This window comes from Lynx canadensis, chromosome C1, assembly GCF_007474595.2.
Source record: "Lynx canadensis isolate LIC74 chromosome C1, mLynCan4.pri.v2, whole genome shotgun sequence".
In the NCBI taxonomy this organism is placed as follows: Eukaryota; Metazoa; Chordata; class Mammalia; order Carnivora; family Felidae; genus Lynx; species Lynx canadensis.
Genome location: NC_044310.1, coordinates 150,272,601 through 150,416,779, shown reverse-complemented (window position 1 = coordinate 150,416,779; position 144,179 = coordinate 150,272,601). Strand labels below are relative to the sequence as shown.

The following is a 144,179-nucleotide window of genomic DNA, read 5'->3' as shown; positions in this document are numbered from 1 at the left end:
CACTCGGATTTAATTTAATTCATTTCCCAATCCAATTCGAATTTTGAAAAGTACTAAACCTCCTCTTAAATGTATATTTGTACTTTCAGAGACAGTAAAATTATCTTTTCTAATAGTATCCCCCCCCAAAAAGAAAAAAAAAGTGATATAATGATTTTAAAGTAATTAACATTTTCATCCTAGATACATTTTTTAAAATACCTCACTGAGCAAATATTTATTTAATCTCTTATATGCCAAGGTCTATAATAGACTCAATACAAAGACAAATACAGTCCTAGTCTGACACATGATACAGAAAAAGTAAGTACAAAGTCCTTTGGGAGCACACTACACCATTTGTAACTGTTAATTTGTTAATAATATTAGCAATGTGTATTTATCTAATTCACAATTTTAACACATTTTTTTTAAGTAGGCTCCATGCCCAGCATGGAGCTCAATGCGGGCTTGAACTCATGACCCTGAGATCAAGACCTGAGCTGAGATCAAGAGTTGGACATTCAACTGACGAGCCACTGAGGCGCCCCCATAACACATTTTATTAAAAGATGTCAACAAAGCTTTACTGAAGGCTCAACAGTATTTTAATTTATTTATAGCAAAATCTTCCAGCTCCAAATCCCTCTGAAGCATAACAAGGCAATCATTATTATATCCAAATTGCTGGTGGATAAATAGTGGCTCAACAAAATTAAGTGACTGACAGAACTCAGAAGTCATTCCCAATGATAAACCCTACTTTCCCCAATATAAAATCCATTTCTCTACAAAAATCTTACCCCAAATATAGACTTTAAAGACTTCTCAAATGAGCTGATTCCTCAAGAATCAGTATGAACAAGTTCCATCAAATAGTCTGAACAATCTTAGTTCAACCAAACAGCAAAACAATTTCCAAAACCATCGGTAGATGCTGGATACTGCTTTCATTTGAGTTAATTAAAAGTATTTGATCCACTATGGTGCATCTCCATGTAAGATCTTTAAAAGAAAAGAATCAATTAATCTATACAAGTTTCAGATAACACCCAATCTAAATGCCAGAGCTTGTGACCAGATTTAATCAAGCTCTGGACATTATTTATTGACTTATCCAAAAACAGTTACGGGTTGTTTTTTTTCTTATATGAATGTACTTGAATAACAGATAAGCTATCAAAACCACCATCAATTCCCATTATATTCTGTATTGAAATTCTTGTGAATACTAGGTAGGAATAGATTAAGTCAGGATAATGTTATTCAAAATGCCAAACATTAAGAGAATTAGCAATGCAGGTTCTTGGGGAAGGGGATGGATAAATTTTACCTCTTATTTTCTTAATGTCAGCTACTTGGAAATAATAAACACTGATAAAGCAAACTCTACAGGCTTTTAATACATACGCTTTTCTACTCAGGCTCTCCTTCCTGGGTTGCCAGCAATATCCTGGTTAGTCTTATAAAAAAACTAAGGAGGCATTACCTATGTCATGTGAGCTTAAAGATACCAGAAATCCTCCAGGCCCAAACTATTTTCTTCTCACCCTATCTGCTGATTCCTGAAGCAAGCATTTCATTATTTATCTTAATGGTTCACAGCCCTGGCTAATCATTAGAATTATCTGGAGCACTTCTTTAAAACATTGATGCCCTAGATTCAGTCCAGAGATTCTTACTTTCACCTGGCTATCTGTTTCCTTCCTTCCTTCCTTCCTTCCTCCCTCCCTCCCTCACCTGGCTATCTGTTTCCTTCCTTCCTTCCTTCCTTCCTTCTTTCCTTCCTTCCTTCCTTCCTTCCTTCCTTCCTTCCTTCCTTCCTTCCTCCCTCCCTCCCTCCCTTCCTTCCTTCATTTCAAATGACAGGTGATTCTAATGGGTAGCCATGATTCCAAGTCACTGGTAGGATATGCGAGCAAATCTGAACAGATATAGGAGAAAGCAAAAGGATGTGAGGTAACTGAGATAAGAGAGAAGCAGTATAAAGCAGAGACACAGTATGGAGAGACTAATGCAGTCAAAAACAAGGGTTACAGTTTTGCCCTTGGTCAACCATGTAAATCTAGGACAGAGGGACACTGTTGGAACTGGAGGAGCAGGAGTAATTCTGCTGGGGAAAAAATGCATGAAGATCTGGCTTCAGATCATGGATATAGAAATGAATTCAGCTTAGTTTAGACCACAAACTAAAAGGCCATTCATAAAAGTACACAAATAAACATTTTTAAAGTACAGGAAAAAGAACATTTCTCAACTTGCACATAGAAATATTTAACTGAAACTCAAAATAAGCCATATAGGTAAAAAAGAAATACTATCATTATTATTTTTTTCTTTTTTACATGTCTTGTTTCCTTTTTTGATAGAAATTGCTCCACTTTAAGAAAAAGACAAGTAGATTTACATTTTGAAATCAACAATAATACAAAGCATTTAAAATAGGGGATTTCTGTAATACTGGGTGGCTCAGTCAGTTGAGAGTCTGACTCTTGATTTCAGCTCAGATCATGATCCCAGGATCGTGGGATTGAGTCCCACATCGGGCTTTATGCTGACAGCACAGAGCCTGCTTGAGATTCTCTCTCTCCCTCTCTCTCTCTCTCTACCACTCCTCAAAAATAAATAAATAAACAATGAAAAAATAATATGCCGAATAGCCAAAGTAATGTTGAGAGAGAAAACCAAAGCTGGAGCCATCACAATTCTGGACTTCAAGCTGTATTACAAAGCTATAATCATCAAAACAGGATGGTACAGGCACAAAAACAGACACATAGATCAATGGAATAGAATAGAGAATCCAGAAATGGACTCACAAATGTATGGCCAACTAATCTTTGACAAAGCAGAAAAGAATATCCAATGGAAAAAAGACAGTCTCTTCACCAAATGGTGTTGGGAAAACTGGACAGTGACATGCAGAAGAATGAACCTGGACCACTTTCCTACACCATACACAAAAATAAACTCAAAATGGATAAAAGAACTAAATTTAAGAAAGGAAACCATCAAAATCCTAGAAGAGAAAACAGGCAACAACCTCTTTGATCTCAGCCACAGCCACTTCTAACTAGACATGTCTTCAGAGGCAGGGAAATAAAAGCAAAATGAACTACTGGGACCTCATCAGGGTAAAAAACTTCTGCACAGCGAAGGAAACATCAACAAAACTAAAAGGCAACCAACAGAATGGGAGAAGATATTTGCAAATGACATATCAGATAAAGGGTTAGTATCCAAAATCTATAAAGAACTTATCAAACTCAACACCCAAAAAAACAAATAATCCAGTGAAGAAATGGGCAGAAGACATGAACAGATACTTTTCCAAAGAAGACATCCACATGGCTAACAGACACATGAAAAGATGCTCAATATCACTCATCATCAGGGAAATACAAATCAAAACCACAATGAGATACCACCTCACACCTGTCAGAGTGGCTAAAATGAACAATTCAGGCAACAATAGATGTTGGTGAGGATGCAGAGAAAGGGGAACACCTTTGCACTATTGGTGGGAATGCAAACTGGTGCAGCCACTCTGGAAAACAGTATGGAGGTACCTCAAAAAATTAAAAGTAGAACCTCCCTACAACCCAGAAATTGCACTACTAAATATTTATCCAAAGGATACAAAAATGCTGATTTGAAGGGGCACATGCACCCCAATGTTTATGGCAGTGGTATCAACAATAGCCAAATTAGGGAAAGAGCCCAAATGCCCATTGACCAACGAATGGATGAAGAGGAAGTGATACATTTGTGTGTGTGTGTGTGTGTGTGTGTGTGTGTGTGTGTGTGTATCACAATGGAATATTACTCAGTGATTAAAAAAAGAATGAAATCTTTCCATTTGCAACAATGTGGACAAAACTAGAATGTGTTATGCCAAGCAAAAGTAGTCAGTCAGAGAAAAACAAGTATCATATGCTTTCATTCATGTGGAATTTAAGAAACAAAACAGATGAACATAGGGGAAGGGAAGAAAAATAAGATAAAAACTGAGAGGGAGGCAAACCATAAGAGATCCTTAAATACAGAGAAAAAACTGAGGGTTGCTGGAGGGGTGTTTGGTGGGGGGTTGGGCTAAATGGGAGATGGGCATTAAGGAGGGCACTTGTTGGGATGGGCACTGGGTGTTATATGTAAGTGATAAATCACTAAATTCTCCTCCTGAAATCATTATTACACTATATGTTAACTAACTTGGATTTAATTAAAATTTAAAAATCTAAAATAATAATAATACTAAAAAATAAAATAGAGGATTTCCAACTTTAGAACAAAAACTGTTACCAAAAAAAAAATCTTACTCTCTAAGTTTAAATACCCCAATGATTAGGCCTACTATGTGTTCTGTACAAGTATTTTAGTAGATCTTGTATTTCAGTAAAACATCAAAGTAGTATTGAAACTTTTCATTTAGTAATCTCATGCAAAATTCTGGCCTTTACTATTGGCCAAATGAGGGACTAGATGATTCTGCATGAATTTAACAAGCTTCTAATAAATTCTACAAATATTGTCTTGTCTTTAAAAATGTGCAATTTTATTGGTGAAAATGCTTCTTTCTAATTCAAAATAATAACTTTATTTTACCACATATAGTTTTATTCAGTAGTACAAAGGAAGTTATATAACAAAAACACCACTGATGAATGAAAGTGGAAGCTCTTTCAGTTAGTAATTTATAAAATAAGGTCACATAGCTTAAACTGTTTTTAATTCTACTTATTAGAAATTATTAAGAACCACTAAAGAACAATAAAGGGGAAATATTTGGCAGACTCACAAGCAACATACTCTCCTATTATTCCATTCGGAAAAAATAATGATTATTGTATACCTGAAATAAAGTCCTAATTCTTTTTTAAAAAATGCAAATTGTCCATTTATTTTGTTCATATTTCCATCCTTAAGTAAACTAAAGTTCTAAAAGATCCACTGCAGATTTAGTTTCTTTCTTGACTTGGTAACTCCTACTTCATTCAATGTTTTTCTTCACACTGCTGTCTGTAGTACCAGTCTTGACAGAAATCAGTTAACATCTCATTTATCTTAATACTATTGTTAATAATAGTCATTTCTCTGAAACCAGATTGCCTGAGTTCAAATGCTGATTCAATTACTATTTTGTGTTCCTAGACAAGGTACTTAACGTCTCAATCCTTCATCTGGAAAATGGGAATAATAGTCTCTATCTCATAAGATTGTTATGAGAATTAAATTAGTTAATATACATTTAACAACATCTTAGGAAAATGTCATAAAGCATTCAATAAATATTTATCATTATTATCAATTTAACACTTGTGGCATTTCCAAAAAAAAAAAAAAATCAGCTTTCTTCCAGAGTTGCCATGGTGTCTGAGATACTATTTTTGCTTTTTTTTTTTTAAATCTGAATATTAGTTGATTCTTGAATACTTCATTTGAATTTCTAATCCATTTTATAACAAAGTCCAAGTACATTAGTTTGAGGTAAGAGTTGGAGGCATATATAATAATTTCAACAGAAACAGATTTTAGACCTATAAAATCAAAGTGCTGGCTGGATTCTGCAAGGTCATCTCCATTTCTTTCCTCTCTTCCCAATCTCCACACCTACCATCTCACACCTGTATCAAGAATTTTCATCCTTCCAATGACACTATGGTGGACTTTCAAATACTTCAATAAAAGTGGGTTCTGTGTCCTCCTAATTAAAAGCTTAAGACAATAATGTGTTAAAGAGAGCATGGGTCTCCGGCAAGGCAAATCTGAGGTTAAATTCTTACTCTAACATTTACTAGTTGTATACCCATTGGAAAGATAACTTAAACTTTTTGTGCAATTTCTTTATCTGGAAGCCAGTGCCCATCTGGCAGGATTGTTATAAAGAGTAGGTTATAAGCCTTATAAAGCATCAGGAACAATGTAGTTTAACATCACAGCTGTAAATAAAGACAGGCACAGACAATATTTCTCAGAATTATGTTATATAATCATAACAGTGAGATACACATTCTGTTGGGAAACAAATGATAAGGACAACTGACTTAAGTTTAAAATGTAATTTAGAATAAACTAAAAAGTTGGGGCACTTGGGTTGCCCAGTCCATTAAGCCTCCGACTCTTGATTTTGGCTCAGGTCATGATCTCAAGGTTCGTGAGACTGAGCCCACATCGGGCTCTGTGCTGACAGCGCAGATCCTGCTTGGGTTCTCTCTCTCTCCCTCTCTCTTTCTGCCCCTGCCTCGCTCACGAGCTCTCTCTCTCTCTCACAATAAATAAATAAGTAAATTTTTTAAAAAAGTAACCGGTGATTTGATACATTTACAGAAACATTTTTAAGATACACCTGTACTTTAATTTCTAAATCCAGTAGAAAAAAAATATGGAGCACCTGAGTGGCTCAGTCGGTTAAGCATTCGACTTCGGCTCAGGTCATGATCTCACGGTTTGTGGGTTCGAGCCCCGCGTCCGGCTCTGGGCTTGACCGCTCAGAGCCTGAAGCCCACTTCGGATTCTGTGTCTCGTTCTGTCTGCCCCTCCGCTGCCTACACTCTGTCTCTCACATTGTCTCAAAAATAAATAAACATTAAAAAAAAAACTTTTTAAGAAAAAAATATATGGCTTTGAGGTTGATCCTGACTTCAAATCAAAGATTTTGTGATGAGGAATATATTTGTTAAAGTCAATATTTGCAATTTGCTTACCAAACCTCTTCATTATAGATACGCAAATGGCAATTAATATGCAGAGGTAGTCCATGAAATTTTACAAAGATTCCTAGATTATTACCAGCTAAGAAAGAGTGCATTAAAACAAAACTAAATAGGAAATTATCTATTTGCTTGTTTTGTGTGAAGTCCCTGAGATTTATTCCAGTGAGAACAATAAGCAGAGAGAATGAAATAAAAAAGGCAGAAGGCCAAAGTGTCATAAATGCTGTTAAAGTATTCGATAAAAGCTATCCACTTGAGGTTCATTGCAACACACTGGAAAAAAAAATAATCTTCCCATATTTAGACACATGCGAGAGCAAGCCAAACACTCTGAGAAGATGTGATGCTGTTACACAACACACAGAACCATATTTATTTTATTACTGCTACCTATGTGGCCCATAGTGTTCGTAGGAAACCTGATTTGATGTACATGATATAATGTTTGGAAGCTGCTCTGATTATTCTACCCTAATTAGCAGGATGTCTGGTAAAAGTCAGCAAACAACGCAATGCCTGGGTTTGGTACTAAAAACTAACTCTTAAATCTCCATAATATTTTTAAAACAAACAAACTAGGACATGAATGGTGTTTTTTTTTCCTGGATTCATCTTTTTAAAAATTTTCCAAGATCCTTCCCAGTCGATACATAAGATAGGGCACATATTGTCAAGGATAAGTTGTTAAAGTGAATATGAAATGTGCTTCTCAAAATATCGTTTACACATTTACCAGATGGTAAAATAAACATGTAAATTGTTATCAAGTATACACTAAGTTTGTATTAAAATTTTACTCACTGTGGAAAGAGTGCAAAAAATTATCACATATTGTATTACTTGTTCACTTAATAGTATATTAGCATTCTATAAATATTCCCTTTAAGAAAAATGACAGTTAAATGGTCAGAAGACTCAGTGATGCTGACTGGAACTAAAAAAGCTACGAACATCACCAGAAGAGGCAGAATAACCAATTTTCTCTTAGCCATTCATTAGTCACAGGTGAAAAGAATGTTTTCCTAAAACTCCAATTAAATCCAGAAGTTAATAGAGTTAATGTAATACCTTTGCAAAATATGACATTAAGTAAGAGAACTGATTTCATGGACATGTCCACTTTTATACTGAGGATTATCCAGAACATTCCCAGAACATACACAGTCCTCTGCTCATCACTGTTAACTACTACGATGATTTTTTTAAGTTCATTTATTTATTTTGAGAGAGAGAGAGGAGAGAGAGAGAGAGCATGTCTGAGGGATGGAGGGGCAGAGAGAGAGGGAGAGAGAATCCCAAACAAGATCTGCACTGTCAGCCGTGCGTGGGGCTCCATGTCATGAAACCTGAGCTTGCGACCTGAGCAGAAACAAAGAGCTGGACGCTTAACCAGCTGAGCCACCCAGGAGCCCCAACTACTACAATATTTTAAAGTATTTATTTAAACATGTTGAGCAAAAAATTAAAAGAAAAGTAAATCTCTGTAAAGTTACCATCTTTTCAATTCAATCTAGGTTCATACTTCATGAAGAAAGTTTTTGAATGTCAATAGGAGCATTTTATGGCATCTCCAATCTCCTTTTGGATTTAGTCACAAGTTTTAATGCACAGCACTGGCATTAGTGACTTCAGTCATCTGCCACATGTCATCGCTCTCCTGCTACGTGGCCAGATTTATATGCAGCATGTTGATAAAAATGTGGTATTATTATAACGCAATATTTAAGGCAGAATTTCTAGAGTAAATCTACAGGAATGAATCAATGAGCCAATCATCAAAGCTTATTTAACATACCTCAGAAATACATGATTATTATAAAAGAGAATGTTATCATAAAATTTAATGAGTTATCTTTTAACTTTTCCACCAGAATAACTATCTTGGTTTAGGAGATCCTAGAGGTCAGGAGCAGATGCCAAGACATCTAGCCCTAAACTTTGCCTCAAGACTCATGTTTTAGAAGACATCCATAAAGAAAGGATCAATGAATCACAACAGAGAAGTTTTTTTGAGGTCACAGAGGTAGCTTAATGTATTATTATGCTCTCCAGCTCATAGAAATCAATAAACAATATGAAAAACTGAAGTTCAAATACCTGCCTGCTTCAGCCAAGACACCTGAAACCTAAAACTTCGGGCCTTAAGAATTTAATATATCAAATTCAGGATGTCATGTCTTCCAAGAATAAAGTAGAAGAGTATGGAGTAACTTATCGTGCAATCTGGGAGTTTTCACCTGGTGTTTCCTAAAAATCAGGGACACCAAAATCTCCTAGAAGACTATTGTTCCTAAACTGTGTTCCCCACAACCTAGATATTGTTGGAGGCACCTTAGGAGTCACTGGGAGAACTAAGGGAGAGAGGCCTGGTGACCAGAAGTCCACAGGTCCACCCTGCTTCAACAGAGCCCTCCCACAATTACATGTTTCATATTCTGCATATCAGTGCATTTTGAAAAAGCAATTCTGTTACTAAATATTTTTAAAATATGAAGACCACATAGTCCTTCTAGGGAAACAGACAGACTGAAAAGTAATAAATTTTTTATTAGTGCTTCTTTCCATTGGATGTGTTATCTTAAATATGAATTAGCCTCTGTTCCCTTCAGTTCATCTACTCAAGAAAGTAGTGCAGATTATGTGAACTATAAAAAATATAAAACAAAAAAAAAACAAAAAACCGATGTCTGCCAGTTTAAAAAAGTGGCTTTTTTAAATGTTTATTTATTTTTGAGAGAGACGGGGAGAGTGTGATCGGTGGAGGGGCAGAGAAAGAGGGAGACATGATCTGAAGCGGGCTCTGCACTGACTGCAGAGAGCCCTATGTGGGACTCGAACTCACGAACCATGAGATCATGACCTGAGCTGAGGTCGGTCACTTAACCAACTGAGACGCCCAGGTGCTTCCAAAAGAGTGACCTTTGTATTAAAAGCAAAATGTATAAGAAATAAGTTAAAGTTGTTTAAGGCAATAACTTGCTCACAGCCTGAACAGAAAAAAGAAAGAGAAATAGGTATTAACTAAATTCTACTTTACAATGCTTTTTGATTTGTGTATGTGACAATTCTATCAGAACATTTTAATAAATATTTAAGGAATAGTTTGACATTCCTTTTTTCTTATATATTGATGGTTTTGTTGAACAATGGAGAAAGATTTTATGTCTTGTAATAGGTTGTTGGCTAACACAGTAATAAAATTTGTATAGCACTTCCCAATAATGCAAAGTGCTATCACAAACAATATTTAATAATGAAACAGAAAAAATGTTTGTTTTATTAATAAAAATCATATGAATTCTACATTCTATCTTCACATTTTTCAGCTAGTTTTAAAACGAAAATAACATGTATTCCTCCCAAATCTTTAAAACTTAACAATATAGAAAGGCATGTAACGTTATTCCTATAAGTTTTCTTATACTGTCACACCATCCCATACCACAGGATATGTTTTCTAGCTAGTGGATACCTTCCTATTTTAGATGCCAATTTCTAATTTCATCAATACAATCAAACTTTTAATTATGTCAAGACTGACACAGTTGGAACCGGTAAGAGGGTGAGGAAACAAATTCTCATATACTTATAGAGTAACTGTAAATTGATACAGCCTTTAGCCCAGAAATTCCACTTTTAGGAACTTATCCAATAGACATCTAACACAAGTATACAGAGAGAAATGTACAATGTAGCATTTTTTTACAATAGCAAAAACCTATAAACAACTATATGTACATTTGTAGGACTAGTTAAATTAGCTGTAGTTTATCCATACAACGTTAACAGTAAAGATGTTAAAAACAATAAGATAAATATGTTCTGAGTTAGAAATATAGCCTAAGTATAATGTTAAATAAAAAATATAAGTTGCACAACAGTACATATGGTTTCTTCTAATGGAATTCATAGTAAAAGTCAGTTATATTTAATCAGATTGAGTTATTTCCATTTAATCAGAGGCCCAGTCTGTCTAAACCTACCACTCAAAGTGTCCCATTACTTGGCACCCAGCCTTTCTGTACTTACCTTCCCGTTGCCTCCTCTACACGCTCCATTTCCCAAGCATAAAACTTTGCCAGCAGACCTCTGCTTCTCTACCTCCCAGACTTTGCTTATGCTTTTTTTTTTTTTTTAATCCCGTTCAAACGCCTCTGCAAGTCCAGGCTCAACAAGTATCACATTCATAAAGCCTTCCATGATTCCCTCAGCTAGGTGTAATCACACCGCCCCTATGGTCCCAAAGGATTTTACCCATGCTTCCCTTCTAGAATTCATCCTCACTACTTTTTACCTTGTAATACAGTCTTTTCATAAATCACCAAGAATCCATACCGAATTCATCCTACAGTCTCCATGGTGCCTTCTATAAACCTTAATTATAGGCAGCAATCTCAACAAAGCCTTGGTAAATTAAAATAATCAGATCAATAGAGAAAGTTCTTGTTACATCAGTTTATCTAGATAAAGAATCCCCAGGGGCACCTGGGTGGCTCAGTCGGTTAAGCGTCTGACTTTGGCTCAGGTCATGATCTCACCACTCAGTTCCTGAGTTTGAGCCCCATGTAGGGCTCTGTGCTGACAGCTCAGAGCCTGGAGCCTGCTTTAGATTCTATGTCTCCTTTTCTCTCTGCCCCTCCCCTGCTCTCTTTCTCTCTCTCCCATAATAAACTTAAAAAGTTAAAAAAAAAAAAAAGAATCCCCAATCTTTCTGCAAAGAGGAGTGTCTTTTCATTCCTCAAAGCTGTGAATGCAACAGAGGAGTAGGAGAGAAAAGAAATTCATCTAAACTACAATAATCCTACACAGGGACATGAAATGGGGGGATACCACTGCCCATCACTACTCTTCTCTCAACCTTCAATCCGCAGGAAGAAAGAGAAGTGATCAAACAATCACTTTTGAGATCTATCTGGGAGGCTTTCAGAACAATGGCAGGGAAATCCTAAGGTTTGGGTCAGGAATTCCTATCTTTGTTCACCTTGCTAAGTCCATAGTCACTAAGATCTATATGAAATGAATAACTATAATGCTGTTTTCAGTTTGCAATGGAAATAAACTAAAACCTTTCATTTAATTGTACTTTAAGACTGCAAAAAGAGCAAGGATAAATTAAATCCATTAGTCTAAAGATTTCATTTTAGAAATATTTGTATCCTCCTTCCTGCCAAATTGCATTCACTGATAAACAGATTTCATTTTTACCATAAACTTCCCTTTTTTGTTATCCAGTAAAAATAAGGAGTAAAAGTAATCAAAAGATTGGCAGATGGAAGCAAGTGAGAAGCAATTCACACAGATAATTCGGAAATAGGAAACGTCTGATTTTGTTAAAAATTGACTACCATCTAGAAAGTATGCTAATTGGACAAACAAAAGAGGTATAACTTACACAAATAAAACTTAGAGATCTCAGAGAATTCTAACGCAATCTTACTTCACTCTCTTAAAAGGCTTAATACAGCACGATTAGGAAGGATCACGAAATCTAGTTTCAAAAAATATGTAAAATTTAAAACAAGGAGTAAACTAAAAACTGTGCATTTGTTCTCCATTCCCTTTACCATTTTTCAATCTGGGAACACTTCTAAATTTAGGAGTGAGCTATAATAAGCCATGGTCAGATGACTGCCTAGTTTCTTGAACATTAATAAATACTTAATTCCAGCACAGATGAAATATTGCATTTGGAGAGGTGGGTAGTAAGCAGTGTAAAAATAAGTAGAATCAATAACTTTAACTTTTCTTCTTGTTGTTTCTCCTTTATTTTTAAATCCCAGAACTTGGAAATTTCTGAAGACTGGACAAGCTGAATTGTTTCTATGCGACAAATACTCCATCAATTTTAAGCTCAGCAAATCCTCAAATACATTTATCCAAGGTTTTTCCTTTTAACCTTTCAAGCTTTAACCATTTTGATTCCTAGAGCTGGTGAATTTTTGCATTCTAAGTGATGTTTCTCAGAAATAAACAGATCTCACTTCATCCTATCCTCTAGTTATGGTAAAATGTTTCTATATGTAAATATTATGTAAAACACAAGCGCAGATCAATTTATGCTAACTGATTGTTCTTAGGGATAATAATAGCAAATAATAACTCTCCACACTTTAGTGGATTCCGAATTTAAATGAAACAAAATGCAAAGTTTCTATGATATTTCTATTGCAATATGCTTAATACAACAAACTCTCAAATACACAAATTAATTGTGACTCAGTTTTGATGGGTGATGTTCATATCATGACTCAAATGGATGTAACCACTTAAAAATGAATGACTTGGGAGGTTGCCATGGACTATCTGAGTAAGTAAGCTGCTTATATCTGGCCTATATTAAGGGGAAGAAATCTTTCCATCTGATACATTTTGGAGGTAATCCCTCCATATCTGAATTGAAATATGATATATGGCTGGCATTGCTAAACTGAATTCCCACCTTATAATTCTGTATTTATTCCGTGGAATTAGGACTATTCTGAATACTCTGGCATTTATTGTTTTGAGAATGATATCAGATGTCAAATATGCAATGCTTCCGGACAACCTTCCAATTTCAGTCTCTCTAGATAAAGGCTACCTTATGGATGACTATGGAGTTTCCAGAGACAGTACTAATCACCATGTTTTAATCATAATTAAGCTGGAGGAGGAATACAAATGCTCGTTCTATACAGAAAGTAAGAAGACAGTGTTCTTCAGGTCGCTTTTCTCTTATAGTCAAGGGCATAAACTGCTTGTTCTAAAACATGACCATACCGTCACAATGTTTTTTAAAAATGGAAAGTTATTTGAAAATAGTTATTTTCAAATCCATGTACTTATTTTTAAGAAAGTTGCCATTACCAGAGTTCCTAGGCACAAAATTATAATGAATAGATAGTTTGCCACCATGGTTAATAGCCAGGAAACTGAAAAACAAACAAACCCTCTGCCTTTTTTTTTTTCTCATTACAAAAACAACAACAACAAAAGTCAAACAAACAAAAAACCTAGGGGAGTGGTTCCCAGATTTTTTTTACTTTTTTTAATGTTTATTTTTTTATTTATTTTTGAGAGTGAGAGCACCAGCAGGGGAGGAGCAGACAGAGAAGGAGACACAGAATCCAAAGCAGGCTCTAAGCTATCGGTGCAGAGTCCCATTCAGGGCTCAAACCCACGAACCCGTGAGATCATGACCTGAGCTGAAGTCAGATGCTTAACGGACTGCGCCACCCAGACACCCCTATCCCAGATTTTGCTGCATGTTGTAATCACACAGCAATCTTTAAAAAGTACTGATGCCTGGCTCTCAGTACCAAATACATTCTTACTTATTTGGGATGGAGTGTGAATCTGAGCATTAAAAACTTTTAATTTTTAAAAGCTCCCTTGGTGATTCTAATGTGAAGCCACTGACCTAAAGGCTATAAGAGCTGTTGCTATACTCTTTTGCCCCTTTCCAGCTGTGCCTTAGTGTCAAGAAAGGGAAAGAAGCAATTCATGCAAGGAACCACAACAGCAAGTACGCACCTGCTTATCTCCAAGACTAGAAGTGACCCTAATTCCAATAAATCAGTACACTTGAAGCATGAGTGTATGCATGAAAGAAAAAAAGAATGAGGGGTGCCTGGCTGGCCTAGTGGGTAGACCAAGCAACTTTTGATCTCAGGATTGTAAGTTTGAGCCCTACATTGGGTATAGAGATTACTTAAAAATAAAATCTTTTTTAATGTTTATTTATTTATTTTGAGAGAGAGAGCACTCCTGCACACTCTAGTGAGGGAAGGGGGGGGCAGGGAATCACAAGCAGGCTCCATGCTGTCAGCACATAGCCTGATGGAGGCTCAACCCCAGGAACCATGAGATCATGACCTGAGCTAAAATCAAGAGTCAGACACTTAACCAACTGAGCTACCCAGGCACCCCTACAAATAAAATCTTTTTTAAATTTTTTTTAAAAGAAAGAGAAAAGAATATGAAATGCCCAAAAAATATAAATTAGGTTAAGTCTTAAAATTAGCAATCTCAAAGAGACAGAATTTAAAGATTTTTTTTAAATGTGCAGATCATAATGGAAAGAACATTGTAAGGGACAGTCTCTCAATCTTATATTTTCATGCCATACCTTCAAGTAGGTTATAAAATAAAAAGTGACACACACTAGTTTGCTAAGATGTATAGTCTGCCATTTCAGAAAATAAATATTAAAACACAGAGATACAACAGTAAACTGATGACATTCTATGCTAGTCTAGTTAACATCACCACTGTGACAATGTTTCTCACTTTGAGGCACTGCCCATCAGAGAACCCTGAAATAAATTTACTAGGTCATAACCAGAATGAAATTAAACAAAAGAAAAAAACCACCAGAGTGCATCAAATGTGGTAAAGGTAAATATTTTGTGAAACCTGTGTGTGTGTGTGTGTGTGTGTGTGTTTATTTATCACTGTGCGTTTCAGTTAAAAACTTTGAAAGCCTACCCTAACTCAAAACATTTGAATTCAAACTGCAGAGAAACTCAGAGGTCCACAAAGTTCTTTAAAGCTGAAAGATACATGAAAGATTTGGTTTATAATTTCATTTTACAAGGGATTATATTGAAGATCATAGAAATAAAGTGTCTTATTTGTCTCCAGTGTTTTCTGCTAAAACTTGGGAGTCAGGTTCCTTTGAGACTTAGATTTTCAAAATAAATTTAATGCAGGTATGTTACATACTAAATTGCCATGGCACCAACCCGGAGTTTTCGGTCATATTACATGAACATTTCTTTGACGTGGTGGCATTTTCACCAATTTCTTACTCAAGTGGAAATTATACTGTGTGCAAATTAAGTGATAAATGTAAAAGCTCTTGATTCTAGTGCTTAGAAGTAGAGAATTATTTTCATAGATAAGAGATTGTTAAAAGGGTATTTTTTCAGGTTCCAACGGGAGGTCCTCACAAAGCACACAATCATGACGGTACCTAGGGCAGCACTGTGTGTGCAAGGAATGTCCAAAATTCTCCACTTGCTTTTCTTGAGTTTATATTCTTATTCTCCCAACGCATCATGGTGTTGTATACACACGCACACGCACGCACACGCACGCACACGCACACACTCACACTCACATGCACACACATACACACACACACACATTTGCTGTAGAGCAGAAAGAATTGAAAATGAAATTTAAAATCTGTGTAATTTTAAACTCAGAAACAAAGAGTTTCCTAAAGAAGTAGTGATGCAAGTAGAACTGTTTCTCAGGATCTGATATCTGCTAGGTTTGGAATCTCCTAGGTTTGGAACTTTATTTTTTGAAGCTATGTAGGGAAACGGCTAATAATGATGTCATTATTAAGGTATAGTACACACGATTGCATAGCCATTAAAAAAAAATTCCTTCCTAATGGTGTGGGCATATATACTTCATATTGCAATCTCCTTAAGGGGTTAAGCTAACATTAACTAAGAAAAGTTAACTTTTAAAAAATTCATTTTAATCTTCATCATGCTAAACTTAAGAGCAAGGAGAACATGTGTCAGTATCAGAAGGTTCAAGGAAGGATAATAGAAAAATTCAGAATGTCAAGTAAAATGTATCGGGCTACAAAAAAATAAGAAACCATTCAATAGGTAAAGCTATTAGGCAGTGGGTGGAAGATACATATTAAGAAAACTGGTACCAGATCTTTCTCCCACCCCGTTCTTCCCTAGCACATGTATACCAAGTTTTCTTAGAAGAATATGAGGACACACCCTGGGCAAACAATCCTATAGAAACCTATAAATGCATAGATAAATAAGCAGAGAGACCCATGAAAAAGCTGGAAGAAGGGGGGGAAAGTGAAGGACTTGCAGAATCAGTGGTTCTGAATCACCCGAAGGGCTAATTATGACTTTAAACAGCTAAAAGAATGAAGATTAGTCTGTAATAAGGCCATTACATTCAGTCAAGAGCACACTGACAAATGTAATAAGAAAGATTTTAATGTCTGTGCAAATGAGGAAGCTGAACTGAAAAGGATCAAAGAAAGCATTGAAAGATGGGTCCCAAGTACAAAAGAGAGCGGGGGTAAATGGAGTGCCTCACAGAGCTAAAAATGTTAGGGGTAAAGAAGAACACAGAAATACCAATAAGAGACAAAAATATTAAGTTGGCCCTTCACAAACACACACAAAAAAAGATAATAAAGTGAATGTCGAGAGATGAAGGGATTACAGAAGTATACAGGGGAAAAAAACACAAAATCTTAAAAAACAATGTGGGAGAGGTTAAATAGAAAGACATATCGTATCTGATGTTTGCCCTGAAAATTATACAATTGCTTTTGGGGAAAGCATAAAAATTCTGACCTGAAATAAACAAACTGATGAATCAGGCATAGATTTTATAAAGATTCAGGTTCAGTGTGGTAGCGTGAGAAAAAAAAAAGAGGAGGTTAAAAAAAAGTTGTTGGCAAGAGAGTCAACAAGGGCAAAATGAGTGTCAGAAAGACAGCAGAGTTGGAGGAGGAAAGAACAAATTTGTTGAGGAGGAAGTCAGTATGTTTCTTTGACTTTCTCCACAGGAACAAAGCAGAATGTGAGCATAAATTAAGAGAGTGAATCCCAAAGGTGAGTGAGCTCTAAGGATTATTTAGAACACAGTCAATTTTTTAAAAAATATATAGCAAATTAAGACAGAGGTAGAAAAAAAAGATTTTATTGGAACAAAATATATAGCATTCAGTGGTAAGTAAACTGTGAAAGGAATAAGTCCTCATTATAGCTTCTCAAAAGAAGGTACTGAATAGTAAACATTGCTATTATTTGGTAAAATTATATCCAAAATCATAAACTTTAAATTAAAAAACATAGCAATTTATAAAAGTACTAACCACCTTTGAAACATTTTTAATTGGAAATAATGGTTTGGTCTTTAGTAAATTTCCACTTGAGCAAAAGCTATTCAAAATAGAAACCACTATGATAACTGAAAAGTTCTCATAAAATATCATTGTTGATTGCAGATGGCCTACACTGAATCTACATAACATGTATGCATATTTTATTAACTGAAGTTCAAGGATGTTAAAGTTTAAAAACATAAATGTGGTAGCTCAATATTGTAAACACAAAGATGAAACTATTAAGAAAGTTATAATTCCACACAGTAGTCTATAATTCAACTGTATTACAAAACGGGAGAGATGATTTTGCTAATTCATGTTTTAGATACAATCAAAGAAACTCTTCCAATGCAGAGGAAGGCAAACACCCCCCAGACTAAAGAGAATAACCTTTTGTTGATAGAAGAGAGCAAATGTTTGAATGTTCATGGGTGTGCATATCACTATTCTATTCAAAGACGAGGTTTCAAACACACACACAATTTAAGCACATGTGTCTGTAATGGTCGTGACTTCTATCGACTTTCAAAGGCAGACTTACTTGTGCCCACAAATGGCAGCCCAGCAGGCAGTGACATCAGACCTAGAAATGATGTGGCCTGTAGAGTATGCAGTGAAGTGCAGTGCTCCACTTGTTTGCAATGGTTTTATTTTTCGACTAGTTTTTATCACACTTGGCATGAACAAGGGAACATGTGCTTTGCTAAATTTGAACTTTTAAGATGAAACTGAATTAACTGAGAACCAAAAAATTGCTTCTGAATTATCCTAAGATTGAAAAATGCCTTCCCTTTCATACTAGGAATGACAAAATAAAAGACAAATACATCTTGAAAGTTGAAATGTGAGCTAGGAAGATACTGTGGTTTGAGAACAACACTGTTGACTTTCTCTTTTTTTAGGAACCTGAAATAAGATTGTAATGAAAAGGCTTTTTCCCATCCAGTACACTTTTGCTACCGTGAAGATAGGAACTAAATTGAAACCTAAATAAATCTAATATAAGCACTAACCCTAATATAAGCAAGATTTGTTTTATTTTTCAACCAGAAAGTTTAATTCATGTGCCATTTCTTAAAACTTAGTATTATCACATACATATGATAAAACATATATATAACCAATATATAAGAAACCAGTATAACCCTTGCCCTAAAACTTAATCTTATATTCTTTTTTTTTTTTTCCTGCTAGTATTAGAACAAAGTAACTGTATTGTCTAAAATGACCAGAGACATAACCGTGGAGATGCTCACCCCTCCTAAATTCCCTCTTCCTCCTCATAAAAGATATGCCAAGACACCCAAGTATAAACGCTTTGTATATAAAATGAGTGCCATCATGCAGATATTTTTAAAGAGTTGAAATCCAAAATAATGTTAATATAAAATTCAAGTTATAAATCACAAGATATGTTTTAAGGAATCTAGTGATAAGTAATAGGTCAAACAACCTGAAAGAATCAGCTTGTGGTACAAGCTTCATTGCATTAATAATGTCACAGTTAGTATGTTTATTAAATTAAATATTACCAGCAAGGGTCTTCTAAATGCCATGTGCCTAACACTAGATTACATATTTATTTCAGAGTTAGCATAGTAAGAGGGGGAGCTATCACTAGAAGGTCTATTAAGCCATGGGTTTTTTTTCATTGCTTTAATGGAACTATTCAAATCAAATTTTTCACGCCATGCCTTGAACACTGCTGCAAACCATACTGTGGGTGTAAAATACATGCAAGGCGGATATAATCAGCTCAGATGCGACCAGTGACTTGTACACCATCAAGTTTACTTTATTGTGAAAGCAGTGGGGTTTTCTTTCAAGTGAATATATTTTTAAATATGTTGCAACCTGACTTAACAACCTGAAGACGGGAACCAGAAAGGCCCACAAATCTCAAGGCAACTGAATTAAACCAAGTACAATGCAATGCCTGAAATCTTGTCTAATTTGTCTCGGTCTTCCCTGTGAGACTCTTATCTTGTTCTGGCAAAAGAAAATCTGATTGTCCAAACGTAAAATCTTGCACTCATATTGTAACTTAAATAAATCATGTAGACTCATCTTGCTTAAAAAGCCTCAGGTGACCTTTTAAAAGCCTGATTTTAGTGATTTACACTAAAATTTTATTCTTTCAAATATTAAAATTAGCCAAGTAATTGCCCACATAGCAGAGCAAAGTAAATATTTTTTTAAATTGAATTCTTATCACTGGTCGTTAAAGATGCTGACTTTTGTGGCACCTGGCTGACTCAGTCCATGGAGCATTAGACTCTTGATCTCAGGGTTGTGAGTTTGAGCCCCAGGTTGGGTGTAGAGATTCCTTGAAAATAAAATCTTAAAAAAAAAAAAAAAAAAAAAAAAAGACGCTGACTTCCTCATAAGTAACTTTGTCTAAAAATAAGAATAGTTGCTTTTCCTTTGGAGGACCTATTTTGGTTTGTTTTCACACAGGTTCTACTTTTTTCCTATCCCCATGGCTAAAATGCCTACATGATAAAGTAACTAATATACACACACAAAAAAAGTGCTGCACCCGAGCACAGGCCGAACGTTTTATAAAATCAGTTACGAACACAAACACGCTGCCCAAATATTGCTATAGAGCGTTTTAAGTTCTCCAGGAATATAAATGGCCTCTATGCAACAAGGCTTTTGTTCCTAGCCTGCACCCACAACAGAAGGTAGAACATCCTTGAACGCCTCAGTGCTAAAAAGATAAATACTTCGCCAAAACGGTGGGTCAGAGAGTTTTAGCAGTAGGATTTGTAAGAAAATGTAACTGCAGGAGGTAAGAGGGTTCAGAAAGTTCTCTATAGCCCCTAAATTACTACATTTTAAGAGCTCGGGTGACGTCAGTCCTAAAGACACAGAAACAACCTGGCTTTGGAAACAAACTGATCAGTAAGCTTCTGCTAGGCCTAAAAAGGCTGTCCGCCCTAAATCCCAGTCGTTCGCCTGGCCGTGGCCGTCGAGGAGCTACAAGCTGGAAAGGGCGCCCTCCGACACAGCCAAGGTTTCGGCCTGGCTCGAACGGACTCCCGAGAGCACAGAGCGAGCCTCCTGGGCTCCGGGCCTGCAGCTGGGCCCGGGTTGCCAGCCTGGACCTCCGCCCCGAATCCCTGTCCGGCCTGGGACAGGACAGCCAGGGTGCAGCCTCCGGCCCGCAGACGAAGCAGGGAAGCCTCGGCCCAGGCTCAGCGTCGGGGAGCAGGCCTCCCGCACGGCCTCACTCGGCCGAGCTCCTGCAGACGCCCGCCCGTCCGCACCGGCCTGGGCTCGAGGGTGCCCGCCCAGACGGCGCTAGGCCCGGGCCAAGCGCAGCCTCGCCCGCCGAAGCAGCACGCACCGGCCGGCCGCGGCCGCAGCGCGTTCTGGCCACGCCTCTCGTCTACTCTGACCCGCGGCGTCCGCCACGAGAGGTACCAACCGAGGGCACAGCTCCCCTGGCTAGAGCGGCGCCCGCAGGCGACCGCACTCGGCCCCGAGCGGGTGGTTGCAAGTGAGTTAAGATGGCGCGGAATGTGAGTGGCGGGAAGGCGTGAGCCAGAATGCAGTGCTCGCCGCACGCTCGCCTTTTTTCTTCCTGCCTCTTTTAGAAAATACACCGTTGAAAACACACTTTTAAAAACTGAGGATATCTGCAGGTTGCGGGGAGGATTCCGTCCTCGCCTGACCCTTACCCTCACGGAGAAAAGGCAACTCGAAATCTAACCCGGGACGCGAACTTTGGTTGCTACAGGCCCTCCCAAATCCAAACTCTGATTTCCTTGGAACAGCAGCAGCTTCTCAGACACAGCGACGGTGTCCCTTCACTAGACACCCAAGACACTGAAAGCCAGTAAAACTGATCATGCTTGAAAGGGACCCGAAAGCACACTGCCTCCGAGAGGAGCGCGGAGCTGCAAATTTACCTCACGCTGACTCAGTCCACACAGCAGATGGTGGAGATGGTGGCAGAGCTGCAAGGGAAACGACCTCCCCAATTTTTTGAAGTACTTCCTAATAGCAGCTAAAGTGCGTCTTTCGGTACAAGGCACTACGTTCCTGTGAAATCTATCCTCGGCTGCTGAGAGCTTCGTTTCCACACATGACAGCAGCTCCTTTGCTCGCCGTGACTGTGGCCCGAGGGCGGCGGGGCCGAGCGCGGCCCCCGCACCCCGCGCCCTCGGGACCTTGACCGCTTGTGCGCCTCCTCCCCGGCGGCATCGGGCAGCCGGGTCACAGGAGCGCAGACCCAGTGGGGTGTTACAAGAGTACACTGCTCAACTTCTCTGGCTACACAGGCACCGTGTTTTGTACTTTTGGTCCTCTCGTTCAGGTCTTAGGTGTGGGAAGGGTGAAAGAAACACAAAGGAAAATCAGCCATCTCCTCTCGGTGTGGCAGACAAAACTCCGCGGAACGCCGTCTAGTGGCGAAATTGCCCAGGGACAACAAATCGGGTTTGCTCCCCCCTCTCAATTTTCATTTTAATTGGAACTTTGAAGCCCCTTTGCATCTCTCAAATTGCAAAGGGGTTACGGGACAATCTCTAGGTGGTGGTACGTTTAGTCCCATAACCTGAGACTGACCCAGACTAAGCAAGAATGTTGAACCATTTTCAACCTCTTTCCTGGATCTCCTTTCTCTGGAGACAAAAGTACAAAAAATCGCTCCTGCACGAAATAAAGTCAGCGCTCTGCGGACTCCTTGACTAAGACGCAGCGGACCTCCCTCCCCTCCCCGCCCCACCCCCCACCCCCCCACACGCTGGGGTATCCACATTTCTGCATTCGTTCTCAAGGGATAGGGATCTGGCTTGGGTAGGGCTGGCCCAGGAATTCCACTGTAGAAGAGATGGAGTGGTAACCGTCCAGATACCTCCCAAAGCAAGTTTTAAACTCAGTGCCTGAATACCGACCGTTCCGAGTTTGTTCAATGAGTCCTTACCCCGCTCCAGCCCCGCCCAATCCCCCCGAAACAATCCACTCAAGAAATGTAGGCCATTCTGTGTTTGCATTTACAGATTCGCCACCCATCTCCAAGGCCTCGTATTTAAAGATCGGGATTTTCGACATCTGCCTAAAGCTGTGGTCAACAGCCTATTTTGACATGCATTTCAATCACACCCTACTCTTGCCCAAAGCCTCCCGCCTGTGAAATTGAAAGAAATTGTCTTAACTCCTTATTTAAGACCCTCCTTTTCCTGCTCGCATTATTTCCTACTTCAGAGAAAATCAGATAGCTATGATGAGGAACTGCCTACGTTTTCCTGGGGAAAAAAAAAAAGTGCAACAAAGTGAAACTTGACTCATAGGGAACTAAGTACTTTGTAAGTAAGAAGGAAAAAGTAATTACTGGTACTGCTATAAAACAAATTTAAGTGGGAAATGGGAGGTGATTCCCATTAAACAGACTGCCCCATCCTGGAGTGGGAACAGGCTATTCTTCCTTAACCCTTAAAAGTAATCACCTATAATAAATTATTTTCAAACTGTAAACTGCTTTCAAACACCATAGCGTTTTACCAGATTTATTTACTTGTTATACACAGACGATACAAACGAGCAAAAAACAAAACGTTTCTCAATGGAGTGTGTACTTGTATAAATTATTCAGTTCACAGACAAAACGAAACAAATATAAAAATCACAACATTAGATTTACAGAAGAGCCAAAATATACACACGTTTAGACCCTGAATTCCTATTAGGAAAAATCCCCCCATGGACTGGAATCTAGATTGAATATTGTGTATGATGCATATTTCACATTAATTTTAAAATACAAAAAAAAAGTATAGGTTTGCTACACAACATTAGAAATCCTACTAATCTATTTCCAGGGGGATTAATGCTCCTTATCAAATATAACAAGACTTAAGAGGGGAAAAAACCAGTCTTACTTGCATTAATGCTAGTGTTTTCCCAAGGAAGTCAAATTTCAGCTGTTTCTAGGTGGCAGGGAAATCATTTTCAAAACTAAAATGCAGTAAAATATACAACTCACACAATTTATCTTCACTAGACTACACTATAGTTACCAACAATTCAGTCATCTATATCATTAGTAGATATTCATTACAAAGATTTACAGCATATAAAGGTGGAGGGGGGGACTGAAAAGATATTCAGAAACAGTTTGTCAGCATATTTGGCACCTGCACAGACCAGTAATGGATTTGGCACTTTGGGGAAAAACAAATAAGGCAAAATAATATTGCTGATGTCGAGCTATTCTATTTAGAAGGGGGGGGGGGTGGGGAGTGGGGAGGGACATACAACTCCAGTTAACTTTGCTTTGCAGGCATCATGCCACTTAATCGACTTGCCTATGAACAAGACACCTATCCTTTACAGGTGTTTGGTCGGATTCTCCTTAGCTATGTGTGTGCATTAGAGCACAGAGCAATTATTTCATGCAACGGATTGAGGGAACGTGAGAAGCCCATCATTATCTATCAAGTATTTCACGTTTCCAGAGCCTCTTAGAATATTGTTAATTATCTCACAAGAAAAAATTTTAAAGTGGAGGGGGGTGGAGAAAATGGCAAAGAAAGGAAAAGAAACGAATGAAAAGGTTAAGCGTGAACTGGTTTTGTGCCTTGACGATGAAAATAAAAACTAGCCATTCGTTACAGTAAATTAACACTATATACAGTCATTTTCACAGGCTTTGTTCCACTAAAATTATTAACATCCCTACCATCCATCCATCCATCCACTCGGGGATAAGAAAGGACGCGCTGGGTGGGTCCGGGTTCTAGAGTCAACATCCTACGGTTAATGGGGAGGCCGAGACTTGGAGGGTCGGAATCGCTGCTGCCTGACAGGACTGCCCAGGTCTCCTAAAGGTGAAGAGTTTCATTACAAGAAAGAGAAGGAGAGGGTGAGAAAAAGACGAGAGGGAGGAGGCTTGTTAGGAGTGTAACTTCACAGAAGAAGAGTTAGGAGGAAAACCAAAAGGTTTACAGCAAAGTTGAAGGTCGGTGTGCTAACTGCAGAAACTGCTGTGCAAAAAAAGGTTAAAATCGCACTCGGAGACCTGTACTTATTCGTCGCAGACGGTATTCGAGGGCCAAGTGAAATGAGGGGGTGCGCGAGGTGGGGCGTGGGGAGGAGGAGCTGGGGAGAGCTGCGAGGGGCTGGCTGGGGGTGGGAGGCGGGAGGGGGCCGGGCCGCGGCGGGGCGCGGGGCCGGGCGGGCAGGGCCGGCCTAGCTGTGCGAGTAGAAGCCGTAGTAGCCGCCTATGTCCTTGGCGCAGTTCTTCTCGCAGTCCCGCTGGGCCAGCACCTCGCTCTTGAGCGGCGACGAGCTCTCGGACACCGGCGTGTCGGCGGGTGAGATCCGCCTCCGCTTGGCCTGCTCGTAAATCCCCGAGTCGCTCGAGTCGATGGACTTGATGGAGGAGGGCGTCTCGATCCAGCTGGAGTCGGACAGGTCCTTGGGCTTGGCGTCCTCGGCGGCGCCGGGCGGCAGCGGCGAGCGCTCGGCGGCCAGGCCCTCGGCCTCCTCGCCCAAATAGGGGTTGGCGCCCGCCATGCGGGCGGCGGCCGCGGCGCTGTTGGGCCAGCAGGGCAGCACCGAGCCCGACTTGGCGCCGCAGTACTGCGGGGGGCTGCGCGCGCCCCAGCCGGACGGGTCGGCGTAGTAGCCGAGCGGACGGCCGGTGCAGCCCGCCGCCTGCAGCGGCAGCGCTTTCACGCCCGCGGCCGCGTACGAGAGCAGCGTGGCCGCGTTGCCCGCGAAGTCCGTGGCTGTGTCGTAGGCCGAAGCGGCGAAGTCCAGCCGGTTGTTGGCCGGTGTCACAAACCAGCGCTGCGGCGACGGCGCGCCCGGGTCCTCGGCCTGCTGCGGCGACAGCAGCCCGTTGGTGTGCGGCACACTGCGGTCCGTGCCCGGCCCGGGGCCCGCGCCCGCACCGGGGTGGAAGCGGGCCTTGGCGTAGTTGCTCACGAACTGGTCCTGCAGGAAAGAACCGGCCATAGCGTAGCGGGCCCCGGGCACAATCTGCGAGCGCGGGGAGTCGTTGGGCGAGGGGGTCAGGCGGTCCATGTCGCAGCCAGTGTAGATCCTGCGAGGGAAGGAGAGAGAGAGAGAACCGAGGGGTGGCCGAGAGGTCCCCTCGGGAGGCAGAAGGGAAGGTCACCTCCACTTGTGGCCCACCCCCACACTGTCCATCTGTAACTTGCCGTCCAGGATGGAGAGAGACGAAAGGTCACAGACCTGCGTCCTCCCCAAAACAAAATAAATCGTGAAATTGTAGAGGGATCAATGTACTTATACAGGAACCTAAGCAAAATGCAGACCAAGAGGAAGTCTTCCCTCTCCCTCGCTCTCTCTCACCGACTGCACGGGGGATCAGAGAGCAAAGCACAGCAGGGGATACTCATCCCACTTCTCCAATGTATTTATAAACATGAGGGCAGATTCGCCCAGGGACTACGGTGTTACTTGCCCTGTGGGCCTTTCCTGTGTAGTGAGAGTTTCTGCGCAAAATTTCTAAACAAGATATCCATTTCTTCACTCTTTTAAGAACACTTTCTTCCATTTGACACACACTCGGGCTGTCCAGGTAGTAATCATGGAAGCCTGGCCTTCACCAGTCTTCTGAGACTTGAAGACTTGCTGCTGGAAGCCTCTACTGTACTTGCTGTCCATTGTTTCCCCCAGGTGATCCTTTACCCCCCACCTCTACCAATACTAACAAGAATTACTACTTAGAGACAAAGTCATCAATCAATACAATTCTTTTACAGAGAAAAGGTGCACTTTTTTTTTTTTTAAGTAAGCTCTACACCCAAGGTAGGTCTTGAACTCAGGACCCTGAGATCAAGAGTCGCATGCTCTACTACTGACTGAGCCAGCCAGGAGCTCCAAGAAAACGTGTTTTTTACTCTGATCTCTCCCTAGCTTTTGACCTTTATTGGTAAAAAACAAACAAACAAACAAACAAACAACAAAAAAAAAAAAACCCACAACAACAAAAAACACCAAAAAACACCTAAGGGGCAAACTCTTAACAGTGGTTACCGACCTCCTCTAAGCAATCTCCCACTAATAATAGCTAACCATTACACAACTTGACTATGTGCCAGGCACCATTATCTAGGACTGTACAGATAGTAATTTAGTTGACCATCAAAACAATCCTCCCAGTTAGGTAGCATTATTATCCCACTTTACAGATGAGAAAACTGAGGCAAAGGGAAGTTAAATAATTGCCCACAGACAGAAATTGTGTTCCTGGGAATCACCTTAGGTAAAATAATGAAAGATTCACTGTAGGCCCTGGGCCTAGAAAATCCCATTAGAATTGAGGGAGAACCAGAGATTGGATCAAGATTGGTAGAAGTGTTTTCTCCTACACATAGACACATGTCTCCCTTTCTATTTAGCTCACACATAAACGTTTTAATCTTTGATCAACACGCTGTTTTGAGAGAGAGCCTCAGTTTTGTCAGACCTTAATCCCTTGGGGAGGAGATTCCCTGGTGAGTGGCCAAGCAATCCTCTAGTCCCCCCTGAACCCTCATTGCTCTCCCTGTTTCTCCAAAAGTGAGCCATGCCCAAAAATTCAACATAAAAGGGGAAAGGGTGGGTGTCATAAGCCATTCTGCTCTCCCCTACCCCCTAAAAACCTGTCCGTTTGTATAGATGAAGACGTTTTTATGAAAAATACACAGTTTAAGAATCAAAAGGAAGTGACTTTTCCAACAGAAGTCAGCCAGAGGAGGGCAGATGAGGGTAATGTTGCTGCTGCTCAAGTCCATTCTGCTCACTCTACAAAATTTCCCTCCTGAAATTTAATCCCAGGTTCAAATAAGAGAAGCAGAGGGAGGCAGGAAGGGAACGTAACCAGCAAGGTGCAAATATCTTCTGTTTACCACCACAATATTTTAAGAAGAAAAAAGCAGCCTGCAAAAGATACAGTTTAGATGCCCATCCAGGTCCCAACCCACATGGGATTACCGAACTGATTTGTGCAAAATAAAATGCTTTGGAACAGATGTTCACAACAGAATTAAAAGCTCAAAATCCACAAGACCCCCCAGTACAGAGACCAATATCTCTGGTCTCCTGGGCCACACACTTTCCACAGTGCCGGGTCCACATTTTTAGGTTGTGAGGACTAGAGTAGCTGAGTTTTTATTCTAGGGAATCATCTTGACAAGGCTTGCTTCCTCAGAACTACTTTTGGGGGAGGCACATGACAGATATAGACAGAAATATCAATGACTCTCCTTTCAATTTGTTATAAAAATACCAGGAGGGAAGTTTGCAATCTACCTGGAGATGGAATAGAAGCAGCCACTTGTCTAATTCTCCACAAATTTCATCTATTGCTGGTCAAAGAGAACTTCAAGTTTGTAGCTCTATCCCAGGCACTTAATGCAAGCCATGAAATTCACAATTTATGTACCCCTCTCTTTTGTGGCCAGAAAAAAGTGGGGGATTCCTATAATCCAGATTTAGATTTTGATTATATATATATATATATATTTTTTTTTTTTCTATATAACAGTATTTGAACTCTTGGGCACTGTATCTGAACTCTGAGCAAGAATGCAAGAACAAACCCAGAAAGCACTAAGTTTACATCTACCGTTGCCCCCAGAGAACAGCATTTTGATAGAAAAGAAATGGAGATAGGTAAGGGAAGCCTGGAGAAAAGGGTACCAACACATTTAATTAAAACACGCCTAGATGCAAAGGATAAAAGGAAATATTTTTCTTTTGAAGCTTATAAATAATACACAGCAACAGCACCTGGGTCCTTCCCAAAGCCTTAAATAACTGCAACAGTGGCTCTGCTCATGACCTTGCCTATGGTGGGTGCACATTTTTATTCAGTCCATAGTAAACTTGCACAGGAAAAGCTATTACACAAAACTTGAAAACGGGTAAATAAAAGCCACATATGCCAAGGAGACTGTAACAACTGCCAGAGCCACATGCACTTTCCGGCAGGATCGGGCGGTTTCAGACACAGACAATCTGAGCTGAGCACCTGCAGCGCCACATACAGCTCGTGCACCCGGGAACCAGGGCAGCTCCCCCAGCCAGCCAGCCCCAGAGGCCCGCCACCAACTTTGTAACCCATAAGAAAGACAGAAATAAGTGGAGGAAATCTTTGACCAAAACTACAGAAGTACCAAGCCAGAAGGTCAGCAGAGAGAAGGGGAGCCCATGAAAAGGAAAGGGAAAACCTTAAAGACACCTTGTCTTCACACACGCCAGCTTCCAAAAGCCTTGTACACGACCATCCACCTTTGACCTAAAGCCCAATTCCACAACTACTTGAGAAGGAAGGTGCAAGATTACTTACGTGTCATAATTATCCCGAAATCCTTTTGCAAAGGGGTTGTGATCTATTTTCAATTGTGTAATCTGGATAAGACAAAAAAGAAAAAAGAAAAGATGAATAAGATCTCACCTTCTGTACAGGTGGATTAGGTGTTGCAAATAAATCACCACTTTTTTTTACAAGGGCTTAAGGCCTGCAATTTCATTAAGTAGCCAGGTTTCCCTACCCAAAGATTTTGAGGGAATGAATGGAAAGGAGAAAAGAGAGAGCATCATGAAAGTTATGAGGAACATGTTTAAGTTAATGATGCCTAACACTAAAGCTTTGCTTTCAACTAGCTCTCCTATGTGTTCTAAGTCACTTCAAATGCACATTTTAAAAATGCTCGTTATAAAAAGACAAAAATCTTTGAGGGGCACTTGAATTCATCACCAAACGTTGCCTATTTTAAACATTTCACCACATTTTTAAAAGTTGGTCATTTCTAATTCATAACCCCAAGAACTCCTAGCTGCATCTTAAAAAACCAGCTTTAAATTAAAATAAATGCATATTTTCATTTCTGATACTTTCATTTAAGTTAAAAAAAAAAACCCACCATCACTCCTAGCAGTGAAATCAACAGAAGTAAAATAAGTTTTCGTGAACTTACAAATTCTGAAGTTCAAGTGCTAAAAAAAAACTCATTCCAAGGTTTCCGGGAATTTGATTTATTGTACTTTCCAGATATATGAATGTGTCTGTTCTTTTGCTCCCCCCAAAAGTGATGTTTTTATTTCGGATACTTTAATTTTTTGTTTAAGATAATGCCAAAGCTTGCCAAGAATAAAATGCAGGGGAAAGTCTGTTTGTTTCCTACAGGCAAGAAGGATTCGAAAGGAAAAGCAGGAAGGGGAGGAAGGAAGGAAGGAAGGAAGGAAGGAAGGAAGGAAGGGAGGAGATTTAAACCTGTTCTAGTTTGAGAACTGACTTAAAATTCCCAAGAGAAGAGGCCCTCGAAATCCTGGGCCCCTCAAAGGTGGCCCGTGTGACCCGCGATGGAGACGAACAAGAAGCGTTTTCCCACCGGCAAGGGATTCAGGGAAGGCGCCCGGCAGGCCCCTCGCCCTCCGCCCGAAAGACGCCGCGGAGCCAGCTGTTGCTGCTGTTAGTGCGAGCGGGGCACCGCCGGGGACGCGGGCCGCTGCCGGGGGAAGCGGGAGCCGCCCGCCGCGCGCCCAGCCCCCAGGCCTGCTTACATCGGTGTTCTGGTAGGCGGTGACGGCGATGAACTGAGTCTCGGGGAAAGTGAACGTCTGCACGCGGCCGGGCTGGCTGGTGTCCTCCGTGCCGTCCTCGTTCACTTCCACCACATGCAGGCGGGGCTGGTACTTATGCAAGGACTGTAAAACCACCATCTGTCCGGCGGAGAGAAAAGGGAGCGCGGGGCGGCGCGTTAGCGCGGTCAACGTGCGCGGGGCTGGGGCTGCGGGCCGCGCGGGGTCTGGCTGGAGCCCGCCGCCCCGGCTACCTGACCGCGGGACTCCCCTGGCTGGTGACTGGCTGGCTGGGGCAAGACCAGCCCTCGTTCCTCCCGGAGCCTAGAGCACCGGAGCACGGGAGGAAAACCGAACCCGACTGCCTGATCCTCGGGTCCTCCCGATCCGCCTAGCCCTCCTTATTTAGGAGGAACAAAGATTTTTACAACAAGCAGGTCCTGTGGGGGTTCCTTCTCAAAATCAATGAAGTATTTGGACAGTACTAGGGAAGGCCGGGAACTCGGGAATTGGGCAGAGGGCAAGAGCAACTTTATAGGAGGATAGAAATAGAATTTTTAAAAAGTCTTTTTAATGAAGCAAAGAAACATATGCCCAGTTTCTCATGCTGATGTAAACTAATGGACTGAACGTTAGTGAGGGACATGTGTGGGAGAGAAGGAAAGAGAGAGAGAGAGAGAGAGAGGAGCGCTTGAGCCACTGACCTGCCCATTGTTGTTTGAAGCTCCTTTGTTGTTTGTAAGTTTTAATTTTCCAAAAGAGATTTCTTGGCGCATCCAATGAGCCCCCGTGTTGGGGGAATCCGGATGCATATAGACCCGATTTCCTAGAGAAAGAAATACGTTGTTTACATATGCCCGGGGCACTGCCCAGTCCCAACTCCTCACCACGTAGGACGTGCACACACACACACACACACACACACACACACACACACCTTATACCACAGTGAGGCCCATTAGCTGGGTTTTTTTTAGGCCTCGCTTTCTCCTTATTAACTGGAGATGATTAAAATAGCTTTTGCATAATCCTCCCCCTTCTCGCTGCTCAGTCTGTCCCCCTATCCCCCTCGTTTCCTTTTAGAAGTCATTGGCCGATCGTTTTAAAAGTCTCTCGAGCCAGTCCACAAAGGCTTTAATTAATCATTCTCACCTAAATAAGTGTCAGGAAAATGTGTTAATTGGAAGGACTTGCCTTGCACATTGGTGTCCGCTTTGCCGCAAGGAACCCATTTGCCTCCTTGAAACCTCCAGTGATTGGGATCCGCCAAAATCACATCCACAAAAATATTGTAATGAGCCGTGGGATCGAGACCAGAAATGTTAAAACTTAAAAAAGGAAACATGCGCCTATTTAAATTAAGGGGGGGGGGGGAGAAAACAAGAGAAAAAAAAAACATAAATGTTAAAGATTAAATGCAAGAAGCGCGGCGCCAGATAGCAAAGCAAAACTTGTTCTCCCAGCGTCGATGAGCGAATGTTTGCTGGGTTAGAGAAGGGGCGGTGGGGGAGGAAAAGAAGTGGGGCTGAAGTCGGGGAGACCGGCGGGCGAGCTGGCGTGGGGAGTCGGCAGGTGTCACTGCCCAGGTGGAGAGTGAGGTTGGCGACCCGCAACTCTCTACCTGTCCTCGGTTCCGGCCGTTATTGCGTCCCTCCGATTTCCCAGCCGCAGGCCGGGACTCTCCCTCTCTTTCTCCTTTCTCCCGCCCCTGACTGGCTCTCAGACCACCTCTCTAGCGCGGGAATCCCCTTACCAACCTCACCGCGGCGGTTATACCTTCCACCTTCCCTTTTTCCAAAACCAGCCAACTCCAGGGCGCACCAGAGCGCCTTCCACTCCGCTCCCGACCCCAAATCATCGCTACCGGCGCGGTCACAACCCGGCGCACTTGCCCCCGGGCCGTGCCCGGAACAGCGACTGCCAAGAATGTAGCATTACCTTCCTTGTTTGGTGATGATCATCTCCGTTTGGTGGCGGTGAAATTTCAGCCAGAGGGGCCTGTTGCACAGGTACACCTGAGCTTTGCCGGGTACCAGTCCGGGCTGTGTGGAAGAGAACTGGTAGAAAGGGGCTCCTTGGTAGGAGTGGCTGTACTGCTGTGGGTAGGGGTAGCCGGCCGCGGGGTAGCCCTGCGGTGAGGAGTTGGACAGGAGGCTGTTGTAGGCTCCGTTGGTGATGACCGGGTGGTGGGCCATGTAGCGGCTGGGGCTGCCGATGGAGAAGGCGGGGTGCGCCGGTCCGTGCTGGCCGGGGTACGGGAACATGGCACTGGGAGCAGTGGCCGCAGACTGTGGCTGGCTGGACTGAGAGAGGAGGTAGCGATCTGCAGCAGAGCCATCGAAACTGTGACGAAGCTCAGAGACCCCGTCCAAGACAGGAGAGAGTTTACTTCTCTGGACGTCCCCTGGTGAGTCCTTGGAGTCAGGAAAATTGTCTGTATCTGACTGATTCGTCATCCCCCTGGTAATTTTTTTCAAAGGTGAACTTCTCTCCAGGTTGTCAGTGGTCGAGATAATGGGATGATCGTGCAAGACAAGCTCAGATCCGCCTGAATGTGGGTAGCTGCTGCTCACATTGAGAAATTTCTTGGAGAGCATGATAGAAGGAGAAAGGCAGTGCTCCAGCTGCATAGCTCTAGAACCTGAACACTCGCCCTCCTGTCCCTGGTTTTTAAAGTCCTATTTATCATAAACTAGAAATCCACAGACCCCCTCACTAGACAGAAAGCACTTCAACCAGCAAATGCTTCTCAAAGGTTTGATTTACTTTTTTTTTTCCCTGGGAGAAGAGATTGGCCAATTGACACTATGCAGCAATCAGAAAAGGCTCACTTTTGATCTTGCTGCTTGTGCAGCCGATGAAACGGCTCCTGCCATTGGTTAACTGCTGACAGTAATTTAATTAGATAGACATTAATTAGGATAATCACCTGGCTCCTGGTCGCGACGATCATGGCAAATTGAAGGGGATGATTTTATTGTTGGCTTGGGGGGTGGGGAATGTGTGTTGGCTTTACGTGAGCACTGTTGTGTCACCTTTAAGCTTTGTGACCACTGCTTTAGGAAGATTCAAAGATGTGCAATTTACTAAACATTTTCCTACCTTCCCCCCCCCACCTCCCTCCTTTCAGCTGAGGGGCGGAGGAGGGAATTCGATGATGCTAGGAGACTTTTCGGATCTGAATGAGCCAAATATTCAGTTGAATGTAACGATTTCAAGTGCAAAGTATACAAAGCTCGAGCCGGTGGCCTCTTCTCGCCCTGTAAAAGTTCCAGAGTCTGTCTTTTCCAGTTAATACAGAAGCACATAACACCTGAGCCAGTCCTTTGTGAGAAGGTCCTGCGTGTCCTCGACGAACCGCCCCCCCCTCCCGCACACCTTTTTAACTACATACATAAATAAATAAATCACTGCCGCTGAGAGCCACAGCGATGAAAGTGAGGGGGAGGGGGAGAAGTGGGGGCGAAAAGCAGCCACTCACCCACCCATCCACCCACCTCGGGAAGGTTCGGTTTCTTGCTCGAGCACAGAAACAGTGACAATCTATGATCACCTTTTTAAGTTTTGAAATAATCATAAGCTGTCGGGCTGAAGTGCCTTAATGTATTTGCAGTGATGTTTACGAGGTCTTTACTAAATATTTTATCAGCGAGCTTGGTTGCAGATTATCTGAAGAGCATCTAACTGGGGGCAGGCGCCATGCACGCGCGTCCCACTGCACTTCCTTCTCTCTGAGGTACTGGCTTGGCGACAAGGTTCAAAAGCCTCGCCAGGAACAGAGAGGGCCGAGTCCTCGCGCAAATGGGTTCGCTGGAAGCGCTGATCTGGGGAGACAGAGAGGAAGTGGTGTCAACGCAGTGATCGATGCTGAAAACTGGTTGTGTGTGTGTGTGTGTGTGTGTGTGTGTGTGTGTGTGTGTGTGCAATGTTTATATAATCTGAAGGGGAGAGGGAAAAAAGAAACATGCCAGTAAGTTTAAAATGAGGAAGAACTTACGGAGGAATAGAGAAAATAACCAATTTAAAAGGATGTTGGCACGAATGAATAGCACGAGGCCCAAAGCGACCCTGGGATGTCGGAAGAAATCTCCCAGCACTGGCTCTCCAGAGGAACCCAGCCCTGCGCCCGGACCAGAGGGCCAAGAGCAGCAGCGGCTTTACCCGGCCCAAGTTGCTTCCCGTGGCCCGGCACCCGCCAGCCTGCCCTCCTGAGGCTTTCCACGGGGCGCGGAGCCGCACGGGAAGAAGGAGGAGGCGCGCGGCGGGAGCTGAGCTCGGCCCCGCGGGCTGGCGGACGGGCGGGCGGGCCCCGCGCCGAGCACCGCTAGGGCTGGCAGCCTGAGCGGCCATCCCCGAGCCCGGCGGCCCACCCGGCTCTGGTGCATTGTCTAACGTCCCCGAGCGGCCTGAGCGTAGGCTGCCCAGCTCCCCGGCGGCCCCGAGGGGGAGCCGCCGCCCGGGAGACGCAGGGGAGCGTGGGGAGAGCCGCGCGTGGCGCGGACGCCGGGGGCGCACACTCTTCCAGTGCCGGAGGCACGGCCCCGGCACCTCCGACCCGTGCAGTCGAAGTCTTCGAGAAGCGCGTCAGCCCTCCTCGGGCCTCGGCACTTCCCTGAAGGAGAGCGGCGCTGAGGACACTGGGTGGGTCCCGGGCTTGGGCAGAGAGGGGTTAACCAGACCCGACTTCCGCCTAGGCGGGCGCGATTTTAGAGCGCTGCCTCGGTGGGCCGAGCGGTCAGCGCGGAGCCCAGCCCGAGCCCCCGAGGCGGCTGGGCACCTTGGCTGCAGAGGGCACCAGCTGTGGCCTCCAGCAGGGCGCCGCGAGCAAGGCCCAGGGCGGACGGCCCTGGGCTGGACAAGTTGATGACCAGATGTCCCAGACTCAAGCCGAGACAGCTTTCTGATAGAAAAATACAGCCAGACCCATTTTTTTTTTTTTTTTTCCATTTCGGAAGCAAATCTCAGCTCCTGGCCATGAAGCTTCATAAACAAGCAGGGCCTTGGTGTTGAGGCATCGGGTTGCGGGGGAGGAGACAGTGGCTATGACACTTTTTGACACTTGGTTTTTCTGCCCTTCCCTTTACCTTCCACCACCATTTCTCCCCGAGGTTTTGGCCCAATTTTGGTTACTCTGGTTTTTCTCATTTCTTCGATCATTAACTTCTTTGTCCCTGAGCGCCTCTCTGTCCACTGCTTCCAAGATTACCCCCCTCCTTTTTCAGTGGGGTATAAAGCCTTAAGTATGTAGCAAAAAGGCGAGACTGCACCTGGGCTCCTTTCGAGGCTCATTCCTTTTGGGATCATTCCCGGCACCCTGACTTGGCTTTTTCTTTTTTAAAGAATGGAGAATGATGAAATGTTAAAGTATAGAAGAGGGATAGAAAAGGGATAAATTCCTCAGTTTTTTTAAGGAACTGGAATAGGAGATTAATGTGCATTCTGACTTTATCAGTACTAAATTCAGTGATTCCTCACTACAGGCTATGCCTTGAACTTACATATGTTCAAAAAGGAAAACTCTAGACTTTCTTCAAAATCAGCACACCTGCTCTTGAGCCATACTTGTGTGCAGCAAGTATGTGCAGACTTGAAAGTGCATACGAACCATGCCAGGATTCTTGATTCAGGTCTGTATATATAATGTATATTCTGTATATATAATGAGCTCCCAGAAGACCCAGGGGCTCCTGGTCCAGGAAGATCACTGAATTGTTGAGGCTGGAGCTTCCAATGTCCCCATGTCAGTCTGAGAGGAAAACAGGGACAGCTCAATGCTAGAGGCAAGCAGTTTGGGTTCTTGTGCTGCTTTAACACTGCATAATAGATGGGTAAAGATGCTCACATAAGCGCGCGCGCACACACACACACACACACACACACACACACACACACACACCTTATTGAGCCTGTGATTAAATAAGTCGTTTCAATGCCTAACTGGACCTGAGCCACCAGGCTGCTGCTGAAATAGCTGCACATTCCAGGACAAAAGTGTTCATTGAGACTCAGGGCATCCTCATTTCGATCCATTCCAAATCTCCAAAGAAAATGCAGGGTTTTGCTAGGAGGGATCTGATAAGGTTTTGAAATTGGGAATGTCTCTAACATGAACCAAGTAGGAGAAAGTGGTACTGGCCGTGGGAAGTCCAAGGTGAGGTGATCAAATGAGAGCAAAAGGCAGGCACTGTGTAAACCTTCTCAGGAGACATTTTCAGGAGAGTAAAATGAAAAACAAAAAACTATTTTCAAATGGAATGTTGAGAATAGCCCTTGAATTATTGAGGCCTTCTTCTAGGGGCATACATACTGTATGAAAAAAAAAATCCTGACTAGCTCTAATGAACAGTATCTGCGAAACAAATCATAGATAGAACCCTATTTATGTAAAGGGAAAAACCATGTATCCAAAAAGTCTGCACACAAGATTAAATTAGGCAAAAGGAAAACTTCTGCTAACTTCCACTTATATTTTAATTGTAAATGGTTAGCTGTTGTAATTTCAACAATTAAATTATTAATACATGTTACATGTCCTACATAAAACATACTATATGTAAAAGAAAAAGCCACAGGACAAGCAAATGCTCAGAATACCTCTTATTCCACCAAAAAAGTCTATGAAACACAGTGGGAATTTAAGCCATTTCTACTTTTAGTTTCTGGTAACTGTTCATTAGGCAACCAATAAGAGCCTAGAATTGTTCAAGTAGGACAGTAATGTGGTCTACCACGTCATTCCTACCACTTCTAGTAGAGGTTAAGTCTAAATTCCAAGCCCCCAAGTAAAACCCTCTTTTTAATGAAGCCTCAGAAACAAACATTTTTACCATATTTTCACAAAGGGTGCAGACAAGAATGAAATCTGTCTCCATATGTTTTCCCATGCTCCTTGGTGTACCCAGTATGGTGCTGTGCCATGAGGATTAATGGGGCAGTTATTTATGTAAATTAGGTTAGGAACAGGTTGAGGGGTAAGGTCATCTATAAAACCTGCCATTAGTCAAATTTTTGTCTTTATCAGAAAACTGAGTATTTTTAATTTGGAAAAGATGAGAGAAAGCAGAATTATTTATGTGTTCATATTAAACTCACATTATGGTGACTTTTCTCATTTTGCTTTCAAGATTATATACCTTCTATTGCTGTCTTAGCTAAAAGTCTAATGGGAGTCGCAGCCGGCCACTCCCAGATAATCTCAACGCTGTTGGTAGAATGTACTCTTTAAGAAAATGAAAAAGTCTAAATTAACATTGTCACCTTTTTCTTCTTAAATGTACTCCTCTGGAACCCTGAAAAGTATAATACATTAAGAAACTGAATATACAATATTAATTTGTGACAGATACTTCAAATAAAACATGTCAACATTTTTTTCTGGGTTACTCACTAATGGGGCAGCAACTCCTTAATGGCAATCATTTTACATTTGTCAAGTTTTGTTATCACATTGATGTTTTATGTATTATAAGATCTTAAATTGCAAAGAGAAACATATCTTTGTGTGAGATTTCTAGAGCACTGTCAAATGTTACTCTGTCAATTCCACCCAGTGCCAAAAAACCTCAGGAGACATAGATTGTAAATGTATTTTATTTTGTAAGCAACAATCAAAATATATTTGTGTTACTGTTTTCTTCAAATATTAAATGGGATCTTAACAAAATTTGTCCACTTTGATGTATTCTTATACAACTTTGGAATCTGCAAAGACCCTGACTAAAGAAACAGAAGTAATTGCACAACTGAGACTGAAGGTGTTACAGTGCTGCAAATGATGCCAGATGTCTTACATTGAACCAAACACACCTTCAGAGGTCCCTTGATTTTGAGCATTAGGAACAATAGAGGAATATACGCTGAAAAGTATCACTAATAGCCTTTTGCATTGTTTTATTTAAATACGACAGTATCCAACATAGCTGCTAAACACTGGACGATATTTGAAGTCATAAGTACATCCACATGTTCCTCCAAATGACGTTTGGGGTCCTAAATAAAAAAAAAATGGGGAAAGAAAAAGAAAAAAGAACGATGTTACTGATAGAACAGTTACTTAAAGTAGCTGATGAAACTGGTAAAGAAAGCCAAACCTAAATTTATATATATATGTACAATTTAACTTTCCTAATATATCGCTACATTCTTAGGATTTCTAAATTAATTAAAAATTAAGTACCTGATAAAATAGTAAGATTTACCATGAAAGACTGATTTACACAATCGATGCTATGACTCTGTACCAGAAATTACAAAGAGTAACAAGGAATTCTATAAAGCCGCAGCATCTGATTTTTTAAAAAACAAAGTTTAAGCATTTATATGTGTGCATAAGCCCAAGTATGTGTGTGTATTTTGTGTCTTTCATATTTATTGACCGAGTGGGCTCTTTACTCAAAGCAGACATACCAATAGGTAAGAGTTGAATGTGAATTCTCATTACTTCCTCTGTAATTTTAATTTAAATTTAATTCATGTATAATTTTTAGTATTTCAGGAAAGGTGCTTTAAATGATTCAGGAAATATTCTTGGATCAAAAGTCAATGTTAGTTGTTTAAACATTTAAATACAATTTGGATCAATTCTACATTGTTAAGAATATATATTTTATACACTTATTTTGAAAAAAAAACTATCATAGTAAAGTATATAGGTATAGTCTTTTAACTGAAACCTAATTAAATCCATATATAAAATGTCTTAGTTAAAAATGAGGCTTAAAATAACATTATAATAAATGAAGTCAAATTAAAATGCTTAATTTATATTCATGTCTAAGGCTGAGCTGAATGAAATCTATCAGCTAAATATGAAAGCTTTAAAATAATATATGTGTGTGTGTGTGTGTGTGTGTGTGTGTGTATACATATATATATTGCACACATTAAAAAAACTCTCAATTAAAGCATTATTTTCGTTTGGGTATTGCTAAAATACCCAAGACTCCTAACTTTAAACAAATGTTCATCACTGGAATTATTTCTTGGCTGTTCTTTCCTAAATTACAATTTCAATATATGCTTGATTTCCTTAAACAACCTAGGGATGCAACATGATACAAATAATTTTAAGTAACTAGACCACATATTAAATTTTCTTTATTTCAGAAATACACCTTAGGACATTTTAGTGAAAGTGACTTTTTGAAAGCCCGGGAGGAGAAAAAGATAGTGATCTGATTCCATTCTAGACAGGTTTGCTTTTGCCATGCGATAGGTTAAACCAGTGAAATACTGTATTTTGAAAAATGATTCTGATCATTATTCAACTTTGCCCATTACATATTTTTCAGCTTTGCCTTTCATTTAGACCTTTTACTTGTTGCTAACTGTTACCACAATCTACATCGTAGCTTCAGATTCATTTAGTCAAAAAATCCTAAATTCTCTAAAGTGTAAGGCTCCAAGCTGGTGATCTAATAATAAATATGAGACTACAATAAATAGTGGGAAAAGACAACGAGAGTAACTGTATCACACAGGATGAGAGATTAAGATGAACTATACTTCATTTTGTTTTGGGAGAGTTCTTGTTGTTTTTAAATTATAATATTCAGACTGCAGTTGAGATTTAATTTCCCTGATTATGATATTTAAGTCAGACCTTTGCCCCTCCTGCTTTGTTGGAGTAACTGGTTTTGTAGTGAATTGGTAACACACTTCCCTCAGTTATCTACATTACTTCTTGTGGCAGCTGGGTGATTCTTAGAGATTTCCCATCCAAGAATGGTCCTGGCCCAAACCTACATAGCTTGTGAGATGTGATGGGATCAGAGCATATGGTAGGATGGCTGAAAGCAAAGACAGCTTAGTGTCTTGCATCTGAAATATCAAGATTCTGCCAACATCAGCAATATGATAACCATGTTCCATGAAATGAAAAAAAATGTAATCAACATTCTTTAAAAAACAGTTTAATTAATCTGTAGATTCTTTTAATTGGTTGGTGTGTTCCCCCAACCCTCAGAAACTAGGAACTAAAATATAGATTTCATCTTGGAAAAGTGAAAGAGCAAATACTTAAAACCCTTCTTCACTCACTATACTCCAATGGGGCTCTAAGCCTTCTCAGGAACATTACCTACATATTGAAGCCTAGAAATTGACAAACTGTATCATTTAAAAAACTGTTACATATGAAATAAATCTACCATTCTATTATTCACTGATGATGTTATTTCCAGTAAAAATAATACTTGAAAAATTAATACAACTCAGGACCTAAGTTTCCTAATTTATTTCTAGTAAATTATTTTCACTAAAGACAGTATCTCACAGGTATATTTGTGACTTCACTATATATGGCAAAGAGAATTTGACATCAAGTAATTCAGTGACCTTTAAAATTAGCATCGTATTTACATGACAGAAGAAAAATGTAGAGTGAACAGACAGGAAAAAAAATCATGCAGGCCCTAAAACAGTTTTAACTCTACAAGAGCATGTTATTATGCGACTGCATAACCTATTACGGTATACCTCACCTGCTTGCCAACATTCTTTATTGCCAGCTGTTCAGGTGTCATCTTATCTTCTTCTTCTACAGCCTATGAACGAAACACAAAGGACAGAGTTTCAAATTCTAAATTTACTTTTCCCACTGTAGAATATTCAAAGACAATGGTGACCATAATTTTCATTCACAGAATCTTTGATTCAAGTGACTTATTAAACAAAAACGTGATTTTGCTACTCTTTAGAATAACCTTCAATTGTAGTAAAAACGACTACCACCATCATTTTGAAAACAGACTTAAGAAATATGTAAAAGACACTGAAGATGTTAAACTGGACCACCAAATGATAGTATTAACTCTCTGGAAGCTGTTACAGAATTCTTTGAGGGTTGGCTAAACCGGAGGACAGAAGCCCCCGAGGCAGCTGTTTATGGCACCATGATGCTAACTAGTCCTATTCTGTGTTCTTTCCCTTTTCCTACTCCCGTCACACCTCTGCCCCAACTTCCCATTTCTTTGTCTCCTTTTTCTTGTCAACTGAATCTTTATATACCCAGTATCTATTTAACTACCAGTATCTCTTCAGATCAAAGGAGCTGCTGGCTTTTTTTTTTTAATGTTTATTTATTTATTTATTTTTGAGAGAGAGACAGAGAGAGAGTCAGAGAGACAGGAGACACAGAACGTGAGAGAGAGAGGGGCAGAGAGAGAGGAAGACACAGAATCTGAAGCAGGCTCCAGGCTCTGAGCTGTCAGCACAGAGCCCGATGTGGGGCCTGAACTCATGAACGGTGAGATCCTGACCTGAACTGAAGTTGGATGCTCAACTGACTGAGTCATCCAGACGCCCCAAGGAGCTGCTCACTTTTGATCCACTTAACAAATCATATAGTTTTCTCCCTTCACAACTCTACACATTTAAAATCTCTAAAAGTAGTACATGTATTCAGAAAAAAAATCTCACTTCTCCATGACTGATCTTTAGTAATCATGAAGAAACAGAGTAATGTGAAGTTTTCAGCATGAAAAACGTACTTGAATTAAAATCCAAATCAAGTAAAAATGAAATCAACCAAAATATACATAAACCATTTTCTAGTATTATCAGTTAGCTACAAACACTTAGGTGCATGACCACAAATTTTCTAGCAAGTAATTATGAAAAATTACAGAATTTAGATTAGCTACCATCACTGTCACCCTCTCTCAACAATAGCACCACCATAAAACCTCTTTATTGACAAGGAACCTCCTTAAGGGTTTGGGTATGTTTCTGTCTGAATGAAGCCAGGACTCTGTATCAGGTGAACTCCTTGTCTTTAGTGCCTGATAAACGGAAAACAAAGAAAACTGAAGGGTCACCAACCTTAAGAAATAACACCACAGCACTTACCACAAAGATGGTTACAAAAGAGGGTGAGATGGTGGGGGTAGAAAGCAGGAAACCAAAATCCCAGTGAGGGTTAGATTTGGATACTCTAAACTTAATAATCTTGCAGCTGCCAAATTTCTTCATGTGTGAACAATGAACATGTAGGAAATGCAATCATCAGACATTTCCCATAAACTGGGAAGTTTGGCTGCATTTCACACCTTCTTAATAGTTTTGTAAACAGAGAACTTGAAAATGAGCAAAGATGGCAAGTGTCTAATTTTATAAATGGACAAACTATCTAGAGAATTTTCCCCAGTAGAACCTGCCTAAAGAGAAAAGATGGTGAATAAGTACTGTATCTAGTGATTATTAGAGGATAGTTATTTACAACACATCATCAAGAAAATACATTTATGACTCATAAAACTGAAAGAAGGAAAAATAAAAGTTAATAACACTCCAAATCTAGAATTCCCTAGATAGAGAGTATGTTCATTTTCAGAGTCAGATGTCACTCCTATTATTCTCAGCTAGTTAAAAAAGTATTACCTAAGTGGGAAATTGTTTCCCCGCTATCCCAATGATTTACATATATAGAAACAAAGACAACACATAAAAAAGTTTCTTTTCCTCAATTACTTTGACAAATCCTGACACTATACCCTACCTACTTGAAAACATTATTGATGAATGGAACAATTCACTTAAGTTGTATTCTGCATTCATTCAGTGTTAGCTGCTCCATGCACATGTCGAAAACAGTACAGTATTGGAAGGAGGTAAGAGTTTTGGAATTTGGCTCAAAATACCAGTCAATGTACAAAATAGTTATTACAAAGTATTATGGAGTATCACAAATATCAAAGATGGCGGGTACGCAAAGATGAAAGTCAAAAAGCATTTTTTCACTTTTTCTCTTCACTGGTCCTTTTCTAAAAAGGTTAAACAGAACATAAAAAGTTCTAACTTAATTTTTAAAATCTTTTACATCATTTAACCACTTTACCAATTAGTTTTTCCATTTCCAATAATTAAAAGAGAGAGTTCACAAACTCTTTGAGAAGTGCAGATGGTAAAAAGTACTCCCAGCCATAGATGCCATCTGGAAAATGAGGAGCAGCTGTAGATTTAGGCATATACTAAGGTTGCAAACCCCCATGACAAAGAATAAGCACATCTCTTTCATTCTAAGATACACCAGATCAGACCAGATCATCACATCAAAACCTTGAATGTTTTCTCCACTTACCTAAGTTACCTAGATCTCATCTGCCATCTGGGCATGACCAGTTTGTCTTCATTCATAGTTCTAATCTGGCTAGTCACCAGGAAAAATTAAGAAATGGTAGCAGCAGAAACAAATGAAATTCAGGCACAGGCAGTGTCCTCACTAGGGGAACTTCTGTGTTTATGGCAACTTCTGTGATTTGGCATCAAATTTTGCTTTTGCATTCATGCTCTTCGGTTTACTCAACCAACAAAAAAGCACTGAAAATGTTTGTGGCTATTCACACTAGAAACGTTTTTAACAGTTTATCAACAAAGACCCCCAGATGGCTATCCCATCATGCACGGTCTGCACAGTTCTAAGAAATTCCTAGAATTTGGTCTGTTATGTTATCATAATCCCCTCAGACGTACCCCCATGTTAAACAGGCTTTTACTAAACCCATTAACTTCATTCTCCTTTTTCTGGTAATGGTCAAATTTCTCAAATGGAAAACAGGTATCTCAGATTCTACCATTTTATTTACCCTTTAAAAAATATGGACTGGATCTTTTGCACTTCATTTACACTCTTTTAAGGATCTCCACCAGGTAAAATCCAATGAACTCAGTTTTCTTGAACTTTCTGAACGCCTTAAAGAGCTTCTTCAATCGCTGTTTTCTCTTCTAACCCTTTAACCTCTCTGTTTTTATAACACCATGTCTCCTATTCCACTCCATACTTCTCTGGTCCTTGGGCTTCTTTTCTTCCCTTTGAAATATTAACTTTCTTTACTCTATAACATTCCCTGATCCCATTTAATAAGCACGTGCTTTCTAAAATCACATAGATGGTAATTTTTTTCACCATCGATCTCTGCATAACTGCTAGTGAATTTCAAGATATTGTCTTTTCCTTCTTTCTTGATTTTATATGAAGTTAATGTATTGACTATATAACTGAAAATCACATTACTGGGTTAAGGGTAAAGAACAAGTTTAAAGAAATGGCTTTTATAAAACATACTTGAGAAAGCAAAATTAGCACACATGAAACAATTAGAAATCTGAGACAGGAGAAGAGGTGTGAGTTTGGAGAACATAAAATTGGTTTTCCTACAACTATCAGTAATTACATATTACCAGACACTTGCTTTTACAAATATTGATTTACTGACTCCTTAAAACATCCCAGTGAAGTAAGTTAATATACATTTTATATGTAAAGGAATTAGGCACTATCTCCTTGGGAGAACCATATGTTAATTCCAGCAATACTCCTATTATATATAAAAAAAAATGTATTTCTAACTCTCCTTTTGAAATAGCTTGTAACACTTTAGGTACATTCTATGCATGTCCTCGACAGCAGAATTTTCATTTACATATTCAATAATCACTACTAAGTACTCCCTCTGAATAAGATAGTTCTCTCTTCAAGGAGCTCACATTTGGGCTTTACTTGCCTGGAAATCTCAAACTGCAATGCAGTATGAAATATACAAAAATGGAATGTGCACAAAGAACAATGGGGCCACATATAGAATATAGCCAATAAGCAATGCAACTGTGACTTCAACAGTACTATCTATCTCCAAAGACCTTGAAGCAATATTCATGACAATTCAGGAAATAATTACTTTATAATGACATATCTTGGATAGTAATAAAGCCAAACCCATGATTTAATAAGCAGCCTGAACAGCATAAATTCTAAAAATCTTACAGGGAATCCAATTTAAAAGTGTAACTACATGAAATAGGGATATACAATAAACATCATAGGTGTATGTGTATGCACCCATAACAGAAATTATAGTTCAGCTTGTTGAAAAATTTCTATGACAGAATCTACTAGATGCCTACCCAACATGTATCCTCCCTTTCTTCTTTTGTAATACCACCCTAATTTCCTTAAAGACAGTGCTGCTCCCAGGTAAAAGACCACACTATATATATAGCCTTTCTCAAAGTAAGATGTGTCCACTTGAGTTCTGCCAACGAGACTATAATCAGAAGTGCTGTTGGGTAGGGTTTACGAAAAGGACTGTGAAACGAAGCAGATTTAGCTGGGGCGCATCCCTCTCTTTTGCCCCTCCTTTTTAACCAGTTACTGGGAACTCAGATGGGATGGCTAAAGCTCTAGCAATCACCCTGAATCATGAGGATATCTAGAGGATGGAAGCCAATATGAGGAAAGTGGAGCAAACTATAGGAGGAATCTAGGTTCATGAAGACTTCAAAGTGTACATACTGGCCTTGACTTGCAAGACACCTACATTTCTTTCTTTTTCTTTTTCTTTTTTATTAAGAGACCTACATTTCTATCTTGTTGAAACCATTGCTACTTTGAGCTAACACAATCTTAGATATAAGCAACATCTGGTTAATGCAAAAACTGAAAATAATTCAGGATTTACATGAAGTATATTATTCCTCTACTTTCCACCTTTGAGGTGACACTGTTCATAACATAATATGTTGAGATAAATGTGAGATAGGTATCTTTGCAAAAAGAAAAGGAAGGTAACATAGTAGGAACTTTTCAAATTGTTATACAATTCAATTTCTACACATAAGAGCAGGTTGTAAATACTTCTATAAGTCGGTACTTATAGAATTTTTTCTTCAAAATAAACCTTAAAAGAGAACATGTTAGTTTTAAGAGATATATGCATTTATAATTGAAACATAGCCCCTCTGCAAAGTGCTGTAACTCTTTACTTACCCACTAGTGATGCATTTTCCCAAATCATTTCTTAAATTTGAAAATAAAATTTTTCTTTGACTACTTAATAAGGTTGAACTTGTCTTTTCATGTTTATATGCCATTTGTCTTCAGTGAGTTTTCCAGCTGTTTTGTCCAAAATTATTGTTTTTTAAAACTACGTTATAGGGATTCTTGTGGATACTATACAATTTTTTGGATGCTAGTCTTTTCTGTGTTACCAGTACAAATATTTTCTCCCAGTCTGACTCCTAACAAGCAGTCAATAAATGTTAATTTATTATTTTTGTTGCAGATAAACCATACTGTCAAGTTATCAAAACTGTAAATTACCTCATTGATATTCTTACTAGCATTAAAGTAATCTTCCCTATAATAGTATATATTCCCTATATAGTAATTTTTCCTATAATCTAGAATCAATGATGATTTCCAGCTGGAACACTACATATAAATCAGGGCACGTTCTTCAAAGCCAGACCTAATTCGGCTGGAATTTAGTTTGTACGGGCCCATCAACTTTTTTCAAAGCTAAATTCTCTCCAAAGACTTCTTGCTACATGTGGCAAGCTTTACAATATTGACAACAATATTTACAATACTGAATCTTCCTATGTGAAAACAAAGGAATCTATTTTATAAATGTTTTTAGTATTATTGAAATAAGCCATATACATTTAAACATGTATTTCTTATGGTAATTATTTCTAAGTATTTTATAAGTTTGGATACTATGAACTGACTTGCCTATTATAGTTTTCACCTGGTTTCAGCTTATGTAATTGCGTGGTTACCACATACATAATCCTCTATTTTAACAGTTCTGATGGTCTTCTAGTTTAGTCTCTTAGATTACTGTTTGATTGTAAACATATCCTATCATACTTAAATAATGACAATCTGTCTTGGTCTTCCCAATATTTATTTATTATTTTGTTTTTCTTATCTTATTGCACTAGCATAAACCAACATTTCCCAGTTAAAATAGCTACTGTAGTAAACCAAATGTAATCATATAATTACATGTTTTATATCTAATCACATAAAAAATATACCTGAATTTACTTTCAGGTTATAGAGTAGGTACTATTTCTACCTGAAATGTAAAGTGTCAGATCTCAGAATTTATAGGGCTACATGTTTGAAAACAAGGTAAATTTTTATGTCTCTGTTATTTTTTTCTAAGTTTTATTTATTTAAGTGATCTCTACATCCAACGCGGGGCTCGAACTCATGACCCTGAAATCAAGAGTTTGATGCTCTACCATCTGAGCCAGCCAGGTTCCCCTCTTTATGCTATTTTTTTTTTTTTTTGAGAGAGAGGGAGGGAAAGAGAGAGAGAGAGATTGTGTGGGTTTGTACAGGGGCGAGTGTCAGAGGGAGAGAGAGAGTGAATCTTAAGCAAGCTCTAGGCTCAGCAAGGAGCCCACTATAGGGCTCAATCCCACGCCCCTGAAATCATGAGCTGAGCCAAAATCAAGAGACGCTCATCCGACTAAGCCACCAAGCACCCCTTATTTTATTCTTAAAATGCTCCTTTTATAATTCACTTTTCACTTGCACATTCATTTACAAGTATCCAATCAAATATTATCAATATTTTAAAACCTGATACATCTTAGCATGAATAAATTAGAGGAGATTTAGAATAACAGAGTGTGGTGGTTGTAGTTCAGTAATTAGAGAAATCAATGACTAGTAATCAAGCAGAATCTTTGTGTGGAATTCAGACTTGAACTAGAAAAGTTGGGACAAAGGAATTTAATTATTTTCTAATCTTCTTTCACTTTAGGAGCTAACTGGCACCTAACAGTAATTACCTTAGTTTAAAACACCAACCAATTAAAAAGAATACTATGAAGAATTGGTAGCATGGGCATTTCTTTTTATATTTTAAGTGTTACTAAAAACTCCACCACATTCTCTTTCAATCACAGAGGGAATTACATTCTCAAATTTGGACTCCTTCATATCACAGCTTACACATTGTTTTCATTTTATAACCAAACCTTACAAGTTTTTGAGTACTACAGAGATTTTTTAAAACTGTAAAATAGGAAAAACTTCTGTGGATGGGCAGCAGTAACCATAAATAGGTTATTTCCTGGCAGTGGTACCAATATGAATTTACTTAAAACTTGCAATGTTACAGAGAAATGAAAACCATTCCTACAGTCTGCTGAATAATATTACTTAAGTCACTAATGTATAAAAGGTTAACTGTTTTAAGTATGATAAACTATTTCTTTCTCTTTAATCTTCACAGCATGAAAAACATACACTAGAAAGATAAAAAAAATTTTCCCTATAATCTAGAATCAATGATGATTTCCAGCTGGAACACTACATATAAATCAGGGCATGCTCTTCAAAGCCAGACCTAATTCTGCTGGAATTTAGTTTGTATAGGCCCATCAACTTTTTTCAAAGTTAAATTCTCTCCAAAGACTTCTTGCTACATGCAGCAAATTTTATACACTCTCCCTTGGCTAGTATTTATTTGGTAGGTTAATGTAAAAAGAAAAATATTACTTTCTTTTTAAACTTTGAGAGAGAGCCTGTGAGCACATGAGCGAGAGAGGGGCAGAGAGAGGGAGAGAGAATACCAACCAGGCTCCACCATGTCAGCACAGAGCCCAATGTGCGGCTCCATCTCAGAAACCGTGAGATCATGACCTAAGCTGAAATCAAGAGTCGGATGCTTAACTGACTGAGCCACCCAAGAGCCCTGAGAAATACTACTTTTTGGTGTGACAACCAAAAAAAAATTTTAGCTGTTTCCAAAATCTTAAGCTCTAGCTCCTATCATTAAATTTTAGTCCTGTATTTCTACCTGCTTGTTTAAAATACAACTCGATCTCCTTTCTCAATCCTTCTACTTCAAAATTGGAAAATTTTAATGGTACTAACATACTTTTAGTCACCTAGGTAGGAAACCCTGAACTCATCTCTGATTCCTCCTTCTTCTTTCACTCCATCTATCCAGGTGCCATGTTTTCTTTATTTGTCTGCTGATGCCTCTGTTTGCAATGCGACTCTGGTAAACCAAAATACCTAGTACCTTTTGTTGGGTAACAGCAAGCTCCTCCTGAACAGAACCTCCAAGTCAAATCTCCTCTTCCGGCACAGCCCTTCTTCTACACTGTCGTCAAATTACATTTCTAAAATTAGGTTCTGGGATATCACACTCCTAGTCAAAAATAACTCTATCCTGGGACACCTGGGTGGCTCAGCTGGTTAAACGTCAGACTTCAGCTCAGGTCATAATCTCATGGTTCATGAGTTCAAGCCCCGTGTTGGGCTCTGTGATGACAGCTTAGAATCTGGAGGCTGCTTTGGATTCTGTCTCTCTCTTTCTCTCTGTCCCTCCCCCACTTGCCCTCTCTTTCTCTCTCTCAAATATAAACAAACATTAAAAAAATTAAAAAAAAAAAAACAAACCAACAACTCTATCCTGGTATTCTAAATCCTGTTACTTGAATCCAATAACTTTAAAAAACTCTTCCCGGGGTGCCTGGGTGGCTCAGTCGGTTAGGCGGCCGACTTCGGCTCAGGTCATGATCTCGCGGTCCGTGAGTTCGAGCCCCGCGTCGGGCTCTGTGCTGACAGCTCAGAGCCTGGAGCCTGTTTCAGATTCTGTGTCTCCCTCTCTCTGACCCTCCCCCATTCATGCTCTGTCTCTCTCCGTCTCAAAAATAAATAAACATTAAAAAAAAAATTAAAACAAACAAACAAAAAAACTCTTCCCCACTCACCCTCATATAGTATATACTCTAGCCAAACACAGTTTCCTAAAGGTGTCTTTGCCTTTCTGTCTCCTGGTCTTTGCCTGTGATGTTTATTTTGCCTAGGGTAACATTTCTCTGTATGTCCAAATCTTATTCATGCTTTAAGGTCTAGTTCAAATGCTGTATTCTCTAAGATAGCATCCTGGGTCTCCCACAACTGAAAGCAAGAGCCTCTGAATCTCTATAGGACTTCACTATATTCTCTATGGTAGTGTTCTCTAACTTCCAACTTGAATGAGTACACAAATCTCCTGGAAATCTTGATAAACTATAGATTTTCATTCGGTAGGTCTGAGAGTCTATATTTCTAACATGATCCCAGGTGACACTGATACAGCTGGTTTGTGGACTATTTGACTACTGACGTGTTATGGAACACACCAATTTTAGCCTACAACTCTGATTAGTTGTAAACTTTTTTTACTACCTCTGTTTTCCTAAAAATGAAGGAAGGATCCCTGTTTTCCACTGCAACTTGTACAGGAGATACGCAATTGATATTTGTAAACAAAACCCTGCAAAACTTGTATGTTTTACAAATTACAGGTTTTCAATCCATTAATGGGTTGCAAGCTATATGTACGTGTATATAATATGTATGTATATAACTGAAACAATAAAATCAAGTCAAGTGAGAAAAAATATATCACATGTAATAAGGGTAAATATTGTTTTATAAAACTTTTGTTGCAACTACATATACACACATATACATTTGCATGTACTTGGTTAAAAACGTAAAATCTGTTTTCTAATTTTTTTAATGTTCATATATTTTTGAGAGAGAGAGAGAAAGACAGAACATGAGCAGGGGAGGGGCAGAGACACAGGGAGACACAGAATCCAAAGCAGGCTCCAGGCTCTGAGCTGTCAGCACAGAGCCCGATGCAGGGGCTCAAACCCACGAACCATGAGATCATGACCTGAGCCAAAGTCAGACGCTTAACTGACTGAGCCACCCAGGTGCCCCCAAAATCTGTTTTTCATGTGAGTTTTAGTCAAGAAAGCTGTAAAATACATGTTATGGGTGGAATCATGTCCCCCAAAAAGATATGTTGAACCCTTAACCATGGTTAGAGATTAAAGTTGCCACTACCCAAGAAAACCTGGGACTGAAGAATGTGGAAAAGGAAAGGAAAGATATTCCCCTGGAGGCTTCAGAGGGAGCATGGCCCTGCCGATACCTTGATTTGGGACTTTTAGCCTCCATAATCATGAGGGAATGTATTTGTTTTAAGACACCCAGTTTATGGCAGTTTGTTACGGCAGTCCTTGGAAACTAATAGAACACAGAAGAAACATTTTATTTTATTTTTTAGTTTGTTTGTTTGTTTGTGTATGTGTGTGTATGCATGTTTGTATATACTGACTGACTAAATAATTGACAGAGAGGTAGGGGCAGAGAGAGAAGGAAAGAGAGAATCCCAAGCAGGTTCCACACTGTCAATGTGGGCCCAGTGCGGGGCTCAAACTCACGAACTGTGAGATCATGACTTGAGCCAAAATCTAGAGTGGACGCTGAACTGACTGAGCCACCCAAGCACCCCCAGATATACTTTAGTCACAGCTCAAGTATTTTCTTAATTTCAGAACTATAAAAAAAATATAAATCTATGAACAAGAATATTATGGCCACATATATTTTAGTATACAATAAACATTTTCAGGAGATTCTACAAAATATAACTTTTAAACATACTCATATAAGTAATCTCCCCTATTCTTTTTTTTTTTAAGTTTACTTATACATTTTGAGAGAGAGAGACCACAGGGAAGGGGCTGAAAGGGAGAGACAGAATCCCAAGCAGGCTCCACAGTCAGTGCAGAGCATGACGCAGAGCTTGATCTCACGAACTGTGAGATCATGACCAGAGTCAAAATCAAAAGTTGGATGCTTAAATGACAGAGCCACCCTGCTAGTTATTTTTCCTTACATCATTATCACTTATTTTCTTATAGCACTAATCCTAATACATTATATTGTGTTTCTTTGTGTTTTTCCTACCAGAAAATAAGTTCTGTGTGGACAAGTATTGCTTCTTACCATACCCCCTGTGCCTGGTGCATAGCAGGTTTTCAAGAGACACTTATTAAATGGAAAAAAGAAAAGCTCGCAAACTAAACTGTATGCAGAAGTATTAAATGCTGTTGTTATTATCCTACATCTACTTGTTTCCCATTCCCTCCCAAGAAAAAGCCCTTTGGATAATCAAAAAATTTCAAATGTAAAATCTAGCCAGCTGCCTGTTTTATTAAAGTTGTACTGAAACACGGCCTCACTCACTCCTTTACATACTGTCTGTGGCTACTTTTCTACTACGACAGCAGAGTTGAGTACCTACAACAGACTGGATGGCTTTCAAAGTCCAAAATATTTACTATTTGATCTATAAAATAGGCCACTCTATTTTTTAACTATGTATATATTTATACAATACTTGCCATCTAATCATATGTATTCTAAAGATTATAAGAAATAAATGTGGGAAGTAACCTTCACCTTATTGTAATTCTTGGCTAATTCCAACATCTCTTTTACCACTGATTCATTGTGTTTACAGTGTTCACTGTAGTCCTGAAGTGTCAAACCTTCCATCCAACTCTTCTTATGCAAATTTAGCAACATCTGAAAAATATAAAGAGTGATTATTTTCCTGTATTGAGGATACCTCTTCACTTGTCCTGAGAAACAACTTCACAAAATTTGGAATTAATGAATTTAAAATTTAATTTTATTAACTTAAATTCTAGTAAGAATTCTCCTAAATTTATATTAATATAACCTAAGGAGTATTCCAACCTCATGGCCTTTGTACTTGCTGTCCTTCTGTCACAAAGACTATTTTCCTTATCTTTGCATGGCTTACCTTTCTCATTTCCTTAAAAATAGATGGCTTTCCTCATCACATTATATAAAAAAGCCACCTCACACTATCTCAAACATCTTTCTTCCCTTATCATTATTTTTAGAACATTATCAACACTTGAAAATTTTTATTGCATTTCTCACTCACTAAAATATCAAAAGAGTAGAAACTTTCCCAGTTGATTTCAAGATCACCAGGATGTAGATTCTAGAACAATATCTAATCATAACAAACATTCAATAAACATCTGTTGAATGCATAAATGAATGGATGGATGGATGGATGGATGAAACTGCTATGTTACACACAAGGTCTCTAATAGTTCATACAGTCCAGCTTTCAAATACCAAGGTAAGGAGGTAAATGCCCCATTTACTGAATGACTTCATGTAAATCTTACTGCGCCTCAGTTTACATATTTATGAATTGGGGGCTTATATTAGATAATAAATTTCTTTTCAATTCTAATATTCCATCCATAATTTTTAAAATGAAAACTTCCTTACTGGCACAAAAACAGACACACAGACCAATGGAATAGAATAGAAACCCCAGAACTAGACCCACAAACGTATGGCCAACTCATCTTTGACAAAGCAGGAAAGAACATCCAATGGAAAAAAGACAGCCTCTTTAACAAATGGTGCTGGGAGAACTGGACAGCAACATGCAGAAGGTTGAAACTAGACCACTTTCTCACACCATTTACAAAAATAAACTCAAAATGGATAAAGGACCTAAATGTGAGACAGGAAACCATCAGAACCTTAGAGGAGAAAGCAGGAAAAGACCTCTCTGACCTCAGCCGTAGCAATCTCTTACTCGACACATCCCCAAAGGCAAGGGAATTAAAAGCAAAAGTGAATTACTGGGACCTTATGAAGATAAAAAGCTTCTGCACAGCAAAGGAAACAACCAACAAAACTAAAAGGCAACCAACGGAATGGGAAAAGATATTTGCAAATGACATATCGGACAAAGGGCTAGTATCTAAAATCTATAAAGAGCTCACCAAACTCCACACCCGAAAAACAAATAACCCAGTGAAGAAATGGGCAGAAAACATGAATAGACACTTCTCTAAAGAAGACATCCAGATGGCCAACAGGCACATGAAAAGATGTTCAGCGTCGCTCCTTATCAGGGAAATACAAATCAAAACCACACTCAGGTATCACCTCACGCCAGTCAGAGTAGCCAAAATGAACAAATCAGGAGACTATAGATGCTGGAGAGGATGTGGAGAAACGGGAACCCTCTTGCACTGTTGGTGGGAATGCAAATTGGTGCAGCCGCTCTGGAAAGCAGTGTGGAGGTTCCTCAGAAAATTAAAAATAGACCTACCCTATGACCCAGCAATAGCACTGCTAGGAATTTATCCAAGGGATACAGGAGTACTGATGCATAGGGGCACTTGTACCCCAATGTTCATAGCAGCACTCTCAACAATAGCCAAATTATGGAAAGAGCCTAAATGTCCATCAACTGATGAATGGATAAAGAAATTGTGGTATATATACACAATGGAATACTACGTGGCAATGAGAAAAAATGAAATATGGCCTTTTGTAGCAACGTGGATGGAACTGGAGAGTGTGATGCTAAGTGAAATAAGCCATACAGAAAGACAGATACCATATGGTTTCACTCTTATGTGGATCCTGAGAAACTTAACAGGAACCCATGGGGGAGGGGAAGGAAAAAAAAAAAAAAAAAAAAGAGCTTAGAGTGGGAGAGAGCCAAAGCATAAGAGACTGTTAAAAACTGAGAACAAACTGAGGGTTGATGGGGGGTGGGAGGGAGGGGAGGGTGGGTGATGGGTATTGAGGAGGGCACCTTTTGGGATGAGCACTGGGTGTTGTATGGAAACCAATTTGTCAATAAATTTCATATTAAAAAAATAAATAAATAAAAAATAAAAAAGATGAATAAGGAAAAAAAAAAAAAAAGAAAACTTCCTTACTGTCTAAATGAAAAGTCATGACAGGAAATCACAGATTTATCCAGTGTGCAATCAAATCAGCAAACTAGGATCAGACTCTATTAGTGATCATGGAACTAAATACCTTAGTTCACTGTTTCTCAAACTGGACTCCTAGTTCTGAGTATGTAATTCCTGGAAGTTCCTAAATTTTCAAGTTTAGAGTATTTAAGACAGTTTTTCTTAGTCTTATTCTACAAATATTCTTTAGTTGAACTTACAATTGAGTAACTTTTTAAAATGACTGCTAAAATCACTGTGAAAAAAATCTGGTTGCCATTAGAGCCAGTCTATTTTGTGAGATCCATGAGCTGTAATTTGAAGACGTAGCTAGAATAGTTTAGAAAAACGATTCTACTTGCTCAGAGACTTGCAGTTACACGTGGTACAAAGGTTTTCTTATGCTAGAGAAAAAGGTGCATGTCAAAAATCACCTATGAGACTTTGCCAGACACAAAGCTCCAAATTCCTCCATTCCCATTCAAGGGCCCAGGGAAAGACAAGAGTAACCTGAAAAAAATCCTACACAACTAACTCCAATTTTTTTGACTGCTTCCCATCTTCTCCACTGATAAGTGTTCTAGATAATATATCTTCAGGAAATTTTGGTGCAGCTGCAACTATATGTATTATAAAACTACCTATAATTAAGTGTGGAGAACTGGATTTTTCTACCACTTCCAAAGCAAAGTTTCCACAGAGCGTGAGGATATTTCTACCATGCCTGAACAAGGATTCCACTGGGACCCCTGAGGAAGTTTAAAGTTAATTATACAGGTTGGTGGGTAAGAGTAAAGGTAGGGCTTTTGTTACCATAAAAGCTCCTGAACTAAGCTATTAGGAGCATAAGCATAACATTAATTAACTTATGTAGGTATTTGCACATGTGTCCTTAATGCCAAGGATAGTGGCTAAATTTTGGGGGGTACCAAAAAAGGGGAAAGCTGATGTAATTAGCTGGATATTTCTAACCAGTTGGGTGTTAGGTATCAGACTAAAAAAATATTCACATATATGAAATTTTCAGTTTGTATCTGACAGGTGCTCTTTTTCATGGCCAGTATCTATTCTGTAAAAATTAAAAATAGGTGTTGAAAATATACTCCAAGCTATCAACTAAATGTATCACGGCAGATGTAAACTTTGGGACACAGGCAAGCAGCTGCAAAAGAGCTCAATGGCTCTATGTCTCCCCTCAGGACAGCAAAGAACTGGCCCCTGCAGCCCCTCACTCATCACCATGCTCAAAGCACACAGGACCTTTGGGTGAGTTTACTGGTAGCTTTGACCTTTTATTTATTTTTTATTATTTATTTATTTATTTATTATTTATTTTTTACGTCAGACGGGTAATGTGCCAACGTCATAACAAGGTTTTTTGTTTTTTGTTTTTAATATTTTTAACGTTTATTTATTTTTGAGAGAGAGAGAGACAGAGCATGAATGGGGGAGGGTCAGAGAGAGAGTGAGACACAGAATCCGAAACAGGCTTCAGGCTCTGAGCTGTCAGCACAGAGCCTGACGTGGGGCTCGAACTCACGGACTGCGAGATCATGACCTGAGCCGAAGTCGGCCGCTTAACCGACTGAGCCACCCAGGCGCCCCCATAACAAGGTTTAAGGGTGGCACATGTCACACAACGGTGTGAACACCCAATCACGCTTATGAACTACAAAAGGATATAGCTTTGACCTTTTAAAATATGTATTATAAAACTTAAAAAAACAAAACAAAAGTCTCCTTTTAATGAAAGCCTTATACAGCACATCCTCCCCACAATATATGAATGAGATTAAAACTAGGGGTCATCTGGTTGAAAAGAGGCAGCATTGACAGATGAATGGATAAAGAAGGTGTGGTGTGTGTGTGTGTGTGTGTGTGTATATATATATATACATATACACACACACACACACACACATACATACACAATGAATGGAATATTACTTGGCAATCAAAAAGAATGAAACCTTGCCATTTGCAACTATGTGGATGGAACCAGAGTATATTATGCTAAGCGAAATTAGTCAGGAAAAGACAAGTATCATATGACTTCACTCACATGTGGAATTTAAGATACAAAAGAGATGAACATAAGGGAAGGGAAGCAAAAATAATATACAAACAAGGAGGGGGACAAAACATAAGAGACTCGAATATAGAGAACAAACTGAGGGCTGCTGGAGGGGTTGTGGGTGGGAGGATAGGTAAGGGGTAAGGGGGGATGGGTAAACAGGTAGGGCATTAAGGAAGACACTTATTGGGATGAGCACTGGGTGTTATATATAAGGGATTCCATACTGGAATCTACTCCTGAAATCATTATTGCATTATATGCTAACTAACTAGGATGTAAATTAAAAAAATCAAACAAATAAATAAAAGTAAAAAATAATTTAAAAAAAATGAAAGAGGGGGCACTATGAACGGCCCAATTTATCCCACTTCTCATCCACCTCATGTGCTACAGGTGAATACCCTTCTAAGGTACCTTTGTGCGAAACAGTTTCAACCAGTTAAGAAACGTCTTGTTTACTACTGATTACTCGTCACATTTGGACCAGAGAGTCACATGGGAATCAAAATGTATTGGCTATCAATAGTACTTACTGCTCTTAAAAATTATGGTAAGTCTCTCTCAGAGAGAAATGCAAGAAACTAATTTGGAAGATGACTAATTGTAATAGTAAAGAAAGAAAAAAGCAGTTCTGATTATAATTTCAAAAAGCAATAGGCAGACTTAAATATTTGGCATTAGGTGAAATAATCCTAAAATAGTAGAAACAAAAGAATGTTATAACCAAGATGTGAGGTAATTGTTAAGGTAATCAAATTTAAAATTGCCTAGTATAAAAAGGGTAAGAATGTAGCTGTAAATATCTGAAAACACTACTGCATTTCCCTTTTTAATTTTTTTTTAAGTTTATTTATTTATTTTGAGAGACAGAGAGAGCAAGCAGAGGAGGGGCCGAGAGAGAGAGAGAGAGAGAGAGAGAGAGAGAGAAAGGGAGAGAGGGAGAGAGAGGGAAGGGGGAGAGAAGGGGAGAGAGGAGAAGGGAGGGAGAGAGGGAGAGAGGGAGAGAGAGAGAGAAAGAGAGAGAGAGAGAGAGAGAGAGAGAGAGAGAGAGAGAATCCCAAGCAAGCTCCACACTGCTTGAAGTGTGTGAAGCATGAAGCCTGATGCGGGGCCTGAAAGCGTGAGCTGTGAGATCATGACCTGAGCCAAAACCAAGAGTTGGACGCTCAATCGACTGAGCCACCCAGGCACACCTCGAATAACCAGGCGCCCAGGTTATTTCATTAGAAAAGATACATTAATCAGAAACATCACAGAATGAGGAGAAAGATTTTTATAGTAACTCATACAACCAAACATAAACGTTTATTTCCTACTTATTCTCTATTTTAGCACCTACCAATAAGGTAAATGTCTTTAATATGTCCAATAAAATATTCCTTTATGTTCCTGAAATTCATTTGGAATGAAAAAATATTCGAACACATCAAATTCAAACATACTAGGTAATAGTTTAAATGGCTTTCTAAGATAAAAATTTTAACTTACCTTCTGTTCCAGTTCATTTTTTCGGTAGTTAATAGTAATGGAGTAGTAGTGTCTGTTTAGTCCGTGAATTAACGCCTATATATATAAATTATTAGAAAAGGACAAATTAATATTTTGCATGTAAAAGTTCAAAACTGCTGACATATCCTGTAAATAGTATCTTTACCATCTTCTAAAAAAAGTCTTTTAACCTAAATAAATGAAAATGTATTTTTTTTTTCAGCTATAAGTTTAGAAGGTTTAGAAGTACAGGTCACACATTCTTCAAAATATCATACACAGCAGCACAAATTCAACAGTTTCAGTAGCCTTGCTCAGAGTCAGAGACAGGGTCTGACGTCACTGTAATTTAAGTTACAAACTAACTATTCATAATCTATAAATAATACTTAATTTGTTAAGTCTGATTTTATGATATCTAGGGGCTCTTTGTTATTTCAAAAGAAAAGCCTAAAATTTAGTCATAATAATACTTATCTTTTCACACACAACATTAATCTGGGGTTTCCCTGTTTCTTGATTCAGTTCTACAGAGTCATATATAGAGTCAAATAATTGTGTCTACACATGTCTCCAAATTAACAAAGTCCATTTCTTACCTCATGATCTTAACCAGTGAGAGCAATCTCACTAACCAGAATTTTTTCCACTGCACTTGTCTTCTAAGACAAACAGGAAGGTCATAATAAAAATTTAATCTAATGACATGGCTTTATTAAGAAACAATGAAATCTGTCTGTGATGAAATCCACGTGCAACTGCTCAAATAATGGAACGCTAGCAACAGACATTCAAATGGGGTTCAGAATGGTACTCTGGGAGACTCTCTATCTGCCTAGTAAGACATTAAAGTACAGAAATACACCTTGGATTTATGTTCAACAAGTATAAAAACTCAAATATAAAGCTAAAGCTGACCAAAACCACCACCACACTCTCTAATTGTTGGAATTTTACAGTTAAGGTCTTAAGGTATTGAGGTAGAGGAGGAAGGGGTAGAAAGGAAACATTTAATGAATACTCAGCCTCTGTCTTGCACATTAAGTCTTCTAATCTTCACAACAACCCAGTAAGGTAGACTGGTTCTATTTGTATTTTGACAGATGAAGAAAATATAACACAATTCTTAATCTGTACCAGTTTTATATCAAGGCAAAGATGGGATTTGAACCTGAGTACTTCTGGCTCCAAAGCCCATGTTTTTTCTACCATACTATGCCACAACATATCTTAGGAAATTCTTGGATTCATAAGTCTTTACACTTTAAAGGACCAGGATAAAAACAAAGCATAGCCAGTCTTATTTTAAAACTTTTCTACTAGCAAAAATCATTCCACCAAGTACTAAAACATTTTAATATGTACTATAACAATCCATTCTTATCCTAACATCTGCTATAATAAAATGGTTGATGTGCAAAATTAAAGTACTAAATGTATCTATTAAATCCTTATTCATCTCAATAATCATCAGTAGTGAGTCAAATTTCAGTGTTCACAAATGCTGTGCTATGCAGATCAAAAAGTGGAATTAGGGGCGCCTGGGTGGCTCAGTCGGTTAAGCCTCCGACTTCAGGTCAGGTCATGATCTCGCGGTCTGTGAGTTCGAGCCCCACATCGGGCTCTGTGCTGACCGCTCAGAGCCTGGAACCTGTTTCGGATTCTGTGTCTCCCTCTCTCTCTGACCCTCCCCCGTTCATGCTCTGTCTCTCTGTGTCTCAAAAATAAATAAACGTTAAAAAAAAATTTAAAAAAAAAGTAGAATTAATCAGGGCCTCCCTTAATATGTACTAGTATTTATGTAAATTAGGAAGTGTATCCTCTGGGTAGAAGAATCAGAAAAAGGTACTAGTCCTTCCCGTGGATAAAGCCCAAGTGGAGAGTGGAACTTAACACTAGATTTCAGTTGCCAATTGTCCCCTCATTGAAGTGCCTTTGTACAATGCCCTAACTACATACTTCTACATAGCAGCCATAAAGCTAGTAACACCTATAGCCAATAAACGCAAAAATCAGCCAGTGTGCCCACAGTCTACATTTTGGAGGGTAATTATACTGCTAAAATATACAGTTTGGGATTTGAAGGCACTACCTACTTTTCACTTAACATTATTTAGGTAAAAGAGGTAAAACTAATACAGCATGAAAGAGTAGTAGTTATCATAATAAAAAATATTTAAGCTTAAATAAAATGATATCCCCAAGCAGTCTTCCAGTTTCACTTACTCACTGCGTAAGTGAGCACTGTGTAACACCAGCACATTCCAAATCACAATAATTTGGCCAGGTACAGTCCTCCTTCCACATAAGCCCCCCAAACTCAGCCTCAGTGAATATTAAATTCTCTCAAATTAACCAATTTAGGGGCGCCTGGGTGGGTCAGTCGGTTAAGCGTCTGACTCCAAGAACAGGTCAGGATCTCGCGGTCCGTGAGTTCAAGCCCTGCGTCGGGCTCTGGGCTGATGGCTCAGAGCCTGGAGCCTGCTTCCGATTCTGTGTCTCCCTCTCTCTCTGCCCCTCCCCCGTTCATGCTCTGTCTCTCTCCGTCTCAAAAACAAATAAACATTAAAAAAAAAAAATTAACCAATTTAGTTGACAAGTTGAGGCAGCATATACCAAACATAAGATTAGTTTTATCAAGAGGGAGAACTAACCATTTGGAAGGGTCAAATTACAAATTAAACAGAATATACAAAAAAGGCCACAGTATGTCAGAGAGATAAAGAAGAAAGTTATACAGCTAGGAAAGTTCCTGAAACATCACTACATAACTTTTTGATTTACACTTAACAAACATATGATGGACTTAGGAAAATTTAGGAAAATCTTCATTAAAACACGGTTCATTCCCAAAGCTCATTCATTAATTGGCTACTTAAAATCCGCAACTGTTTCGGGGAATCTGGGTGGCTCAGTCGGTTGAACATCCGACTTCAGCTCAGGTCATGATCTCATGGTTTGTGAGTATGAGCCCCACATCGGGCTCTGTGCTGGCAGCTCAGAGCCTGGAGTCTGCTTCCGATTCTGTGTCTCCCTCTCTCGCTGTCCCTCTCCCCCTCATGCTCTCTTTCTCTCAAAAATAAATAAACATTAAAAATTTTTTTTCTTTTAAATCCGTAGCAGTTTCTCAGAGAAGCACTGTTATAAAAGTCTGATTCTATTCTATAATATTGTATACTATGGGCTAAATAAGCTTTCAGTGGCTGGCCTGGGAAACCAGCCACCTTTTACAACACTGTTTCTATGATAGTATATTTTGGATTTACTAACAGCATTTAGCTTATTTATGTGCTTCCTGTATATCCTGATCCTGGTTTTCTATGCTCAAATCCTGTAACCTTTCAAGAAGAAAATTCTGCCTAGGTTGGTACTCATTATCAGAGTAAGGTGCTATCTGTTCTAGATTAAGAATGGTTTGGAGGACCATAGACAAAAGGGAGTTTTGATATATGTTGATTAACTTCCAGGTTACTTCTATGCTGTTTTAGTTCATCTTTAGAGTAGAGCTTCATAGGGGCGCCTGGGTGGCGCAGTCGGTTAAGCCTCCGACTTCAGCCAGGTCATGATCTCGCGGTCCGTGAGTTCGAGCCCCGCGTCAGGCTCTGGGCTGATGGCTCAGAGCCTGGAGCCTGTTTCCGATTCTGTGTCTCCCTCTCTCTCTGCCCCTCCCCCGTTCATGCTCTGTCTCTCTCTGTCCCAAAAATAAATAAACGTGGAAAAAAAAAAATTTAGAGTAGAGCTTCATGATTTTATTGGCATGACAAATTCAAAACAAGTATACAAGTAATCATTACAGTGAAATAAACTTCAAAATCAATCACCATTTGAGTTATTCAAATATTTATTCAAATTCTGCTAACTACCTTTTTGTACCTTTTAAATTTTGAACTGTATAAATATATTATCTGTGCTAAAATTCATTATGTAATTAAATTCCAAGTGCAGTATAAAGAACCAGGAGCACAGGTTATAAATATCAGTTCCTACGTTAATTCACTATGAAACCTGGGCAAATTTTAAACTTTCTGGGCCTCAATGGTTCCTTCCAGGGCAATAGTTTTATAACTCCTCAAAAAAAAAAAAAAAAAAAGTTTTTCAAACAGCTTAAAATTCTGTTAGACAATGCAACTGTATTCAGGGCTACACTTAGAGGCTCACGGTCCTTGCACAATGCATCTGTGCACCAAAAGTTATCAAATTTCCATGCAGTTCACAACCCAAGCTTCACTTATACTATGGATCTCAAAGATTTGAAATGCTCTTAACAGTTTAAGTGGAATATAGTTTAAAATTTTTAGTTACTAAAATAAAATGCTTGTTAACTCTCAATCCTATTACCTTTGACAATAATGGTCAAATATTCCAAGGACAAAATAATACAAACTCTCATATATTAAAACAAAAGTCCATAGGGTGGGCACTATACTTCTGCCTATCAGGATTAAAATGGCTTTCCTTACTTAAAACATGGATGTTAACATAAACTTTGTCTATTAGCTTTGTTTTATGGTACCTATTTCAACCCTGTTTTAGCGTTTTAAAAATAATGTTTTCTTTAAGTAATAAACGTTTCACAGTAGTAAGTTTAGGAACCACGGAAAAGGAAAAACAGGAAAAAAATTCCATAATGCCACCACCAAAAGTAATCAATGCTAATATTTTGGTATAGATACATAGGCACAGTTTATAAAATATGTATTTGCTAAGAGAACCTTTATATCCTATTTTATAACCTTTTTCTTAACATATTTTGAATTTTCCTCAAATTATTAAACAGTAATCTATAAAATAATAATTTTCCCCACTACTGTAAGTATAACAGAAAAAAAATCAATGTTAGAGAAGCATTAGTAACCACCAGCATAAGTGGTTTCTATCCCCAGTTACAAAGAAGTTGGTTTAGGAGGAAGGCCCCTCTTAACACGAACTAATTTTCCTTCAAAATAAAAGCCTTTGGAAAGGCTCCTGATCCCCAAGTCAAAGATTCTGCTAACATATATTAAAAGTCCATTATAAATATTACCATTCATTTCAGATTCTTCTGGGTTGCTTTCTTTCTAGCTTGTCTTAGAAAACTAAGAAATAGTTTTGTCTATGGCCACACCACCCTGAATGCGCCCGATCTCGTCTGATCTCGGAAGCTAAGCAGAGTTGGGCCTGGTTAGTACTTGGATGGGAGAAATAGTTTTAAGGTGTGGCTTTGTTCTGTCACTTGTTGGCTTAATCCCATTTGAGTGTTTTAGTACTGAAATTGTCTTAAAACTATAAAGCACTCAGATAGATGACATTCTGATGGGCGTTATTTAAACTGTGAAATAAATATATTTACAGATTTTAATTACAAGGCAAAACAAACTAAAATGAAAGGAAAAACAATGATGTTGTAGCTATTATATACACACGTCTTTCTAACTTGGGTTTGGAACTTGCTTTATTTATAAGGTCTACCTTAAATGACAGACGGTAAGGTAGCACCGAAAAATAAAAACTGGACTGCTGTAGAAAAAAAACAGATTTTAATATTGATTTTACTCAATTTATAAAGTTAAAAAGCAGTGTTTACATTTAAGACATGAAATTGGCAACAGGTGGCTGTTGACTTGCAATTAGTAAAAACTTCTGGCAGAAATATACCATGTAGTAATCACAATGATCTTGGATTGTGAGATGCTACTTAACCTTTTGCAAAAAAATAATGAAGCAGTATGATACTATGGGGGTTTATAAGAAAGGTCATTATCACAGGCTAAACAGGTCCAATAATATATTCTCCTGGAACATACAAGCATGGGCTTGTCTGTACCCAATCAAAAACACTGGTAGTTTATTTCATACTCATTAAACTCTGCAGTTTTCCCTGACTTGTAAAAAAATTTTATGCAAAAGCAACACACCTCAATTCTTTGAAACAAAACATTTCACTTCGGAAAATTTCAGATGAGCGACTGCTACAAAAGTAAGCATCTAAAGGTATAAAGTTATCAGAGTGTAACCCAGGCTTAACCATGGTTAACTATCAAAGCCACAACTCCCCAAAGACAATCATATGACAGAGCAAGGTTTCAGAAGGCAAGAAGTAATAGCTACTATAATGTCTTTGTCCTATGTGTTCTATTAAACCAAACTGGTATTTCTGTCCATTTAATTAATCTTCAGAGAAGCAATTAACTATATAGACACAGTTTGTGGTGCATTTAAAAACACATTTAAAATAATCTTTGCAAACAATAAAGATTTGTGTAAAAACAATGAGACACGTGAATGATACACAGAAAACATTAATCACTCAGGAGGATATTAAATGCCCACATAACTGTGAGAACGACGGTTGACATTATTAGAATAAGACATAAATGAATCAAAAGTAATACACAGATGTTTTGTAGAATTTGTTTTAAATGTGGAGAGTAAACAAAGAAAAGGTAGAAAACTTTAAGTACCATTTAGGAATTCTGTCTCAAGGTGTATCAATTTTCCCATTTTTAATGCTATGAGAAATGTCTACTAACCAATCAATAGTGATACCTAATGCACTCTACCTGAAACTTGTGTTGGTCCTTGACTACAATGTTAACCATGCAAAGCCATAAGGTACTCTCAAGATAAAGGCTCCCCTGTGCTCCCAAAAAGGGTATCCTCAAACTATGTTAGGAAAGTTTAAAGACTCCACAAAAAACGGACTCATAAATGAGCAAATCTAACTTTTGCAACAGAATTTCCATAATCATCTTCTCAAGCACAAGAAAAACTAATTGCAACCAAATTAAAATGCTAAGTATCAGATTTTAATATGACCATTTATAATAGGCTTTTAAAATGTAAAACAGAGTTTTAACACATTATCAAATACAGGCATTACCTGGATGGATGGCTTGTTTAAATGACCCAGATTTGAGGTTGTTTGTCTTGGTTCATGTCCTAAGACCATCATATTAGCATTGATCAATCTGAAGGCATCGATAACAACCTGTAAAAATAAGGTGTCCGGTCAATTCTTTTTTAAAAAGCAAGTGATGATGCCAAGCAACAGTGGACAAGGCATGATCAACTTGCATCTGTTTCTGGCCTATTTCCAGAAAATCATTTAATTATAATATTAATAAAAAAGAACCTCCTGCTGACTGTGCCATCAGCACACCACCCTCTATCTTGTAATGTAAGGTGACACCAATTATTGCAATTTTCATGAAGCAGTAAAGAAAAACATTAACTTTGCATCTTTAGTATTGAAATACATCATTACTAAACTTACACAACCAAACAGCCTTCATTGGTGTGCATGTTTGTCACCTAAATTTTACCTAATCAAAATGAATGACAAAGAGAAACTAAAACTGAAAGTGAGCACAAGCTAAGGGACCACATGTAAAGCCCAGCCCTGTCACATCAATTATACTACCACAGTACTTGAAATGACAACAAAATTACAGCCAGCAAGGCACTTGCTCCACGTATTCTCTTCTAGTCAGATACCTTTTACTTCTTGTGACTATAAAAGACTTTATACCTTGTCTGATGGCCTTAAATATCCAAGCCACTGTCAAGAATAGGAGGCAAATACGAAAAAACCAAGGTCATCTGTGCTTTAAGCCAGGAACATGGTATAGAATGATATGGCCCTAAGTTCATAGTACAGAAATAACAGTAGGTATCATCTTTTTCTAAGTGTATTCAATATTTCCATAAAAAAAGAGTACATAGTCTTACATGATACAGTATTATCTGTTCTTTTATATTAAGAAATTTAACAACCATCACATAGTATCCTAACATTTTTTTTTTCTGTTCATTGTCATGGATTTGATAGAACTCGTTTAAGTTTTATGTAAAGCACTGGGACTTAAGACAGATACTTCTTTCTGGGAATTTAAATCAATTACCTAGATAATAAACTCAATACTGCCGTCACATAAAAAAAATTTTAAGCAAGATAATGTATTTTTCTATATTTGCCTTAAAGGTGCTTTAACTGAGATTTATTAATGTTATAAAAGCAGCCATCAACTAGACTGTTTCCCATCTGTATTAGTTTGAGTATAGTTGAGTAAGTTTAGTTGAGTAAGAGGTAGAAAATAAAATTTATTTTTAAGTTAAGCCACATGAAATCTAATCACATCTGAAAAATCTGTTCAGAGTTATGTATGCATGCTGTACACTAAAGAACAAAATCTAAAGAAAGAAAAAGAAAATCACCCTTTCTAAAAGGCTACCATGAAGGGTCAACAAACAGTATCAAAGAATACAAACTTAGACTGAAGCATTACAAGAAGTATCCACTCCAGCAGGCCAAAAAAAAAAAAAAAAAAAAAAAAAAATCAACTTTGAATTTTGCTTTTATTTCTAACAGTCTGAATTTCCCCAAAGAGTCCTCCTGCCTCAAAATAAAACCAAGTATCCCCAGAACATACATGATTTAATAGTTTTGGAAACTTTTTTCTTTCCTCTACAATAATTGAAATTCAGACTCAACTTTCACATTTATATATAAATGAATATGGCCTAGGTTTATACCTCCTGCTTATACTTAAAATTTTTTAATCATTTATTTTCATATAGCAATAATAAAAATAGGTACTAATATCAGGCATGCTTTAGTAAAACATCACAAATAATTTCAATCACTTGTTTGAAAAACAAAGAAGTAAAATTTTCTACTAAAAAACATATAAGATAAAATTAAAATGTAAGCAAAAGGAGAAAAATGACCATTTTAATAGACAGATGTACTTAAATAAATGCAGGATTAAGAACTTCCACCATTTAAGTGTTGTGGTAAACTTAAGAGCAAAGCATCATCTTGGCCCAACTGTTCTTAGAAACCTTTGATTCCATTTTAAAATTTTAGTAAAATCATTTGTAGGAAAAAAACAATCCTACAGAACTATGAAAATTCCATCATATATCACAATAAAATGTCTATGTATTTTTTTTATACTGAACACTTTTAAACAAACAGCAGGCAGCTATTTTACATGCAAAAATCTCTGTAATATTTCTCTGGAATATTATAAGCAGGTGTGAAACTTCATAAAAAGGAAATGAAAATACCAGCTAAGTAGGTATTATGATCAGTTAGAAACAAATCTAAAATAGAAAAAATTAAATTATATTAAATAAAACATTTTAAAGGTGATACACTGCTCAACTAATAAATGATGGCCTGTGTGAAATTGCATGCTTAGATTGACAATTCCTGAACAGCAATATGATAGCCAATAGAAAATAATACTTTAACTACACCAAGATTAAAGGAATTTGCTGCCATCGCTATAGCAACTGTCTTAAGGAAACTAACATGTTCAACAACCTGCAGACCAAAATTAGATTTAGTACGCAATAAAAATATAAATATGGCAATATAGTCTACATTTTAATTTCTGTACAATTTTATAATTGCCTTCTGCGCTGTGAGAATAAGTGGGTTTCTCCTTTAGAGCAACCTATCAAAATAGACTCATTAATGTCCAGTGCACTAATGAGCAATGGGTGAAGAAGGTGTTAATTATGCCACAGTAAGATTCAAGAAAAAGCCCTGGTGAGCACTTGGAGGTGTGTATAAGCTGAAGGCATTTCTCCATGTTTATGTATTTACAGCATGATGCAACACAATGACAGCAAAGTGGTCACTCCATGGATAAGAACGGTATCTTAGATACAATATACTGCACAAAGAACCCCCAAAGATTAATTAAGGTTTGGGGGAGGGGACAAGGGAAAGAATCCATTTTTGGAGCTATATGAATTTTCTAAACAGTTTGTTTTAAAATATACATACATTAAACCAGTTCAGTTTATATCTTATAAATCCAAATAGTAATTTAGCCAAAACTCTTTGCATAAAAACTACCTCATTAATATGTACTAACAAAAACTTTCAAACTAAACTATAAAGAATATTTTCAGGAATATGATGCTAGACTTTTATAATTCCTTCCCATGCTGAAATCCTATATACCACATTGAATCTATCCACCAGCCTGACCATTTAATTTTTTCTGGTACAAGTGCCTTGAGACTTTTCAGAGGTCACTGCAACAGTAGACAGCTTATAACAAAACCATTAGCAGTTTGGCTAGCTTAGGGAAACCTCTTACTTTCCTTTTTTGTTTATTATCACTGCATGAATCTGCAGCATATGATAGTTTATAATTTCTCAGGCTTGTTAAATTCATGTTAAAGGTCTGTTTTCTTGTTGAATAAATTTTGTTCATATAATGCTGCCTATTTCATACACTCAGTCTTTAATAGCACCTTTGGTCTATGCGCAACTCACAGATCAAAACAGAGGACTAAAATAGGGGTTGATGATGCTATTTACATGTGTGATTCCTGCTGTCTTCTTGTTAGTAGCTTTAATATAATAGAAGACCTTGTCTGTTTTGTAATTAACACATCTTTACTGGAGAGATATTTGGAAGTGATTGCTGTGAATATACTGGTTAGTAAAATAAACACAATCACACACCACTTTCTGTTATCAGACAAATTTGTGAATTGTACACATTATACTCCAGATCAACAAACTGTGATATAACAGCCAAGTAGAAGACACATATTTATATAACCCTTTATTTTTCTGAAAATATGTATTCACTCTGACCTTGCAAATATAATTAGCTTGTGGGATGTGCAGATTTCAGTACCATGGTTGCTTTACTAATTGCAACTCTTGGAAATAGATACTAAATATTTGGAAGCTGCCAATACAAAATAAAAACTGCATCTTTTTTGTACATCTGTCTTAGCTTATAAAAGCAAAATAGTTTTAAAAACAATACTGTGTTCCATATTTATTCCAAGCACACCCAAGGGTCAAGGACCTATCATTTCATTTTAATAACGAATCTGGTTTAGGACTCAAAACTGTAATTATTTCCAAATTCAGCTTAATCCATAATTTTTTGGCTTCTTTCATAAGTATAGTACAGTTTATCCAATATGCTATTTATTTTCAAATTCATATTTTCATATCAACTGCTAGGTCACTGAGAGACTAAATTTCTAAAGCATCAAACTATGTAAACCCAATGTTTACTTTCAAAGGAGGCTCTCTTCTTAAGCAAAGCTCTTAAAATTAGTTTAATACAAAGGTTTCTGAAAGAAAAATGCATAAGCACTTTTGGCAGTAGTTACTAGAATTATAATCTCTACGTCTCCGTGTCTCTCTTATAACAGTAGCTGCCTTTGGCATTTCCAATTGCATTTATATTGAAGTCAATGACTATGGAAAGTGTTTACATAAAAATAAACAGAAGCAGATTTTTTTTAAGGCTTGAAAGAAAACTTTTAAGACCTCAAAATCAATGTCAAATGTCAAAAAAAAGAAAAAAGGTTGTAATTCAGTTACCAATTACATTACATACTTAAAAGTACATACACCTACTATCGTATCTAATGACTATAAAAATGCTAGTGTAGCAGCACTCCATATCAAATACTCTTTATCACCTAGAAATGACCTGTTATCAACTGCTTAGGTTGTCTCTAGATTCTTTAAAAATTAAGGGTGCATGTGACCTGGGAGTACTGCTGGGGTTTGTGACCCTTGCGTTACTTCTGCTGCCATGCACTGCCAGACATCTATAAGAGAAAAACATCTTCTGTCTCTTGTAAGCCCACAGCATAAAAAATTCAAAGAAATCTTACTTTTTATGCCATTTCCAATGAAAAGCACTAAGAACTAAAACTGACTCATGCCAAATGCATATCACTGAATTGCTGTGATTTCTTAGTCTCAAGTTTGCAACACGGAAATTATTTATAAAATGTCAATTTTAGCTCTGGAAAAGAAATTCCTATGTGTATGTACATTTTCTTTCTTCATCCTTGGAGAACTGCTTACTGTAGCTAGAGATCTGTAGTACAACTTCAATATACTGGGAGAAAAGGGGGATGGGGTGGAACTAGCATAATGTATTTTTTTTTGACAAGTGAAGACATGCATCAAAAAATGCAAACAGTAAGTTCAGCAGGATTTTTTCTGGTATGCACGTAGTCGGTCTGGTATAGGTACCTAAACGCTTGAGACACAGGAGTCAGAATCCTGCCTAAGTTACAACTGTGGTTCTTCAGTGGCTAGCTCAGCAATCCAGGGTAAGTTATTTACGCTCTCAATGTCTCCATTTGCTCATGAACGACACCTCACAGAGTTGGTGATAAGATTAAATAAAACGTATGTATACTTGCCACTGTAGTTCTTAGTGTTATTAACTGTGGCAGTCACATTGTAGCCAGCTCAGACCTCCTTTCAGACAGAACCTGCTTCAGAGAGCATCGCTGACTCACCACCTCCACATGCTACACCTTTGGATCTTCTGGGAGTTCACCCTAAGTCATGTTTTCCTTGGGCTACTCCCAGCCAATGAATGAGTACCGTGGGGGTACTAGAACCTAGGATTACTCTAAAGGCAATTTTGTCTCAAGGACTCCCCATCAGTCTGGCTGAAACTTTCTCAGAAACATGTTGTAGTCTGGTATTTTTCCTACCCAATTCTACCTCTCCTTTTTCCTTCTACAGGGTCAGACCTGTACTGCTGTCTGAAGGGTCTCCCCTTTATCCATCACAGGTGCTTACCATAATAAATCTCTTGCACAACTAATCCCATTTTGGTACCTGCTTCTTGGAACACCCAAACTGACCTGGTAAACAAGGTAGAATACTGCTACTACAACAGTGTTAAAGTTAGAAAAAAGCTACTCCAAAACCAAATCAGAATTATAAATTTGGCATCCGCAGGCACTTGACATATGAAAACATCAACAGAAAATGAGGGAGAAATATTGAAAAAAAAATTGAATGTTTATTATTTATTTTTGAGAGAGAGAGAGGGAGGGAGGGAAGGAGAGAAAATCTGAAGCAGACTCCAGGCTCTGAGCTGTCAGCACAGAGCCCGATGCAGGGTTCGACCTCATGAACCACAAGATTCATAATATGAGCCGCAGTCGGATGCTTCACCAACTAAGCCACCCAGGTACCCCAAGGGAGAAACATTTAAAGACCTCTATTTCCTTAGGAAAATTCCTAATTAAAGTTTTTTAAAAAGTATACAGTTATGCTAAATATTATTATCTCTTTTTAAAAATGACAATATGCCTGGAATCTTGACACTCCGGTGTAACAGATATTTCTAGATTGTGACAAATAAACACTAAACTTAAAGACTGAACTTCTCAGAGGACTATTAATGATACAAGAGACTATCATCTCTGGGTCACTGGTCTGATATCAACTCAGAGTACCAATTCTATCTGGTGGCTACTCACCCACAGTCTATATTAAATGAACAAGTGACTTCAGATTCCTTTCTGGTATACACAAACTAAAGCAATATAGTTGATATGCTTCTTGACAGTTCCACAAAAAGGAGAGAAAGAAAAGACTTTAGAGACTAAAGGCTGAAGCTCAATCATGTTAACAAGATGGTAGGGTAGGTGGATACGAGGAATAAAGGACTTACATACATTTCTTGTGCTGTAATATCACCTTCAAAGAAAAATGCAAACATATCCTTCAAACTGCCATCTCTCAATAGGAAAGGTCATTTTTGTAAGAAAAATATGTAATGGTTAATACTTTGTTGTGTATCATTTTCGTATTTTTATTGAGCTTATTAATTAAATACTGTATAGAAATTATCTTGTTTAAATCTCTCAACAACCAAGAGGTAAGTATTAATATTCTCAATTTATGGATGAGAAAATGGAGGCTCAGAGAACTTGGATAAATTAAATGAAGTGACACAACCAGCAAGTGATACCACTATGATCTGTACATACACAACACGCCAAAGTCAGTACTCTTCACCACGAAGCTATTTGATATAACACTTTCTCCTATCACAAAACAAGAAAAGACTACTCTGAGATCAGTTACGACAGCAGCTTTGTGTGCTACTCACCATCAAATAAATATCCATTCCCCAGAAGAGTACCTGGCATACATAATATGGTATAGAATAAACACCTATTAAAACCAAGAGCTCCAAGGAAAGCATTTTATATAAAGTTTTATCATTCATGTTCATTCTTCCTCAAAAAAGGGTCATTATCTATAAATATCTAATCACTATCTTTACAAAATATATACTTCCCACCTCCTATCACTGATCAGTTTTGAAATTCATAAAGTACTCTTCCATGACATACTGAACCAAAAAACCCAAACATCACCAAGTACTGACCTATGTTTGGAATAAAAACTGCATACAGTAAAGCAATTTGGAATGTAAGAAGTGGCACTGGGCATCTATTAATTAGCTTCCTAGTCATCTAAGAATAATCATTCAGGAATCAACTATGACCTACAAAAGTATCTACCCCCAATGATAAGAACATATTAAATCTATTAAAACTAAGTCCCGGGTACAGAAACATCCTCACAATTAACAAGGGCTAATGTCAAATCATTTCAGTATGATCTTAAACAATTACTATATATATGGGTTATGGAAAAGCTTCCCCTACAAAGTTATGATTTCCATTTGCTGGCACAATACTGGAATTAATAACGGGATAGATCTTGTTCTTCTCTATGTCTCCAGTGTATGCCTGGGACACAGTAGTGATCAGGAAGTACCTGTTAAATCAATGACCAAGGATCTTTAGAGTGGGGGAAGAAAAGTATTCAAGAATCAAAAGTCAATAAATAATATTCTTACAGATAATGGAAAGAGTTTTAAAGGTTCTCCTATACCTTTACTGAAACAGCTTGATTTGAAGTGGATTTATATCATCCAAAATGCATAATAAGTACTAAACAATAATAAAGTAGGTCAGAGACTACATTATTAATACAGGAACTATAAACTAAAAGAACTATACTAAGAACTGTTAGTTCTATATAAGATTTATGTTTCTTAGAATTTTAAACATAAAATTGCTTTAACATTCGTAGCTGACAATTTCTGATTATATCAGCTAAATAAATATTGTAAACTATTAAGCTTGTCTATCGGGAATACTGTAGGCACATTAGCACCTATAATTTCTTAGGTAGTCTCACAAATTAAATCTGAGAATTCTATAAAACTTCAAATTGATAATAAGAGTGTAAAACAGGAAGCAAACAAAAGATAATATAGTAACTAAACTTGTTCCAAGAGTTGGATGGGTATGCTCACAGAGCTATATTAGGAGTAGAAATAGAATTTTTATGTGTCCTATTTTCTATTTTTCTCTTGCAATCTGGAAAACTAGATGAAGGTGTGTGTGTGTGTGTGTGTGTGTGTGTGTGTGTGTGTGTGTGTGTATACAATCTGAGATTAGGACTATCCAGCCCAAACTGACCCTTATGGGATACCGATAAAAAACAAGCAAACAAACAACTTATGAATAACAGGTGTTCTGCGTATCTTTCACTATCTTTAGAAGGCAAATAGCATGTTACACATGAACTCTAGCTCTGATTACATTACACAAAGTTCATACTCATCAAGGCTAATATCTATGAACTGGCTCACTGACCTTATCAATCCCACATTTCACTTATTTAATAAATGACTCTGTAACCAATAACATAAAAATTACTAAACCTCATAAAATTAGCCAGTTTTTTGTATGCTAAAAGCCAAAACTGGTAATGGCTGGCTGACCACTGACACATTCATTCTTTGATTTTATTTTATAAACATTTATGAAGAAAATGATTTTTTTTTCCAAGACACTACATAAATTCCCAGATATGAAAACATTTCCCCATTGAAAGAGGCCCCAATCTTGTAGGGAAGATAATACGTAGGCAGATGAACAAAACAATTTTGGGTGCAATACATTAATCACTTGAAAGTCTGACTGCATTTCAAAGGCCAGAATTTTAATGTAATTATTTTTCTCTTCATCAGAATGTCCTAGAGAAATATGTCAGAAAAATAGTAACTGCTCAATAAAAGAATCAGCTGATTAAGTATTCTTAAATTAAGAAATACAAAATACAGGGGAAGTTTCCATTTCTTTTGTAGTCATTGCCTTCATCTTCTTAAAATGAGCAAGTCAGTTAATGTATAGACTTGTTCTTAAAAGATTGTCAGAAATATTCACATTCCATATTTTTAAATATGCTAGTTGTAAATCTCTTTAAAAAGTACCAATTATTTTAACCTTCAGAATATAATGTCACTTACTGCACATCTCCTGTATGGCATGCACACCCTACTCATTACATAGATCATTTCATAATACTATGAGACAGGTACCAAAACCCCTGTTTTATAGATGAGAAAACTGAAGTTCTAGATTCGGCAACTTGCTCAAAGTCATACTACAGAGAGGAGATAAAGAGATAAAAATGGGATTCGAATGCAGGCCTGATCCCAAAGCCCATGCTCTTCATTACTCTATGCCTTGCCTTTATGACAATAAGAAGAAAACGCTAAAACAAAATTATTTTTGAGTAGTTTAAAATCTCCACCATCTTAAAACTTCTAATACAAAATTTCTGGATAAGTAAAATATTTGCCCTCCTTACCCTGAAAAAGACAAAACCTTCTAAATCTCTTGAAAATAAAAGGTAAGCTCTTATGTTCATTCCTTAATTCTTTCCTCCAATATTTGCATTTATTCTTCAAAGTCCTATCTTTTTTATAAAATGCTGACTAAAAACAACATCATCAAAAACTGTTCATTTTACATTCTAACGTATCCGTGAAAAAGCATGAACAAAGAGGCTAGGTATACAATCTGGAATAGAACTGTTTCTACATTCTCCTCCAGAAGGTACAAACTTATCTTTTCTGAGTAATGTGCTATCAAGACTCAGTCCAAGCTTCATTTACTTTGTGCACCCATACCAATTTCTTTCTAATTTAATTTCCATTTACTATGTTTGCTATGCAAGTACTACTTTATTGCATATTGGCACATACAAGGTTCCAAATAAGTATCTGCTGGATTATTTCTCTCTAGCAACCACCTTAATACTTAGTTACAGAAACAAAGCAGTATCAGTATAATTTGTATTCTACCAGTATGCAACATAGGGTTATCAAGCATATAATTGGCAGAATGTTATCTGGCTCACTAGTGACACTAAATGTATATGACTTATCTTCACAAAAAGACATTTTTTAGAATCATTAGCACACAGGCACATCAGATGTACTTAAGAAATCCCTGCTGATAAACAGGATTTCTGATCAGAATAAACAGAAATTTCTCAAGAAAACCCAGCCAGTGTGAAGATTTATACGGACTAAAGGGTTATGAGGGTTTTTTTTTCTCTTTTACTGTTTTCAAAATAGGAAACAAAACATGGAGATTGTTAACAGCAGGTAACATCTGAACATTTTTACTGATAGGAATTGTGATAAGGAAATAGGTTCTCAAAAGAAGTAATAGTTGCATGGTAGTTTTATGATTTTGTACAGTGATCATTCTTTTTGCCCTAAGGACGCAGTATAATCATGTTACAACTTCGAAATTTGCTGCTGGATCAAGTCCAGTTGTGGGCTATATATTCAAGACAACAAAACTTTAAGCAAGAGGCTGTCACTTTATTACTTGAGAACTGAAGTTTAGAATATCTGAATATGCGTATTTTACAAATAAACTAAAACAGATTTTTAACTATTTCACTGAGAAGTTTAGAGTGAGACTCACCAGTAATTTCTATAGCTTACTCTCCATTTAAATTATGCATGTTATTAACATTTTCTACCTGTATCATTTTTAAACATTTACAGGATTACATAATATACAGAATACTGTGGATTCTTTATCATATAGTGTATTTTATTATTTACGTAGGTCTCAATGTTTGGCCCTAGGGATGTCGCAAAAGCTGACAGGAACAGGTCTGTCTAAATTGTCTTTTTTTTTTTTTAATTAACAGAATACTGTATAAGAAAAATCAATTAATAAATAACTACTATAAATAGTATAGGGAACTATTGAGAACTTAGACAAAATGTGTAGCCCCTTACCCTGACTTACACTGAGGGAAGTGATACCTATCCAAATAAGTTAAGAAAGGGTGTGGTAATGACCTCTGGTACTCATTTTCCAATTCTGTGTTACTCTAATTATATAGTTCATAACTGTCTAATATTAAAGAGCCATTAAAACAGTTTGAGCTCTGAAATTTTATAGACCTGATTTGTATCCTTGTTCTGCTGCTTAATAATGCTATGATTTTGGGGGTGCCTGGGTGGCTCAGTTGGTTAAGTATCTGACTTCAGCTCAGGTCATGAACTCACAGTTCGTGAGTTCGAGCCCTGCGTTAGGCTCTGTGCTAACAGCTCAGAGCTGTGCTGACAGCTATTTTGGATTCTGTATCTCCCTCTCTCTCTCTCTATCTCTCTCTCTGCCCCCACCCCCCACTTGCACTCTCTTTCTCTCTCTCTCTCTCTCAAAAATAGACATTACAAAATAAAAATTAAAAAATAATGCTATGATTTTGGGTAATCTCTTTGACCCTAATTTTTTTTTTACCTTTTCATTGATAAAATGGATTAATAATACTGCCTGTATCCCCAGAATTACTAAAGAATACATGAGACAAGTTGAAAATTTATCACCACAATACCTGGCACACAGCAATAATTCCATAAATATACAGTCAAGTCACTATAAAAGGAAATCAAACATTATGAATTAATGAGACTACAAAGAATTAGTAATTACCTCATCACTCAAAAACAGATAATATTGGGATTTATGAAAATGAAAATATAAAATATACAGGAAAGAGGTATTAAGTGAACAGAGACTCAATGTGAATAATTTATATATAGATTGTCATTTTAACTCTTGATCTAATCATTGTTTTGCTAAATATTTTGACAGCTTTGATAAATCACATGCAGGGAAGGGGAGAGGGAGAATCCTATGTTACTCTTGTTTTTTTTTAAGTTTATATACGTAAGTTTGGCTTACAGTTTTGAGAAGTCTTGACACTAAAAGAACCATAAATTATAACCAAACTCAGACATCCTACAGATGAAGTTACACTATTGAGAAAGAACTGGATCCTTATTTCAGGTAATATTAACTATACAAATCTATGTTGGGTGCAAGAAGTGATGTGAATCATCGATGACAGATACTTATACTCTATTTTTCAAAAATATTTTTTATGACATGTAAAACTAGACAATGATACATATGATTTTATAAAGTAATTTTAGATATATTATTTTGAAAAAATAACTACATTTACCATACGACAACAGTCCTGTCATGCAAGTGTTTTAATGAAAGTCATTCTTTTAAAATGAATTATGATTAATCAGAAATAAACAATGCAAATACCAATGTTATATAATACCTAAACTAGGTTTAGAAACTAAAACTGACATCAAGATACTATAAACAAGACAGAACTCTAATTATACTTAAAATTAAGCTTCAATTATCTTTTGTAAATATTGTGGTGGGGGTACTTAACTGGATAACTGTTATATTTCTAAAATAATAATTATTACTTAAATGAGTTAATTGTGAGTTATTAAAAAGGTACCGTATCAGAGAATTAAACTTTGGGAAGTATCATACTGTATTTTAATTCATAAAACTAACAAAATTCAAGGATTTAACTCCTTTTATCTGTATTAGTTAAGTAACAATATAGTTTTAAAAAGAATAAACTGAAATACAGGTATACAGCAAGCATCAGAAGTGATCCTCTTTGAATTATCTACTACATTGGTTTCTATTATTATTGTTTTTGTGGCTAGTTTCCACCTCTGAAAAACTAAATCACATCTAATAGGATCATGATTTAGGGAAGACCTCAATTTTTATTCGTCATAATGATAGGATGTCAGAAAGTGTTCAACTTCAAATTCAAAACAGATAAAAACTCCACGTTTAATAGCCATATTTAGTTTGTTTGAGCTGGTGAGCAGATATAAATGTAATCTGCAATAGTAGCAAATTCCAGGTCTGATAGATAGCAAGCTAATATTTATTTTTAAGTGCTCTAAAAATTATTTCTAAAAGCTGCATAAAAAGGATTCCATAAATGTATTGTGATTTTAACAATTATTCTACACTACAATGGAAGTACATGCTCAAACAAGACACCTCAGCAGTATTTTAAAGCAGTAACCACCTAGCCAATTTCTGTATGTTCTGTAGTTTTTCTAATCCACTCTCCCTGTGGTTGAGCAAAATCGAATTGCCTCTCACATTTGCAGACAGCTCTGTGAAGGTGATAATAGAGCTGCTCCCTGCTGTCATGAGGCAGGAAATAGGAAAATGGCATATGGGGCTAGAAAGAAAGAAATAAAAAAAAGAAAGAAAGAGAGAGAGAACGAAGGGGGGAAAAAAAAGAACTAAACAAGAACAAAAGATTTCAACAAAGAACAACTATAACCCAATATGCTTTGCAAGTTAATCTCTTTTCTGAATCATTTAGCATATTTAATCATTCATCTGCGTCCTCACTCCAAAAATGCGAATGGCTGATACCAAGTCTTTGGGTCAAGTTTTCATTGTCTAAAACATTTGGAACATCCAACTCCAGAATATGTTCTATACAATGTCTGCAAAACAGAGAGTCTTTAACTAGAGACATAAAATGTTGTGCCAATCCCAAATTCACCATTTTAAAATAAAGGAAGATAAAACAATGTTTACTAAAATAATAATAAAATGTGCATAGCAGGCTTTTATGTGGTTTAATGTTCTTAAATCTATGAAATAAAATTAAATTTAAAAATAAACATTTATGATTAGACAATTTTAGCTGATTAAAGTAGAAACAAATCTCCAAATAGTTATATTGCTAATTATACCAAGACACATTTTTCGACTTGTACAGTTTTTTGTTTGTGTTTTTAAATACACAGTCAGGGTTTTTGTTTTTTTTTTTCTGTGTGTGTACAAATCCTGCTCTAAACAAAAGAAATTTTAATCTAATGTATCTGTAAACAGAATGTGGCAGTAGGTGCTAATAAAGATAGAATCTACTCTACCTTTCCTTTTACACTCTGAATGGGATCCACAACCACTGCCACAGCTCTCTCCGACAAGGCTTCAAAGCTCTGCTGAGTGTTGATATCCACACCAGAAAGCCAACAACCAAAGCCAGGGTGACTGTGATACCAACCAACAACCATCTCAGGCCTGAAACAAAGAGGGCATTCAGCAGTTCAGAACAGAACAAGTAATACACATGTATGCTATGAAAAGAAACAACACACTAACAGGGTATAAATGAAGAAGAGATGAAAAACACACAGGTGTGAAAAAGCACCATTAGAAACATTGAAATCATACACCATATTATCCAGAAAACATGGAAATGAATAAGCATGACAAAGGAGTGCTATCATTAAGAGATGCACATTAGCAGTGGTAGATACGGCTTTCAGTTTTTCACCTTGTTACCACACTTTCTCTGAGCCAGTTTTTACCCTTTCAGCATTCAAGTAAATATCTACTCTTTAACTCCTTAGCTCTGGGAATAGGATTTTCCAGGCAGAGTACATTGTTAACAATGGACACCAGGATCCACTGTTGTGAAAGGATTAAATATCAATTAAACCAGCAGTAGAACTAGGAACTCAGTCAAAAACCAATTTGCACTGTTCTGCTCAGCTGCTGAGCCTTTTGCTAACATTAATTTTGAAGTTTCTTCCACAGTAGAAGAATTTGAGCAAGAGAATGACAACTATTGAGAGATTTAATCTAGGGAAAAACTTGAAAAATATCTAAATTCTACTTTCTCTGTCTTTAAAAATCATATGCCTAATATAATTAAATAGCCAGAATCTTATTTAGTCCCAACTCTCCAATATATGGAACATACAAGCTCTTTCAATTATAAATGACCAGACAGTAACTCCATATACTGAACAGGGAAGCTGCAGCCCAAGCTTACTATGTGATGGTTGAGAATTTTAACATGAGGCAGTCTTCTCATTGGCAAATTTCTCTGATTCTAGAAGAAAGAGATACTAGATAGGTAGTACACAGGACTGACAGTGATAATTTACATTAAGTACATGGCTTTTTTCTTTCCAGGTATGATAGTCATAAACATCCAGATTTTTGAAACACATTTCTAAAACTACTTCCCATTATTCCTTTATAAAATTAGTTAGAATACTTACCTTCCTGTCTGCTTCAACATATCTAACATTTTGGCTTGGAACACTGGATCAACTGCCTCCACACTGACACCCTGGGTTAGACAAAAAGAAAAATAACTAGCTTTTAGAACTGTGAATAAATACCCAGAAACTTTTTTTTTTTTAACAATCTAAATGAACAAAAGCTACCAAAAAAAAAAAAAAACAAACAAAAACCCAAAAACCCCTATGTATATTATTTTGGGATGCCAAAATAATTTTATAGGCATGGATACTCATAATTGATTCCCATTTATGTCATTCAATTATCAGCCATACTTTAATAAAGCTTCTAAAATTGCCATTTACCAAACTGCTGTTAGCTAATGAGTTAAGTTTTGGGGATCCTTTAAGAGTTTATGGCCATGGCTATGCACACACACCACACACACACACACACACACACACACACACCAGAAATACCAAATGACTGAACCAACTATTTTTGGCTAGACCTATCTTGGCAAGCATAGTTCCAAATGCCATCTCTGATGCCTGATTAGCATTATATCCCTTCCATCCCATCCAAAGTTCTACAACTATTCAGCTATTATAATAATCAATAACCTAAAGACTTTTTGTTCCTCAGCAATATAAATACTCTGAAGAAGGATAACAGTTTATGAATTTCCCAGAGTTGTTTTTGTTTTGCAGGGTGGGCTGGGAGAGGAGGAAGCTGAGTGAGTGCTTCAGTAAAAACTACTTGGTAGATTAAGTGCTTGGAGGCAAATATATACTTTTGAATACCATCTCAAATATAAAAGCAATCACAAATAATTCTTCATTAGAGACCTAAAACCAAGTCTTTTAAATGCTGCATTGTCTTGCTAGTTCAAAAGATTTTTAGAACATGGAAGAATTAAAGGCAATCATGTCATCTCTCCAGTGATAGATCACTGCCATTATAACTCCTAGGTTATAAGGTTTTCTTCTAACATCAGGAATTTAATCTATCTCAATAAAGCAGTTAATATTTAAGCACTTCCTTCCCACCAGAACAAATGATATTTTGAATCTTTTTTTTTTTTATTTTTTTAACGTTTATTTTTGAGAGAGAGACAGCATGAATGGGGGAAGGTCAGAGAGAGAGTGGGAGACACAGAACCCGAAACAGGCTCCAGGCTCTGAGTTGTCAGCACAGAGCCCGACGCGGGGCTCGAACTCACGGACTGTGAGATCATGACTTGAGCCAAAATCGGACACCCAACCGACTGAGCCACCCAGGCGCCCCGATATTTTGAATCTTAATAGAGAAAGCATCCTCAAGAACAGGGGTATGCCTATAGGCATAGGTTGCCTATAGGTGTTTTTTGTTGTTGTTGTAGTTGTTTTGTTTTGAACATTTTTAAAGGGGGTTTAAAAATTAAAAAAAAAAAAATCATAAGAGTAGGAGACAGAAACATGTTTTTACAGCAAGTTTGTTAACTCTTGGGCCAGAAGAAAACCTTTGTAATCTACTACATAGAATGAACACAAAGATCAAAATCTTCTATTTCAAACTGTCAAACAAACATTTAGAAGGAAATGATATTAAAACTTAAGAACTCTTTATTATAATTGATAGAGACCACATATAACAGAAATACTAGTTAATTTTGTTATGCTTTTCAAATTCTGACATGAAAAGATAAATACAAGTAACAACAGCCTAAGACATAAATCTAAATTTTTAGTTAATATGCAGCATATCTCTCTATATCCAATTGTACAAAATAAAGACAAGGGATAGCCAGGTGGACAAAATCAGCAGATCTAAATTAATTTACCTCAACAAACTTGTCTATTTGGAGAAGAATTTGTGTATTTTTCTATATTTTGCATCATTTACAAACACACTACAATCTGTAATAACTACTCTAAACCGTCTATAAAATGTATATATTACACTATTTAAAAATAGAACTTGGTTTTCTCTATTATCTACTTTGTTGAAGAATACTTACAGTTAAGAGTCTCAAACAGAGCAAACAGCTGTATGACAACAATCTCTTTAATCCAGATATTTTACAAAGCTCGATAAGAGAAATGTTGAATATTAGGGGAAAAAATCCATCAAAAAAATATACGTTATATTTTTCTAGGCAAACAGATGAGAAGGATATATGTACAGTTTTTTGTACGAAAGGTAGAAGAGTTACTGTTTTTTGGCCACACAAATCCAATGCATTACATAAAATACCAAAACAAAATAAAAAGCTTCCAGAGAGAATAATACAATGTATTCTAAAAAGATAAAGTAGATGACTTCCAAAGTTTGTATGTAGTATATGCTTCCTCTATAAAGAAATTACCATACCTGGGCAAAAGAACTAAAGTTTGCCATAGTTTTTTGGTTTCATTAAATTTAACATTTTGAATAGGAAAAGCTTAAGAGTCATTTATCACCATCTATAAAAAAAGGGACCATATTTCAAAACAATAGGAACAAAACATGAGGACTAGATAATGTATCTGAATTAAGTCTAAGAGAGTCTCTAAAATCTGAAGTGTTCAATTAATACCCTACTATTTTAGCAATTAACATAAATCTAGGATGCTATGCTAGTTAAAGCTGAAAGTATGAGTAAAGGGATTTAATGCTAGCATCCTTCAGTTTGTGGACCTACAGGGAATTCATGATGCATTCAAAAGATGAATGATTTAATTCAATACAATCTAGATATTTCTATCATTAATCTTATGATGGATTTTTCCTATCAGGAAGAGAAAATATAATATGATGAAAGTGATTTTGCATAGGAAAAGGAAAGAGAAAAGAAACACATTTACTTACAGCAGGCAACCATAAAAAGTACTCACTGTTCCTGACTGTGGCATAGCAAACACATCAATCACTCTGACGGTGTAATCATCAACAAATTCTCCAAGCATAAGACCCATAACTTCCATTGGAACTCCAGCACGACCATGCTTTAACATCTGTGAAGAGAACATAGGTAGATACGAAGCTTTAAAATCTTTGGTCCTTTTTATTTTTTTAATAACCTAATTTTGCTTCAGTAGAAATAAAAACACTCTTATTATAGATGTACCTAGAACAACAGCTTCCGTTTGAGGATTAACATTAACAAGTATTCCCAACTAAAAGAGAGTGAAAGCAATAAAGCTCTCTAAAGCAAGTAATTTTCAATACTTACTTTTAACAGTGCAAGGGAAGAAATATATACTTGCTCTGCTGTGTCCACTGCAGGAGCATCTGTGGGTGGCCCCTAGAAATAAGCACATCAATTATTATAAACACACAGTTTATGAGTTTAAAATTAGTTACATGTTATATAAACTTGATTGTTTTTTTTTTAATTTTTTTTTTTAATTTTTTTTCAACGTTTTTATTTATTTTTGGGACAGAGAGAGACAGAGCATGAACGGGGGAGGGGCAGAGACAGAGGGAGACACAGAATCGGAAACAGGCTCCAGGCTCCGAGCCATCAGCCCAGAGCCTGACGCGGGGCTCGAACTCACGGACCGCAAGATCGTGACCTGGCTGAAGTCGGACGCTTAACCGACTGCGCCACCCAGGCGCCCCTAAACTTGATTGTTTTTAAGAGTTTTGGGGAAATATGTCAAGTATCCTTTTAGTCGGGGACAACACAAATAATCAAAACAACTTTGCAAATATCAAACCTGCTGGCAAAATAAAACAAACTTAGTACTCAGGCAAGTGTCCAATGGACATAAAGCTTAAATCTTCCAGCAATGCGTATCTACCTCTGCTACAAAATGACTACCATGCACCAATTAGCCATGTTTCTTACCACAATCTGAGACTGATTTTCAGCTACGGACAGCATGTACATTTAGGGCTATGGGATCTCTGCAGATACGTAGATGTAGTTGGGGATAGGGGACAGAAGATTTCTAATCCCTAGGTGAAAGAGCTGTGAACAACATACTATGCACTCCACCTGATGAAGTTATTCCCCTCCCCAATACAACAAATTTAACACAAGTGCACCAGGTGTGAACAAACTGGTTGAGACTGCTGTAGCTAATATGAAAATACTTTTAAATCGGGACTACTATCTTTAAAACAAATGTTACCATTAATCTTACCACAGGTTAAGGGACACATTATGCTCTCCCTAAGGATTGTGTCTTCTTTATCAAAAGTAACAAGCCTCTTTTGACTCTAACATTCGGAGAACAAACATGTTAGCTATCCAATTATAAATCAATATTCTATCTTGCTTTTATGGGTTTACTTACTAAAATTAAACAATTACTTCACTTGTTACATTTCAGACTTGTAGGTCTATGTGTATTTTGTGCTTCTTGTCTATTTGCTAAATGCTCTGATTTTTCAATTTTTATTTTTTGGTTTTGTTTAAAAGCTCATAATATTTGCCAGAAGCATAAAGTTCTATGTATATTTTCTCTAAGTATAAAAACCACATACAAAAATTATTTGTTTTTTTATGTAGAAAGGGGTGAGAAAAATCAAATGCCTCTAATTTTCTTTAAAGTATTTATTTGAAAGAGAGACCTCATGTGCATGTGTGTGCATGCGAGCGGGGGAGGGAGAGAGAGAGGGAGAGGGGGAGGGGGAGGGGGAGGGGGAGGGGGAGGGGGAGGGGGAGGGGGAGGGAGAGGGAGAGGGAGAGGGAGAGGGAGAGGGAGAGGGAGAGGGAGGGAGAGAGAGAATCCCAAACAGGTACCATGCAGTCAGTGAGGAGCCCAGTCAGTGAGGAGCCACTTGGGGCTCAACTCACAAACAATGAGATCATGATCTGAGCTGAAATCAAGAGTCAGACACTTAACTGTTTTAATAATAAAATTATTAAAAATCTTATTTTTGGGGCGCCTGGGTGGCTCAGTAGGTTAGGCGTCCAACTTCGGCTCAGGTCATGATCTCGCGGTTCATGAGTTCAAGCCCCACGTCAGGCTCTGTGCTGACAGCTCAGAGCCTGGAGCCTGTTTCGGATTCTGTGTCTCCCTCTCTCTCTCTGACCCTCCCCCCGTTCATGCTCTCTCTCTGTCTCAAAAATAAATAAACGTTAAAAAAAATTTTTTTTAAACCTTATTTTTAATAATAAATGCCAGAAAATAAACTTAAAACCCAAAACGAATTCATCTATTATCACCTAATGCAGGTTTACTGCTTGCCTTTCAAATAGATAGGAGTCTCTTTCAGAATGAAAACTCTTAAGCTGAAGTGCTGTCATGCCAAAACATTTGTTGAGATCATCATATAAAACATGATAATTTTATTGATATGATTTATTCATCTAAGAAAGTAAAGAAAGTTTAAGAAAAAAAAAGTGAGAACAGTAGTAAGTTAGCCATGATGAGAGGTCTTAGGGAAGTATTCATCGAAATTGTATTCATAGAAATTATTTCCTGAATCCAGAGCAACTTAAAATTTCATATGGAGAAAAAGAATTTAAACTGGTATCTAGGCTACAGTTTTTCTGTTTAATGTTTGTTTGTTTGTTTATTCACTTATTTATCTGATGTGGGAGACACAGGGTGTGAGCAGGGGAAAGGCAGAGAGGAGGGAGAGAGAATCCCAAGCAGGCTCCACGCTGTCCGCTGTCAGCCCAGAGGTGGATATGGGGCTGAATCCCACAAATAGTGAGATCACGACCTGAGCCAAAAATCAAGAGTCAGGCACTTAACGGACTGAGCCACCCAGACACGACTTTTTTTTTTTTTTCCTTTTAATACAGTCCTTCTTAACTTGCCAGAGATGATTAAGAAAAAAAGGAACAGGGAAATAAAACATCACACCATCACCAAAATATATTATTGACAAAACCCAGAAACTACCCCTGCTATCAATTAAAAAACCAACTTTAATTTGTTTAACATTTACATAACCAGTACACAGCAGAGGGCCTAGCACATCATAAGAACTTAGTAAGTACTGGTTGAAAAAATGAATGAATAAATAAACTAAGGTACTGCAAGCCAATGCAACAGAAATGAAAAATACCCACTAATTACTCTCTGAAAGAGCACAGCCATAAGCAAGTAGATATAAAGACCATTACCCCCTCTTTCACTATTTTCTTCTGGTTCAGAAACATACTAACAGAAAACCATGCAGCTTTTTCTCTACTGGATGGGAGATATTTTTTGAGACAGTAGTCAGTGATTATTTCCTGTTACTCTTCTCACTCCGCTACTATTCTGTTTCTTGATCTAGTCAGTGACTAAATTTCTTAGGAAAAAAAAAAAAAAACTTGGCAAGAAGTAGAAAAGAAGTAGTGAACTGCTTTTTTTTTTTTTTAAAGTAATCTCTACACCCAACATAGAGCTTGAACTCACCATCCTGAGATCAAGAGTCAAGATCAAGAGTTATGTGCTCTTCCCACTGAGCAAGCCAGGCACCCCTGAACTGCATTCTTAAAAAAAAAAAAAAAAAAGAGTAACCCATGGAATATACTGTCTATGGGACAGCTGTTAAGGATCTCTGGCAGCTGTGAATATCTGAGGCTATCATTTTCCCACATGCTCACCTGTCCAGAAGAATGTACAATCAGGCAAAGAAGAAAACCCAATTCAAGACCCTGGAAACTGAGCTAAGAGATTTGTATAAGGACCTGTACAACGGTATGGGGCGCCTGGGTGGCGCAGTCGGTTAAGCGTCCGACTTCAGCCAGGTCACGATCTCGCGGTCCGTGAGTTCGAGCCCCGCGTCGGGCTCTGGGCTGATGGCTCAGAGCCTGGAGCCTGTTTCCGATTCTGTGTCTCCCTCTCTCTCTGCCCCTCCCCCGTTCATGCTCTGTCTCTCTCTGTCCCAAGAAAAATAAATAAACGTTGAAAAAAAAAAATTAAAAAAAAAAGAAAAAAAAGAAAAATGTGGGGCTATGGACAATATACCTACATTGTCTTTTAGCAAACACTCCCAAGGAATAGCATCCTCGCTATTCAAAGAGAGGAAAGACATCTAAAAATAGGACTCCTAAACAAAATTTTAGAAAATTATTTGGCATCAGTAGAATACAAGAAGCTTTCCTAACTTTGAAATAGAAAGTTCAAGGACATCCAAGATGAAAAGGTGAAAAATAATTAAGAACTAAAATTGCACTGGAGGAAACAAGGGTAAAAATAAACATGACAAGTTTAACTCACTGATACAGAACACAAAAAAGATAGCTCAGAATGTAAAATAAAAAGTAAGAGATGAAAACTACAAGAAATATAATGATAAGAGAGGACAAAGGAGCTGTAAGCTAAGAAATATGGTTGTTCCTGACGATAAAACAAGAAATAGAAAAGATCAATAAGTAACAGTAAGGCTGAAAAATTTTCCTGAATGAAAAAGAAAAAATTTCAACTTTTAGATCACTAAATGTCAGGCAATAAGCAGCGAAGAAACTATTATACCTTGAAAAGTCTTAGGTAAATCTTAACTACAAGGATAAAAGCAAAATATCTAAAAACATGAAGGTAGAAAAACTAACCTTATGAAAAAATGCAACTCAGGTTGACTTTGGATATTTCTCTGCAACATTAAGTAGCAGAAAACAATAAAAGGAAGTTCCCAAGTTTTAATAGAAAAACAATGTGAGTCAGAAATTTTATATTTTAAAAATGTCTTTAGACCCACAAATATGTTACTAAATACACAAAGACTCGGAAAATATAATTCCATGTATCCTTCTTCAAAGAATTTCTTGAATAAATCATTCACTTGAGACACCACAAATTAAAATTAAAACCTTAAAAGTGGAAAAGCCATTACATTAAAAAAATCTGTTAAGATTACTGAGAGTAGTTAAAAATACATATAGACATAAAAACAAAAACAAAAACAAAAAACAGGTTCCAAACCACAGATACTGTCCAAGTAACTATACAGGGCAGTGGAAAGAAATGAAATGTACAAAATTCTGTTTCACAAATATGAGGGGAAAAAGAAAAAGGAATCTGTTTAAGTGATTTTGACTACCAAAGAAATATGGATTAAAAAGTCTTCTGAACAACCTTAAAATAACCACAATAAACATTAAAACTGAATGTACACCTTATAAAATCACTGGAGGAAGAAAAGCAGATACAACACTGACAATAAAATAAAACAAAACAGTAGGGAACCAAGAAGGGAACAAAATAAAAACAGTAAATATAAGATCAAATATACTGGCTATGAAAAAATATAAATGAATTAAAGTCCCTTGTCAAAAGCCTCTCATAATGTTTAAATTGGAAATTCATGGATATACTACTTACAAATAAAAATTAAAACGAAACAAAGGACTGGAAAGATTTGTCAGTCAGTGACATATCTGTATTTCTTTTTGTAAACACAGCCATAATGGCCACTATGTTTTACTCGGCTTGCCTTTGTCCAGCAATGCACTACAGTAATAGATTTCCCAGTATTAAATCAACTTTCTACTCCTGGGATAAACAGTTGACGTGATTTACATTTTTTTTTTTTTTTTTTTAGTTTTTGTTTCCCTGTTTATAAGTGAGACTAGAGACCAGTTGGGCATTTTCCTTCTATTTTTTTAAAGTTTATTTCTTTATTTTGAGAGAGAAAGAGTAAGCAGGGGAGGGGCAGGGAGAGGGAGATCCCAACCAGGCTCTACTGACAGCATGGAGCCAGAGATGGGGCTCGACACCACAAACCATGAGACTATGACCTGAGCTGAAATCAAGAGTTGGATGCTTAACCGAGCCACCCATGTGACCTGGGAATTTTCTTTTTTTCTGTTAAATTTGTCAGCTTTTGATATCATTATGTTAGATTTATAAAGTACTTGTGAAATTTTACACTTTCCTACTTTCTGTGTTCTGGTAATATTAATACAGTTGACTCTTGAACACAGGGGGTTAAGGGTACCAATTTCCCATGCACTCAAAAATCCACATATAATTTTTTTACTCCCCCCCCCAAACTTAATATCCCACTGTTGACCAGAAGCCTTATTGATAATATAAACAATTAATTAACCCATATCTTGTATGTTATATGGACTATATACTTTACTCTTATAATAGAGAAAAGGTTATTGAGAAAATATATTTACACTACTGTACTGTATTTATTGGAAAAACTCTGTGTATGTAAGTGGACCTGTGTAAGTTCAAACCCATACTGTTCAAGGATCAATTGTATATCCTAAATTGTCTATGTCTTAAAATTTTGGAAGAGTTCACTATTAAATATTTGGCTCTAAAGCTGATTTTGAAGCCAATTGTTGTAACTTTTTCAGTGGTATTAATAAATTTACGTTATCTGGTATTATATTGCTCCAGTTAGATTACAAAATTATCGCCACAGAATTGAACATATTGTATTTTACTTTTTAATTATTTAATATTGAAAACATTTTTTTTAAAGTTTATTTTGAGAGGGAGCAGGGGTGGGGCGGGGGGGGGAGAGAGAGAGGAAGACAGGGAGGGAGGGAGGGGGGAGGGAGAGAGGAAGACAGGGAGGGAGGGAGGGGGGAGGGAGAGAGAGAGACAGAGAGAGAGACAGAGAGAGACACAGAGAGAGAGAGAGAGAGAGAGAGAGAGAGAATCCCAAGCAGGCTCTGTACCAGCATCACAGAGCCTGATGCAGGGCTTGAACCCATGATCCATGAGATCATAACCTGAACCAAAACCAAGAGTCAGACAATTAACCGACTGAGCATCCCACTACTGAAAACACTTAGAACTAAATTTATTTCTCCATATCACATTACATCACCACCCAGATAGATTATTTACATTAAAAAAAATCAAATTATAAAATCTGGATAAAAATATTGGTGAAGGGATCTTCCTAATTCATTCTATGAGGTCAGCATTACCTGCTACCAAAGCCAAAGACACTACAAGAAAACTACAGGGGCTTCTGGATGGGTCAGTCAATTGAGCACCAGGCTCTCGATTTTAGCTCAGATCATGATCTCACGGTTCATGGGATGGAGCTGCACATCAGGCTCTGCACTGACAGCCCAGAGTCTGCTTGGAATTCTCTCTCTCCCCGCCTCTCTCTGCCTCTTTCCCACTCCCTCATTCGTGCTCTCTCTCGAAATAAACTATAAAAAACCAAAACCAAAACCAAAAACCTACAGACCAATATTTCTTACAAACACTGGTAAAAACTCCTCTACAAAATACTAGCAAACAAAACTTAGCTGTATATGTAAAGGATTATTCTATACATGACCAAGTGGGATTTATTCCTGCAATGCTAGGATTGTTCAACAAATGAAAACTGACCAATGTAATACACCACATGAACAGAATAAAGGGGAAAAAAGCCCACACAATCATTTCAATTGATGAAGAAAAAGCATCTAACAAAATTCAACACCGTTTCATAATAAAAACACTGAACAAACAAGGAATAGAAGGAAACTACCTCAACATGATAAAAGCCGTATCTGAAAGCCCACAGTGAACATAGTACTCCAAGGCAAAAGACAAAAAGTGTTTCCTTTAAAATCAGGAACAAGACAAGAATGCCTATTTTCACCACTTATTCAACATGGCACTGGAAGTTCTAGCCAAAGAAATTAGGCAAGAAATAACAGGCATCTAAACTAGAAAGGAAGAAGTAAAATTGTCCCTGTTTGGAGATAAGATGCTCTTACATGTAGAAAATGCTAACAATTACACACACACATGGAAAACTATTAGAACTAATAAATGAATTCACAAAATAGCAGGCTACAGTCAACACACAAAAATCAGTTGCATTGATTTTTATCATGAACAATGAACAATCTGAAAAAGAAATTCTAAAAGCAGGACGCCTGGCGGGCTCAGTCAATAGAGCATGGGACTCTTGATCTTGGGGTTGAGTTAAAGCCCCACATTCGGTGTGGAGCCTACTTAAAAAACAAAACAAAACGAAACAAGAAATTCTAAAAGCAATTCCATTTACAGTAACATCAAAAAGAATAAAATACTTAGCAATCAACCAAGGACATCAAAGAGTTTACGAAGAAACCTATAAAACACTGTTGCAAGAAATTAAAGAACATAAATAAATAATGTGAAATGGGAAACACAGCCCATGATCTAAAGACTTCATATTAAAATGTCAAGACTATCCAAAGCAATCTACAGATTCAATGTAATCTCTATCAAAATTCCAATGGTGACTGTTGCAGAAATAGAAAACCCAACCTAAAATTCATATGGAATCTCAAGGGATGGTAACTAGCCAAGTCAATCTTGAAAAAGAACAAAACCTTCTGAAGGACTCAAACTTCGTGACTGCAAAACTTATTACAAAGCTACAGTAATCAAAAGTGTGGTACTGGCACAAAAAATAGACATACAGACCAATGAAGAGCCGAGAGAGCCCAGAAATAAACCCTTACATATATGGTCAAATAATTTTTAACAAGGGTACTAAGACAATTCAATGGGAAAGGACAGTGTTTTCAACAAATGGTGCTAGGAAAACTGAATATCCACATTCAAATGAACGAAACTGGAACTTTACCTAACACCTTAAGAATTTTAACTCAAAATGGATCAAGGACCTAATATAAGATCTAACAATGACAGAAGAAAACAAAGGACAAAAGCTTCACAATGTTGATTTGGCAATGATTTCTTGGATATGACACCAAAGGCACAGGTAAAAGAAAAAACAGATAAATGGACTTCATGCAAAATTTAAAATTTGTGCATCACAAGATACTATCAACAGTGTAAAAAGACAACCTACAGAATGGGAGAAAATACCACAGTTCAATATCTAGATTATATGAGAACTCCTAAAACTCATCAACAAAAAACCCTGATTCGTAAGTGGGCAAACAACTTGAACAGACATTCATCCAAAGAAGATATATGAATGGCCAATAAGCACATGAAAAGATGCTCGACATCACTAATCATAAGGGAAATGCAAATCAAAACTATAATGAGATACCATCTTATACCCATTAGGATGGCTATTATCAAAAGAAAGAAAGAAAGGGAGAGACGAAAAGAAAAAACCCAGAAACAACAATTCGAACCTTTGTGCACTGCTGACAGGAATGTAAGATAGTAAAGTCACTATGGAAAACAGTTATGACAGTTCCTCAAATAATTAAAAATAGAATACTATAAGATCTAGCAATTCCATTTCTGGATATATACCCAAAAACATTGAAAGCAGGTTCTCAAAGAAATATTTGTATACCAATGTTCACAGCAACATTATTTACAATAGCTAAAATGTGGAAACAACCCAAATATCCATCAAGAGATTAAAAGATAAGCAAAATGGGGGCACTGCTGCTTAAGCATCTGATTTGCATTTCGGCTCAGGTCATGATCTCACGGTCATGGGATCAAGCCCCATGTCGGGCTCCACTCTGAGTGTGGATCTTGCTTGGGATTCTCCCCCCCAACCCCTCTCGCTGCCCCTCCCCTGCTCACACTCTCTCTTTTTCAAAATAAATAAATAAATAAACATTAAAAATAATAAAAGATAAGCAAAATGTGGTATATACATACAATAGAATATTATTCAGCCTTAAAAAGGCAGGAAATTGTGCAATATACTAAAATATGAATGAAGTGAACATCATGCAAAGGGAAATATGCCAATCACAAAAAAACAAAGCATAATTCTGCTTATATGATGAGGTACTTAGAGTAGTAAAATCAAAAAGACAGAAAGTGTAATGGTGATTGCCAGAGGCTGGCAGAAGAGGAGTGTGAAGAGTTTTATATACATATATATATGGGTATTTGTGTGTGTGTGTGTGTGTGTGTGTGTGTGTGTGTGTGTGTTTATACATGAATATCTGATCTGGGTGAGGAAACACATTCTAATTTGCACATATAAAATATAAAACTGACAACATAATCTAAAATTTTTTCTAAAAAGAAAAAATCTGAAAAAATAGTTGCCCCATTTATGACAAAAAGTCAATATATAAATTAACAAACAAAATACGAAAACTGTAATGGAAACATGGGCAAAGAATATAAAGCAAGTAATTACATAAATACATGATGAAATAAATATGAAAATGTTCAACCTCACTAGCTGACCTTCTTTAATTAAGAAATACCAATTAACACATTAAGATGTTGTTGTTTTCTATCACATGAGCTTTATAATACCCAATTGTGGAGATGGTATTATAAAAGAAATACTCTGAGCACTGTTGGTGAGAATGTAAACTGGTATAATCCATCAGAAAATCTGTGTATCAAGAGCTTTACAACTGCACAAACTTTTTGACCCTACTTTTGCACTCCTAGAAATTATTTAAGTAAATAAGCTGAGATGTTTGCATGAACCAGAATGTTCATGACACTTCTTTTAATAACAAATAAATCTAGAAAAAAAAACCCAATAATTAAAGAATATTGTTGAATATCCCTTTCTCTGAAAGACAAATACCATACAATTTCACTCATGTGGAGTTTAGGAAACAAAACAACTGGACAAAGAAAAACAGACAAAAAAGACTTTTTACTTTTTAAACTTTTTTTTTTTTTTTAGCAAAGTTTATTTATTTTGAGAGAAAGAGAATCCCAAGCAGGCTCCGCGCTGCCAGTGCAAAGCCCAACATGGGCCTCAATCCCATGAACCATAAGATCATGACCTGAGCTGAAATCAAAAGTTGGATGCTTGACCAACTAAGCCACCCAGGGCTCTCCCCTTTTTTCATAAAGCTTATTTATTATGAGAGAGAGAGAGAGAGAGAGAGAGAGAGAGAGAGAGGAGACTCTTAAATACAGAGAACTGGTGGTTGCCAGAGGGGAGGTGGATTGGGGGATGGGTGAAATAGATAATGGGGATGAAGAATACACTTACTTTTTTTTTTTTTTTAGTTTATTTTTATTTATTTTGAGAGAGAGATGGAGAGCGAGCAAGGGAGGGGCAGAAAGAAAGGGAGACAGAATCCCAAGCAGGCTCCACACTGTCAGCACAGAGCCGGATGCAGGGCTCACACTCACAAACTGTGAGATCATGACCTGAGCCAAAACCAGGAGTCAGACACTTAACTGACTGAGTCACCCAGTTGTCCCCAAGACTACGCTTATTTTGATGACTACTGAGAAATGTAAAGAATTGTTGAATCATTATATTGTACACCTGAAACTAATAACACAGTATGTTAATTAACTTGAATAAAAATTTTTTAAAAAGTTCCCTATGATGAGATCTCAAAATACTTCAGGTGCTAGATGGCTATACCCTAGGCAAAGATATCAAGGTATAGCTGTATTTCAAATAACTTAAGAAAAACAAAATGTATGAGTCAGAGACTTCAAGAAGGGGAAATGTATAGAGCAGGAGTGATCAGGGTAATGAGGTAGTAATGAGAATCCTAGGACTGTGAGGCACTATCCAGCAAACACAGACATAATGGTTTTTTCCCTTATCCACTGACGTTTCCAAGTCCCTTTAACTAGCCCTGCCCTCACATCTCACATATGCAATCCTGTGACTTTAATGAGAAACAAAGGATTTCACAAGTAGAAATTGATACAAATTGTTTTAAGTTAGGCTTAAGTTAACTATTTTTAGCCTCTGTTTACTTTCAACTAAAATGGACATGTGGTGATCACAACAAATCCTCCATGTCCCACTTATAGGATGAAAAAAATCTGAATAAATGCACAGAATTGGAATTAGTTCAATCATCTTTCACTTTTTGAGAACTTACTATATTTAAGAAACTAAGCTAAATGCTGGGTAAACCAAAGTGAAAAATTATACAATGATTAAAGCAAATGAAAACCTGAACCCAAATATTTTTTGAATTTTTAAACTTGGCTATTACTACTATAAAAAATAAGTAATAGAGAAAATGTTTTCTTTCTGGTGCTTAATCAAACAGCATAGCTCTAAAATAATCAGCTTATAAAGTGTGTGAACTATTCAAGTTCTCTGCTGACCTTATAATGATTCTACTACCACGATAAACAAGTACAGAAGGTCATTTTTTTGGAGATTGAACATGATGTAACTTAAATTTCAAGGTTCTTTAAAAGCAATAGAATAACTGAAGGCACTGGTATTACTAATGTGGTATTAAGCAAAAGAAAAACTAAAATAAAAAACTAAAGAAAACTGGTCTGTATGTCACACAATGCCACTACAAAATAGAAACACATGTATCATTGATAACAGGTAAGTAAAATAAGAAACATCTATGGGGCCCTTGGCTGGCTCAGTCTGTGGTAGATCCTGATCTCAGGGTCTTGAGTTCAAGCCCCATATTGGGGGTAGAGTTTACTTTTAAAAAAGAAAAAAACCTAAATGTTCTGCAGCTTTACAGTCTATTGTTAAAAATTTAAATTAATGTTGGGGCGCCTGGGTGGCGCAGTCGGTTGAGCGTCCGACTTCAGCCAGGTCACGATCTCGCGGTCCGTGAGTTCGAGCCCCGCGTCAGGCTCTGGGCTGATGGCTCGGAGCCTGGAGCCTGTTTCCGATTCTGTGTCTCCCTCTCTCTCTGCCCCTCCCCTGTTCATGCTCTGTCTCTCTCTGTCCCAAAAATGAATAAAAATGTTAAAAAAAAAAATTTAAATTAGTGTTACAATTTAAAAAGTGAAATATGATTTAGTTATATATTGCTGTATAAGACACATAACGAAAATATGCCCCTAGGATAAACAAGAAATTGAAATGCAATAGTTAAATTTTCTACACAACTCCTCAATATTCAATTCCTACAGGCAACTTTAAAATCACTTACATAAGTCTGACTCTTCAAAACTAAGTTTATTTTAAAAGGAGAGAAAATCTATACCTTTAATCTAAGAGTATAAAATCAGAGAAAATAGGTGAACCATACGCACAAACAGCGCCTTTATACATACCATGAAAATCTACCCAACCAGTGTTATAATACCTATGATGGACTCCACAAAGGCATTAAACTAACCTCTGTACAGTAAGTTTTCATCTGCCACATTTAGTAAAACAAAAATTAACATCTAGATCCACAAATTTTAAATGTGGTTCATTTAAATGAGACATGGTTCCCCACACCCCACCCCCATTTAGAAGGTTAAAATCTGATCCAGCATAAAAAGCTGTGACTTTTACTTGGGCAGCCCTTGTTGACTAAGTGTTAAAAAAAAAGGCATTTGCCATTATAACAGGATAAAACTAACGCCTCAAAGTGTTACCTACTCAGGCCTTTTAACAAATTTGTTAACACTATTAGTTATATTACTCCACCTTTCTCTTAGTGTGAACTGGTATCAATTATTTAGCCAATTTTATTATGTTATTAAAATACCTGCTGATTAAACATGAACCAAAGTGTCACTTAAAAGAAATGTAAAATAAATAGTATCACTGAATTGCAACGTTCTAAAACTATCTAAAAATATAAAGTTATTTTGGGAAACAACATAAAACATTTCAAAATTTGTTAAAAAGTTGTTCTAGGGTTAAAATATCACATAGGCTTTATTTTTACAATGGTTGTTTAAAGGTGTATATTTGGTCCTACATCACAGAATTATTTTTAAAGGTGTGTTAAAATATGTATTTTTCAAGAAAGAGAAAACAAATTTTATTAACAAATACAGGTGACTACATTTGAAAAACAAAATAAAACCTAAACATATACTGAATAGTTGACAGAAAATATTTTTTAATTTATAGTATCCAATATAACTGAAATTTAACAAATTCTGTCAAATATTTAAAAATTTGATGAACGACCTTCAGTTTCTGCAATTAAAACATCCTTAAAAAAACCAACTGACCACAAGAGGCAAATTCAAACACCTACAAATAACCACGATGGTATTGTTTATCTCCTATCTAGCAAGGTAAGAAACAACCTTTTAATACTTTAATTTTGTGAGTATTAAACAACTAGTGTGAAAAACAAGCTGCATGTAAACTATTTCTACTGCCTGAGCTTCAATGACTAGCTGAGGCAACCTGTTATAGGAGGTGTTAATTGGCAATAGGAGTACAAGTCAGAAGCATGTTCCCCATCGTCCTAACCCAGCAAGGCTAGGTCATTAAAGTGGAAATGAATTCTTTCATGTCGACTTAACCCCTTCAATGCATGATTTCAGCTGTTTTCTCTCAATTAATTTAAAAAACTTGTTACTTTTTAGAGTTAAAAAAAAAGTGTTCCCCCCAAAAAGGTCCTTTGGCTAACAGTTCCAATGACTATATTATTCAGAAGAGAAGAATAGACCAAGTTAATTGCAATGTAAAATAGCAACTCTCCCTTCTAAAAAACATATAAACTAGTTATATTTGCTTATTTTAACACTGTAAAGAAGATATAGGACATAGTGTTTAGAAATAGCTTGGAACCACTTAATCATATAAGGTTTTGATTTACATTTCCATTTAAGGATCCAACTGTCCTATGGTGATGACTTAATCACCTTACCATTAGGATAGGGTAATATTAATTTTTTCACTCCCATAATGTCCATACACAAATCCTCAATTTAAAAATATTTTGAAATATATGAGTTAAACACCTTTCTAATTATGTTTTATTATTCTGATAAGGTGCATAGTCATAGCATATCCTAATGACTGGTTGCCAAAAAGCCTAAATTCCTTTTATGGCATGATCTCAGGTTTCCAGATGGCACATTAATTCTTAAGAAAAAAAAAAAATACAAAAAGAAGGAAAGAAAAATAAGAATGAAAATATCAAAATAATGATGCATTGCTTTTGAAATGCTGTATTCATAAATACTAATATTCTTATATATTCTTCAGCATTACAGGCATTTTAAATAAAATTCAACTATATAAATAACATTTTAAATATTACAATTAAATTAACATATTTATGTCTTTCATCTGAGTCACCCTGAAAATACTTCCTTTAATAAAAAGAGTTAAGAACTAAACATCAGAAAACTTATACTACCTAAAATTATGTAACTTGTGATCAATAAAAAATTACCAACATGACAATACAGACATAATTTCATCAACTGTTGTAATATAGTTGGACTCTTGAGTAACTACAACTAAAAATATGCTTATTAAAAACTTGGTTAGCAAGGGCTAAGATAACAATGGGCAATATAATGGTTCAAGGATATAAAAAATAGAAATTATACTACACCCAATTCTATATTCCTTTCCCTACCTCACCCTACTCTTCCTCCAAGTCTTCCAATTTGACAAACTCAGTTCCTCTATGCAAACAGATTTTCTTTCCTTAGGTCTACTGACCTCCTCCAATACAGCAAACCTAAATAGCTACCATGGAACCAATACTTTGAGAATATAAAAATTTCAGTGGGGAAAAAGGCAGTAGGGTGGGGCTACAGAATAGTAAGGGAGAGGGTAAGATGACAACATTACCTGGTTATAAAGACAACTAATCTAAGTAACAAAGGATCTGGAGGCCTAATGCACACTGCCCAATGTTACATTTCTTTCTCTTTTAAGACACTCACTTTGAAATAATTTTTACGTACTTAAAAATATGTGTGTGAAATATACTGTAAGCATCAATCACTTTAGATATCTAAGAAATGTGTCCCTCCGGAATAGGGATCTACTATCTCCCACTCTGGGTTACGTTCACTCTGCCCCACAGCAATGAGGAAGGAGCAAGCACGATGCTTGACTACCTTTGTTATACAGAAGCATCATTCACAGAAGATCAGGTAGTCAAACTTCAGAAACCGTAAGATAACTACAAATGTTTGAGTAGCTAAAACATGCTGTCTTTTATAACTGGAAATTAATTCCCAGAATCAAGCAGAACCTTCCATGTCCTACAACAGAACATGAAGTTATCCAAACTGTTCCACAAGAGACCCTCTACTACTAACTAGCTCAGACTTTAAAATTCTTGTAGTCATGGGTGCCCCTTTTTTCTTTTACAATGTCCAATGTTACTATTTATCTCTGAATTTAAATCACAAAACATGTAAAATATAAGTCAGCCACAAACTGGTTATTTTGGGAAGCACTCATAATCTATTGGCCCACCTTCTGAATTAGTACACAATACATGTATGGCATGTTACTCACACATACACAAAATGTATGTTTTTATTTATTCACTGAACAACCACAAACTGGAGCCTACCTGCTGGCTGTACAAAGGCAGACATGCCCCCCCACCGCAAAAAGTTTACGAACTAGGAGGTAGGCAAGAAAGAGACAAAACTGTAAATGCAACACAGTAGATTAAGTGCAAAAATAGAGGCGTATATAAGGGACACAAAAGTCAGAGCAATCTACTTGATAAAATCTTTCCATAGGCTAAGAATTAAAGAATATGCAGAACTTTTCCAAACAAAAACGGGAGAGGAATGTTGGGAAAAGGTATTCCAAGAAAAAAAAAAAGACACACTGAAAGACACAGAGATATGAAACAGTTATCATCCTGCATATTACTGTTCAAAGCTTTTTAAACAATAAAATGGGCTGCTAAAGCATGAGTTCTTAAGTTAAATATAAGTTAATAGTGCTTCAATTTCAATGGGTGTTTTTCTGAAGATATGACTTTTTTTAAAAGGCCATCTTTAGGGGCGCCTGGGTGGCTCAGTCGGTTAAGTGTCTGACTTCAGCTCAGGTCATGATCTCGTGGTCCGTGGGTTCGAGCCCCGCATCGGGCTCTGGGCTGATGGCTCAGAGCCTGGATGGAGCCTGCTTCCAATTCTGTGTCTCCCTCTCTCTCTGCCCCTCCCCTGTTCATGCTCTGTCTCTGTCTCAAAAATAAATAAACGTTAAAAAAAAATAAAAAAAAAAAGGCCATCTTTAAAAGATGCTTTTTCTTTCTATCCTTACTTTTCCCTTTACAAAAAATATTTAGCACTTTAGAATATAAATCAAACAGTCTGGAATTCTCTGACATGTTTTAAAATAATATACAGTTATAAAACAGTAAAGAAGATGTGTTTTTCTATACAAAATGTTATAATAATATGTAATATTTCTTGAATTTATAGAATTTGTACAAATATTAAATCTAAGGCTAAGAACAATTTCCCTTTCACATATAGTTCTCAGAACTGAATATTGTTGTAACCAACAGTATTCTAAAAAGCTGATTACCCGACATTCAAGCAATGGGTACCGCTGGAAAAGAAGACACAGATTTCAAGGCTGGGATTAGCTGAATCACTAATCAAAGGAGCTGAAGAGTAAGTGGATGCTACTGTGATCAGCTGTTAGAGCCACTAAATGTTCAGCCATAAAAGCAGGCCCTAGAGTTGTTAACACAGAATACTAATAACCTGGCCTGCGTGGGTGTATCTTATCTTGTTTTGTATTTTTCAAATATGCTATTTATATCACCTCATGGAAAAAAATAAAGACGAAGAACAATATAGGAAAGCACCATACACAGGGGAGGAAATCCAAAAACATGGGTGAATATAGGCATGGTTAGGAGGAAAAGAAAAAAGACAGGAAAGCTCTGTGCGTGACACACCATGTATGACATGTACCGGGTATATGATGAATAAATTAGGTGTGGTGCTAGTCCTTAAAATGTATGTTGGAGACAGACAATACACAAGTAAAAATAAAAATGAGCATATAATTGTAACTTGAGTTATCAAAGGATAACTCAAAATAATAGGAAAGAGAACAAGCTTTGGAGATGTAATAAAAACAAGGCCTATTTTCAAAGAGCCTTCCCCTTTATTTCAAAGAAATAAACATGTAAGCCAGTGGTTCCTAACCTTGTTTTATTCCTCAGAATCCCCTGGAGGACTTAAAAAATCCTGATGTCTAGGCCCACCTTCAGAGACTCTGATTTAAATTACTCTGGAGTGAGGCTCAGTAATCTTTTTTATTTTTTAGCATTCCAAGTGATTCTAAAATACAGCCAAGGTTGAGAACCACTGATACAAACTTGTAAACCAAAGGATTTCATTATTTTGAGGTTAATGAAAGGACTGGAGTAAGTCTGTCTGGCTAATTGACGAGGAATTTCAGAGATCTACAGCCAATCCCCAAACAAATCACATACACAAATCACATTACAATAGGATTTTATTATAATCTCAACTCAGTGAAATGCAATGGTTTTACAAAGTGCTACAGTAGGAAGTAAGAGATTAATCAGGTTTGAAGACATCATAAGTGATAATTACTGTTATCCACCAAATTATTTCTGGTCCTTCTCTCCAGCACATAATAGGACTACACCTCCTTGACCTCTTGAATTTAGGTGGGAACATGTGACTTGCTTTAGCCAATGAAATATAAATAGAGGTGACCTGTCATTTCCAGTCAAAGCTTTTTAAGAGCCAGAGCTCAATGATAGCATTCTGTCAGCTTGAGTCCCAGAGTAAGGATGACACCGCCAAATGGCACCTAACTGATCCATGACAGACATACGGCGTTAAGTGAAAAGGAAAACTTTGTAGTTTTAAGTCATTGTAACCAACAGTATTCTAAAAAGCTGATTACCCGACATTCAAGCAATGGGTACCGCTGGAAAAGAAGACACAGAGTTCAAGGCTAGGATTAGCTGAATCATTAATCAAAGGAGCTAAGGTTTACGGGTTGTTCTTGAAGTTTTTAGAACTCACTGAGTTCTAAAAATTTAAGTCACTGAGATTTACGGGTTGTTCTTGAAGCATAACCCAGCCTTCCTGACTGACACACCATAGAAGATGTCCAGAGGAAGAAGATTATTTAAGCAGTCCAGAAGGAAAGTTAACAAGTATAATTCAGGAGTGTCTAGCTGGCTCAGTTGGAAGAGCATGAAACATTCGATCCTGGAGTCGTGAATTCAAGCACCACATGAGGTGTAAAGATTACTTAAAAAAAAAAAAAAAAAAGTACAATTCATTAGACAAACAATGGCGGCAAGGGGCATTTGTTTCAAGAGAATGAGTCATGAATGAATAGAAGCAGAATGACCTGGGACTCCTGAGGAATTACCGAATAGTATAATAGGGCTAGTTTAAGATATGAGAAGGTTTGAACAAGAGAAAGCTGGAAAAAGACAACTTACAAAGAACTAAATATCTAGACAAGAGATCAACTCAAAAAAGGATCAAAGCAGCCATTCCACAAAGCAGTTCACATACTAGTCTTCAATCTTCTCTCTGCCCTGTTACACCTAAGTGAGAAGATGCGTTTTCACCAGTAACAATGACATACTATTTTACATATCATTTTAGAAAGTTTCCAGTTGATTCTGATCCACTTTTAGGAGAGATGGCACTCCCCTTTCCCTAAATCCTCAAGAATCACTAGAGTTTGGCTTGAGGACTGTAATTTTTACCCTACAGTGAAGATGACTAAAGCCTTACAAAGAATGTTTAAGCAAATGAATAAAATAATAAGCTCTACATCTTAAAAAGGACTTGTATTGCTGGTAGTAGCAAGATTTACTACAGGATACTGTGACAAGAAGGGTACAGATAAAAATTATGTAAAGGTCTGAATTAAGCAGATGCAATGACAGAAGAAATACATTCAAGAGACTTTTAGAAAACAGACCCCATACTACAAATCTTGAGGACTAACTATGTAGGGGAAATGGATTAGCACACTGTGATTGCATGTTTTTCCTGGGGAAGCAGGGCAAATATCAATACCATTAATCAAGATAGGAAATACCTTCAAGCCATATCCAAAATCTCCAGAATCTAACTATTTCCTACCAACAGAATCTTACTGCTTACCACCATAGCATTCTGATAATTATAAATATTACAGGGACATGAAATCCATCCATATCTCATTATAACTGTTTTTGTTTTTACTCTTATTAGAAATGATCTGAGTTCTCTGTTCCTTTCTATCACACTGATTAATCAAGACCTGGCATTACAAAGTTCAAATTTAATTCAATGCAGGGGCACCTGGGTGGCTCCATCAGTTAAGCGTCCAACTCTTGATTTAGGCCCAGGTCCTGATCTCACAGTTCATGAGCTTGAGCCCCATGTGGGGCTCTGTGCTGACAGCACAGAGCCTGCTTGGGATTCTCTCTCTTCCTGTCTCTCTGCCCCTTCCCTGCTCATGCATACTCTCTCTCTTAAAAGAAACTTTAAAAAAATTTAATCCAATGCAACTTTAATAGCATTATATACAGTATACAAACAATGGTTTAGGCCTGCCTAAAGAGGAACAATTTAAGACTATCAAAAATCATGATAACAATCAGTTATTCACTCAAAATTAAACACACTAACATCTATTCTTAATAACACTAGTTTTCTTCCCTCTTGATGTAAACCACTAAAGTTCTTCATCCCCAAGCAGAGTTGATAGATAAAAAAAATTCATAATACTCAGTTAAATTTGAATTTCGATAAATGAATATTTTAAATATGTACATTCCATGAAATATTTGGGACATATCTATATTTTAAAAATACTCATTGTTCAAATAGAATTCAAATTTAACTGGGCATCCCATATTTTTATTTGCTAAATATGGTAACTCTATTATACCCAAGTAACTATTAAGTACAGTACTTTCTAATTTAAGTCCATATTGGAAGTCTCTTTCCCATTTTATTTGTTATGCCTAGCTTAAGCTAGTCAGAGGCAACTTTATACTACTACATATAACAGTAACTTTTTCAAAACCTAATGCTACTTCTTTATCTTTCTTTTTTAAGTTTATTTATTTATTTTGAGAGAGACAGCACAAGTGGGGGAGGGGCAGAGAGAGGGAGAGAAAATCCCAAGCAGGCTCTGCACTGTCAGCACGGAGCCTGAAGCAGGGATGGATCCCACAAACTGTGAAATCATGACCTCAGCCAAAGTCAGATGCTTAACTAAGCCACCCAGGTACCCCCTGCCTTTTTTTTTTTTTTTTTACTTCTTTATCTTTAAATAAGTAATACTTTTAAGACTAAAGCACCTGACTAAAAGGTCCCGCAGTTCCCTCTAATAAAAAGAATACAAATGAAATTTACATTTTATGATATACACATGATACTTTTGTTCTTGTCGTAAAACAGCATCTACTTTGAAATGTCTTCTCTTACCAAATGCTAAAATAATCTTTCATTAACCAAGAAATATGTCTTTTACTTTAGGCAAGAAAACATTCACTATTCATATTATACTGTCTAGCGTAGGTTAACAGTGGACTCTCCACGCAGGCCCTAAGCGGTGCGCCTTAGCACCACTAGATTTTCTTTACTACAAACTCTTCTTATGTCATTAAGTCTCCATTAAGTAAAACACCCTGTAAGGGCTTTGCATTCACTTGTTTGTAACTCCACATAGCATCTGGGTGCATGCTCTGCATAATACTATTGCTCCCTGTTGGAATATCTTTTTTTTTTAATGTTTATTTATTTTTGCAGAATGAGAGAGACAGAGAGACAGAGAGCGAGCATGAGTGGGGGAGGGGCAGAGAAGGAGACACAGAATCCAAAGCAGGCTCCAGGCTCCGAACTGTCAGCACAGGGCCCGAGGCGGGGCTTGAACTCACGAACTGTAAGATCATGACCTGAGCTGAAGTCGGACGCTCAGCTCAACCGACTAAGCCACCCACACACCCCTCCCTGTTGGAGTATCTTTATAGAAAAATCAAAACGTTAAGAGAAGGTTATGGACGTAATTGAAAGAATTCCACACTAGATAAAGATTACCCAACACCCACAAAAAAGATGCTCAATAAATAACTCTTCAATCTCTTTATAAATAAATGCAGTTTTAGCTTTTATTTTTGATCACTATCTCACCCACAAACATGCCAGCAGGCATTCTGATGCCTCTGTGAGCCAAGCATACATGAAAATGCCAAAGGCAATCCTTTGCTTGTGTGGTCTCCATTAAGAACTTTAGATCCCTTCTCCCAGAAGGATAAATATATCCAAAAGGCAGAATAAATGAGAGGCTACAGAAAAGGAAATTAAGGTGCTTGAAGCATACTAGAAAGAGAACAAGAGACTGAGACAGTAAACCAAGTTGGCAGCAGACTACGCACAGGGGTTATTCATACTGAGAGCTGATCTTAGGACTAAGAGTAGAAAGTTGCTTTCTTGGGTGTAAGAGAGGCAAATGATACTCCTAAGTCAGCAACGAGAGGAAGGAGAGGAAGAGAGAGTCAAGTGACAAACATCCAAAGTGTGAACAACTAATGTTTTTTCTAACTAATCATTGTTAGTTATTTTTAAACTTTGTTTCTTTTAAAACTTATATAAAATATTTAAGAGGTCCAAAAAGATGTAATAAATAATGTAATACACTCATTACCCAGCTTATGAAATAAAACATCACTAAATAGTTGGGCTGAAGCTCTTGTGTGATCCTTTCTAACTGCATCCTCTCCATACCTTTGGTATAGCCACTACTCTAATTTTGGTGATTATCATGCATTTCTTTATACTTTCACTATACAAATATAAATATACATAGATAAAATATAGATTAGCATTTTCAGGTTTTAAATTGTATACAAAAACTTCATATAGAATGTAATATTCCTCCACTTGCTTTTTCCATTATATAAGTATGGATTAATCATGTTGGTATGTGAAGATCACCTACTTTACAAAATTCCACTGTTAAGCAAAATTATGTACACATTCTCCTACGGATGGACAATAGGCTGTTTTCAATTTCTTGATATTATGAAATAGAGATCAGCAAACTACAGCCTGTGGGTGAGCCAGCTGACTGTTTTTGAAAATGAAGTTTTACTGGAACAGAGCCAGGCCCATTCATTTTTTTTTTTTTTTTTTTTTTTTTTTTTTTTTTTTTACATATGGCTGCTTTAACACTACAGTGGCAGGGTGGAATTGAATAACTGCAACAAAGACCATTTGGTCCACAAGCCTAAAATATTTACTATCTGGCCCTTTAAGAAAAGGGTACCAACCCCTGATATAAACAATGCTGTTATGAATGTTCCTGTCTCCATGTGGGAGACTTTCACCAGGGAACATAATTAGGAAAAGATCTGTTAGGCTGTAGAGCAGGCAAATCTTTATCATTACTAGATTTTAGCAAGGTGATTATACACTTTTACAGTTTTTTTATAGTTCATATTCATGTCTCTTCTAATGTTTGTATCTTTTGCCCACCTAAAAATGGGTATCTTTCTGGTTTCTTAAATATATATATTGATAACCAGTGCTTTCTCCACTATATGTTAGATACCTCTTTCCAATCTGTGGCTCACCATTTTGCTTTGTAACCTTCTTCATGTCTCAGCTACATCTGAAAAATGAGGATTACAACATAACCCAACTTCATCCAGTTGTTGTAAAGAGTATATGAGTTAATGTATATAAAGTACTTAGAACAGTGTCTGGTACAAGTGCTCCACAAATACTAACTGTTTATTCTATAATGGTGTTTTTGGAGGAAAATGAATTTTAAATTCCAATGTAAATTAATTTATCAACCTATCCTGTTAGTATTCATGCTATCTTGTTTAAAAAATCCAGCCCTATACATTCAATTTTATGTGTCCATAAAGTAATACTGGTCTCAACCTATCTTGTTTATTACTCCCTCTGAATGCTAAGAATGGCACTTTCAGTTAACATGATTTCAATTAATTATTCAATTTCAGCATTTTTCCTTCAGTATAATTTTAATATTGATCTCTCTAAAGTTCAAGTAGAAAATAGAACCGCATCTAGAATATCTAGTCCCAGACAAATTTTACCCTTTAAAAAAGTAAATAAAAGAGAGATCTGCTTATGTCCAAGATATAATAACAGAGACTAAATTTACATTCCCACTTAAAACAAATAAAAAGATAAAATTATATAAAACAATAGTTTATAAGACATGGTTGATCAGGTAATAAAGGACTATGATTTCTGAGAACAGGGAAACACAGAGATGAACCTTACTACCACCCAAGCTGACTGCCTTAAGATAGTTTCCAGGCTACAGTGCAGGGGAAAGGAAAACAGGCAGAATCTAGTGGACCCTCTGAGTTGAGGTGATGGAGCTGAGATTACTGCGAGACCAAAGCAGCCAGAGCTATCAGGGCAGAGTACTGATAATAGCTGAGAAAATAGCTGCTAAGAGAGAAAACCCTAGAGACCTTGAGATTCCTTCTTGGGTATTCAGCTGAGTACTGATAAGCGCATGTATGAAGAAACTACCAGGAGCTGAGGAAAGAACCACCCAAAAGGATTAGAGAGAAGAATACTCACCTCTCATATAGCACTGGAAATAGTGCCTGTTCCCACCAACAAAACTGAAAAATCTCCAAATGCAAAGGCATTAATTAGACAGAAGGGTCTTGCCTCAATAGTGGAAAATAATGAGCCCCAAACTAGGCACTGCTCCAAATTCACCTAATAATTTTTAAAAGCAAAACTAGAAAGAATCAAACAGATTGAAGTAACTTACTGCATTCCATAATAAATATCAAGAATATTTATGAGAATAAAAAACAGCCAGCATACAAGGCAAAATTCACAATGTTAGGTACTAGTGAAAAATGACCAGGCATGCAAAGATCAATCAATCGAAACCAATTCAGAACTGACAAAGATAATAAAATTAGCAGACAAGGATACTAAAATGTTATAATTGTTACAAAGTGGAGACATGGAAGACATAAAACAACCCAAATAAAAGTTCCTGAGGTGAAAACTGTAATTTTATCAGTGGTAATAGGATGAAGTAGGGGTGAATTTTGAGAGGCATGGTAGCGCTTTAACCCTAGGGTGCCCATGGGTGACCAAAAGGTGAAAAAATATTAAGATAAAAAATACACTAGATGGGATAAATGGAAGATTAAATCATACACACACACACACACACACACACACACACACACACACACACACGAGTTAACTTGAAGACACAGCAATAGAAAATGAAACACAGAGACCAAAAAGATAGGAAAAAAAATTAACAGAAGCCATAAATGAACTATAGGTCAACTACAATGAGAAAAAATATACATGTCTTTGGGATCCTTGAATGGTGGATAGGTGGTAGGAGAACAGAAAAATATTTAAAGAAGTAATTCAAAATTTGTTGAAACTTGATGAAAATAATAAGCCTACAGATACAGGAATCTCAAAGAATCACAAGCACAAGAAACATGAACAACATCAACATAGAGCACACCATAACTAAAAACCAGTGATAAAGAGAAAAATCTTAAAAGTATTACAGTATAGTAAAGACAAATACAGAGATCAATAAAACAGAATTAAAATTTCAGAAATAAATCCTAACATTAGAAGTGAATAGGTCTCTGACAAAGGTACCAACACAATTCAATGGGAAGAGTTTTTTCAATGGTACTAAGAATATTTACATGCAAAAGTATGATCCCCACTTCACAACATGCACAAAGTGGATCACAAAAATAAATTTAAGAGCTAAAATCATAAAACTCTTAGAAGAAAACTGAGGAGTAATTTTTCCCGAACTTTGGTTAGACAGTGATTTCTTGGTACAACATCAAAGGCACAAGTTATAAAAGAGAAAACTGATACACTGGACTTCAAATAAGTATGAAAAATTTTAGTGTTTCAAAAGTTACCATCAAGAAAGTGAAAAGATAACCCATGGATTCGAAGAAAATATTTGCAAACTATATAAAGGAGCATATATACATAATATATAAAGATATTTAGATCTTTAATATAAAATATATAAAATATAATATTTACAACACAATATTAAAAAGAAAAACTCAATTGTTTAAATGGGCAATAGACCAGCATGTAAAAAATGTTATGTCCTGGGGTGCCTGGGTGGCTCAGTCAGTTTAGCATTGATTTCAGCTCAGGTCATGATCTCAAGTTCATGGAGCCTGCTTGGGATTCTCTCACCATTCTCTCTGCCCCTCTCCTGCTGCATGCCAAGGACTTGGGAGAGAGGGGAATGAGGAATTATTGTTTAATAAGTACAGAGTTTCTGTCTGGGAAGATAAAGAAGTTCTGGACATGGATGGTGGTGACTGTACAACAATGAAAATATGCCTAATGCCACTGAACTGTATACTTAAGAATGGTTAAAGTGGTAAATTTTATGTCATGTATATTTGAGAAAAATAGGTAAATTGTAATATGAGAAAAATAGGTAAACAGTAATATCATAGATTTAAATGTAACCATATCAATAATTACATTAAATATAAATGACCTAAATATCTCAATTAAAAAGCCAAGATTGGGGCACCTGGGTGGCTCAGACAGTTAAGCATTCAACTTGATTTCAGCTCAGACATGATCTCAGTTCATGAATTTGAGCCCTGCATCAGGCTCTGTGCTGACAGTGCAGAGTCTACATGGGACTCTCCCTCTCTCTCTGTCCCTCCCCCACTCATTCTCTCTCTCTCTCAAAATAAATAAACTTAAAAAGGAAGGAAGGAAGGAAGGAAGGAAGGAAGGAAGGAAGGAAGGAAGGAAGGAACAAAGAAATAAATAAAAGAAAAAATAAAAGAAATAAAACATAAAGCCAAGATTAGCAAACTAGATTGAAGACAAACAACACCCACCTATATGCTGCTTACAAGAAAGGTACTGAAAGTAGGTTAAATAAAGACCCAAATAAATTCACTGGAAAAAATGTACCACATTACCACTAAATAAAAAGAAAACTGGAATCTGTGTTAATAACAAACAATTTAAAGAAGCTCATTATATAATGATAAAGGGTCAATGTTATCATCTCAACAAAAGCAAAAGAAGAATCTAACAAAATCCAATATCCATTCTAGATGAAAGCTAAATAAAGTAAAACTAAAGAGCAACTTCTGTAACCTGATAAAAACCACCTATTTAAAAACACATAGCTAATACACTTGATGGTAAAAGAATGAATGCTTTCTCTGAGATCAGGAACAAGACAGGAAAGCCCACTTTTACATCTATTCACCATTTAACTGCAGGTTCCAGTCAGTTCAGCAAAAAAAAGAAATAAAAGGCATCCAGATTAGAAAGAAAGAAGTAAAACTGTTTTACAGACAACATAATCAATGAAATAAAATTACTTATTATAATGGCATCAAAAATATGAAATATAACATAAATATGATATAACATGAAAATTCTGTACATTTAACAACTACAAAAAATTGCTGAGAAAAATTTAAAACCTTAATAAAGAGATATACACTGTGCTCAAAAAAGTTTACTTCTTCAATATAACTCTAAAGGTTTTATTTCAAATAAGCAACAGCATTGAAAATACTAAAGAAAAAAAATTACAACAAAACTCATAATATGCTTCCATAATCCATATAATTTTAGGATCTACAGCTGCTTCTAAATAGTATTACCGCCTTTTTATATCCCTGTTATTCACCAATATTCCAATATACCATAAAATATTCAAATACAGTGTTATATTAACAGAGTGACCTGCTTTAATTCAATACATTATAAGTCCTAGCCACAGCAATCAGAAGAAAAAGAAATAAAAGGTATCCAAATCAGAAAAGTTGTCACTATTTGTAGGTAACAAGATACTACATATAGAAAAACTTAAAGACTCCACCAAAAACTATTAGAATAAATTCAATAAAGCTGCAAGATACAAAATTAAAATGTTCTCTTTCTATGAACTATTAATGAACTCTCAGAAAGAGAAATTAAGAAAACAATCCCATTTACAATTGCACCATAAGAATAAAATATCTAGAAGTAGATTTAACCAAGGTGGTGAAAAACCTGTACTCTGAAAACTATAAAACATTGATGAAAGAAATTAAAGATGACACAAATAAATCGAAAGATATACCATGCTCATGGATTAGAAGAATTAATATTGTTAAAATGTCCATACTATCCAAAGCAATCTACAGATTCAATTCAATCCCTACCAAAATACCAATGACATTTTTCACAGGACTAGAATAAATACATAATCCTAAAATTTGTAAGGAACCATAAAAACCCTGAATAGCCAAAGCAATCTTGAGAAAGAACAAAAAAGCTGGAGGTATATAATGTTCCAAATGTAAACAATACTACAAAGCTACAGTAGTCAAAGCTATATGGTACTGGCACAAAAATGGACACACATATCAATGGAACAGAATAAAAAGCCCTGAAATAAACCCATGATTATACGATCAATTAATCTACAACAAAGAAGGCAAGAAACAATGGAGAAAGAACAGTCTCTTCAATAAAAAATATTGGGAAAATTGGACAACTACATGCAAAACAATGAAACAAGACAACTTTCTTACACCATATACAAAAATAAACTCAGAATAGATGAAAGACTTAAATGTAAGGCCGCAAACCATAAAACTAGAAGAAAACATAGGCAGTAAGCTTTTGGACATCAGTCTGAGCAATATTTTTTTTTGGATGTCTCTTCAGGCAAGGGCAACAAAAGCAAAAATAAACACATGGTACTACATCAAAATAAAAAAGCTTGTGCACAGCAACAAAAACAACAAAAAATCAAAAAACAAAAAGGCAACATACTGAATGGAAGATATTTACAAATGATATAAATGATAAGGGGATATATATCCAAAATATATAAAGAACGCACACAACTCAGTATCAAAAAACAATCTAATTTAAAAATGGGCAGAGCACATGAATAGATATTTCTCCAAAGAAAACATACAGATGGCCAAGAGACACATGAAACATCACTAATCATCAGGGAAATGTAAATCAAAATCACAATGAGATATCATCTCACACCTGTCAGAATGGCTATTATGAAAAAGACAAGAAATAACAAATGTTGGCAAAGATGTGGAGGAAAAGGAACCCTTGTGCATTGCTGGTGGGAATGTAAATTAGTGCAGCTACTATGAAAAACAGTATGGAGGTTCCCTCCGAAATTAAAAATACAACTGCCATATGATCCAGCAATTCCATCCCTTGATATGTATCTGAAGAAAACAAAAACACTAATTAAAAAAGATATATGCACCCCTATGTTCACTGCAGCATTATTTACAATAGCCAAGATATGGAATCAACCTAAGCATTCATCCACAGATGAATGGATAAAGCTGTAGTATATATACAATGGAAAATTACTCAACCACAAAAAAGAATCAAATCTTGTCATTTGCAACAACATGGATGGACCTAGAGGGTATTATACTAAGTGAAATAAGTCAGAGAAATACATATAATCTCACATGTGGAATCTAAAAACAAAACAAATGAATAAAACAAGATAGAACAGACTCTTAGATACAGAGAACAGTCTGGTGGTTGCCAAGGAAGAGGGGTGGAAGGCGAAATAGGGGAAGGGATTAAAAGGTACAAACTTCTAGTTATAAGATAAATAATATGTGAGGAAGCAATGTATAGCACAGGGAACAGAGTTAATAACATTATGAAAACTTCATATGGTGACAGATGGCAGCTACATCACTTTGTAATGCAAAGAAATGCTAAATCACTATGTTGTACATCTGAAATTAATATAATGTTGAATGTCAACTACCAAAAAAAAAAAACAAAAACAAAAAACAGTGACCCTGCTTAAATTTAACCATTGTCTGACAAAGAAGGCACTATGTAAGAGCTTGAAATGTACAATTTGCCAGCTGATATAAAAAAGTTCTAGATTAGCAAATGAAAAGTAATCTACAGATGGCTATATACAATTCAGAGAAGTCAGCTGAATAAAAGGTGGAAACTATCTGCACTTACAAACCTAAATTAGGCTAACTGAAGCCTTTTGAATGTTCTGCCATAATTCAACATTAAATACAGTCCTGAGTTGTTATGGTTTCATTATTAAAATAAGTTAACAGTAAGGCTATCATTATCTACCACTCCTAATATGGGTTTCTAGCACCATTCTGGAGGTCCATTACCTAACATTACTTCTAATAATCACATAATCCTGCAAAATAAGTACTATAGTGCCTGTAGTATAAATGAGGAAGCTGGGGCTCAAAGAAGTTAACCAATGTGTGCAAAGTGATCAAGGTAAGTGGTGACACCTAAATTCAAAGCTGCCAATGTTGTAGTAAATATCTTTTCATAAACATTAATACGAGAAACAAACTAGGAGCACCTAGGTGGCTCAGTCGATTAAGCATCCAACTTTGGCTCAGGTCATGATCTCACCAGTTCGTGGGTTTGAGACCCATGTCAGGCTCTGGGCTGACAGCTCAGAGCCTGGAGCTTGCTTCAGATTCTGTGTCTCCTCTCTCTGTCTTTCCCCTGCTCATGCTCTGTCTCTCTCGCTCTCTCAAAAATAAATAAATACTAAAAAAAAAAAAAAAAAAAAGAAACAACCTAAGTGTGCATCAACAGAAGACTGGTTAAATAAGTCATGGTTCATCCATAAAAGGGGATAGCAAACAATCACTTAAAGAAAAATGAGGTAGATTTATAGGTACTGAATATGGGAGGGGACAATATCCAGGATATACTATTAAGTATGTATATCCCCACTGTCCAATACAGTACCCACTGGCTAAATTGTAGTTATTTAAATTTAAATTATTGAGGGGCCCCTGGGTGGCTCAGTCAGTTAAGCGTCCAACTTTGGCTCAGGTCATGATCTTATCGGTTATGAGTTCGAGTCCCATATTTAGCTCTCTGCATTCAGCACAGAGCCTGCTTCAGATCCTCTGTCTTCCTCTCTCTCTGCCCCTCCCCTGCTGGTTCATTTTTTCTCTCTCTAATAAACTTTTAAACTTAAATTATTTAAAATTAAATTTAAAAATTTAGTTCTTCAGTCATACCACCCATATTTCAAGGGCTCAACAGCCACATGTGGCTAGTGGATACCATATTGCACAGCTGCGTATAACATGTTTCTTTGTTCACGGAAGGTGCTACTTGGATAGCACTAATACAGAGTATCTCTAGAAGGACAGAAACTGCTAACAGTGGTTGTTTCTAGAGAAGATGACAGAAATGGCAAGGCACTTATTCAACTTATAAACAGTTCTAACTTCTGAACTCTGTAAGAAGTCATACTACCTATTTAAAAGTACCTATTTAAAACTACTTTGTTCAGTTCTCAAAAAAACTCCTTGATTTATGCTGGTTAGAAGCATAAAAATCTCAGAAGTTCTGAGGCATAACAGATAAGAGATTAAGAGATAGGAAACATCTCTCCAAGATTTCCTAGAAATACTACTGACCTCTGCCTTAACGTCATTAAACATTCATCTATGCCCAATACAATTTGGGATACCAACCAAAAGATTACAGAGTTCTTATTTCAGAGGAATTAAAGGAACGGGGACAGGAAAAATAATAAAAAGTCAACCAAAACTTATTACAGAGCATTAAAGCTGTGGTCAAAACGCCCAGGGGAAAATTCTATTCTTTTGGGAAGGAAGGCAAAGATCACACTGTCACATCCATTTATACTGTTGTTTAAGGCTCTACATAGGAACACCTAAAAGCAAGTCATTCAGTTCCACTCTGAAATCATTATTTTTTCCTTCAAATGTCATAGTTACTTAATTGCCATATGCCTCAAAAATGGAAACCTGTTGCTTAATCAATGCTATTTATGAACTCCTGGACATTTTGCCTAGGAGAGGGAAGAAAAGCCAAACCTAAGAATATAAAAAGGGCACAGTGGTTAGATAATCCAAAATAACAAACAACAAAACATTTGAATTGATACTTTTTTCTCACTGGGACAAAGTCCACTCAGAGAGGTTGAAGGGACTGAGGATGATATTAACATATGAAAACAAACCCTGGAAGAAAAATGAATAGGAACAAGACCCCAGACATCTGTTTTCCTGCATATGGATACTGTATTGTCATTTTCTCTAGTCTCTCTAGGCCATTCAGATCTAGTCTAGTTCCAGAATGTGGGCTTTCATCGTTGCCTACTGCCTTTCTCAGGGAGTTTAGACAGATCAGAGATCTGTGCCAAGGCAGAGAGAAAGCCAGGCTGGTGTCCACAAAATGACAAAGGCATGAATATGTCCCTACACAAATTGAGGACCAGAGAGGGACTCCATAATCTAACCATATCCACAAGCATTCGAAGAAGTCAACTTACTAAGGAAAACATCCTATAAAATATAAGACCAAGCAGGCACCTGGGTGGCTCAATCGGTTAAGTGTCTGACATCGGCTCATGTCATGATCTCATAGTTTGTGGGTTCAAGCCCTGCATCGGGCTCTGTGCTGGCAGCTCAGAGCCTGGAACCTGCTTTGGATTCTGTGTCTCCCTCTCTATCTGTTCCTCCCCTGCTCGCACTCTGTCTCTCTCTCTCTCTCTCTCTCTCTCTCTCTCAAAAACAAAGATTAAAAAAAATGTTTTTAATTATAAGACCAAGCAAGGAAGATATGGCACAGTGAGAAAAAAACATATGACAATTATTCCAGAAATCTATATTTCCAAATTACTAAACAAATCTTAAAATGTAATAATTACCAGTAAGTAATTTAAATCCTAAAAAATATACAAGACAGATGTTCAATTCATTCCATACAACTGCTACATGTAGAAATCTCAACACTTAAGTGGCCTCAGACTACTCTACATTTATTTAAGGGAGGGAGACATTTGAAAATGAATGTATGTTACCAGGAAAGTACAAAGAAACTTGCCAGTGTGTGCCAGCTTCATGGCCCATGGGCAATGAGCATCGCCTGCTTGTGCCAGTCAGATCTCCAACCAACGTTACTGTGCAGGCCATTAAAGAAGCTGTTAATACTCTGGTTTAAAAACCAATCTCAGCACAGGGCAGAGCAGCAGATTAAGCAGAACTTTACATCAGTGGCAGGTCTCCCAAGTTCTCTTGATGCCACAGAATTCATAAGTGGGATCAGTATGTTCTAAAAAAACATGGTACTGCAAAAGGAAAAAAAAGGTTCCACAGCATCAAGCAGTGTAATACTTGAAACCTCATCATCAAAGTGACAGTTTTCAAGTGCCATTTATGATGCCCTAGTCTGGAAACATCCCAGCTAACCCATCTGATCAAAAATTTCACAGATGGAAGCACTTGATGGCTAATTGGCAAGTCTATTATTCAAATAAAACAGCTCTCTGTACCTCTTCTTTCATTATTACAAGTCAAGGTACAACAAGACTGGTCATTCAAATTTGCTTAGTAAAGAGTGTCTTTCCAAAAGTAATTTTTTTAATATAACAACTTTATTTTGGCAGTCAATTTAGAGCACTAATCAATTTCTGAATAGTAAGGAAAATGTTTTATAAACTAAAAGGAGAAAGGAACATAAACCTTCTTTAAAAAGTTGTTCTATTTGTATACTCTGCTTTTGCCAATATATCAAGGTATACATTATCATAGGGAATAAAATGAAATAAGCAGTCAAACCCTAAATATTCTTAAAACATGAAATTGATATTATATGTCACAATAAAGAAAAATCCTCTCAAATATTTTAGGTTTCCTAAAAATTTAAAAAGCAAGCATCTTACTCTTCACCTACATTTTGCAATAAAAATTTCCAGACTAATTAAGATTTTTTAATTTATGAAGCAAGTAGCCAATGACAACACTATAAGATTATCTACCTGATATAGATGTTGTTGATATAGAATAGACTTTGGCATCAGACTTGTGTTCCAAGTCTAACTTCACTTCTTAGTTCTGTGACTCAACCCTATAATACAGGAATAATTATCCCTATTCATATAGGATTGTTATGAGGATTAAATGAGGAGATTAAGTACATAGAACAGCTCACATCAAAACATGGGAAGCATTCGGCATTTGTCCATATTCGGTATAAGACCACTTCTATAAATTCTAGGGGAATCCTGATAACTGTAAAAATATGTGGTTTCTCTTTATGGATCCATACACTTGCCCTAGACCCCACTGACAATTACATTCCCTCTTCGGAGTATTTGGCTATCTCCCTACATTGCTACAATTTTCACAGCCCTCAAGGAAACCCCTAAGGAAGAGCCTTGTTGAAAGACTGAACTATAAAATGTTCAAAGATCTCATTTAGTCTATAACACAGAAATTAGGGGAGTGCCTAGGTGGCTCAGTAGGTTGAGCATCCATCCAACTGTTGATTTTGGCTCAGGTCACGATCCCAGGGTTGTAGGATCAAGCCCTGCTCAGTGTGGAGCCTGCTTAATATTCTCTCTCTCTCTCTCTCTCTCTCTCTCTCTCTCTCTCTCTCTCTTTCTCTCTCTCTCCTGCCCCCTTCCCCATTTCACGTTCTCTCTCACTCTCTCTAAAATAAAAAATAAAAAATTAAAAAAATTTAAAATAGAAATCAGAGGGTAAAATGGGAAGGAAATAATAGCCTGAAACTGTGGAACCAGGTGCAAACTAAAGTAAAATCAAAATGGTCTCCCTACACTGGCTATTTAAAGATAACAAAAATATATTCTACTAGGTAATGAAATATGCAGTTTCCATGAAGTAAAAGAACACCTTTTCTATAAAACATTAAAGGGTGCCTTACCAAAACTAGATTTTGTTAGTTTATCTACTTTACTTTTGATTGGCATTTTGCTTTCAATTAATTACTTAGGCTCTGGTGTTTAGAATGCTAGAGAACAAAGAACTAATTAACAGAGAGCTACCATAGGCAGGTAAGAATGTATTTGGGTGAAAAGAGGGAAAATGTACACAGGAGTAAGAGAAAAGTGTAACTATCAAAATCATTAATTTATTCTTTATTGTCCCTAAGCCTTCCCATTGTGCTCAACATAGGCATTCAGTGTCCCGGCAGGAAGAGCCTGTGAAACCACCAGCAGTGTGAAGAGCAGCGCTGGGAAGCTGCCTGAGGGAGACTATTGCCCTGCTCTGGTGGCATATGCTTCCCCGGCACTCAACCCAGATAACATCCCACAAAGAACCACCTTGAATGTGTTGTGGGAGAGAACACTAACCATACCTGTCCAGATTTTAAGTGAGTATTAGTATTTTATCTAGAGAACTGTCCAAATGGTAATATGACCCGAAAAGTTACAAGTTACATCACAAAAGTTTAAAACTGGAAACCCAAAGATCAGTGCTCCAAATGAGCAAGACGGCCAATAAATCAAATATGCAAAACAATGTTGAGGGTAGGGAAGAAAACGACATACACCAGATTTTCAAGATCGTAACATCCCACACATTTGGCATATTGAGATTACATTGCAATATCTTAGTTTCCTATATTAAACAGGGGTATATTCTCTTATTTCTCATCCCATATACTTTTCTACCAAAAATGGTATCAAATGTCTTGGTCCGTCATATATTTGACTTCAAATTTAAAATTTTAATGTTTCATTTTTCCTCATAATTTTGATGCTCTATTTCATCAGAATGTAAGTTTGGAAGATAATCTCACTGTAATTGAAAATAACTGCTCCCCGGGCCACCTGGGTGGCTCAGTCGGTTTGAGCATCCAACTCTTGATTTCAGCTAAGGTCATCATCTCACGGTTGTGGGGTTCAAGCCCCACATTGGGCTCTGTGCTGACAGTGTGAAGCCTGCCTAGGATTCTCTCTCTCTGCCCCTCCCCGCTCACACTGTCCCCTATCTCTCTCAAAATAAATAAATAAACTTAAAAAAATGGAAAAAAAATTTTAATTAAAAGAAAAAGAAAAAAGAAAGAAGAAAATAACTGCTCCCCTTAAAGAACTCAGACAAAACCATTTATGGTAATTTCACATCAAATTAGAAGTTTAACATTCACAAGTGTCAAAGATCTTTCCCCTTCAAAGACCACTCACTAGAAAGTTCAAACAAGATGACAGAGAGTAACCACAATGCACCCGCCAGGAATTTGTTTTCCTTTTACTTGAGAACTCTCAAGAGTAGATTTGAGACCTCTCAAGAGCACCACATTTTTCATGGGGCTTAATATCTATTCAGCAGAATTACATTACAATGACAACTAGAAAGAGTATGCTCTAATTAGCTTGCTATTGCCTGACCCTTCCTAATTTTCTACAGTAGAAACACCAGCTCAAGTACATGAATAATTAGAAACTATACTTTAAAAATAATAGAATTATTACCTGGCAAGCACAGCAAATGAAAAAAAATAAAGGCATATTATATTTTTGCTTTGTTTCTAAAGCAAAATCACTATTTATTTGTAGTTAAGCAAAGAAAACAAATACAATTTCTTGACCCTTCCCTACTTCTTAATAGGCAGAAAAATGGCCAAATTAATCTACCAATGTTTAGAAGGGCTCTTTGTAAGTGTTCAGAGGATCACCTAAGGATAGAATACTCAAAGAATCAAAGAAAAAAAAAAGGTAACCAGAAGCATCCATCAGTATATAAAAGTTGTCAAAACAAGCTAAAGAGCTCAAGGAACATATAAAAAAAAGCCTTTTATGAAAATCTGTAATTTATCTTAAAATAGTGCTGTAGTAGCCTTTTTGTCTCTGCTTCCATTCTTGCCATCTTACCTCTCCTCTCCAGAGTACCCAGGTTTTTAAAAAATGTTTCAAGCATTAACTCCTTTGCTGAAAATCTCTAATGATTTCCCAACTCAGTTGGAAAAGCATCTTCTACAAGGCCCTACATAGTCTAGCCTCTGGCAACCTCTCTAGATTTATATGGAATGCCTAAGCAAGGCATGAAAAAGAAGTACTGAAAAATAAATTAAGATGCATTTCTGGTTTTGTTTTACTTGGTGACTTTTTAAAAAAAGTACTAAAGGAGGGGTGCCTGGGTGGCTCAGTCAGTTAAGCGTCCGACTTCGGCTCAGGTCATGATCTCACAGTTTGTGGGTCCAAGCCTCGAGTCAGGCTCTGTGCTGACAGCTCGGAGCCTGGTGCCTGCTTTGGATTCTGTGTCTCCCTCTCTCTCTCAAAAATAAATCAGCATTTAAAAAAGTACAAGAAAATGTTATTTAACGTCATTTAGTGGTACTCACTGACTTGTTCTTTTGCTTATTTTTTGTTTGTTCATTTGTCTATTAAGAAGAGAGAACAGAGGCACCTGGGTGGCTCAGTCGGTTAAGTTTCTGACTTTTGGTTTCTGCTCAGGTCATGACTGATCTCACAGTTCGTGAGATCGAGCCCCACATCGGGCTCTTCTGCACTGTCAGAGCTTGGGATTCTCTCCCTCTCTCTGGCTCTCCCCCACTTTCACTTGTGCTCTCTCTCTCAAAACAAACAAATAACTTTAAAAATTAAAAAAAATAAAAGTAAAAATAAAAAACAGTATATATGAAGTAAAAGTTCCTTTTACCTCCCTCCCTTCTCATGAATTTGTGTTGGTTTATCTTGGCCTAAGGTAGTTGCTAGCTACATGTAACAATAAATTTAATTAAAATTAAAAATTCAGATCACACTCGGCATACTTCATGGACTGAACAGCTACACGAGGCTACTAAATTTAAATTAATTGAAATTAAAATTAAGTAAAATTTAAAATTCAGTTCTTCAGTTGTTCTACTCACATTTCAAGTGCTTAACAGCCAAATATGGCTAGTGGCTATTGTACTAGAGTCCATATAGAATATTTCCATCATTGCAGAAAGCTCTACTCGATAGTGTTGCTGTAGTATTTGTTATACTTTTACTTAAGTTACGTACCCTTTAAAAAAGTATTGTGTTTTAAATTAACATTAATGCTTTCATATTGTATGTCTCTACAACCTGACTTTTTCCCTTAATATGTTTATAAGTCTAAGAATCTAGTCCATTTTAACTGGAGTATAATAATTCCATTCCATTATATTCCAGTAACACATTTTCCCACAGACAGAAATTTAGGTGGTTTGCAATTTTTCAATAATCTAAACAATGTCACAATAAATATCCTTAAACATGTGTCCTGACGCATGTGTGTGAGAATTTCTCTAAAGTGAATAAATGGAATTGCTGAGTCACAGAAGTCAGGGCATTTTCAATTTTACTACATACCCGTCAAATTAATTTCCAAAGTGACTTCAAGCATTTACACTCCATACACAGTGCGTTCATTCAACGTATATTTATGGTTCTCTATTTGCCACGTAATGTTCTAAAACACTGATATACAATCCTTAACCAATTCCCACACCCATACTGCACACCCACACCTAACCAAAGGGAAAAAACTTACGTGAAAATCTTTGCTTTCCAAAATCTTAACACTTAACAGACTTTTGTTTTTAAAAAACTCTAATACTTGTTCTAATTTTCATTTCTGTGATGTACAGTGAAGCTGAGTATCTTTTCCTACTTGCTGGCAGTTCTTGTTCTACAAATTGCCATTACATGTTCTTTCTTCTGAGGTTGTCTTTTATTGTCTTACTGATTTATGGTTCTGCTAAATGTGTTGCAGACAAATGTGTTACAAACATCTTCTCTATCCCTTGTCTTTTAAGTTTGTTTCTACAGTCTTTGTTGGGGCAAGAGATAGTAATGTACTGAAGCAGTCAAATTAGCAACCTTATGAGTTTTGCTTTCCTATTCTGAGGTCATAAAGGCAAAATTTTCTTCTAAATTTTATGGGGTCTGTCTACTGTGTGACTGACACGTTAGTTTATTTAATCCTTTTAAGAAACATCTATGGTAGGGGCGCCTGGGTGGCGCAGTCGGTTAAGCGTCCGACTTCAGCCAGGTCACGATCTCGCGGTCCGTGAGTTCGAGCCCCGCGTCGGGCTCTGGGCTGATGGCTCAGAGCCTGGAGCCTGTTTCCGATTCTGTGTCTCCCTCTCTCTCTGCCCCTCCCCCGTTCATGCTCTGTCTCTCTCTGTTCCAAAAAAAATAAATAAACGTTGAAAAAAAAAAATTTAAAAAAAAAAAGAAACATCTATGGTAGGTATTAATCTCATTATAAAAATACAGTAATTAGGGGCGCCTGGGTGGCGCAGTCGGTTAAGCGTCCGACTTCAGCCAGGTCACGATCTTGCGGTCCGTGAGTTCGAGCCCCGCGTCGGGCTCTGGGCTGATGGCTCTGAGCCTGGAGCCTGTTTCCGATTCTGTGTCTCCCTCTCTCTCTGCCCCTCCCCTGTTCATGCTCTGTCTCTCTCTGTCCCAAAAATAAATAAACGTTGAAAAAAAAAATTAAAAAAAAAAAATACAGTAATTGAAAATTTTATTGTGGTAAAAAACACACAACACAAAATTTATCATTTAAACAGTTTTAAGTATACAGTTCTATGGCTTTAAGTACATTCACACATTCACATTATTGTGCCACCAACACCACTATCCATTTCCAGAATTTTTTAATCTTCCCAAATTGAAACCCTGTACCCATTAAACACTAACAACCACATCACTAGGTCTCCCAACCCCTTACAACAACCACTCTACCTTCTGTCTCAGTGAATTTGACTAGTACTTCATATAAGCAGAATCACTCAATATTTGTCCTTTTGTGACTGGCTTATTTCACCTAGCATCATGTCTTCAAGGTTTATCCATGTTGAATTTGGTATGTCAGATTTTTCCTTCTTTTTAAGGCTGAATAATATTCCATAGCATGTACATATCACATTTGTTTATCTACTCATCTATCAGTAAGATACAAGTTGTTTCCACCTTTTGGCCACTGTGAATAATGCTATGACCATCGGTGTACAAAAATCTTTGAGTCCCAGCTTTCAATTCTTTGGGATATATAAGCAGAAATAGAATTACTGTGTCATATGGTAATGCTACATTTAATTTTTTGAGGAACCACCATACTGTTTTCCACAGAGGTAACATAATTTTATATTCCTACCAGTAATGCACAGGGTTCCAAATTATCTACATCCCAATCAACAACTGTGATTTTCTAGTTGTGTTTGTTGTTGTTGTTTTGTTTTGTTTTGGGATAACAGCCATCCTAATTGGTGTGTCTTCCAAACTTATAAAGTTTGATTTTCATAGTCATGTCTTCAATCCATGTGCTATACATCTTTGTATATAGAATAAAGTAGGAATCTACTATTAGTTTTCCCCCAATATAGAAAGCCACTTGTTCCAGCATCATTTAATGAACAGGCCTCTCCTTCCTAATTTTTAGTACAATTTCTATCACAAATCAAGTTCCCATATATGCATAATTCTACTTCTGGAGTTCTTAATTGATTGCACTGATCTATCTACATACCAATATTATACTACTTGAGGCATATAATATTAAAATATATTTTGATTTTTGGTAGAGCAAGTTTCCTTTTCCTTTCTAACAATTTCTTTGCTATTTTTGGATTATTTTTTTCCTATATGAATTTCATACTTTTTAAAATGTTTATTTTTGAGAGAGATAAAGAGCACCCTTGGGGGGTGGGGAGGGGGAAACAGAGGGGGAGACAGAGGATCCAAAGCAGGCTCTGTGCTGACAGCAGAGGGCCCAATGCAGAGCTCGAACCCATGAACCACGAGATCATGAACTGAACAGAAGCCGGACGCTTAACCAGCTGAACCACCCAGGTACCCCACCTATATGAATTTTAGAATCAGTTTTCTAACTCCATGAAAATGCTGGTTGATATTTTTACTGGAACTGCACTGGATTTATGATTAAATTGGAAAACTGGCATCTGATATTAAAACTCCTTATCTATGAAAATGGTATTATTTCTTCATTTATTCCAAGTATTTTTTCCCATTACTATGTTAAGTTAATCCTTTCTATAAAACATTAGACCAAAATTCAAAAGACAAACAACTGAACAAACATTTCTACTCAAAGACCCATGGAAACAGAAAACTCGTTATTAGTTATGTATACAAAAGGCATACACTGCATGGATTTGAGAGTTATAACAAATACACTAGAACACATCCAATTCAGGAACTTATTTTGTTTAAATCACGCTACCTGAAATACTCCTTCAAAATTCAGCTTACATCTCACCACTTTCAGAAAGCCTCCTCTGATCATTCCTCTATAGTATTGTCCATTATTTTTGCATCTGGAAATCACTAAGGGCCTGTATCAGAAAAGATACCGACTGATAACTTACTTATAGGCAACACAGGTCTGCATATGTGCTTAGTTTGGCCTACATCATGTTTCTTAAAACAAAAACCAGAGACCAAAATAATTAGGACATTTCACACAAAAGTCCAGGATTTCTGACTTGCAGGTTTTTCATTCCCTCTCAGGGACCCAGCTAACAAAGATCTCCATGCTTCCTTGATTACCAGGACAGGCAAATCATACTTAAAGCTTCCACATAAAAGTGACCTATTAATTTCCAACTCACATTCCATTGGTCAAAGCAAAATCACGTTCAGGCTAACTTAAAAAATGATGGAGAAGTAAAATCCTACTATGTGCCTGAAAGGTTAAAAGTGAGAAGTATTTCATATAATTGAGGACTCTGACTTCAATCTCTTCCTTTCTATCTATTCTGCAAACTACCACTAGAATTACTTTTCAAGAATACAGACTGAATTACCTCGTAACTCTGCTACAAAAAAAAAAAAAAAAAAAAAAAAAATTCTAAACTATAATGCCTATGGGGAGAAAAAGCAAGAATCAACAGGAATGGCATTCAACCCTTTCACAATCTACTCCAAATTCATTTACCAGATTCTTTCCTCATTGTTTTCCCTTATATCACTTATTCTCCAACATTTTGAATATGTGTTGCCATATACTCATTCCAAAGTTTAGCTCAAACATCATCTTCTGAATTCAGTCTTATTTACCTTTATTGTGTAAAAAGTTAGAAACCCCACATCCACTCTACTTACAAATCATACTGTTTTTAATGAGCACCAGTATCCACTCAAAGTAGTTAATATGTGCCAAGCACTTAAACATAATTGCTATGCATCTACTAAAATGTAAGATACCTAGGTTAAGTAACAATGTTCTTAGAAAATCAATATACTGGCGTAACAATTTCAAATACAAGACAAGCCAACAGATGCTACCGACATTTTACTTAAGAATTCATTTACTTTTGGGGTGCCTGGGTGGCTCAGCTGGTTAAGCATCCCACTCTTCATTTTGGCTCAGGTCATGATCTCATGGTTTGAGTGTTCAAGCCCCACATCAGGCTCTGCACTGACGGTACGGAGCCTGCTTGGGATTCTCTGTCCCTCTCTCTCTCTCTCTCTCCCCCCAAATAAATAAATAATAAAAGAAAAAAAAGAATTCATTTACTTTTTTTTTTTTTAATTTTTTTTCAACGTTTATTTATTTTTGGGACAGAGAGAGACAGAGCATGAATGGGGGAGGGGCAGAGAGAGAGGGAGACACAGAATCGGAAACAGGCTCCAGGCTCTGAGCCATCAGCCCAGAGCCTGACGCGGGGCTCGAACTCACGGACCGCGAGATCGTGACCTGGCTGAAGTCGGACGCTTAACCGACTGCGCCACCCAGGCGCCCCTCATTTACTTTTAAGCTTGAGAAGATTAAAATCTGAAAAGACTGCCCTGTTTCTAAAGCTAAAATAGACCCAAAGACTTAAACTAAAACTTTAAGAGACTGGAGATTATGCTTTAGCTATACCTATCTCTTGAGTTTTGTCCTCACAGCTTGCAGAAAGGTTAGTAGTCAAGACCTAAGTTGGGATAGTTATAAAGACAATCAAGTAGCCAAATTTACAACAGTACATGCATTTAATAAATCATTTCACGTCTTACAGTAATTTCATGTTTGTAAGCACGTTAGCAAATAAAAAAATACATTCGAAATTTAAAGCCACTAGTTTACAAATTTTAATAGTTCTAATAAAACATCTGCTTGTTTCTACTTCAAATTACTGATAGGTTTATATAGGAGACTGTGGATAGATTTAATGATGTTAGCCTATCACTGTTCAAGTATTAACATTTAAAAATGTAATATTTAGGGGCGCCTGGGTGGCTCAGTCGGTTAAGCGTCTGACTTCGGCTCAGGTCATGATCTCACAGTTCGTGGGTTCGAGCCCCGCATTGGGCTCTGTGCTGACAGCCCAGAGCCTGGAGCCTGTTTCAGATTCTGTGTCTCCCTCTCTCTCTGCCCCTCCCCTGTTCACGCTCTGTCTCTGTCTCAAGAATAAATAAACATTTAAAAAAAAGTTTTTTTTAATGTAATATTTAAAAAAAATAAAGCTTCTAGTTGTTTTGTAGGTATGGACACAATAATGAAGAACTAGGAAAAAGTACCAAGGTAAAGTTTTAATAAAGACATTGTGAACAGTTTTAAAATAATGAAGCCCAGTGAAAAGGGAACTAAAGTAGGCCAATAGATTTGGCAATTTGAGCAATTCCAAAATAGTAATGCAAGAGGCCAGTATGTAACCTCACAAGAGTCGATAAAGGTAAGGAAGTAGAATCTTTGAGTATAAGCTGTTGCTCTGGAAATTTTAGAAATAAATGTAAGAAAAGGCTTAATGGCAGAATGCAGTGAAGTTTTGTTGTTTCTGGATACAGAAGACAAACATTTTTGTAGGCAGAGAAAGGGGTCAATTGAAAAGAGCAAAGTTTCAAGAGAGGATGGGATCAGAGAATAAGTGGAAAAATTAGCCATGGAGAAAAGAAAATCACTTAATTTCAGAGACAGTTAAGAGTTGTTAAGATGAAGAACTCTGTTCTGTTCGTAGTCTCATGTTTTAAAAGGGCCATCTGCAAACTTACCAGCAAGTATTCTGCCCCTATTTATAACGACATTATGACTTTTCTGTTAAATAGTAAGAAAGTAACACTCCCCATTTATTTTTGGAGGGATAAAGCAGCTTATGTCTCCTTTTTTACTTTTATTGGCTACTATCCATTATTGAATGGAAAGAGTAGTTATTACCAATCCAAATATCTTTGTCTTTATTAAAAATAAACAATACACAACATTTTATTCCTGTTTATTGAAAAGTAACACACATTTGTTATGATAACATTATTTGTTATTATAACACTTGTTGCAAAAGTAACACTTAAGTATTTGTCAAATAAGTCTAGAACAAGAGTAAAATAAAATGTTAAGAAAAAAATTAATCATTCATTGCACACTAGTATTAGATAAAGGAGATATCACAGAAATTAGCACTCCACAAATTCTCCCTTAAGAGTTTGTCATCTAACTGGGAAGATGAAACACATACATGAAATAACAGATTCTCAAACAACATATTTTTAAGTTCAAAAAAGAATACAGAGGACACATGAGGCGATTAAGTATCAGAAACCAAGGAGAAGTTATTGAACCAAACTTAAGTTTTTCACTTACTGCAAAGGTTTGCAGTGGTCACTGAGATACAATATAGCTCAATCTGTGGTCAATAAAACCTTATTTCATGTCCAGAAATTTCCCCAGCATGGATTTGGATTTCCAGCATGGATATATAATTTATTGCATCTAATGCTTAAGAAAAATTACTTTGGTATTTAAATTTGCTGCAACTTCTACTAAGGCAAAAAAAGAAAAAGAATTCTACTAAGGCAATTACCATTGCCTACATTTTGCAGGTAAAACTGCAGTACCTACATACTACCTCAGCTCACTTCTGACACTTTCATATGCCTTAATGTTGTTATTGCTCATTTCAGAATACATTAGGGAATTCTAGAAGTTATCTAGAATGCTTATAAAAGTATGGACACAGCTTTGGAAGGGTCAAATTCAGAGAGGCTCAGGCCTCTTAGAATGGATTACACAGCTCTTACAAAAATGAAGAATCATAAAGAAACATGCTGACAGTAAATGAACCTGAGAAATATTCAACACTAATAAAAGTAAAAACAGCTGATGTCTACACAAGGATGCAATACAGAATCACAAAATGATTCCAATTTTCTAACAGGAGAAAGTTTATTAGTAGAAGCCATAATAGATCTACTCAAGGAATTTGGGTAAAAGTGCCTCCACACTGAAAATACCATGAAATCCCAAACAAAACTTTCTTTCACCAAATACAGACTACTTTAAATGAAGGAAGACAAACTCACTGCCAGTGATACGGAAATGAGGGAAAGCTGGTAACTAAAAAAAAGGGTTATAAAGATAGGTTATAAAAATATTCTCGGGTCTACAAACCAGCCCCAACAGAAGGCAAAAATAATAATAATAATAATAATAATAATAATAAATAAAAATAATAAAAAAAATATTCCCAGGGGTGCCTGGCTGGCTCAGTCAGAAGAGCATGCAAGTCTTGATCTCAGGGTTGTGGGTTCAAGCCCCACACTGGGTGTAGAGATTACTAAGAAAATAAATAAACTTTAGGAAAAAAAAATTCCCAAAATTTGGTCATTAAACAACATATTACATAAAAGTCTCAGGAAAAGAATAACACATAGTTATCACTTTTGTGAATGGAGGACTGGAAAGATAATCAGTGCAGAACTCAAAAAATGGCAAAAGTTTCTTCTTCAGCTAAAAGCAGAATAAATACTTTGAGACAAAAAAAAAAAAAAATCTATCTACAGACTGTTTGCCCAACAGCATGAAGGTAAATATAGTATTAAAAGTGAAAACAAATTTAGTTTTAATAGGAATGTAAGAAACCGTATATACCAAATTTAAAAAACAAAAGAGATATTACATATTAATTCACCCATGTATCATAACTACTATAAGGAATCCATCAGTTTTAAAATTGTACATACAAACATTCTATGGGTCAGTTTTCTCAATGTTGCCAAGAGGATGCCATGTTTACTTTTTCATGTGTTACTTCTAAAATCTACATTGTAAACCCAGAAATAAGATATTTTGAGTCCTTTTTTTTTTTTTTTTACTAAAAGGCAAGATTGATAATCTCACATACACTCAAATTTTAAATTAAAAAGTAGAAAATTCTTATTCCTAGGAGAAAATAATTAAGATAATAGAAAATGTTCTCCACATGTTATTTACTGTTGCAATACAACAACCAGCAATAAGGTAAGCTTCTTACCATAAGGTTATCTGTGAGACAATTTCTTGGGAGTGATTTCTTTCTCTTTGGGTAACTAGAGAAAGACATGTAGTTTACACACACAAAAAATACTAAAGGTCTATATATACTAACCTGGCCCAGTCCAGGCATACCTCCTCCAAGTCTAAGAAGTCTGTCCATATTTCTAGGAAACAGAAACAAAGGAAAACGTTCCTAAGCACAAAACTGTTTACTCAATTGCTATCTATATAATTCACCTTCAGTCACTCAGTATGTCAAAAATATTGGTGGTAATTACAACACAACATCAGACTTCCTGTTAATTAACACCACATATTAATTCAAGAAGCTGTCTTCCATGCTAATTAACAGACCTTACTTTACTGCTTTGGTTTTGGGTTATCCCCGATTTTAAAGACAAGCAATCTTAGCATACTTTCAAAACTTTGCTATCATTAAGTTAATTATATTTTCTCATTGTTATCTAATAAAGTACCCGAATGAGGAAAAAGTGCCTGAAATGCTTATCATATGTATGATTGAATTTCCTTCAATTTGTCCAGAGTATACAAATAAAAATCCTCACTTTTAAATTAAATTTTAACATCCTCATTAGTAAGTTCTGTGCTAATTAACTTACAGCTTGTCAGTTATCATCAAAACTACATGTGAAAGACATTGTGAGCAGATTATGGATCTCTGAATTAGCATCAAAGCCTTTTTTAAAACGAACTCATTATACTAAAAGAAATATTATAAAGTAAACATTAAATGCATGAAGATAGTGTTCTAGAACCTACGCAGACATTTTGCATTATTTCAGATGTTGTGTAGACATATACCTTTTTCACTGAGGAAATTCAACTGCTGTCTCAATTATAATTTTAGAGTTAATCAATACAAAGATTAATTTTATCAATCTAGAATAACTATAGAAGACATTCTTATAAGCTTGAAAAACTCAGAAGAAATCAAAGAAATAGCAAGAGTACCAATATGGGCTCAAATGAAAAAAAAGAGTAACCAAATGATAAAAAATTAATATCAGTACAGCTAAATGTTGTTAAATGTTAAACATGGCAATGAAGCACTTCTTCTACTTGAAAATCGCTAGTGCCTTAAAATTTCCTTTTCTTTCTAAATATATGCTTTAGTGGGGCGCCTGGGTGGGCGCCTGGGTGGCTCAGACCGACTTCAACTCAGGTCACGATCTTGCGGTCCAGGAGTTCGAGCCCCGCGTCGGGCTCTGGGCTGATGGCTTGGAGCCTGGAGCCTGCTTCAAATTCTGTCTCCCTCTCTCTCTGCCCCTCCCCTGTTCACGCTCTGTCTCTCTCTGTCTCAAAAATAAATAAACGTTAAAAAAAAAAAATTTTTTTTAATAAAAAAAATTTAAAAAAATAAATGTATGCTTTAGAAAATGGTATTACAATTTATATTCTATATTAAATGCTAACAAATTAGTCATCTGTTCATGTTATTTTACTAGTTAGAACTGCTATACGAACTAAAACTTAATAATATACTCAAGATCATTACAGCCTAATCATTTTTGCTGAATCTTGCTAACAATTTACTTCTATATTTAACAATGTTAATACTCTAAACTTTACTCAAGTCCACATATAGGAAACTTGCACAAATGATATAGGCATGGAATTTTCACAAAGTGAATACTCTCCCATAACCACCACCTAGATAAGAAACAACATTATCAGCACCTAAAAACACCTGTCATGCCCCTTTTTCCAGTCCCTACCACCACGCAAAGATAGAATTCCAACTTCTAATGGCATAAACTAGTTGTTTTTGAATTTTATATAAACAATTTATAAACAACTTTATATCAACAAGTCTGTGAGATTCACAATGGATAAATTCACTTTAAAAAAAGAAAGGCACACAAGAAAACTTGATAGTCCAGATAAAATTTCTGCTTTACAACGTTAACACATCCTCCTAATAGCAACATTTACAAACAAAATCTCCATCAAATTCTCATTAAAATTCCTCAACTCAAATATAGCATTCAATACATGGCACTTTTTAAAGTCTATAAACGGGGGGTGGGGGGAACCTGAATATTTTAAAATATTAAAGACATTTCTCTAGAATATATTACCAAAGGAAAAAATTCTTTTGTACCATTTCTAGCTTATAAACTTAAAGAAGAAATGGTAAGAAAACTAATAACAGTATACTTTAGACATTATATACATTCCAGGCCAAAGTCGATTCCCAGCTGTGTTCAGTTTATCTATTTCCCCTGTGTTGTTTCTGATGACTTTACACAGACTCCAGATGCTGTGAATATACATGAGCGATGTGGGGAGCAGAGGGAAAGAAAATCTGGCAGGTCAAATTTGTGTTTTTAGCAAAATTAGATGTCTCAGCAAACAGGAAAAAATATTTAACAAACTAAAACAGTTTAGATAACATAATGAGATTTAATAAAAATATTAACATTTGGAAATGAAATACATTGATAAAGGTTCTAAATCACACTACTTTTTTAAAAAAATTTAATGTTTATGTACTTATCTTTTGAGATAGAGAGTGAGAGAAAGCAAGCCAGGGAGGGGCAGAGAGAAATCCCAAGCAGGCTCTGCGCAGTCAGCATAGAGCCTGACGTGGGGCTCAAACTCATGAACTGTGAGATCATGACCCCAGACGAAACCTAGAGTTGGAGTCACCCAGGCACCCTAAATCACACTACTTTTTAAAAGAGTTTATAGAAAGCAAATAAGAACAAAAATGCTAGTTATCTAAATGACTTTCATGAGCTCTTAAATCTGGTCATCTATCACTTATTTATAATTTGATGTATGTTAAAAAAAAGGATACATTTTCTGTTTTTTTTAAAAGATACATTTTCATATATCATATCCTAAAAACAGTAGGCAAAAATTATATACATTCTTAATTCTCACCTGGTCAGCAACTACAACTCTTGTGGTGTTAAGCTTCAATTCGTTGTTTGACAAATTTCTTCTTAAGCTCCTGCTAATACTGACAGGTATAACTTTTCCCAAGTACTTTTTTTCTCTCTCTCTCCTAGAAAAGTAAATAAGATATGATTACTTTGAGAACTATGGAGGAAAATATGCCAAGAGCTTTAAACGAAGCAAAATTCCTAAAATTGAAATAGAACTCAAAATTGATTTTTAATCACCAACTTCAGAAGAATATGGAAGAAATAGCATCCCAGAGAGCTACAGAGCAAAGGATTGACCCCACATCCAAATTTTGTTCCTAAGTTTCTTTTTTGAGCAGTTTTAGTTATATTTAAGGATTGACATTTTATGACTTTTAGTCTTTCTAGAGGTGTTTCAAAGACCAGAGAAAACTTACTCATATTTTTAAATAGAACATTCTATTGTGCAATTACTATATAGGTCCACTGCACATTACATACAAACCTATGATGTACTATGGAATCTTAGTAATGTTATTTTTCCTGTATTTCAAAGTTTGCTATTTCATTATCAGAGGAATTTGTTTGTCATTTCTTAGTCAATTATTCCCAACTACACCAAAAAGACTGAAAAAAAAAAAAAAACCAAGAAAATGGAAGAATAAGAATTATCCAAAATGATGCAATAGTGAAATACATTATTGCTATTGCTTCATCCTTCACTTCTTATTGTGCTGTCCAAAGCATTTACCACTTTTCAAAAACACATAAAGGACAAGAGACATCACCTTTGTAGTCTTTTTAGCTTTCATTTGAGCACAGCTAAGAATTCAGAACTTTGCATATTATACTCATAATGTCCAAGAGAAAACTGACAGAGAAAAAAAGTTTTGCAATTATTAGAGAATCACAAGGTGAATGTAAAAAACAGGTAACACTCTAGTCTCTAACAATAACAATAAAATCGGTGGTATAAGCCAGGGTTTCTTCAGCACTATTGACATTTAGAACCAAATTTCTTGTTACAGGGGGCTGTCTTGTGCATTACAGGATGTTTTGCAGCATCCCTGGCCTCTACCCATTAGGTACCGTTAATACGTACCAAGTCGTGATAATCAAAAATGTCCCCAGACATTGCCAAATGTCTGCTGGAAGGGCAAAAATCATTCCCAGTTCAGAACCACTGATATAAACAAAATCTCAGGCTATACATCTTCAAATGACAATACCCTAGATCTTCTCGATCTTAAGAACTTCTTAAGATCTGAAGATCTTCTCGAACTTAAGAACCAATCATCGCTGGAAACAGTTTGGGAATTCTTCAAAAAGTTCAACAAAGAATGATCATATGACCCAGCAATTCCACTCCTAGGTATATATCCAAAAGAACTGAAAATAGGTATTCAAAACAAACTCTTGTACATGCAGATTTATAGCATCACTATTCACAACAGCCCAACGATGAAATCAACCCAAATGTCCATCAAAAGATGGAAGGATAAACAAATTCACATGATGGAATATATGGAATATTATTAAGCTATAAAAAGGAATGTAGTACCATCATGTTATATTATGAATGAACCTCAAAACATTATGCTATATAAAAGAAGCCATGCACAAAGGTCACAAACTGTATGATTTCATTTATATTAAATATCCCAAATATATGAATCCATAGAAAAGGAATGCAGATTAGTGATCGCCAGAGGTTGCAGGAAAGGTGTAAAATGGAGAAACTGCTTAAGGGGTAAGAGATTTTACTTCAGAATGATGGAATCGTTTTGGAACTAGATAGAGATGGGGTAGCTACACAACACTGTGAATGATTTTGGCTCAGGTCATGATCTCACGGTTGCTAAGTTCCAGCCCCGCATCAGGCTCTGTGCTGATAGTGCTGAGCCAGCTTGGGATTCTCTCTTGCCCTCTGTCTCTGCCCCTCCCCTGCTCACTCTCTCTCTCAAAAATAAATAAACATTAAAAAAAATTTTTTTTAAGTGGATCAATGAGTGAACAGTATTTCTAAGACTAAAAAAGAAAAACTTTCTCATCCGGTTGGGAATTCAACAAGAAGGACTTCATTACACACTATTTTACAACAAGAACCTGTTTTGCTAAGAGATGTATAATGATGTCGATGAAGCTCATATGTGGACAAATGCTGAAGTGTCCACAAAGATGAACAAAAGTAAACAGATAATGTAGAATGAAAAAAATCACTGGACTAACTCTATTGGTGTTTATAAATCTAAAAGCAAAAAACATTTTGTGAGCAGAGATGATAGCCATCCTCTCTTTAATAAAATTACGAGCTATCAATGTTTTCACAAGTATTGCAATTGGGAAATGGAAAACTTCCAGAAATGGATGGTGGTGACAGCTGCACAACATGAATGTACTTAAAGCCACTATACATCTAAAAATGATTAAAATGATAAATTTTATGCTATGCATACTTTATATGAGGGTTAACAGCTATGACTCTGTGTTACAAGTGCCAGGACTCAAATCTTGCTTCTAATACTTACTAGCTCTGTGTCCTGGGGTCAGTTACCTCCCTGAGACTCAGTTTCCTTATCTGCAAAATGGGAATAAGGACAGCATCCACCTTATACAGTTGTTTGGATTAAAGAAGACAATGGACATAAACAACACTTAACATAATGCTTGACATATAGTGAGTAAACAAGGAGTGCTAGCAGCTCTCCTCAGCACCACTTTCCTTAGTATGGCTACAGTTCATACAACAAAGATTTTTCTTCCCACATGCTTTGCCACTTACTGAATTTCAAAACAATAGGTACATTTCACAGTACTAAATGAATTACACTGGAGAAGAGGGACTTGAATTTTGCAGATTTTAGCAAAAGGGTTTATAAAATTAAAGTGTTAAACTATAACATAAAAGACAATACTTCCAATTCTTCAAAATAAAAGCCATACAGGGGTGCCTGGATGGCTTAGTTAAGTGTCGGACTTCTGTGCTGATAGCTCAGAGCCTGGAGCCTGCTTCAGATTCTGTGTCTCCCTCTCTCTGCCCGTCCCTCTTTCTCTCTCAAAAATAGGAAGGAAGGAAGGAAGGAAGGAAGGAAGGAAGGAAGGAAGGAAGGAAGGAAGGAAGGAAGGAAGGAAGGAAGGAAGGAAGGACGGTAGGAAGGAAGGAAGGAAGGAAGGAAGGAGGGAATGAAGGAAGGAAGGAAGGAAGGAAGGAAGGAAGGAAGGAAGGAAGGAAGGAAGGAAGGAAGGAAGGAAGGAAGGAAGGAAGGAAGGAAGGAAGGAAGGAAGGAAGGAAGGAAGGAAGGAAGGGCCGGCCATAGAAAACTTCTATGGATCTAAACCAAGTTTTTACACCTACCAAAAAGCAGGGGACCCAAGAGCTCATTCACGATATGATTAACTTTACTTAAAACATTATCAGATAATATGAACAAAGTGTTTAGCTGTAACTAATATGTCATATATAATGTTTACAATCCAAATTGGTAACAATACAAAATAAGTATCAGTACTTTCAAAAGGTTGTACATCAAAAGTTGATGATTTTCGGGGCACCTAGGTGGCTCAGTCGGTTGGGCATACGACTTTGGCTCAGGTCATGATCTCAGTTAGTGGGTTCAAGCCCCACATCGGGCTCTGAGCTGACAGCTCAGAGCCTGGTGAATGCTTCAGATTCTGTGTCTCCCTCTCTCTCTGCCCCCGCCCCCTGCTCATGTTCTGTCTCTCTCGCTCTCAAAAATAAATATTTAAAAAAATTTTTAATTTTTTTTTAAAAGTTGATGATTTTCTACTTCTTCATCTCCCTAAGTTAGTATCTGGTTAGAACCTGATACAGTTAGATTGTGTTCCTGATGGAATTAAAATAAATCAATTCTCAAATACTTATAGGAAATGTATGGAACTATGAATAACTCTAAAAACAGATCCTTCAAAACTATCTTAATCTGGATTTGGAATGTGGCAATTTTTTAACTCTTCAATCTTTTCACAAGGGACAAGGGACACCGTTTTCCTAGTAATTCATAAAATTCAACAAATCATGAAGGCCTTAGTTGTTTGAGTTTATCATTGTTTCTTAGTTCAATTTTCATTTTTTACTCCCCAATCCATGCTACAGTTACATTACTTTTCAGACTGATGCTAAATCTTTTACTCCATATTTGTGATCTCACTGTATTTCTAATTCCTCTACTCTGATTTGTGGAAAGTAATTGGAAACGTTTTTGACTTTCTTAAAGGCTTTCTTCAGTGGAAGAAACAGAGTCGATATTAAACTTTTAATTATATAAATAGGATTTTGAAAGCAAGATTTTTCCATTTTAGAACAGTAAAGATGGAACTGTTACCAATATCTTTTCTTGTGCTGTCTCCTAATTACAACTTTCAATTAAACATTCATTAAATACAAGTTTCCCCCTCTTATCCAAAAGCAGAATGTTCCTATGAAAACCTTCCTAAGTGGAAATGGTATAAATCGAAGAAAACAGTTACCATTTAGTAAAAGCGAAAATCCTCTTCAGATTTCTATCTGTTAGCAAAAATGGGTATAATGCAGGTCTTCTGTAAAAGTGAAGTGGGGTAAAGCTAACTTTCAGATAGCAGGGAAAACCTGTACTATTTTGTGCATAAGGTGATACAGAAATAGAGCCACTAAGAAACTCAGTTAACTTTCACTGAAAGAATTTATACTCTATCTGGGGAGGCATGATATAAACCCATCAAAAAATACATATAGTGAAAGGCAGCAGGGTAGAGCCAGAAAGGCTCTGAAGGCTATCATACCTCAATTTGAATCTGGGCTTTATGACCTACTCTCCGTACGATCTGTAAAAAGTTACCTTCTTCTCGTCTCTAGACTTCATCCATAAAATGGGATAATAATTTACCTCTTGCAAATCAGTGTAAGAAAAAATACAAAGCACCTCTTATAGTGCCTGGAACGTTTATAAGGTACTCAATAATTACTGCTATTGTTATGATCATCTTAGAGCCAGAAGCGATTATTTAATCCAATTCTCATTTTACAGATGGGGACACCAAAATATCACAAAGCAGGATATGAATGTCAAAGGAGTGCAACAAACTGGGTATATGACAAGTTCATTAGTAATAAATCATGTGAATTTTCAGGTCAGACTTTCAGAAGTGGACACTGAATTATGAAATGAACACTCTATATAATGGAAAACAAAAGCACAATCTCTTGTTACTGATAATCAAACATAGGTTGTAAACCTACATACTAAAAACAAGGTTTACATCACAAGCATAAAAATAAACGCAAAAATAAGCTTTACATTAAAACAGCAAAATATTATTTACCAAGCAACCCTGAGGAGAAAAAACAATCTCCCAAAGTCAACAGGTGAGGCTTCATTGAAAGATGACTTCAAAACTGTTTTCTGACAATATCCAGGGTTTTCACTAAATATCACTTCACTGAACACAACTTAATTGTAGTTAATGTCCCACTTCTGTTAAATTTGTTTAAAACATATAAACTTTAAATGAGCCAGTTGCTAGCCTTACTGGACAAAACAAAAAAGCCACCATTGTGTTAATTATCTCCACTAACATTGTATTCAGTTCTTTTTTGTTATTTTGACATTATAGTGGCTGACTTATTCCTTTACTCATAAACATTAACTTAGTAATAAAAAACATATTTTTGTAGCAATAAAAAAAAAAAAACTTACACCTTAGAACTGCATTTCTATGCTAATTTTTAAGGCTTCTTCCCTGCCTTTCCCATGAATCTTTATCAACTTTTAAGTTACCATTTTTTATTTCAAGACTTTTTCATTCGGTCACCAAATTTACATTCCAACTCTTCCGAAAAGTTTACATTTTTTTCTTCTCTTGAAAGAGACAAAAGTACGTCCCAAGGAAAAGTTCCAAGAGGTAACACAGAGCAGATTTCTACTTTACTGAAAACAGGAAATGCTACCTATTCACCAACAACTACTCAATTAGGACAAACTGAAAGTAAGCTAAAAAGCATAGCCGAAAAACCACACTTTGCTTTGGAAAGTTTCAAGGCTAAACACCAGTGCATCTCTGGGGTTTTTGTCCGGTTTTTGAAGGGAGCTGAAATCTTAACACTAAGAAAAAAAGGGGTCAAGGCCCATGGGTAGCACAAGTGATAAAGCAAGCATGCCTTCACTGAAAAAGTTAATTTAATTCTCTCTCCCTTGTTTCCTCTGCCTTCTTTGAAGTTTTTCAACACCGGAGTAACTATCAATAGAGCACACACACACACACACACACACACACACACACAGAGGCCATACACAAGGATTCTCCTGGTGTCGGGAGAAGACGGTCCCCCAAATGTGATGAATTCAGCGAAGCAGAAACTCCTGGAAGAAGGAGACTACATCCAGAGAGGCCCGAATTACCGGCGAGGAGTACGAAGGAGACTGGACTCCTCCCTCAGGGCCCAGGCCTCCAGCGGCAACCCGACTGGGCAACGTGACTCAGGAAGGCGCGGGGCCGGCGGCGGCCTAGCTCGGCTGCCTCCGCGGACCTCCGGGGCCCTGCCTTCCCCGTCTTACCTGAAAGCGGGCGGGGACGGGAGGCCGCGGTCTGGATTCTCGTCTCCCACCTGCGGTGATGCGGAGGCGGCGAAGACGGCAGTAGCTGCAGCGGCGACTCAGACTCCGCCGGGCTCTGGCTCCGCGAACCGGCGATGAATCAGCCCGATTCCATTCAAAAGAGTCGCCCGGGCCTCCGCGGCGAAGCACTTCCGGGTTCACTCCTCTGCTTCGGCTTCCGTTCCCCCGACGGCCAATTGGAGACGGCTCGGGAGTTCGGCGGGCGTCCCGGAGGCCTGCGCCACCCGGACGGCACGGGCAACCCCGCTTCTCCAGGCGAGGCTGGGAGGGCGGGACGGAAGTTAGCGCCGGCGCCGCTCCCGCCCCTCAGACATTCACCCTTTTCTCCCCCCCCACCTTTTTCTCTCCTCCTCTTCGCGTCCAGGCCGCGGTCGAGCTCTGGGACGCCCGCCTACTGGGCCCAGGAGGTGACGGGCTAGGAAATGTAACTACAGGGTTGCAGAAACCAGAACCCCTTTCGTTTGGGTGTTCACCACGGTCCTACTCAAAAACTGAAAGGTTCGTCTGAACTCGGTCATCTGAGAAGCAGAAAAGGGAGGGGTGTAAAGAGAGGGGAAGTCGGTCAGGGATTCTTTTCCACACTGCAGTCTACCCGCCTCCTTGTTTTCGCCGCTTTCCAGGGATTGGATTTCAAGGAAAACCAACGTTTCCCAAATGTTAAATCCACCTATTTTAAGCCCAATTTACAGGGCTCAAAAAAAAACACTTACTGACGTTTCTCCATAGAATTAGCATCAATAACGTTTCACCCATTATCTGCTCTGTGCTAAGTTTTCAGATAGCAAAACCACCCAAGAAATGACTGATACTGACGAATTTATATCATACTTCGCAACAGGCTCTGTTTAGGGCAACACGTTCACCAAGTCCCTCTCACTTTATCAAATATATTCCAAATAATGAGCATCTTTAAAGCATTCCTAAATCAAAAATGATGAATCCCCTGGATAGAGGGAAAGGAGGGATTACAGCATCTGAATCCAAAGCTACTTGAGTAGGCATAATTATACTGAATTTCCCTCTTAAAGATAGTCCATTTCTATCTAAAAAAAAAAAAACAAAACAAAAACATGGGTTATTTTAACCATAGGTAATACTATATTTGGATCAACATCTTTATGTTTACCCCCAAACCTGTTCCTCTTCTATTTGCTTTTTTTCAGTGAATGAGCCTATCCTTCAACTGGTTTCCCTAATCAGACCTACGAGTTGACATTTCCCTCTTATTCACCTATTCCCACTGGCCTCCCAACTAATAACCCTAGAAATCATGAAGGATTTAAATCTATAAAAGACCTTTTCCGATCCACCACTCACCTTTTACCATTCCCTCTGCTTCAACCTTAACTCAAACCTTAATTACTTTTTTCCTAGAATGCAACAATAATTTTAATCTCCCTGCCTTCAGTTTGTCCCCCTTCAATGCATTCTCCATTTAATTAACAAAGTTTTTTTTCAGCTGCATAAGTACAGTCATGCCCCTTTGCTTAAAATTTCACCAGTGACTCCCCCAACAATCAATACAAAGGTCAAAAATCTCTCAACTTTGTTTAGAACACTCTTGCTTCCAGCCATACTAAAGTATTTAGCTAAGGAATGAGATGTCCATAGGGTCTATGAAAAACTCTGAGTCATTCCTGGGAATCTAGAAGGTAATATGCACGCTTAGGGGCGTGTGCCTACCTAGGGCCCTGTGAATGCTGGGAAAGACCTGAGAAGGCCGCGAGCTCTCACTTCTGTCTGACCTTGAGGCTCTACAAAAGCAAGAAGTGAAAACTAAAACAGAGGAGTAAACTCCCTGGCTCAGTGTTGAAGGCCTGCCCCAACACATTTACTAAGCCCCTCAACAAAGACTAGGAGAATTATTGGTTGAAGACATTTAAGGAAATCTCTGTCCAGTCATCAGGTGATCACTAAGCTAACTGCAAAGACTTCACTGGTTACACACAACAAAGAATATAGACTTTAAGGAATGCATTCAAAAAAGTCACTAAATCAACAACTACTCTAACAGACAAAAGCCCTGGGGAGAAAGAGTCTGATTTCCAAAATTCTCACATTATATTATTTGAAATGTCCAGTTTTCAAAATAAAAAAAAAAAATTTCAATACAATACGTGCAAATAAGTAATAATGTATGGCCCATACACAGAGAAAAAAGCAATTAATAGAAACTATCCCTGAGAAAGCCTATGTGTTGAACTTCCTACATAAAGACTTTATATAAGATATTTTAGGGGCTCCTGGGTGGCTCAGTCAATTGAGTGTCTGACTCTTGATTTTGGCTCAGGTCATGATCCCAGGGTCATGGTATCAAGCCCTGTGTTGTGCTCCACGTTGAATGTGGAGCCTGTTTAAGATTCTCTCTGCCTCAGCCTGCAGCCTGTTTCAGATTCTGGCTCTGGCTCTCCCTGCCCCTCCCCCACTTGTGCTCTGTCTCTCTGTCTCTGAAATAATTAAACATTAAAAAAAAAAAAAAAGATTCTCTCTGCCTCTTCCTTGCACGGCCTCTCTCTCAAAAAAAAAAAAAAAAAAAAATTACATACATTCACAAAGCTAAAAGAAACCATGTCTAAAGAACTAGAGGAAAGTATGAGGAGAATATTTCACCAAATAGATAAAATCAATAAACAGGAATTATTTTTTTAAAAATTGTTAAGTAAAAATTTTTTTTAAAAATTGTTAAAAATTGTTAAGTATAATAACTGAAGTAAAAATTTTATTACAGGAGTTCAATAGCAGATTTGAGCAGATGGAAAAAAGAATCAGCAAATTCGAAAATAGATTTAGTTAAGATGATCAAGTTTGGGGAACAAATAGAAAAGAAAATGAAGAAACATGAATAGAGTCATGGAAGTCTGTAGAATATAATCAGGCATACCAACGTATGTATAATGGGAGTCTTAGCAGAAAAAGAGAAAAAGGCAGAAATATTTGAAGAAATAATGGTCTAAAACTTCCTAAATTTGATGAAAAACATTAATCTATACATCCTAGAAGATTAATAAATTCCAAATGGGATAAACTCAAAGAAATCCACACCTGGACACATTATAATCAACCTACTGAGAGCTAAAGCCAAGGAGAAAAATCTTGAGAGTGTCAAGAGAAAAGCCACTCATCACATAATCCTCAAAAAATTTTACAACCAAGGCTGTGGAAGCAGAAAGCAGTGGGATGACGTTCAAAATGCTGAAAGAAAAAAAATATCAACCAAGAATTCTATATCTAGGAAAACTATTCTTTAGAAATGAAGGAGAAATTAATATATTCCCAAAATATACGTATAAACAAAAATAGAGATAATTAATTACTAGGAAATGTGCCCTGTAAGAAATATTTAAGGGAGTCCTTCAGGTTGAAATGAAAGGACAGTAGACAATAACACAAAGCCACATGAAGAAATAGAGGACACTTGAAAAGACAGCTACATAAGTAAATGTACAAGACAGTTTAAACGTATTTTTTGTTGTAATTAAGTTTTTACTACATGACTTAAAAAATAACTGTATAAAGCAATAATAATAATTCTGTGTTGGCATATTATGTATAAAGATGTAATTTGTATCACAATAACACAAAGGAGGGGGGAGGGAAGGAAGCTATATAGTAATAAAGTTTTTGTATACTATTAAAATTAAGTTGGTATTGGGGCACCGGGGTGGCTCAGTTGGGTAGGCATCCTATTCTTGGTCTTGGCTCAGGTAATGATCTCAAGGTTTCCTGAGTTTGAGCCCTGACTCAGGCTCTGCACTGACAGCACGAAGCCTGCTTGGGATCCTCTGTCTCCCTCACTTTCTGCCCCACCCCCACTTGCTCTGTGTCTGTCTCTCTCAAAATAAATAAACTTTAAAAAATAAATGAATAAATAAATAAAAATAAAAGTAGCTATTAATCTGAACTATATGGTTATAACTTAGGAAGTAATTGTAATCCCCAAAGCAACTACTAAGAAAATAGTTAAATGATATATAATAAAAGAAATGACAAGGGAATCAAAATGGTACACTAGATTTTATGTATTGAACAGAAAAGGCAGTAGTAATGAAGGAATAGAAAAACAGCAAAAAAAAAAAAAAAAAGATGACATGAAGAAAATATATAGCAAAATGTCAGGTGTAAATACTACATTAACAGTAATTACATTAAATATAAACGGATTAAACATTCTGATTAAAAGGCAGAAATCTGCAGAATGTATTTTTATTATGTTTTACTTTTTCCTAAATGTTTGTTAATTTTTGAGAGAGACAGAGCATAAGCAGAGGAGGGGCAGAGAGGGAGAGGGAGACACAGAATCTGAAGCAGGCTCCAGGGTCTGGTCTGTCAGCACAGAGCCCAACATGGGTTCGAGTCCACGAACCATGAGATCATGACCTGGGCCTAAGTCTGATACTCAACTGACGGAGCCACTCAGGCACCCCTGCAGAATGTATTTTTAAAAAGATACAACTATCTGCAGTACAAGAGACACATTCTAGATTCAAAGACACAAAAAATATTGAAACTAAAAAGATGAAAAACATATATACTATGCAAACAGAAACTAAAATGGTACAACCACTTTGGACATTGTCCTATTTTTTTTTATATAAAGTTAAAAATACAACTACCATTTGCCCTAGCAACTCCACTGTATGTATTTACCAAAAAAAAATAAATAAATAAAAACATAATTCCACACCAAGACTTCCATGTGACAGTTTATAGCAGTTTTATTAATAATAGCCCTAAACTGGAAATAATCCAAATGTTTCCCAAATGGTAAATGGATAAAGTGTAATATGTCCTTATAATGAAATAATACTCAGCAATAAAAAGGAAACTAATGATAGGTGCAGCAACAAAGATGACTTTCAAAAACATCATGCCGAGGAAAAGAAGTGAGACCAAAAGAGTACATACTGTATAACATCATTTTAATCAAACTCTAAACAAATGAAATCAAATATATAGTAACAGAAAGCAGATCAGTGGTTATCTTGGGGCTTTGAAGTGGAGTTAGATGGGAGAATTGATTGCATGGAGTGTAAAAGAACTTTTGGGGTTCTTGGAAAAGATATATATATGCATGTATCTTTTTTGTGGTGTTTGTTTGTCAAAACTCATCAAACAGTACACTTAAAATGGGTACATTTGATTGCATATTATTTACACTACCAAAAGTTTATTTATTTTTATTTTTTATTTTTTTTCAACATATGAAGTTTATTGTCAAATTGGTTTCCATACAACACCCAGTGCTCATCCCAAAAGGTGCCCTCCTCAATACCCATCACCCACCCCCCCTCCCTCCCACCCCGCATCAACCCTCAGTTTGTTCTCAGTTTTTAAGAGTCTCTTATGCCCAAAAGTTTATTTGAAAGAAGAAAAAAATCCTTGGCAGATCTGGGTGGCTCAGTTGGCTAAGCATCCAACTCTTGATTTTGATTCAAATCATGATCTCACAGTTTGTGAGAATGGAGCCCCATGTCAGGCTCTGTGCTGACAGCGCAAAGCCTGCTTGGGATTCTCTCTCCCTCTCTCTCTCTATACCTCCTCCCCCTCTCAAAATAAATAAGTAAACATTAAAAATAAATAAAAGAAGGGGCGCTGGGTGGCGCAGTCGGTTAAGCGTCCGACTTCAGCCAGGTCACGATCTCGCGGTCCGTGAGTTCGAGCCCCGCGTCAGGCTCTGGGCTGATGGCTCAGAGCCTGGAGCCTGTTTCCGATTCTGTGTCTCCCTCTCTCTCTGCCCCTCCCCCGTTCATGCTCTGTCTCTCTCTGTCCCAAAAATAAATAAACGTTGAAAAAAAAAATTAAAAAAAAAAAATAAATAAAATAAATAAATAAAAGAAGAAAAAATCCTCAAATTTGTTATTTTATCCCTTTCCTTGGTTATACCGAAGTATTTGTAGTTAAATCATGTTGTTTTATGCCTCAAGAATATTCAAACCTATTGTTTCTCCTACCTGAAATGTCCTTTCTCCCATCTGCTATCCCCACACTCCACCCCATCGTTTTGGAGAGATACTCATGTATCTTACCCTATAACCCTACTCTATAATCTCTTTTTGTACTTGTCTGCCTTCCCGTCTAAACTTTAAATTTCTTCAGAGTAG

General features: G+C 37.1%; 2 protein-coding genes and 1 pseudogene across 2 annotated transcripts; all 3 read right to left on the bottom strand.

Moving 5' to 3' along the window:
* Positions 1 to 24,742: 24,742 nt before the first annotated feature.
* Positions 24,743 to 33,179, bottom strand: TBR1 (T-box brain transcription factor 1). Its single transcript, XM_030325992.1, has 6 exons — positions 32,041 to 33,179; positions 31,297 to 31,451; positions 30,807 to 30,928; positions 30,085 to 30,243; positions 28,868 to 28,929; positions 24,743 to 25,612 (listed from the first exon to the last, which is right to left on the bottom strand). Exons 1-6 carry the CDS (start codon positions 32,730 to 32,732, stop codon positions 24,754 to 24,756), a joined length of 2,049 nt encoding a protein of 682 aa, XP_030181852.1. The 5' UTR covers positions 32,733 to 33,179; the 3' UTR covers positions 24,743 to 24,753.
* Positions 33,180 to 37,674: 4,495 nt separating this feature from the next.
* PSMD14 (proteasome 26S subunit, non-ATPase 14) lies at positions 37,675 to 138,364 on the bottom strand. Its single transcript, XM_030325206.2, has 12 exons — positions 138,019 to 138,364; positions 131,484 to 131,607; positions 128,689 to 128,740; positions 83,271 to 83,342; positions 82,933 to 83,052; positions 80,116 to 80,186; positions 78,976 to 79,126; positions 64,926 to 65,033; positions 58,067 to 58,141; positions 52,154 to 52,279; positions 40,584 to 40,646; positions 37,675 to 38,091 (listed from the first exon to the last, which is right to left on the bottom strand). The coding sequence occupies exons 3-12, from the start codon at positions 128,734 to 128,736 to the stop codon at positions 37,993 to 37,995; spliced, it is 933 nt and encodes a 310-aa protein (XP_030181066.1). The 5' UTR covers positions 128,737 to 128,740; positions 131,484 to 131,607; positions 138,019 to 138,364; the 3' UTR covers positions 37,675 to 37,992.
* On the bottom strand, positions 56,069 to 56,182 carry LOC115522675 (annotated as a pseudogene).
* Positions 138,365 to 144,179: the final 5,815 nt, after the last annotated feature.

What these genes read in the sequence shown, in the direction of transcription:
- TBR1 (XM_030325992.1), bottom strand. Translation starts at nt 32,732, where the DNA reads ATGCAGCTGGAGCACTGCCTTTCTCCTTCTATCATGCTCTCCAAGAAA. An exon ending in AGCGGACACCAATGTGCAAG is followed by an intron (nt 30,929 to 31,296) that starts GCAAGTCCTTCC and finishes TTCTTTCTCTAG; the next exon opens with GAAATCGGGTCTATATGCAT. An exon ending in CTTCAAACAACAATGGGCAG is followed by an intron (nt 30,244 to 30,806) that starts GTCAGTGGCTCA and finishes TCCGCCGGACAG; the next exon opens with ATGGTGGTTTTACAGTCCTT.
- PSMD14 (XM_030325206.2), bottom strand. Translation starts at nt 128,736, where the DNA reads ATGGACAGACTTCTTAGACTTGGAGGAGGTATGCCTGGACTGGGCCAG. An exon ending in TAGCCAAGAATTACAATAAG is followed by an intron (nt 40,647 to 52,153) that starts GTGAAGGTTACT and finishes TTTCGTTCATAG; the next exon opens with GCTGTAGAAGAAGAAGATAA. An exon ending in TAAAGAATGTTGGCAAGCAG is followed by an intron (nt 38,092 to 40,583) that starts GTGAGGTATACC and finishes TTTTTTATTTAG; the next exon opens with GACCCCAAACGTCATTTGGA.